The 144,179-nt window shown below is 36.1% G+C and overlaps 7 protein-coding genes across 31 annotated transcripts; 5 read left to right on the top strand and 2 right to left on the bottom strand.

Moving 5' to 3' along the window:
• Positions 1 to 31,378: 31,378 nt before the first annotated feature.
• LOC114296405 (ubiquitin-conjugating enzyme E2 2) lies at positions 31,379 to 42,864 on the top strand. Of its 13 annotated transcripts, XM_082922715.1 has the most exons (12): positions 31,382 to 31,781; positions 32,008 to 32,194; positions 33,616 to 33,734; positions 34,358 to 34,493; positions 35,366 to 35,581; positions 38,029 to 38,199; positions 38,485 to 39,354; positions 39,733 to 39,866; positions 39,975 to 40,000; positions 40,652 to 40,741; positions 41,271 to 41,359; positions 42,364 to 42,864. In XM_082922715.1, exons 1-6 carry the CDS (start codon positions 31,416 to 31,418, stop codon positions 38,043 to 38,045), a joined length of 1,041 nt encoding a protein of 346 aa, XP_082778841.1. In that variant the 5' UTR covers positions 31,382 to 31,415; the 3' UTR covers positions 38,046 to 38,199; positions 38,485 to 39,354; positions 39,733 to 39,866; positions 39,975 to 40,000; positions 40,652 to 40,741; positions 41,271 to 41,359; positions 42,364 to 42,864. The 13 variants fall into 13 exon arrangements, with proteins under 13 accessions (XP_028096500.2, XP_082778839.1, XP_082778840.1 ...); XM_082922713.1 differs by lacking the exon at positions 38,029 to 38,199 and having other exon boundaries at positions 31,380 to 31,781; positions 39,212 to 39,354; XM_082922711.1 differs by having other exon boundaries at positions 31,390 to 31,781; positions 37,093 to 39,354.
• An 11,698-nt stretch (positions 42,865 to 54,562) lies between these two features.
• LOC114296409 (protein IQ-DOMAIN 31) lies at positions 54,563 to 60,979 on the top strand. Of its 4 annotated transcripts, none has more exons than XM_082922709.1 (8): positions 54,563 to 54,729; positions 54,886 to 54,925; positions 55,697 to 55,809; positions 56,503 to 56,745; positions 57,551 to 57,754; positions 58,444 to 58,527; positions 59,204 to 60,224; positions 60,596 to 60,979. In XM_082922709.1, exons 3-8 carry the CDS (start codon positions 55,735 to 55,737, stop codon positions 60,625 to 60,627), a joined length of 1,659 nt encoding a protein of 552 aa, XP_082778835.1. In that variant the 5' UTR covers positions 54,563 to 54,729; positions 54,886 to 54,925; positions 55,697 to 55,734; the 3' UTR covers positions 60,628 to 60,979. The 4 variants fall into 4 exon arrangements, with proteins under 4 accessions (XP_082778835.1, XP_082778836.1, XP_028096509.2 ...); XM_082922710.1 differs by having other exon boundaries at positions 54,576 to 54,729; positions 58,447 to 58,527; XM_028240708.2 differs by lacking the exon at positions 54,563 to 54,729 and having other exon boundaries at positions 54,731 to 54,925; positions 58,447 to 58,527.
• Positions 60,980 to 63,207: 2,228 nt separating this feature from the next.
• LOC114296408 (uncharacterized) lies at positions 63,208 to 72,571 on the bottom strand. The gene is made up of 4 exons (XM_028240707.2): positions 72,378 to 72,571; positions 71,457 to 71,923; positions 65,187 to 65,790; positions 63,208 to 63,825 (listed from the first exon to the last, which is right to left on the bottom strand). Exons 1-4 carry the CDS (start codon positions 72,540 to 72,542, stop codon positions 63,367 to 63,369), a joined length of 1,695 nt encoding a protein of 564 aa, XP_028096508.2. The 5' UTR covers positions 72,543 to 72,571; the 3' UTR covers positions 63,208 to 63,366.
• Positions 72,572 to 76,949: 4,378 nt separating this feature from the next.
• LOC114296398 (uncharacterized) lies at positions 76,950 to 110,461 on the top strand. Its single transcript, XM_028240688.2, has 6 exons — positions 76,950 to 77,019; positions 81,358 to 81,483; positions 81,595 to 81,644; positions 82,307 to 82,421; positions 82,910 to 83,017; positions 109,699 to 110,461. Exons 1-6 carry the CDS (start codon positions 76,950 to 76,952, stop codon positions 110,310 to 110,312), a joined length of 1,083 nt encoding a protein of 360 aa, XP_028096489.2. The 3' UTR covers positions 110,313 to 110,461.
• Positions 110,462 to 115,072: 4,611 nt separating this feature from the next.
• On the top strand, positions 115,073 to 119,578 carry LOC114296374 (uncharacterized). The gene is made up of 5 exons (XM_082922707.1): positions 115,073 to 115,555; positions 115,663 to 115,712; positions 117,872 to 117,995; positions 118,117 to 118,224; positions 118,731 to 119,578. The coding sequence occupies exons 1-5, from the start codon at positions 115,351 to 115,353 to the stop codon at positions 119,351 to 119,353; spliced, it is 1,110 nt and encodes a 369-aa protein (XP_082778833.1). The 5' UTR covers positions 115,073 to 115,350; the 3' UTR covers positions 119,354 to 119,578.
• Positions 119,579 to 121,577: 1,999 nt separating this feature from the next.
• Positions 121,578 to 128,292, top strand: LOC114296365 (3-dehydroquinate synthase). Of its 9 annotated transcripts, none has more exons than XM_028240651.2 (10): positions 121,578 to 121,998; positions 122,129 to 122,362; positions 124,648 to 124,814; positions 125,599 to 125,697; positions 125,842 to 125,910; positions 125,987 to 126,127; positions 126,238 to 126,327; positions 127,233 to 127,400; positions 127,901 to 127,979; positions 128,056 to 128,292. In XM_028240651.2, the coding sequence occupies exons 1-10, from the start codon at positions 121,947 to 121,949 to the stop codon at positions 128,181 to 128,183; spliced, it is 1,227 nt and encodes a 408-aa protein (XP_028096452.2). In that variant the 5' UTR covers positions 121,578 to 121,946; the 3' UTR covers positions 128,184 to 128,292. The 9 variants fall into 9 exon arrangements, with proteins under 9 accessions (XP_028096452.2, XP_082778828.1, XP_028096455.2 ...); XM_082922702.1 differs by having other exon boundaries at positions 121,579 to 121,998; positions 122,106 to 122,362; positions 128,077 to 128,292; XM_028240654.2 differs by having other exon boundaries at positions 121,579 to 121,998; positions 122,106 to 122,362.
• Positions 126,229 to 132,898, bottom strand: MAG1 (Calcineurin-like metallo-phosphoesterase superfamily protein). 2 transcript variants are annotated; one of them, XM_028240657.2, is made up of 4 exons: positions 132,698 to 132,898; positions 132,164 to 132,379; positions 131,022 to 131,159; positions 126,229 to 128,944 (listed from the first exon to the last, which is right to left on the bottom strand). In XM_028240657.2, the coding sequence occupies exons 2-4, from the start codon at positions 132,293 to 132,295 to the stop codon at positions 128,636 to 128,638; spliced, it is 579 nt and encodes a 192-aa protein (XP_028096458.1). In that variant the 5' UTR covers positions 132,296 to 132,379; positions 132,698 to 132,898; the 3' UTR covers positions 126,229 to 128,635. The 2 variants fall into 2 exon arrangements, with proteins under 2 accessions (XP_028096458.1, XP_028096459.1); XM_028240658.2 differs by having other exon boundaries at positions 128,152 to 128,944; positions 132,164 to 132,406; positions 132,698 to 132,862.
• Between the last annotated feature and the right edge of the window lie 11,281 nt (positions 132,899 to 144,179).

Genomic DNA, 144,179 nt, shown 5'->3' with positions numbered 1-144,179 from the left:
TCTTCTTTCCTTCTGTCTGTACCAATGAAGAACTCACTCCACTCTCTTTCAGGTCTTGCTGGTACTGAGTGTACTTACGCTGAATTTCCCTCCTTTGTGATCTAGAAATTACAGGAACCATATCTGGTCCCTTTGTTTTTGGGTGCTTAAGCAACACCCAATTGTTTAGAGCCACCAAACGAGGCTTGACCATCCTGCCTTGGTTTCCAATTACATCTCTTTGGGTAAACACTTCCCTGGGTTTGTTCTGCATCACAAACCAATCTAGGACCCCAGGTACCCACGAACTTACTGACCCGGCTGTTGAACTGCTTCTTTCTTCCTTCGAAGTCAACTTCGAAGCTGGCTGTGAAGGCCACTGTTTGGCCCTAACTTCATGCTTTGGGCCTAACTTAGGCCTTTGATGAAGGTGTCCACTTTCTGTTCTGCGTGAGGCTGGTCTAGGAGGCCAATCTCTGGCTTTGATCCCATAAACTAAACCTCTCTCCAGTCTCCTCTTAGAATGACTGCTCTCCATTCTGTAATAATTAGGTGGCCTGGACTCATATAAAGGCCTCTTGCCTTTGGAATGCATTCTATCAGCTGTTGGTTCAACCATCAATGGCTGCTGCCTAACACCAGATGGATATGGCCTTTTATTGTAAGCATTGGTTGGTTTAGGACGTCTCTGCACATCCTTGTAATATTGCTTACCATCAATTGGAAGTCCTTTCAACCACTTGTAGCTTAGTCTGCACCTAGGACACATCCTTTGCATTATAGCTGCCTCTAAGGAATCGTCATCCAGTGCTTCTTCATCAGAGTCTTCCCTCTGGTGTAAGAAACCTTGTCCAATAGCTTGTGGATTTCCAGTGTCTTTCTTGATAGTTGTCTGGTTGGCCACATGCATCTGCACATTGACTTCTTCCAATTCTTTCAAAGACAGGTTCTGAAAGTCCGGCATTATGACATTGGCTACCACTTCTCCAATTTCTGGAAATGGATTACTGTCGATCCCCATGGCCTTTTCAGCTTTGGCTGGGAATTTCAAACTTCCTTTCCGAATTTGTTCTTGAATCCTATCTCGAAAAACAATACAGTTCTTAGTTGAGTGAGACCAAGAATTATACCATTTACAATATACTTTTCCTTTAAGTTCACCAAGAGATAGAATTTTAACTCCTTTTGGTAACTTAAGGAAGTTGGCCGCAAGCGAATGATCAAAAATGTCATCTGCCTTAGTTAAATCGAAAGAGTATTTCTTGTGAAGGTCTTTCTTTTTAAATTGCTGGTCAATTGTTGTATCCTTATGAATTAATGCTTCGCAGATCACAGATTCTTTCCCCACAATCTCTGCTGCATCGATCTCATAATTAGGATCTCTATAATATGTCTTGTACGATGCATTATTTCGATCTTGTTCCTCCTCTAGTAATGCTTCATATCTAGACACCTTATTAATGAGTTCCACTAAGTCTCTGAACTCAGTTGAGTCAAACTTCACATTGATAAGAGTGTAACATTAGCCCGTGCCCCGTGGCTGCCCGAAACACGCCCATGGCCCGTGGGCGGCCCGAGACGGGCCCGGTCCGACCTGTTGACAATGTGAATATTCACATTGACATGTTAACATTCACATTGATAAGAGTGTAAAATTGACTCGCGTCCCATGGGCGGCCTGAAACCCGTGGACTGCCCGGGGTGGCCCGGGTTTGGGTCCGGGCCTACCCCGGGCCGCGGACGAGCTTCGGGCAGCGGGCAAGTTTTAAACTCTTATCAATGTTAATGTTAACATGTCAATGTGAATATTCACATTGTCATGGGTCGGGCCAAGCCCGCCTCGAGCTGCGATCAGGCTTCGGGCTGCCCACGGGCTGCGGGCCAATTTTACACTCCTATCAATGTGAATGTTAACATGTCAATGTGAATATTCACATTGCCAACGGGTCGGGCCCGCCCTGGCCCGAGGTCGGGCTTCGGGCTGCCCACGGGTCACGGACCAATTGTACACTCTTATCAATGTGAATGTTAACATGTCAATGTGAATATTCACATTGTCAACAGGCCGGACCGGGCCCGCCCCGGGCAGTGGACGGGTTTCGGGCAGCCACGGGGCGCGGGCTAATTTTACACTCCTATTAATGTGTATGTTAACATGTCAATGTGAATATTCACATTATCACGGGTCGGGCCAAGCCCGCCTCGGGCTGCGGTCGGGCTTCGGGCCACTCACGGGCTGCAGGCCAATTTTACACTCTTATCAATGTGAATGTTAACATGTCAATGTGAATATTCACATTGTCAACGAGCCGGGCCGGGCCGGGCCCACCCCGGGCCGCGGGCCAATTTTATACTCTTATCAATGTGAATGTTAACATGTCAATGTGAATATTCACATTGTTAACGGGCCGGACCGGGCTCGCCCCGGGCTGCCCATGGACCGCGGGCGGGTTTCGCGCCGCCACGGGACGGGGGCCAATTTTACACTCATATTAATGTGAATGTTAACATGTCAATGTGAATATTCACATTGTCAACGGGCCGGACCGGGCCGAGTCGGGCCCGCCCTGGGCTGCTGTCTAGTTTTATACTCTTATCAATGTGAATGTTAACATGTCAATGTGAACATTCACATTGTCAACAGGCCGGGCCGGGCCTGTCCACGGGCCGTGGGCGAGTTTCGGGCAGTTACGAGGCGCGGGCTAATTTTGCACTCCTATCAATGTAAATGTTAACATGTCAATGTGAATATTCACATTGTCAACGGGCCGGGCCAAGCCCGCCCCGGGCTGCGGGCGGGCTTTTGGCCGCCCATGGGCCGTGGCCCAATTTTATACTCTTATCAATGTGAATGTTAACATGTCAATGTGAATATTCACATTGTCAACGGGCCGGACCGAGCCCGCCCCGGGCCGCCCATGGGCCGCGGGCGGGTTTCGCGCCGCCACGGGACGGGGTCCAATTTTACACTCATATTAATGTGAATTTTAACATGTCAATGTGAATATTCACATTGTCAACGGGCCGGGCCCGCCTTGGCTCGCAAGCGGGTTTCGGGCCGCCCCCGGGCCAATTTACATTCCTACAAATGTGAATTTTAAAATATGAATATTCACATCATTAAATTGCTAATCGTTGAAAAAATATTTATAAAGGTATCAAAATTAAATATAAGGGCATAAGTGTCCAAGAAAATAGTGTAAATCAAGAAAATGGAATTTATGGAATAAAACTATATATACATGGGACTAAATGGGTTAAAAAAAAATTTCATGGACTTCTTGGGTTAAAACACTTCTAAATTGGATTTATCAATAAAAATCTCAATATTTTTTATAGTCAATAAAAAAGAAGTCTATTTAAACAACAAATATTTTACATTTTTAAAATTTGAAAAACATTTTTCGAATTAAAATCGTATAAATGTCATTGCCGCTATCACTCCCTGCCCCCAAGTATTCTATCTCCGCCCCACTACCTCCACATCACCATCATCGTCATTGTTAGTAACCACCATCCCACCACCCCACCACCTACACCTTTACCTATTGTTGTTACCCCATCACCACTAAATATAATTAGGAAAATTTTATTTTTATATAAAATTCATTAAAAAAAATTGACAAAAATAAAATGATAATATTATTATTATAAATAAATTCATATTTAAAGATATTTTATTGGGACACTTTTTTCATAAATTACTTTTCACCTACTTATGTTCCATTTAGTCGATATTGATTTCTTATATTCCAATAAGTCCTATGGGTGATATAGTTACCAAAATACCCCTAATAATATTTACATTTACAGTACGAATGTTCCGTGATATGAATGTTTATATCGTCAATATAAATATTAACATGTCAATGTGAATATTTATATTGTCAATGTGAATGTTCACAATATCAATGTGAACATTCACACGTCAATGTAAATATTTACATTATAAAATATAAATATTCACATCACCAAATTGCTAACCGTTTAAAAAATATTTATAAGAGTAAAAATATCTATAAAATCCCTTAAATATAAGAATTATAATTTGGTATATCAAATGTTAAATAATATGACTTATTGAAATACAAGAATATATTAGAGACTAATTAGAATATAAATACTTAAAATTTGTTTTTTTAATAAATATCCTTATTTAATTTTAAAATAAAATATTCACATTAATCATATCATTATCTAAAAAAAAAATTATTTATATGATAAGCAATTTTCAAAATGAAAAAAGAACATCATTATCCAAAGTCAAAAGCAAAGCAAAGCAACGCAACGCAACGCACAGTGGTTCATCTCCATCCCCATCGCCATTTTAATTGCCATCCTGCTGCACACATCAGCAGCTCATCCATTAAGGCCGCAGGTGATACCAGGGCACCACGTGGCAGCAGTTAAGGTTTGATGACGACATTAAGCATGGACCGTTAATTGTATCAGGTCAAGAGGAGTCACTCAATACGCCTACGTGAACGTGACCAACCCATCTCGTATATTCGAATCCATTTGGCATGTAAGTAGAAAAATACTTAGGAGCACTAATTAGTGCTTCCACTAATTAGGTGGCAGTGGGTCTCGCCATTAATGATGTGATGTTTTGATCTTGGAGTTGTGTTTTTTTTTTATTTTTTTATTTTTTTAATGCATTAGTGCTATTAGTGGTGGTGTTTTTAGTGAGATGAATCATTGTTGCATGTAAGTAGCTATGTTCACACCTTCCAAGATCTTATATTTATGTAACAAAATTTTAGAGAGCTTCTAGAGAGAAATGGGGCACCCTTTCATTATTTTAATTCTTTGCTTTTAAATCTAACATTCGTGCGTATTCAAATCATGGCTTCTATACCGACATCGGCAACTTTTTTAAAATTAAAAATAAAAATAAAAATAAAAATAAAAATGGATGGTAAAATTATTGATAAGAGTATTACTAGAGATTATGGTGATCACTATTGATTACTAGAGTTATCAAAAGATAATTAAAATTTGTCAACGATGAATAATGATAATCGGTAATGATAATATATGATAACCGGTGGTGATATAGAATACAGGGAATGGAATTTTCTTTACAAATAAATGAAAACATTTGTTTTTATCTTTAAAAAATTTGAATATAATTTTATTTTTTTAAATAAAAATAATATATCAAACAAATTTTGGTTTTTTATCTCTAAAATAAAATCCCAAAAATGAGAATCATAAGCGTTAACAAATGATCTTAAAATGTGATTCAAAATTTGTTTACGTAGCCAAATCTATTGAAATTTCTATCATTTGATCTTCTCATATAATATCACAGTTTATAATTTATTATCTTAAAATTAATATTAGAAATCTCAAAAGACTTGTCAAAATTTTTATTAAATATTTCATGTAAGTGTAAGACTCACGTCACATGTGGATCTCATACTTATGTGAGATATTTAGTAAAATTTTTATTTTTAACATTTCTTTATATATTAATATTATATTGACATATATAATATAATATAAAAATATGATAAACATTGCATTATTTAATTATTATACTCTCTTAAGAGCCTGCTATAAAGTTCAGTTCTACCTTTAAGACCAAACTTGGGTAACAAGAAGACGATGTAATGGAGATTAAATTTATAAAGTGTGAGATCTATGAAATGAATTTGAGTCATTAATTATTATTTTTGATTAAATTTTGGATAAAAGATTCTAAATTGTTTGGTTTGTGTTTCTCAAAAAATTTTGGAAAATTTTTTTTATAAATAAGTTTTCAAAAGTAGTCAAACCAAACAAATTTTTCCAAAAATTTTTTTCAAAACTTGTTTGGTTTACATGTTTTCCAAACAAATCTCTCTCTCATACACATCAAATCAATCACTTTTTCTAAAACTCTCTCTCAAAATAATTTTTCAAAACATCTTTTGAAAAAAAATCAAATCAAATAAATTTTCGTACTTTTTATCTCAAAACATGTTTCTCAAATACAAACCAAACAAGCCTAAATTTAAAATCTTTTATCCAAAATTTAATCAAAAATAATAATTAATGACTCAAATTTATGGATACATTTTGAGTTCTTGAATGTGAGTTACCAGCTTTTATTTTATTTTATTTTGTTTTATTTATAAAAATGATTCAATGTGTTTGGTTTGAGTTTTTTGAATTAAGTTTTTTGAAAATTGAGTTTTTTGATTTTCGTGTTTTTTTGTTTTTCAAAAATAATTATATATATGTGAAAAAAATTGAATTTGATAATAATTTTTTTTTTCAACCTTTATACTAGTGTGTTATTTTTTTTTTTTTAATTTTTTTGTTCATTAAAGGGCTATTTTGAGAAGAAGGTTAAAAGTTATTTTTTAACTTTTAACATATTTTGAGTTACATAACCTCTTATATTTTTTACACCTCTTTTTAAAAAAACCAAAAAAAATTAAGGGTTCGTTTGGGAAGTGGGTTGGCTTTTTGAATTTTGACTATTTTAGCTTGGGACTAAAAAGTCCTGTTTGGAAATGATTTTTTGATTTTTTTTTAATTTTTTATGAAAGAAAGAATGTAATGATTATATGTTTGATGCAATGTTTTGTCTTATTAGCCTAAAAAACTTATTTTGTGTTTTTGGGACTAAAATGGCCTCAAACCCAACATCATTTTATTTAAGTCACATCACATTTCTATCACATCACTTTAAACCCATATCATATTTCATAAAAAGTCAAAAAATATAATCTTAAATTACCAATTCAAATCTAAAAAATCAATTTTTAATCAACATCTCAAAATAATTCAAACATCACATTAAAAAAAAAAAAAGCTTTTAAAACACACTTTACAAGAAAGTAAACATGTTTGAAAGATGCATGCATAAATTGAGGACAGAGGTGAGGTGTTACAAAAGCAAAACAAAAAAAAAACAAATTATCCTTTTAACATTTTGTGACAGTTTAATTCACTGCAAACATGTTGTTAACGAGGCGTGCTATAGTATCACAGCTAAACATTATTCAATAATCTTAATTATACTGTGATATGTGCACACAAGAAAAGATGGGCTAATCTTTTTTTTCTTTTGCTTTTTTTATAATAGAGATGGACTATTCTTTATCTTTCACTTATTAATTCATTTAAATCCGTTTATGATTTTGGACGAGCATAAACTTTTTGGTCAACATTGGACAAGCATAAACTAGTTTTAAATGGGTGTGATGAGGCAGATTTACAATTTCAAATTCATTTTATCACTTTAATTTTTGAATTTTTTTTATTTATACATTATAAAACTTTTTAGTTCGCACAATTCTTTTAATTTGAATATTAACTATCGTATAAAAATTAATTGTTTAGTTGTTATTGTCTCAACAATGATAACCAAACCCACAAAATAATGTGAACTTAGAGCATCTCCAATGAAGCTGCTATATCAGTTGTCAAAGCTAAAAAATGATAGGAATGGCAAAAATGAGTCTCCAACAGTCTGCTATTTCACTTGCCAAAGATGACAGATGCCATATGTGTTCTCAAATTTGGCAAGTGAAATAGCAGATACCAAGCTTGCCAAATCAACAAAAATCAACAGGAATTTGGCACCAAATTCAGTTGAAAACAACAGAATTAATCCAGTAGGGAACCTATTTTCCAAAATCAAACCCAATTTTCAGAATCAAGCAAATTTCAGAATGAAATTGACAAACCCAAATTCGATTTCTCGAAAAAAAAAATTTAATTCATTTATCAGCAAATCAGTTTCAAATATCAAATCATATATATCAAAAAAAATTGATGAAGAGAGATATAAAAAATTGATGAAGACAGATAAAAAAAATTGATGAAGGAACAAATCAAAACACACACACACACACATATATATATATATATATATATATATGAGTATGTATATAGATAGAGATCGTACCAGAGACGGAGAGTACACAGATCAGGGGTTCCGATTGAGAGGGAGACAGAGTGAAACCAAAGAGAGGGGGTTCCGATCTTAGAGGAGAAAGGGGAGAAGGGGTTCTGATCATAGAGGAGAAGGGGTTCCGATCATGGAGGAAAAGGGGGAGTGGTTTGAGAAGAGGGAGACAGAGTGAGAAAGTGAGAGGATGAGAGAGGGGTTTCAACCATGGAGGAGAAGGGAGAGTGGCTTGTGCTCTGTTTGGCTTGTGCTCTGTTTGGTTTCGGCCATGGAGGAGAAGACAGAGTGAGAATAAGAGGGAGAGGAAGAGTCGTGGAGGAGAATGAGAGTGAGAAGAGAGTGGATCATTCTAGATGTATGGCAAAATAAGGTGATGTAAAATAAATAGGTAAAAAAATGTCACAAAAGACAAAAAATAAACAAAAATAAAATCACAAAAAATCTATATCCAAACGACACCTACAAAGTTGGAGGGAAAGTTGGTTGAGATTTGTCGAAAATAGCAAATGACCATTGGAGCACCATTGCTATAATTTGGCAAAATAACACTATTCATTGCCAAATTATAGCAATAGCAACACCAATATAGCAACAACCATTGGAGATGCTCTTAGCGCTCGTGCACAGAAAAAAAAAAAATGCAAATAGAGGTTCTCCTAATTTTTGTTGACGGCTTTAAATATTTTTCAAAATTTACACCTATATTTAAACAAGGGAACGTTTTTCTATTAGAGGCACAAAACTACCACCACTTTGGAACAATGACCATTAGAGTTAGCTATGACATAAGTATAAATTTTTAGGGTCTGGCTTTGGTCCAGTCTATGATTGGACTGGACCGTGTTGTTGGGTCCGTGGGGGCCTATCATGGGTCCCGTTTTGAAAATTTGAACCGTTGAACATGTAGAACTCGTCGAGTACTATACGTCTGTAAAAAATCACGTTCATTAGATATCAATAGCTATGTGATCAAAATAGTTTTTTGTCAACCATTAATTTATTCACCGTTTATTTTTTTTATACAAAATTGATTTGATCACATAGCTATCGATATCCGATCAGCGTGATTTTTTATAAGCATATAGTACTCGACGAGTTCTGCACATTGAACGGTTCATATTTTCAAAATAGGACCTGTAGTGAACCCCCACGGGCCCAACAGCACGGTCCAGTCCGATCGTGGACTAGACCAAAGCCAGACCCAAATTTTTAAGTGTGGAAAGGTGGATGTCACCTGATACCTTTCTATGTTATTATTATCTTAACTAGTGAGTGTAGCACAAGTGATACATGTGTAATTCAAATAATTATTAAAAAAAATAATAAAAAACTTAATATTATAATATGTATATATTTTTTGGTAAACTATAATATTGTTAGCTTTTTAGCTTTCAAATGTCATTTTTGTAATTAAGAGCGTGTCAACAAGGATCAATTAGTCTTTACAGAAAATTAATTGCCAACCAATTATTAGACGATTGTGTTTTAATTCTTTCAGCCTCAATGAAGAGGACTTTTACTGGTGGCTTGATTTAGGAGAAGTAAACAAGATAACAATTAAATGAAGAACAATTGAACCATTTCATTAAAATGAAAAACTTACAACAATCCAAACTTAGCCTCGTAGAGGTTTACAGTGACAATCTACTACCTGAAACTACTCCTATGAATGAAGTGTAGTGCAGGAATTTAAAGTACAGGAATATAAAGAACAGGAAATGTAAGACTGGAAATGTAAAACTGGAAAGGAAAATAAGTATAATAAGACTGGTTTTTTGGATATGAGTCTGGGGCTTTTTTCTGGGGCCTTCTCTGCTATTATACTTCTCAAGGATGACCATCGAACTGCGTTTCCAACCGTTGAACTACTCCTCCATGATCGCTGACCATGTTGCCTTGCCTTGTAATTAGCTTACTATGCCATCACTTGCAGTTAGACTTCTCTCATAAATTTGAATTTAAATGTGAGTAACCGTTGAAGCCACATCACCTTGCCTATCTTTGTTGATCCACTGCTACTCAGATCTCGTAATAACCAATACTAACTACCTCGTGTATGATTAGGATCGAAGACTTGACTAGCCTTTCTGTATTACCCTTATTCTGCCACGCGTCGAATTGTAATTGGCTTATACAAAATATGTAGCCAACATTACCCCCCGCACTAATATACCCAATACTTGGTGATATTAGTGGATCAAGGTCTTTTTCCCACGTCTTAAAACGTGTATGGGTTTTGCATTCTCCCAGAAATGCAACTGTCATCCATTATCTGCATTAAACTCTCCTTCAATTTTTTAAACACCCCCACCACCTTAGTATTCGAACAGACTATACATTTTTTATGGCCGAATCAATTTTCCTCTCCATTGATCGAGCACACGAAGAGTCATATGATGATAATGTTCTTCCTCGAAAAAACCTCCATGCATTAATTAGCCACCTTTACCCACCTTTCTATATTCAGGTCATGGATGCCTTTGCAAATTATCAACCCTTGGACTTCGAACATATTTCCCTTAATCTTTCGATTTAGAAACTTACAAATATGGACATGGGAAGTTCTTTTTCTAACTCACCCTTGGACTACGAACAAAGTGCTCTCAATCCTTTGATTCAGAAAATCGCAAATATGGACATGGGAAGTTCTTCTTCACAACCCTCTGCATGGGATAAGGCTGCAACTTCTTTCTCTTCTGGGGCTTCTGACTGGATAAGCTGGTCAAAACCTGAGGCCTCTGATTTGAGGGAACGAATCAACCATCACTTTGTCGAGTTTACTGACCCTTTAAAGTTCCCTTCTTATGCGCGAAGCTCAGTGGTCTATCCCTACATGCCAATTGACCATCGACGTAATTTGGAGAAGAATCTGCTTGTGGCATGGTATACATCATCCATGCCTACAAAGATAGTGCACGCCGCCTGACGCCTAGAAGAGGTACAAGGGTACAATCCATCATTCTTAGCCCAGAAGGCGAAGATTTGTTCTTCTGACTTACTCGATTATATTAATGCCCTTGTTCCTTCTGCCCTTGCTCCATCTCCTAAAATAGAAGCATCCACACCTTCTCCTTCGCTAAATCCTTACTGGATAGAGAGACTGAGGCTTGCCCTCTCCGCGAATAAGGTCTTTCCACCTTACAAGCCTCCACCTTCCCCTAATCCACCTGAGCGAAAGCAAGGTCAACTTCTGCTTGCGGCTTTCTCTCACTTGCTTTTCAATGTTCTTGAGGACGAAATCCCTTTCAAGAACCTTCGATGGGCTTGTGATATTCTGACTCGGGGTCATGTCCTCAATCCCCTCGCCCAAGCTGAGCTTCACATGTTTTTGGACCAAATTCCATTGTTTCTCCACTTGCATCGGACCTCTATGGCCATCACACAATCTTTAGACCAACTCTCGTCCCTTCGAGTTTATGCCCAGTACGAAACAGAGAACTTCATTGAAGAATTCGATGATTTCAAGAATAAAGATTCTGCGTACTGGGATGACTTGGATATAGACGAATTGGAACAAGGATTGAGAGAAACATCATTCGAAATAAAGGCTGAAGAGCTCTTTTACAAAGTGAGAGCACATCAACTCATACAGCCAATGTTAGAAGAAATAGAGGATAGAATAAAGAAAGAACATAAATTCATTGATCACAGTTGGACCAAATTTCATGATCTTGTTATTTATTTTATTCCTTACTTTTATGAACTTGAATTTGTACCCAAAGAAGGCCATTCAATGTAATTGCTTTTGCTTTAATACAACTAAAACTTTTCTCTTTATTTGGCATTGTTTGATCTTGTCTCTATTTGTCTTTAAAAGCAAATTCAGGGTTTCGAACTGAACAATCTTATCCTTTGAATCTGGACTCAATTGTTTAAAATGAAACACTAAAAACCAACATGAACTTTTCCAATTTATGGAATAATAGTTGACAATTATTGCTGATTTTCATTTAGAGTTAGTGCTTCGAATTCGACAGTCCTACCCCTTAAAGTTTATTTCGATCATAACCAACATATGGCCATGGTCAGTATGATCATCAGTTTTAAATTGACCATTTTTCCCTAGAATAACAGTCCATACTTAAAAATATGAAAGCCCCTTTTTAGGGCTGCACTGTTTTAGTCTAGAAAGAGAATCTTTCTTAAATATATATAAACCAATTATTGGTTTTGATGTTTCGAACAGCAATTCCCATCCTTAAAGGATGAAGGACATTACTTTCATTGAGAAACCTAAAACAGGTCTTTAATCCCTTCGAAGTAAACGAATACTTGAGCATTCTTACATCCATAGGTATGAAATGTACTGCGAAGCTGACTTCTTAGTTTCGAAGCCGTTTATTATTTGACTTTTGGCGCCAAAATCTAGTTTCGAAGCCAAATACTATACTTCGAAGCTGGCTTCAACATCTGGGATGTGTTTTTCCCTCCAAAAGTATCAATATTGAAGGAAGCTCTTCGTATTTGTACTTTTAGTACTTAACGAATTACGCAATATATCTTTCGAACACAAAGGTTTTTTTAAAACCCTTTCTATTTCGTACTCTGAAATCACTCGCTCACTCAAAACACAAACCCTTTTCCTCTATTAACCCCATCTTCCTTGCCTCTTCCTTGTTGCTTGCTACCAATGGACTCTTCTTCTTTGAAAGTGCTTACTGGTGATCGTATAAGCTCAACCATGGCTTTGAAAAGATGTATTGATGAAGAGATCGCCAAGTTAACATCTGATGAGTCAAGTGCCTTAGACGGCCGCCTCTTCGTTCCTCGTCACAACAACAAACAAGAATACGTCTTGGGTCCCATCTTTCGAGAGGCTCCTGCTCAACTTCCAGCTTTATACCCTCGTCTGGAGGACCATTTTCTTCTCTACGAATGAGGGCTCGACTAGGGAAATTAGAGGGTGACCCGACCTCATCGCTGCTAGCTGACATTGAGAGCTGAATGGGAAGAATGGTATGACAGAGTTGTACCTGCGCAAGAAGACGACCTGCAAGAGCTCTGTATTCTCGATGCTCTCCGTCTTTCCAGGTTTATCATTCCTGAAGACCCTTTCTTGATTCCCGCTGCTCTTTGTTTTTGGAATATGGCTTTCAATTTTTTTCAATTTCGGTGTGGCATGATGGCTCCCACCGTTCTTGATATTTGCCATCTTTTAGGGCTTTCACCCATTGGCTCTCATTTCACTCTCAACTATCTAGACTTTCCTGTTAAGTTCTCCCTTCCACCCTTAAACTCCTCTTACAGTGATTTTGTAAAGGCCGGAAATAAAAGGGTAGGTCCCGTGAGAGATAGAGAACTTTTTTCCTTCATTTTGTACTGGTTGTGCAAATTTCTCTTTTGTACATCATTTTGGAGGATTATGCATGAGTTCGCTCCACTTGCGAAGGCACTTGTTTTGAAAAAACGCATAGCCCTGGCTCCTTATCTCTTAGGCCATGTTTACAGAGCATGTTCCCAATTTTGTGAGAAAGCTCTTGATGTGAACCAATGGGGTCCCCTTTGGGTGCTCCAACTCTAACTCTTTGCTTACTTCACTGATTTGCATCCCAAATGCTTAAAATTCCTTGTTCAGAACCCTAGCACTTATGGGGAAAAATATGCCAGAGTTGTTCTTTATCATGCTTCATTTGCTTACTACTTCACTTTTTTTCACCAACTTCCTATTTCTCCACCTGCTACCTTCTTCTGCCCCTTTGATGCCAACAAAGGACCTGCTTGGCTACAAGCATTCTTAGCTGATAAAGAGTGCTCTACCCCACCCCACAAAGGCATGTGGGCTTCTATTTTGCTACCGAGGGAGCTGTTCATTGGCACTTTAAACCTTCGAGCTTATAAGTGTATAACTGAGGTGTACTGTCCTTCTCAATTTGCCAGGCAATTTGGGTTAACTCAGGGGATTCCCATTTCACTCTACAGTCTCTCGAATGTTCATCTTACAGCCAGAGACTTGAGAATACCCAAATCAAAACTAGAAGAAGCAACATTCAAACTGTTGAACGAAATGAGCGAGTTCAAATTTGTCCCCTTCCTTCCTTCTAGCCTGGATTTGAAAAGATTTCAAAACTGGTGGACAGCCAATATGGAAGTGCGCCTATCTGTACAACCTCATGACTTACTGATAGGGTTAGGAGTGCCTTTGAAGGCCAAATCAATAACAGTTGAGAACATCCCCTCTCTTTCCACAGCTGCCAAAACTGCTCTTGTAGCCTCATCTTCTCCTGCTAGAGTTACTAGAACTACTTCAAAGAGGGGTAAGTATTTTCAGGTTTTCCCTTAGACTCTTTTGTTTGTTTCCTTTACATTCATACCTCTTGGTGTAGGGTCTCCACAAGAAGAATCTCCTAAGAGGGCTGAAATCCTAGCTACTCTCAAGGAAAAACAAAAGAAGAAAAAGAAAAGGAAGCTGATACTCACTCCTGAGGAATCCGAATCCCAGATTGAAGAAGAAAAGATTGAAAAAGAATAGGAAGTGCCATTACAGAGGAGAAAGAGGGGACAGATGATTGTCTCTCTTTCGATTAAAGATCCCACTCATGAGACAGCTGCCAGAATAGTGGAAGAAGAACTTACTTCTGAAGAATCCGAATCCCAAATTGGAGAGAAAGAAATTGAGAAGGAACAGGCAATACCAGTACAAAGAAAAAAGAGAAAGAGGATGACTGTCTCTCCTTTTGATTTGGTCGAAGACCCTATTCATGAAACAGCTGCTAAGGCAGTAGAACAAGAGCATTCTAAGGCCATAATTGTCTTTGAGAGAGCTGAGAAGAGACGACAGTAGCAATTCTTAAGAGATGAAGCAGCTGCTGCTGATGCAATCCAAAAGGAAACTGCAAGAAGGCAACATATTGCTGAGTACTATTCCCTTCGAAGCTCTTCTATTGCTGCTATCACTTTTGAAACAAGTAATTTCTTTCATGCTTCTACTGTTTCTCCTTTATCAAATTTTTGGTATTGAAACTTGACATTACTTTACATCTCTTCTTTTGCAGCAACAACTACTGAGCCTATTCTTCCAATAAGGACTCCCTCCGTTTCAGTTGAAGTTGATCAGATGCAAAATGTGAGGACTATTCAAATAATACTCTCACTTCCTAGGCCTACATTCAATATACTCTCCTTGAGGCCAAGCATTCCTGCATCTCTTTCCTTTGGATTAAATCTGTATCTTCCTTACTTATCTTTGGATCTACCTCAATTCAGTTCTCTTTTGAGCCTTGCTCTTCCCCTTCCTCCTAAGGAAATTCCAACTGCTACTCCATGTCTGATGGTAGCTAATTCCCCTACAGAGGGTGCTGGCAGCTCTCCAACCATTGGTTTATTACCTTTACCTACTTCCAGCCCTTCTTCCCTTGACCTTTTGGTGGCTAGGACCATAGAGACTGCTGAATATGCTTCACCCATTTCTCCTATCCCTATGCAGTCCTCTGTGCCTTCCACCACTGCTCTTTCTGCACCCTTCATGTGCATGGATGAGGTAGATATCTTCGAAGCAAGACTAGCCAGTCTCTTCGACATGCCCTCTACCTCTCCAATAGCTAATGATGAGGTTGAGCCATTAGTTCTGGCTGATTTCTTGTTAGAAATTCTTGAGAGCTCCTCTTCCTCCAGTAGTAAGCCTTCTGCACCTCTGATGGACTTAGACAGCTGTCTGGAGTTATTGACATCTTTTTCAAGGATTCCTTTCGAGGCTTTACAAAGACCTATAATAAGAAATGGCTTCCTTCAGTGCTGCAAAGTTGTTGAGCAATCTAGTATACCTGTCTCACGTCATCTATCTCAGGCAGTAGCTACTATTGACTTTTACATCAACATTTGTCATGCTGCCAAGGCTGCAGAAGAGAAATTAGTGAGAGACCGGAGCTTTGTTTCCACAGTAGATGCTGAAGTCTCCGGGCTAAAGGAACAACATTCCTCTGTCTCCCATTTTCGAACTCAACTACTGGAGAGGAAAGCTCAACTTGAGGAGGAGCTATCTGCAGTGAACCAGGCCTTAATCTGAACTAACACCAAACTGCGGATCACCAACCAAAGACTGGCTGACCGAAAGCAAGAAATGACCACAACCATTCAGTTGTTTTCATCTTTTAATAATAGAGCATCCATTGTAAAAGAACAACTGAGGCATTGTAATGATTTTTGGGCCAATTTATGGCATAATGTATTCAACTCTTTATGAAAGACAAATTCTTATTTATCATTTGAGTATTTTTGTGTTCTTGTACTTGGCATTTATTTTACTCATTGTGTTTCCCATATAGTTGGAAAATAAGGTTTCAAATACCTGCCATTAATCTTTTTGGGATGTACATATCCATTCAAATTTCTCAAATAGTATGCTCCAAAAGGAAGGACTCTATGAACTTGGTATGGTGCCTCCCAGTTAGGTGACCATTTGCCAAACTTATGGCTTTTAATCCCTATTGGTAGTATGGTTTTCCACACCAAATCACCTTCATCAAAGCCAATATGTTTGACTTTTTTATTATAGTTTTTGGCTGCTTTCTTTTTTTGGAAAAGAATGCTATTTAATGCTAGAATTCTAGCTTCATCTATGCTTTCTAATTCCAAGCACATACTCTGATTGTATTACTCAGGATTTAACTGGTCTTGGCATTTTACCCTCAAGGACTTAACATTAATTTCCACAGGTAACACTGCATTATGCCCATATACTAAGGCATAAGGAGTGACTCATGTGTTTGACCTTGGGGAAGTTCTATAAGCCCACTATACATCCAACAACAAGTTATGTCAATCCCTAGGATTGTCCTCCACAACTTTTTGTATTCATTTTTTCAAGGACTTGTTGGATGATTCAGCTTGACCATTGGCTTGTGCATAATAGGGAGTGGAATTCACAAGGCTAATTCTAAACTCTGCCACAAAAGACTTCACCATTTTCCCATCAAACACAGTCTCATTATCAACAGTTATAGTCTGTGGGATACTAAATCTGTGGATTAAATCTTTAATGAATCCAATAACTTCAGTTTGGTCTACAGCTTTGTATGGCTTAGCTTCGACCCATTTAGTGAAGTAATCAGTGGCCACTAAGATGAAACAATGATACTTCGAAGAAGGTGGGTGTATTTTCCCCATCATATCCATGGCCCATCCTCTAAATGGCTAAGGCTTTACTACTGCATGCACGTCAGTTATGGGCACATGCCTGATTGTGCCATGCTTTTGACATACCTTGCAACCCCTTGCATATTCTATGCAGTCTTTAAGGATAGTTGGCCAATAATAGAAATGCCTTCGAAGCAACCATCTCATTTTCACACCAGGCTGGTGAGCACCACAGATACCTTCATGAACCTCAGCCATAGCTGTTAGAGCTTCTTTTGGGCCTAAACATTCCAGCAATAAACCATCTCTCCATCTTTTGTAGAGAGCATTACCGTATATGATGTATTGCATATATTACAATTTAATTTTTCTACTGGCCTTCGAAGATGGGCCAGCCAAGTACTGCATTATTGGATGCCTCCAATCTTGTTCCTGTAAGTCATTATGATTGACTTCCAGGACCACATTCCTTTTATTTAAAGGTGGTATTGATTTCTGGTATATTGTTTGGCTTATGTCCCTTTGAGTATTATCCCTTCTCTTGAAATTCGAAACTTTCTGAGCCATATCATTAGCTCTATTATTCAAGAATCTTGGGGCATGAGTCACATTTGCTATTTGAAATTGAGAAAGCAGATGTAATGCAACAACAGAGTATGGCAACATGCTTATACTTTGACATTTGAAAATCCCTTTCACTTGGTTAACCACCAATTGAGAATCTCCAAATATGTCAACTGCATGAATTTGTAGTCCAATAAGAATTTCCAATCCCACTATTAAGGCTTCATATTCAACTTGATTATTAGAACAAGTAATTTCATCCACTCTGAAACCATGTGTGGTTTCTATTCCTTGTGGCGACTTAATCACTATACCAATTTCAGTTAGGCCATTGGCTTTTGATCCATCGAACCACATTTGCCATGGCTCAACACTAGCCATATCAAGTTCCATTATCTCTTGACTTTCTGTTTGAGATGGATGGTCTGCCAAAAAATTGACTAAAACTTGTCCTTTTACTGCCTTTTGGGGAACATATTCTAAATGAAATTCTAATAAGGCTAATATTCTTTTGCCAATTCTTCCCCTCAATATAGGTTTAGATAACATATACTTAACCAAATCTGTGGTTGCAATTACCAAGACAGTTGTAGGCAAAAGATAGTATCTTAATTTCATTGCAGTAAAATACAATGCAAGGCACAACTTTTCTACAGTTGAGTATTTACATTCACAAGAATTTAAAAACCTAATAAGGTAATAAATCTTAGTACACCATCCATCTCAAACAGAAAGCTCCTTGCCTTTTTCATTGTCTTGGGTTAAGAAAGCTCCCAATGAATCTTCTGCTGCAGCTATGTACAACTTCAAGGGCTTATCACCCTTTGGTGGCATCAGCACTGGAGGGTTGGCCAAGTAGGCTTTGATACTTTCGAAAGCAATTTGATGCTCTGTTGTCCACACAAATTCCTCTTCATCTTTTAGCCTTAATAAGGAAGAAAATACTTTAGTTTTCCCCGCAGTGTTAGAAATGAATCTTAGAAGAAAATTAACCTGTCAAAGGAACTTTTGTAATTCTTTCTTACTTGATGGAGGTCTGGCTTCAATGATGGCCTTGACTTTATTCTGGTCAATCTGTATTCCTCTCTTGTGTACTACATAGTCCAAGAAGTTTTCAGATGATACGCCAAAAGCACACTTAAGAGGATTGAGTTTCAACTTGAACTTTCTCATTCTTTCAAAGGCTACTTCTGAGTGAAACAAATGCTCTTCCATGGATTGAGATTTAACTACAATGTCATAAATATAACACTCTAAATACCCTCCAATGAGGTCATGAAAGATAGTGTTCATAGCCCTCTGATATATAGCCCCAGCATTCTTCAGGCCAAATAACATTTTAACCCATTCAAAGGTGCCAATATTCCCAGGACATCTGAATGCTGTCTTGTGGACATCCTCCTCTGCAATGCAGATTTGGTTATAACCAGAGTGCCCATCCATCATTGATAAAATTTGATGCCCTGCTGAACTGTCTACCAACAAATCTACTATAGGCATAGGATACTCATCTTTTGGGGTTGCCAGATTCAAGTTTCTGAAATCAATGCATACCCTCATTTTACCATTCTTCTTAACTACAGGCACAATATTGGATAGCCAATCAACATACCTGGTTGTCCTAATAAAGCCTACCTTGAGTAGTCTAAGAATTTCTTCCTTAACTTTCTGAATCACTTCTGGACTCATTCTTCTTGGTTTTTGCTTGTATGGCTTGAAATTAGGCCTCATAGGGAGCCTATGTTCCACTAATGACATATCCAATCCTGGTAGTTCATTATAAGACCATGAAAAACAATCTTTATATTTCTTCAGAACAACCAACAACTGGTCCCTGTCCAGAGCATTCAAACAAGCACTTATATAGGTGGGCTGTTGTATAGAACCTTCCTATAAATTTACTTCTTCTAAGGGGTCTTGTGCCTGAGAACTTACTGAAGCTTCTTCTTTGATCCCTTCTGACTTCGAAGCAATCTTCTTGTTTTGTTCTACTCCCAGGTTCTTTAATTCAACATCTTTACCCTCCTCCTTATAGACAAACTCTGTCCATAAGGCTTCTTCTTCCTGTATCTCCTGGACTTTTGTTTCAATGTCTAATGCACAGTATTTGTCAAGGGCCAAAACTCTGGCCTGTTGCTGTTCCTGCTTGCAGCCAATTATCATGGCTTCTTCCTCTTGCTCTTGCACTCTCTGGACTATTGATTTTACATCCAATATTGAGAACTTAATTAGAGCCAAAGACTTGGCTTCTTGGACTTCATTTCTTTGCCTACAACCAAGTATCATTGTCATCCTTAACGACAATCTTTTCATCTGCACTCTCCTGGACTAAGTGCTTCAGGTGTGTCACTTCCTCATCAGTCGTCACTTCGGCTGAGCCATCAGGTTTCCTCAGTATACTAAGTGGTGTCACTCCCTCAATATACAATTTGGCCTCTGCGAAGTCTGCACAGACTATGAAGGGTTGAGGATCTGCATCAATTTCCTCTGTCTCTCCATTGCCCAAGGCCATCATTATTTTCTGATGCAAAAAGGAAGACACACACTTGTTAGTGTGAATCCAATCTCTACCAAGTAAAGCATTGTACTTAGCATTGTTGTCGATGACAAAGAATGCTGTCATGCAGTCCCTGGTTCCTACACTTAGGTTGATGGGCAGAATTCCCTGAGCCATCTATTTGTCTCCAGCGAAACCAGCAATGATTGTGCTAGTTGAGATTAACCTAGGATTCCTTTTTCCTAGTTTCTTCAAGGAAGATTTCGGTAGTAAGTTCACCGCTGCCCCATTATCTATTAAGACTCGGTTCAATTGTGTCCCATCGAATAAAGCCTTGATATACAAAGGCTTGACATGCTGTGTCATAGAGTTCGAGGGATACTCAAAAGGATATGAGAGGTTAATACTCACCTCTTCTTCACTCTCATATTCAGTTTCCATTGGGGTAGCCATTCTTGGTTCATCATGCACCATTCTCACTTGTGAGTCTTCATTAGAGACTGGAATTGGGTCAATTTCTTAGCACTCTTGGTTCTCATCTCCAGCTTGAAATTCATGCGGTAGTATGTGAACCATATTCACTGACACTGAGCCAAATTGGATAGCTGGCTGTGCCTGTTTATCCTTTTGGCCATCTTGTTCAGTTACTGCGGAAGTATCCTCCATGCTGCATTCTGGTACAGTATTACTAACGAGCTCCTTTAAATGGTCTTTTCTGACTGGTTTTTTAACCAAAAATGTTTGTTCAGCCATGAAAGCTTCGAACATTTTTTCCTCAACCATTTTTTTCTTTTGGCCAAAGCCAATTTCTTTCTCTGCCTCGCTGTCACTCTCCATCAATGCGTTCTCCAATCCTGCTAAACTGGACTTCTCTCTGGCTTTTAGTTCAGAGTGAACTTTGGCCAACTGTTCTCTACTGCAACCCATTTTGCCTTGTAGAGTTGGTTTTGGAGTATGGTTTGACTTTGGATTCTTCTTTCCTTCTGTCTGTACCAATGAAGAACTTTCTCCACTCTCTTTCAGGTCTTGCTGGTACTGAGTGTACTTACGCTGAATTTTCCTCCTTTGTGGTCTAGAAATTACGAGAACCATATCTGATCCCTTTGTTTTTGGGTGCTTAAGCAACACCCAATTGTTTAGAGCCACCAAACGAGGCTTGACCATCCTGCCTTGGTTTCCAATTACATCTCTTTGGGTAAACACTTCCCTAGGATTGTTCTGCATCACAAACCAATCTGGGACCCCAGGTACCCACGAACTTACTGACCCGGCTGTTGAACTGCTTCTTTTTTCCTTCAAAGTCAACTTCGAAGCTGGCTGTGAAGGCCACTGTTTGGCCCTAACTTCATGCTTTGGGCCTAACTTAGGCCTTTGATGAAGGTGTCCACTTTCTGTTCTGCGTGAGGCTGGTCTAGGAGGCCAATCTCTGGCTTTGATCCCATAAACTAAACCTCTCTCCAGTCTCCTCTTAGAATGACTGCTCTCCATTCTGTAATAATTAGGTGGCCTGGACTCATATAAAGGCCTCTTGCCTTTGGAATGCATTCTATCAGCTGTTGGTTCAACCATCAATGGCTGCTGCCTAACACCAGATGGATATGGCCTTTTATTGTAAGTATTGGTTGGTTTAGGACGTCTCTGCACATCCTTGTAATATTGCTTACCATCAATTGGAAGTCCTTTCAACCACTTGTAGCTTAGTCTGCACCTAGGACACATCCTTTGCATTATAGCTGCCTGTAGACGCGCCCGCGGAGGGGGACCTCGCTACTACAGTTCGGACTCTCGATTTTTGTTGTCGCGGTTCTTAATCTGAACCAAAGAGTCCAAATCCGGCAAATCGTTTTGAGAAACAGATTTTTGAAAAGAAGTGCCAAACATGGACTGCTTTGCCAGATACAGAGTCGCCACCTAAATATTTTTTAATGGGAAAATTTAGGAAACCCCGACTAGGTGCCGAAGGCCACATGTCCGTCATCACCGGAGTTGTCTCGGCTCGGGAGCTTGGGTACGATCGGGGAAGGTCAGCTATGAGCACCCCCTTTCGCCCGGTCCGAAGACCGGCCTCTGTTAACCGTGATATCCAATTTTGAAAACGTTACGTGTTCTTAAACCAATTATTAGCCTAGAATTACTATGTTATGCGCGCAGCAAACAAGTATAGACTAGATTGCCTAATTTGGAAGTAAGCATTGCATATCCGTTTGTTTTGAAAAATGTTTTGAATTTGCTACTCGCAAGTAGGCTAAAATGCGAATTTCAACGAGTTTTTCCAACTCAAACAATCCAACCTCCACCCACAGGCATTCAAAGCAGTTTAACACATAAGCACTTAGCCGCATGGCAGGCATACTGTCATGGTAACACTCACACGCATGCGGGATGCTAAAGCATAAATACTTACATCGTACTCCGTGCCAAAACAGTAAACTAGTTAGCAAACATGCATGTCCTAGTTCATGTTAAAAATGGCTAATGCATCACATACAAGATGCAATTTAGATAGGTTCGGTTAACCTAATCATGGCATATGTAATGCGATCAATTATCACATATTCGATTTGTAAATTGAAATACAAATGCAGTTAGCGTGATGTACCGAGCCTAATGCATGTAATACTAATGAATGCACGCATGCATAGCATAAGGTATGCTAATTAAAAAAAATGCCCTAATCTACCATCATAAGCAGGTAAATAAAAGGGAATAAAGAAATGGGGATTGGAAGACATACACGCACTCACCCACACTTATTACATATTTACCCTCACTCAGAGGGTCCAAATGAATATTACAGTCCCAAAATAATAAACAAATAAAATTATTACAGTCCCAAATAATAAACAAACAGAATTATTACAAAAATTCTAATTAATTAAAAGAAAAGATGCAAAAGAAAGAAGAGGGTGGCCGCAGCCTCTGCCTCGGGATGCGCAGATGATGCATGCTCGGAACTTGACTCGCCCGAAAAACCCGTACCGTACCCCTGCCACCTCTGTTTGTACTGCCTTGTCTCTCTGAAAATTGCCCAAGTCCTGGAGCAGGTTCCTTACATGCTACAGAGTACCACTAGCCAGACAGAATTCCCACCGGCACTCCAGAATTTCCATCGGCATCTATTGGATTCATCGGCACTCCAGAGATTGCCGGTCGGCAATAAATTCTGCCGGTCGGCAGAAACCTCCTGCAGAAGACAAATTGACAGCAAACAGAGAACAGACAGTGCATGGCATGGGGTTTTCAGGTACATGTGAGCATGGTTATGCTTCCTATCATGTTTTGAACTCAAAGAAGTATGACCTTCGATCCTCGAGCCATCAATGGTGCATGGTGGCTCAAAGAATCAAATTTGCCATTTGATGTAAGGATGCATGCAACAAACAAAATGGGATCCGAATCCTTATCAAGTTGAAGTCAAAGGCCCCGGTGACCGGGAATCGAGGCACATTACATCACTTGAAGTATGAATGTTCCTTGATTCCCACACTTGGTTTGACACCCCAAACCAAGTGAATGCAATGCATGTCATGCTCACAAGGCTCAAATGCAACATGATACCAATTATGCAAGACACAAACAAGTACTATCAACCAACATGATAAATGTGTAATGCCAAGCATACAAGGTGCAAATGTGATGCAAACATGGACCAATTTGGGAATGGGATTCACATGCTACGAGGCTTAATGGAACAACCATACAACAAACATGAAGCAAGCATGCAATGGGGGCCTCGAACCATAAAGGGACAGACCTTAGTCCACCCCAAAACAGCACCAAAAAATGCTCAAAGTGGTGGGCAACATCTCATGTTAACAAGCAAACTTATGGTCCCAAGGTTAAGGCACAAAAAGGAGACAACTTACCCCCACCAACGTGACCTCTCATGGCATGATTAAAACAAGTAGAAACAGAATTTTGCAGACCAAGATAGGACTCCAAACCTTCCTAATATGGCAGCTAAGGCGACTCCCAAGAGGCATATGCACTAAGGCTCATTCCTAGGCATAAGAGGGTACACCCTTAAGGCTCAAAAGAGGTCATGCATGCACACATACAAACATGATTCTTGGACTAAAATGTGATCCTAGATGATGTTAAATCATGAGGGTAATCACAACCATGCATGCTAGAGGTCAAAATGCTCAAAGCTTTCAAGCCAAAATACATAGCACCTATGACAAACATGCCAAGCATGACCAAATGGATAACCAACAGACTTTAAGCATGGAAAAACAATCCTAAAAGCTTCATGGAACTAAGCCAACACACACAAGAATCATGGCCTAATCATGAGATACACTTCTAAGCAAAATGGAGCAATACAAAGCAAGTATTACAAGCATACAAGGAGGCACAAATCCGGCCAAAAACAGAGATCCCACATGACCTAAAAACACCCAAAAAGTTCTGAAATGAAGCAAAAACCAAACAAGCATGCATGTCACCCTTTTGGGCCACAACTCAAGGAAACAAGACCATAAAGGGAGAGGGGTGTCCCTCCCCTATGCAAGACTTCAAACCGAATTTTTTAACACTAAAAAATATACTGATTTTCAGTGGTGAAGAGATCAAAATACAAGGATGACCAAAGCTTAACCAAAGAGGCAACAAAAGTGACCAAACAAGGCCTAATAGAGTGAGTTTACACTCAAACCACAAAATGACCATAATGAAAGTTCTAAAGCATGAAAATATAAGCCTTTTTCATGTTATACACAAGAGCTAAAACAACAAGCAAGATAGGTAGAAAACTATTGCAAGTTTGGGGAATAAAAAACAAGATGCTCACCCTTGAAGAACCCTTGAAGAACAAATGGTCTAGCCCTCTTCTTTTGATCAAAACCAGTCCAAAAACTCAAGAAACAACCCCCCAAGTTCCTCAATCTCGGAATAAGGTGTAATAGTGTGTGTAATGGTGCAAAAGTAAGGTAAAAACCACCTTTAAGCCAAGGAAACACACACAAAGGAGGGGAGAGAGGGAGATATAGAGATAATATGTATCTATATCTCTAAGCTCTGGTTTTTGGTTGCAAAAGTCTAACCTAGATCCAAGAGGAAAGCCCCTCTCTTATAGGACTCCCTCTTGCAAAGCTTATACAACAAGCTTGGCTAGAGGGAGATCCCTCCATACACGTGTATGGAGGGGAGAAGAGTTGGTGCCAACTATCACAGCTGGCACAAAATATCTCCATAAAGCGGATGAACAGTGGTCGGCTGCCCAAAAATGTCACTTCGACAAAAAACAGTGCCGACCGGCAACAAACTATGCCGACCGGCCATAAAATGTGCCGACCGGCAAACAAAAGTGCCGATGGCAGCAAAAACCAGCCGGTGGCCTCTAGCCATTGCCGGTGGTGTGTGGGGATGTCTCACAAGGCATTCCCTGCCCCTCCAAGGCAAAACAAGAGTGTTCGGTGCAAAACCAGACACTAAACGGTCAAGTTCGGAGATCCTAAGGCAGGGCACGCGAGCCGAGACCTCCGGGAACTCCAAACGAACACAAACATAGATGATCACCGAGTGTTCAAACGGTGACGTCCAAGTCTTGAGGACGGTCAAAAATGGGGTGTCTACACTGCCTCTAAGGAATCGTCATCCAGTGCTTCTTCATCAGAGTCTTCCCTCTGGTGTGAGAAACCTTGTCCAATAGCTGGTGGATTTCCAGTGTCTTTCTTGATAGTTGTCTGGTTGGCCACATGCATCTGCACATTGACTTATTCCAATTCTTTCAAAGACAGGTTCTGAAAGTCCGGCATTATGACATTGGCTGCCACTTCTTCAATTTCTGGAAATGGATTACTGTCGATCCCCATGGCCTTTTCAGCTTTGGCTGGGAATTTCAAACTTCCTTTCCGAATTTGTTCTTGGATCCTATCTCGAAAAACAATACAGTTCTTAGTCGAGTGAGACCAAGAATTATGCCATTTATAATATACTTTTTCTTTAAGTTCATCAAGAGATGGAATTTTAACTCCTTTTGGTAACTTAAGGAAGTTGGCCGCAAGCAAATGATCAAAAATGTCATCTGCCTTAGTTAAATCGAAAGAGTATTTCCTGTGAAGGTTTTTCTTTTTAAATTGCTGGTCAATTATTGTATCCTTATGAATTAATGCTTCGCAGATCACAGGTTCTTTCCCCACAATCTCTGCTGCATCGATCTCATAATTAGGATCTCTATAATATGTCTTGTACGATGCATTATTTCGATCTTGTTCCTCCTCTAGTAATGCTTTATATCTAGACACCTTATTAGTGAGTTCCACTAAGTCTCTGAACTCAGTTGAGTCAAACTTCTTTTGAAGCCTAAACTCTAAGCCATTTTGAGCCAATCTCACGAATTCTGGCTCTGGCAGGATGACTCTACATTTATTTCGAGGCCTTTTAAATTTGGCAATAAACTGAGTAGCCTTCTCGTCAGGCCTTTGGCTTAATCTTGTCAAGTCTGCCATGGAAACCTCTGGCTCCAATTGGAAGAATTGGGCATGAAATGCCTCTTCCATTTGTTGCCAAGTTTGGATAGAGCCAAGCGTAAGGTTAATATACCATACAAATGCTCCCCCAATTAGGGAATTTGGAAATAACCTTAACTTCATATAGTCATTATTAGTAAATTCACAACATTGAGCAGCAAACCTAACAACATGCTCCACTGTTGATTGGTTTCCATTCCCATAAAAAAGGGCAAAGTCTGGTATCCTGAAACCTCTTGGGTATTCATGTATCCTATCCACCCATTCTGGGTATGGTTTCCTGTACACTGGAGTCTGGACACCCCGAGCCATTGGTCCACACATTTCTCTAACAATGTTAGCAATTTGGTCCCTAGGGACCATATTTTGTGCCTGCTGAACCACTATTGGAGGGGCAAACACAGGATTTGGTAGACAAACTTGTGTCTGTAGTCCTCTTGGTCCATAAGGTGGTATATTTGGGACTGGTTGTCCTTGTGGTACAGGTTGCTGTTGGGGGTGTGGGTAACCCCTTTGAGCTTGTCCTGCGAAAGGACTTGCGAAAGGTGCTGGAACTGGTGTTGTGTCTCTTCCATTTGTAGGAATAAGGGATTAGTGAAACCCCTTGTGCCAGGTATGGCTTCAAACATGGGATTTAGAACCATTCTTATGCCATTTTACTGGGTCAGATCCACCAAATTGCATGGCTTCACTGTTAAGTACTGAGGCATTTTGACCTGCTATAGGCCTCGGAATAAGTTCGTACTAAGACTGAGGTGATGGTCTTTCATAGTTCTGATTACTAGTTTGACCATTAGAATGTCCATTAACTTGCATAGGTTGTTTATCTCTAGCCAATCTTTACTGAGGGATATTTAAAACTTTGCCCATGTGTCTTGCGTTTGTTGTTTGGTGGTTATTCATTCGATCCAAAAAGGATGTTGCCCACATTTCCATCGTGTTTATTAACTACTGTCCCATGGCATCTACTAGGCCACCCCATGGATTTATTGGCTGAGTCGATGGAACAGTGGATGGTCCAATTCCTTGGTCTCGTCCAATATTACGAACATGTGGTACTTGTTCTGAAGTGCTGGTCTGTTCGACCATAGGTTCTGATAAAATGGGAGTTTCCACAGGATGTGTTATCACATTATCCTCTGGATTAGGTATCTCTACCTCTCCTTCCACGCCTTCTTCCAAGCGTTCATTTTCCCCTTGTCTCCTACGTCTAGCCATTTAATTTGTCTCACCGGGCATGCCAAAAAATATATGTTGGTTTTTTGACTTTCGAAGGTTATTTTTGTAATTGCGAGCGTACCAGCAAGGATCAATTAGTCCTTACAGAAAATTAATTGCCAACCAATTATCAGACGATTGTGTTTTAGTTCTTTCAGTCTCAATGAAGAAGACTTTTACTGGTAGCTTGATTTATGAGAATTAAACAAGATAACAATTAAATGAAGAACAATTGAAGCATTTCATTAAAATGAAAAACTTACAATGATCCAAACTCAGCCTCGTAGAGGTTTACAGCGACAATTTACTACCTGAAACTACTCCTATGAACGAAGTGCAGTACAAGAATTTAAAGTACAGGAATGTAAAGAACAGGAAATGTAAGACTGGAAATGTAAAACTGGAAAGGAAAATAAGTATAATAAGACTAGTTTTTTGGATCTGAGTCTGGGACCTTTTCTGGGGCCTTCTCTGCTATTTATACTTTTCAAGGATAACTATCGAACTGCATTTCCAACCGTCGAACTGCTCCTCCATGATCGCTGATCATGTTGCCTTGTAATTAGCCCAATATGCCATCAGTTACAGTTAGACTTCTCTCATAAATTTGAATTTAAATGTGAGTGACCGTTGAAGCCACATCACCTTGCCTATCTTTGTTGATCCACTGCTACTCAAATCTCGTAATAACCAATACTAACTGTCACGTGTACGATCATGATCGAAGACTTGACTAGCCTTCCTGTATTACCCTTATTCTGCCATGCGTCGAATTGTAATTGGTTTGTACAAAATATATAGCCAACAAATATATAAATTACTTAAGTGATGAGTATGTTTTTAATGAAACCCAAAATCTTGGGTTCAAAATTTACTTACATTGTGTATAATAATTTTTTTATTTGATAGAGATACTCTTAGAAACACTTAAATTATCACTAATAAATTTGTGTACATTATTGACTAGGAGTGCTCACGGTTAGGTTACGACCTGGGAACGTCTAATTTGCAACTGTCTGTCGAATTGGTGGATTGATAGATGAATGTGAATCGGTTTTGCGATTTACATTTTGCAAATTTTCAATAAACTTGTTGACATAAATATATATATATATATATATTTTGGGATAACAATCAAACATGTCTTATTAATAATGACTATAAATATAAATAATAATTTAACAAACCTCCACCTTAACAATGACTGCGAAAACCAAAAGAGATTATATAGCAGCTATTTGAAAGAAGCTGTCAAAATTCTAAAAAATAGAGAGTATACATACATATCAAGGTGTGTATATATATATATATATATATATTTGTGTATAGGTTAAAAGGAAAAATAAATAAGTAAAAAGTAATAGAATAGTAGGTGAGTATTTTAAAAATATAATTTGATTGGAGTACTCGCGGTTCCATCGTAACCTGGGATTTAAAACTATTTTCTTTTGGAATGGATGAAAAATAATCACTATGTTTGGTTATCATTTTTTAAAAATACTTTTTAAAAAAAATTATTTTTTTATTTTTCGTATTTTTTTATTTTTACTGATTTTTTTAAATATTTTGAGCAATTTTTTTAATTTTTAAACATACCTGACACACATATACCTAAAAAGTAAAAAAAAAAAATTGAAAAAAACCTTTTAAAAATTCACTAAATACCAAAAATACAAAAAAAATACGAGAATTCAATATATTTTTTATATTTTTATGTATTTATTAATTTTTAAAAATATTTTTTCATAATTTTTTTGCTTTTTAGAGATATCTAAGTAAGGTGCATCTAAAAAAGTAAAAAAAAATGTTTAAAATTTTAAAAATATTCACTAAAAATAAAAAAAATACGAAAATCAAAAAACTCAATTTTCAAAAAAGTTAATTCAAAAAACTCAAATCAAATACACTGAATAACTTTTGTTTGGTTTTGGAGTTTTCAAAACAAATTTTGAATTTTTAATCCATATTTTATATTTTTAGTGAAATTTTTAAATATTATTTAAAAAAAATTTAGATCCACTATTTAGGTACACTTAGAAAATATAAAAATTTGTGAATTTTTTTAATAAAGTTCACTAAATATTAAAAATATAAAAATTCAATATATTTTTGTATTTTTTTCATTTATTGATTTTTTTAAAGATTTCTTCATAAATATTTTGCTTTTTAAATACATCTAGATTAGGTATGTCTATATAATAAAAAAAACTAAAATATAAAAAAATACATATTAAAAATTAAAATTTTTTTTTTTGAAAATTCAAAACCAAACAAAAAGAATATATATTTTTTATTGTGAATAAATAATGATACTCTGGTGTTGTTTGATAAGTTGGTTTGTGGCTAAAATAGCCATAAAAGACAAAATGGGCTATTTTAGCCACAACAAACAAAATATCACATCTAACCCATAATTATTATACTCTTCTCTCACAAAAAAAGTCAAAAAATTCTTCCTAAATCAAACTTTTTAGTCCATGCTAAAATAGCCGAAAAAACCAAAAAGTCAAAAAACCAACCCACTTTCCAAACGGAGGCTCTTGTTAAATTATTTGATAGAGTTCCTAGTTTTTCCTACAAAAAAAAAAAAAAAAGGGAAAATAGAATCACAACAAAAAGATTTTTGTAATACACAGTAGCCAAATCCAAAATTTCTCAATCCCCAATGGTCAAGGTGTAATTAAAATCGTTTTTTTTCGAAAGATTTATTTATAAGTCTTTTTTTTCATACACTTATGGTAGGTTAAGTCCTGTGTAATTTTTTTATAGAGTCTCAAGTCCTATTTAGATATGAATGTATTCCATAAGATCCTACATAAACGCAACGTGACGTGATACTTACATAAACGTAACGTAACGTGACACCTACATAAACATAACGTAACGTGTCACGTTACATTTCGCAAACTTAATGAGTTTTTATTTTTTAAAATTGAATGTGAAAATGTTGCTGGTTTATGTTGGTGTTACGTTACGTTACGTTTATGTAGGTGTCACGTTACGTTACGTTTATATAGATATGATCTATGGTAACATGTAATTTCCAATATAGGAAATTGTATGTTACCATAGATTATAAGTGTCACATTACGTTTATATAGGTGTCACGTTACGTTACGTTTATATAGATATGATCTGTGGTAACATTCACGTAGGTGTCACGTTACGTTACGTTTATATAGATATAATCTATGGTAACATTCAATTTCCTATATGTGGTTTTACTTTTATTTATGATATTAACAATTAATATTGAGGGTAAATGTGTCAACAAATTTCTCACAGGACTTGTAAGAATTTAAATTTTTTAGTAAGACCATATGTAGTATAAGTCTCCGTAATAATACTTATAAATAATTTTTTTTTAATTATATAATATATTTGAATAAAAATATTAGACATCACAAAAATACTATTAAACATTTTATCAAATATCTCATTAATGTTAAACCCACATAAAACCTACATGACACATATAAAATATTTAATAAAAATATTAATAAAATATTTAAAACCTCTAACATTTTTCTGATATCTAAACATTTTCCCGATATCTAAATGCATTCTAGTTGTCACAAGAAGGTGTCAAAGCTGCCAAAATGAGGGCAAAGTATCAGAAAATAAATCTAAAAGCGGGGGTGAGAGCGAGAATTTGAGGTATGGATAAAAATCCGCTGTTTGGAACAGCCCATAGGAAATCGAAAACATGGCCCATGGTTTTCCTCTTCTCTCTCCTCTCTCCTCCTCTGTTGAAAAAACAAACTGTACTTCTCTATCAGCTAACCCTAGCCTCTGTCTCCCTTTTAAACCCCCCATCCCCATCCCCACCCCTATTACTTCTATTCTACCCTCCTCTTCCCATCACCTTCATCAACAGAGAGATGCAAAACTTCACATCTCTCTCTTTCTTTCTCACCTCAACATCATCAAAAACTACTATTACAGTATTTTAGTACAGTTACCTAACACATACACACACATACACATACATATATATAGAAATAGCATCATCAATTCCTCATCCATGTTTATCAGTTTCTCTCTCTCCACCCTGCTCCTGTCCTCTGTTCTGGTATTTTTCTGATCTTTCTTTGGTTACCCAGATCGTAATTTTGTGTTTTCTTGATTTTTTTGAATTACCCATCTCGCAATTTCCTTCAATTTCTATCCTATCTGTTGTCTCTGTTTTTTTCAAAAAAAAAAAAAAGAAAAAATTGATCTTTGTTGGGGGGTCTTCTGGGTCTCGAAATTGAATTTGTTGAGATTGAATGGGGATTGAGAGAACTCTGATTAATCAGAAAGGTAAGGAGTGTTTGGAATTGGCTAGCGAGACGAAGAATAGCAAGTCGAGGAAGAGCCGTAGACGGCAGAGGAAAATGTCTCAGGTGCAGAAGCTATATGATATATGTAAGGAAGTGTTTGCTACTGGTGGGCCCGACATTATCCCTCCTGCCGATGATATCCAACGGCTGAAATCAGTGTTGGGTATGGTTTTTATCAATTTTTTTTTTTGTTTTGTTTTGTTTTGTATGTGTGTATGTCATTGCCCTGTTACTCTAGTTTTAGACAGTGGTGATTTGATCAAAATTGTTAAAAATGTGGTTATCTTGATATGGATTGGTCACTAAACATGAAAATTGGATTGCCTTAAGGAGTGAATTGGGCCCCATCAGTGACAAGTTTCAATGGTGATTGTTATTAGTATTTTTATTAATTATTCAATGGATCTTACAATAGTAAGATCGAAAATTACACTTGGTAAGAGCACTTCATTCACTGGGTTAACATTTGTCTTGGTGATCTAATTGAGCAAAATGAATAGAGAAAACAAACACAAAAATAAATGGGATGGATGGAATTTTTGGGAAGTTAAATCTTGTTCATCTATGTGTTTTCTGTGTGTACGGTTCGGATTCTGTATTTCTAGCATTGTTGTAAATTGAGGCTTGCTTTTTATTTTTTCGGTGAGACTTCGAGGTTTGTTTTTACACAATTGACTGTTTCTCAAACTTGACTATGGCCAATTGGCTGCTTGTTGTTTGTCAGCTATAATTTTGAGTGGCAAGCCAGCAACTTTTTTGTTTTCTTGTGAGAAACCCTCACACGTTTTTCCTTGTTTTGGTTCTTTTTGATTTTGTGCGAAATGTTCACTGAATTTTGGTGGGGTTTGCCTCTTTACTAGGCTTTGTCCGGTTTTGGATTTTGTTTCCATCTCACAACTACTGTGTGGTTTTATTTGGATAGTTTTGTTACAAACAATGTGGCTCTATCATTTCAATCCTTACACTTGTTAATCAGTTAAACTGACATTATATCACTTTTTTACTTTTAACTTAGTTAGTGATTGGTTGGCTTTCTTTCTCTTCAATCAAAGATCTTTTGTTCTCAAATTTATCAATCACTCTCTCAAAACACTTAGTTATTGAATCATCTCAGAATCTTAAAAATCTTGAAGCACACAAAGCTTGACTATCTCGACTCTTGAGTGTTTGGGACAGAGGATTCCGTGTGCTGGAAATAAGGCTGAACCTATAATTTGTATGCCATTGTTTTTTATTATGGCTTGAACTCCCTGTATTTTGGACTTGCATTTTCATTTTGATGCCATTTCCATACTATTTTATCCGCCTTTTGGCTATCAGTTAACCCATTATGCTTCCAAAAATGCGTAGCAAATGTTTCATAGATTGATGGGGCATGATTGCAACTAGATTAATTAAATCTGGAAGTTCATTTTCTTCAAACACTTCTAAAAAAATTGGCAAAAGAGTAGATTTTACGTGTTCTTGCCTTTTGTATTTTCTTATCCTACTAGTTTGACTCCTTTCTTGTGGGTTCTATTTCTGCTCACCCTTTTCCTTTTGTTTTGTCATTTGTGTGCTAAATAACTTGCTTACTACGTGTAGATGGCATGACTGAACGGGATGTTGGCCTGAGCCCAAATATGTCATGTTTCGGGAGGACAACTACTGATCAGCTTCCAAGAATAACATATTTACACCTCCATGAATGTGACAAGTTCTCGGTATGTGCACTTTGAGTTCATTTCTTCTTCTTCCTCGTCAGTAGAAAAGTGTTTGTTTGTTTGTTTGGGTGTGGGGGAAAGAGGGGAGAAAAGTGTGTTGTTTTGGTGCAATGATAAGATAGATTGCTACATTGCAACCTTGTGCATTGAGACTGCCTTTTTGGGAGAGACTAGGGTAGTTGACTTGTACAGTTCTGATTGTTGCCAAAACCTCTTTCAGTATTCGGTTTGGCATCTTCTTAGGGTGTTTTTCTGATCTTTCTTCAGTACCCAGATCGTAATTTTGCATTTTCTTGAGTATCTTTGATTACCCATCTCGTAATTTTGCATTGGAGAAACTTGTAATTTTCTTCTTCTTCGTCATCAGTATGGGATTTACTTTGATTTTGGATTGTGTGAGGTGTGGGGGAAAGAGGGGAGAAAAAAGTGGTTTTGCTTTGGTGCAGCGGTAAGATTGCTATATTGCAATTTGCAACCTGATGCTATGTTTTTAAACCATGGAAATAGTCTCTCTACATACAGAATGAGACTGTGGCACAACCTTGTGCATTGAAGTTGACTCATACAATTCTGATTGTTGCTATCTTTACCTCTTTGAGTCCTCACTAAATTGGTCATTGCAGATTGGGATCTTCTGCTTGCCACCATCAGCTGTGCTTCCGCTCCATAACCATCCTGGAATGACGGTGTTCAGCAAGCTTCTCTTCGGAACCATGCACATCAAATCATATGACTGGGCAGTCGATGTCACTTCCGACGGTAAGTTTGTTTAGGTCTTTGCTATGTGTATAGTATACTTGCTGTGCTTTTGGAATATGGGAGCAATTTATACCTTCATCTCACGCTTGTGGACAAATAAGCGTCTTTAAAGTTAGTTTTTGTTTATGTTGGTGATAGTTGTTTGATTTTGATTAGAAGCAAAAGTTTAAAGTTAGTTTTGCCCGAGTGTTCATCATTCCACAACCTAACAGTAAGAAGGATAGTTTTCATTAGTATAGTTTGCCATTTCTAGTGAATCCACTTGATGAATCACTTAATTTATGATTTGTGAGCAATCATAAAGATTATGATTTGGATGAATGTGCTGTGAGATTCTAATCTTAGGCACTAAATTTTCCCAGAGAAAAAAAGGGAAAATATTCATTTAATAGTATTGTAATAAAGGATATTTTGAAACGACTGCTCCACCCATGCCACTATGCCTAATTAATCAAGGGGCAGTTTGATGCACTTTATAGACCCGGCATATAACTTCCCTTATTATTTATTTTTATTTTGTGAGTTTGTTATTTGGTGTGACTTCTGCATATAATTTATTAGAAATAAATTAAACAAGCTAATTGTTTGCAAGCTCGGGAAATGGTGCTTTTAATTTTTACTTTATGATTATGCTTAAGAAAAACTACACCACTTGACGATTATGCTCAAGAAAAGCTACACCAAACAGGTCATATGATGGACATTATATGCTATACGAGAGCCCCATCATTGTAAAGTTAAATCCTTCATTTTCATATGCATCATTTATGGGGTTTTTTTTTAATTTCTTTTATTTTCTTTCTTTCTTCTTTTTACTCCTATTACTTTAGAAATATTTGAGTGTTGATAGCAAGTTTTGTCAACAAATACAGCCAATCCCCCCGGAGTACGGTTGGCGAAAGTCCAGGTCAACTCTGACTTTACCGCTCCCAACACTTCTATCCTTTATCCAGCTGATGGGGGCAATATGCACTGCTTTACTGCATTGACACCTTGCGCCGTGCTAGATGTTTTGGGCCCGCCATACTGTGATCCTGAAGGAAGGCACTGTGCATACTACCTTGACTTCCCATTTTCTAGTTTCTCAGGTACAATTTCTGCTTTATTTTTCCCCATAGTTTTGTCTTGACATTTTGGTATTGCTTTTTACGAGAAACCTTAAATTTTTAGAAGAAAATAAGAGGGCAAAAAAGAACACCAACCTTTATAGGCTGATCATTTTCTAGAAGAGAATCAAAAGAAAAAGACCTGAAATTAACAAAATAAATAAAAATTCCAACCTTTGTTGGCCTGCTTATATCATTATCTGGAAGAGTATCAAAAGAAAAAGGAAAAGAAAAAGAAGACCCGGAATCAAAAAATAGAAAACCCAACTGCTGTAGGCGGCTTAGATCATTCTCTATAGAGTATAGAAAATATTAAAACAATAAAAACCCAAAAACAAAAAATTAAAAAACCCAACTCCTATAGGCTGCCTGGATCATTATCTAGAAGAGAATCAATAGAGAAATAAGACACGAAAATAGGAAATAGGAACCCTTTAAAGTAATTTATACGGATATGAGGCACGGATGCAATACATTACAGATACGACAATACAACAAAATTTAAAAAAGTAGGATACGAGTACGGTTAGAATACGTTTGTAAAAAATAAAAATAAAAAAAAATTATTAGCAGTGAGTTACACGTAAGTTCAAAAATGTTGAGAAATCACAGTAATTTTATGATACAAAATATTAATCTTTAAGAATTATGTATTAATTTAAGGCAATAGCTAGTTTAGTTTTTAAATTTTCAATAGGTTTTGTAAATATTTCATTTCAATATCAAGTCTAATATGTTGATATTATAATATCAAAACAATCCACAACTTAATCTTATGCTTTTTCCTTTTGCTTTTGCACTAGTCAAAAAATATTCTATGCAAGTTTATTTGTTTATTTATTTAGTGATATTTAATTTTACTATTGTTATATTATCTTTGTTATATTATCTTTATTAATCCTTACTTCTATGTAATTATAGGAAACATGCATAATACAATGAAGATATGTCAATTTGATGAATTTTATTACTTTAGCTTACTATGTTATTTTTATAAAAAAATTAAGCAAAGTATTATAAAAATATTCTATTTATCATCGCAATTATATCATATTATGATGTTATGTAAGAAATGATACAATTCTAATTTCATAAAAGGAGTAATATGTGATTTGGAGCATTTGATACTTCAAAATTGATTAAGAAATATCCGATAATATGTGACTTGGAGCATTCGATACTCCAAAATTAATGAAAAATTAATTAAGAAGTATCTGATACTTTTAATAAGTATCTGATACATATCCGTAAGTATCCAAGGAGTATCAGTATCCAATATGGATTCGATACAAAAACGTCTTCCCTTGTGAAGTATTTGTGCTTCATAGGTTTCTACTACTCTTTTTTTGATTACTTTGGGTGTTTTAATTCATAGATGATTTGGAATTGCTACTCCATTTTTATTTCAAACAATTCTTTATAATTTCTTCTTAGTATTGGCATGAAATCCTGATTGTTCAATTTTGTCCAAACAAACACTCTTTCTCTCTCAGTGGATGGAGTGTCGGTGCCGGAGGAGGAGAGAGAACGATATGCCTGGCTTCAAGAGAGGGAGGAGAATCCCGAGGACTTGACTGTAGTTGGAGGAATGTATAGCGGCCCTAAGATTGTGGACAACTGATACATCAACATCATACTTCTCATCTTTCACCCCATTGTTCCATGTTGTCCTCTGCTTTTCCTTGTGCTTTTTTTCTTTTTTTCTTTTTTTTTCCCCTGTTGAATTAGTTTTATATGTAAATAATCTGATAGAATGAAAAGAAAATAGATGATTGGTCGGAGTGCACCGAAAGTAGTTTGAAATTGCATTGACCAAAAAGCTAAATAGTGCACATTTGTCTTGAGAATTACCTATCTTTATACTTCTTCTTGTTCTGTTATTTTCACCTTTTGATTCTGTTTGTTTGGGGTTATCGGGAGAGGTTTGAGATTACTAATTCCTTGGTATACTAATGGGGTATTTGTTTTGAGAGATGGGGAGAGGACTATTAATCCCTTGGTGTTAGTAGTTTCCTTGGAAGGGGGATTGGTAAGGAGGAGATAGAGATGGTATTAGAAAAATAGTTAGGGGATTAGAAATTTTTTATTTTTTATATATTGAATTTTTTAAAAAAATATTAATGTTTAATTTTTTTTATTTTTTTTTATTTGCTTTATTATTTTATATAAAAATAATTTAACAATTCCTCATTATTAATCCTCTCACTAACAATCTCTTCACTATTAATTCTCTCACTATGAATTTTTTCCATTCTATTTTTGAAAATAAACGGGACCTTTAAATTCAAATTAAGTAGTTGTTTGGACATGCTTACCTTACATATTTGGCAGCAAAGGATGGGTTATTTAATTGTTACTTTTATCAAATTTTGATATGATAGTTGTACGGGGAGTAAATACTTGTTGTCTTTCGTACTCTTCGTGTTCAGGTTTTGCTTCATTTTGAGTAACCTGAGAACACGACGACGGTGAGCTATCCGGCTGATGGTGGCCAGAATACTCCTTCAATGGTCAAGTTAGCACAATTTTAGACAGAGAAGACCAAAGAAATCTGATAACCAAAGAGAGAGAGAGCTCTGATGACCAAGAGATCTTAGTGTGTAAGGGTTCCAAACCTCTGTATGGAGACTTATATAATTTGTGCGCGTACCTCTGCCCGTCCTTCCGTAGACGCGTGGACATGCTTCTCTCTTGTCTGTCAAACTCTGTTGCAGTTGCTTGAGAGACCATATAAGTGGCATGGGTTGAGGATTTTTTGTCCTAAGTTGTGTTTCCTTGTCCCAATTCACATAATCCAAGGCACTATCGAGTGAAAATAGAGAGAAGTTTTAGGATCCTCTGGTTTTGGAACAGATCTGCCCTAACGTTTGATGTTTTGCAACCAGATGTCTCTTTCCATGGGCCTCAATATTTGCACATAATGGGGGCGGTGTGGTACAGTGTTTTGTTTGCAAACCAGTTGCACGCAGGGGAAGAGATAAAGGACTAGAGGACGGACAAAATATAAAAAATTGAGCATTTGTTTTTAACGATAAAATTTTAAAAATACCACTAATAATTTTGTACAAAAATTTTTGGTCTTGTTACGAAAAATACAGTGATGACATTTATTGACAACTAAGATGTTCTGTTTTTAAAATGTGATTTCGTTCATAAATTTTAATCTTAATTAATTAGAGTTATAGTAATTAAAAAATAATTTTCATGTTTTTGCATTTTTCTTTATCTTAACTTCCATTCCCTCCTAAAAAGTAAACAAAATGATCTAATTAAACGGAAAGTTATCATTTTAAAATCAAAGGCCTACAAACTAGAGACGATTTTTTAATTGTATAAAAAATTATTAATTATGAAGATGTATATTTTTTTAAAAATAAAATATTTAATTTTTTTTATAGTTATTTTAATAAAAAAAATTCAAGTCGCAAAAGAGGCCTTAAATTTTGTGTCCCAATCTTTTTTGAACTCTCTAATATTTATAGAGAGAAAAAAAAAAAAAAAAATCTTAATCCGGACTTGAATTATACGTGCTACGACTACATGATTATGCGAGTCAAGCACACGCCTTAAGTCAACAGCTGACATTTCAAGCAATAAATTTCATTTCATTAGTTCGAAACGCGGACACAGCGAAAAGACTTCAGACGCGGGTACAGTGAAGAAGACTCTGAAGCAGACAATTGTAGACCACGCCTCATCTCAGCCAATCCAATTCATTCTGAAAACTTTCTTGCCACTTCCACTTCTGCTTCTCAGTAATCTCTCTCTCTCTCTCTCTCTCTCTCTCTCTCTCTAAATTTGTATATTTATTATACACATAAAAGCTTACGAATTCTAAGCCCAGTGAAGCAACAGTTGGAATATTATATATAGTTTTTTCACTGGCGATCCAGGGTTTTCTCTGTGTGGGCGGGATTGTATTAAAAGTTATTTTGGTATTAAGTAGTCTAGTCAAACAAGATTCCAACTTAACCAAACAAGATTTTATTTTATTTTATTTTATTTTTTAATCTCCTAAATATCCAAACATAGTGTTAATCTATGTCCAGATATCTCCACTAGCTTATTATGGGAGCTAGAAGAATTATTGACTTTGATTTGATTTGATTTGATTTGTTTTGATTGGGTATTAGGTGGTGAGGATGTTGACTCCGGCCAAGAAAAGGTTGATGAGGGATTTCAAGAGGTTGCATCATGACCCTCCTGCTGGTATTAGCGGCGCTCCCTATGACAACAATATAATGCTTTGGCATGGTGTTATATTTGGGTATGCCTATGGATGAAATTAAATTCCCATAGATATTTTCATTTATTTTTATATAATTTTTGAATCAGAAAGACCTCTCATTTCTTTTTTGTCTGTCTTGCATTGCAGTCCCGACGACACTCCTTGGGACGGAGGTGAGCAAATTCTTGCACTTATATTTTCAGCGATGATGCTATTTTTGTCGATATGATATAAGTTAATTTGTTTAGTACATGTTCTAGAGAAATATCTATGCACTTTGCTCAATGACACCAAATTACACCCGTCGTCTAGTTATAGTTTAATCTATCACACACACAAGTTTTGAATGCATTGTGAATGATTATTACATGGTTCTATGCGGTTTAAGTTATATATTTTATTGAGTGGACGTTGGTGCAAAATCAAATTAGTTCCACTCGTGGTTTTCCATCAAATTGTTTTGGCTGAACATAATACATAAAACTATTTTTCCCACAAATAATGTCTAGTGGTTTGTATCCTGCACCAAAACGACATGGCCTGTTCCAAAAGGCAGTGCCTTTTACTATTGTAACGAAATTCAGCACTGGCGTTTGCTTGCTAATCTGATACCTTTCGTCTGAATTTGATTCCGCTGTCTTAAGTTATTCTGAAATCCCTGCAGCTCTTTGACATCAGATCATCTAGGACGTTTACTGATTCTATTCTTCTGTATACTCTCTACATTTCATCTTTGGAAAAAAAATGTTTTAAAATAAGTGCAGTTTTTTTCCCCCCAATATGTGATAGCACCTGCTACGTTATATGGTACTTTAAGCTTTCAGGTACATTTAAGTTGACGCTGCAGTTTACAGAGGATTATCCAAACAAGCCACCAATAGTGAGGTTTATTTCACGAATGTTCCATCCAAACAGTAAGTTGGGCTTTGAACTACATCGTCTTGGTTTTTTTTTTTAAAGATTCTTATTTAAGACCGACCAACAGTTAATATTTTGGCCTCTGCTTTCAGTAGTGATTTTGAATGTGTTCAATGTGTATGGTTTGGATCTGCATCTTTATCTTCCCTTTTTAACAATAGGAGTTAAATGGTTCGCTGTAAAAATGTTGCAGCTACTTTAGTTGTGCCACATCCACTGCATCCTCAGAAGTCATGCTCTGCCACTAATATTAACTTCAATACTGTTTACTCCTCTTAGGATTGCCAACATTGCTTTATACTTGTCTTTAGAAGTTTCTATTACTTTTTTGGGGTTTATTAGTTTGCATGCTTCTATTACACTTCGTGCCATATCCACCGGAGCTTGTTGCACAGAATCCTGCTTTCTATGTGTCTTTTGATTGCTCCTTGATATTTGATTTCCTCTCTTATGTGGTGAAACATAATGTCACTACGATATATGCCTATGCTAGTTGGTCATACTATTGTTTTGTGCTTGGACCAGTTTATGCAGATGGAAGTATTTGTCTGGATATTCTACAAAATCAGTGGAGTCCAATATATGATATAGCTGCTATACTGACATGTATCCAGGTACAATGGAGTGTATATATGGTTCAAAAATATCTATTGCTAGGAATGGTCAGATGATATTGCTCGTAGTAAAAAATCACCCTTTGATTTTGATTTAAAGATACTAGTTTCGAATGATTAGTGAAATGGTAAACTGAAGCTGTTGTAGTTAATTTGCTTGAAAAAGAGTTATTCAAAAGAACTTTTTCTGTCAGTTTTTTGGTGGAGTATAACAGACTCGTGTTTGTTGATTTTGAGAAAAAAGGGCGTCAAGCCTGCAACCAATTTAGAGTATGCTAGCAGAAAACATATCTCCTTTGGCTCTTGTGCTATTTATTTTTTTCTTTATGGTTTCCACTTTCCTCTATGTAGGTAATATAAAATATGAGAAATCTAGAATGAAATACAAAAATATTTGAGAGCAGCAAAATAAAGTTGTTTGGTTTGTGCATACCCATCTATCCACTTTATTTAGGCCAAGTTTGGGAAGACTAAATAAGTGCACTTTTTGACTTTTTTTGTATTATGTGTAGAAAAAGTAGAGAGGAGATGTTGATTGATGTGACCCAAAAAAGATAAAAAGATGAAATAAGTGCACTTTTTTAGGTTAGCTAAACTTGGCCTTAACAGAACTTTTACTTTTCTTTTTTAAACAAATTTTCATAAGGTAGCAGAATTGAACCCGTGTTAGCCACTCCATGCATGCTATCCCTTGGATTTGGTGTGGCAAAATAGCGGCCAACCTTTCATTAATTGTTGACAAGCTCATAGATATAACATAACAACTTGGGGCACGTGTTTATGCGTGGTGTGTATTAAATTCATACTGTGCAATCATTTTACTAATAAATAAATGAGCAAAACCGGCAAATGCATGCAATAAACTCAGCAGTTTGTCAATTGTGCAAGCATGACTCCACCATACCAAATAGATATAACTTCTAGGAATATTTTGATTCCACAAAGCTACTGGTCACTAGTTCAGGTATGATGTTTTTTGATTTTTCCCATTTTTCTCATTGCAGTCATTGCTCTGTGATCCAAACCCAAACCCAAGCCCAAATGCAGGTTTCCCCTTTTTCTCATTTCAGTCAATGCTCTCTGATCCAAATGCAAACTCACCTGCAAATTCAGAAGCAGCATTGTTGTTTAGTGAGAACAAGTGTGAATACAACCGGAGGGTGCGTGAAATTGTTGAGCAGAGCTGGACAGAAGACTAAATCTCTCTTGCTTTGGGTGCTATAGGACGTAATTAAGCTGGTTCAAATCACTAATCTTCCTCGTTGTAGGTGGCTGGTCTGATTTTCTCTGGTGTTTGTGTATCATTGCTGTATTAATTACAAATGTAATAGAAAGTATTGTGTTATAGTTTCTTATGTTCGGGACATAAATCTTCTCTACCTCGTTATAATCTGTTTTTGTTGGTTGCATCATGGAGTTTGTGCACATAGTGATTTGTTGTATCAAATTGGCCTTGAAACACTTGAATTTTTATAAAAAATATTTTGGGTCTTTTTTGTGGTTAATCCTTTACTGAGTAGGTGTTCAGGTTTGTGATTGATTGTTTTGTGATTGCAAATGCCTGAGGTAATAACCAGGCAAATTTTTTATTAGTTTTCCAACACAGAAATTAGTGATTAGCAGGTCACCATTGGACCTCCCCTTGGGTTGTTTGGAATGATTTAAATAACTGCACTTTTTGATTTTTACGAAAAGATATGCAGAAAAGTTGAGAGGTGATGTGACCAAAAATAAATAAAAAGCCAAACAAAAATATAGCTCTGCACAAATGGGCTATTTATGACTGTTAGGGGCCACTTGTGTTTTTTGTCGTTCAGTATCCAATACTAGAGTGAAATGATGCCTTGGGTCTCTTAATTTTGCTGGTTCACATTCCAGAATTTCTCAAAGCTCTCCCATTGCTTATGAATTGGTGATAATGAACTCTTCTACTTCTAGATGCACTTGTAAACATGTAGAATTGGTATGAAGCTTCATGAAATCATGATGGCAATGGCCATATCTTCTTCACTAAAAGTTTAGGAATGCAAAAATTAATTATCGAACTGGACACAATCCTCTTGTATGAGGTGTATGGTTACTTTTTTGTAGGTTTCACAATTTTATGACTGGTTTTGTGCAAGTAGAAGCAAATTGAGGATCGAAATTATAAAGTAGTGTTTAATTTGTTGGAATGGACATGAAATGGTTTTTTTTTAAGGCCTTTTCATATGGAATGATTGCATTTTATAACTTTTAGTGAACCGACATAAAAATAACTATCATGATAGAATGATCATTCGCTTGACTTTTATTCACTGGACTAAACATTACCAGAGATTTGTTGTCTAGGAATTTAGTTCAAATTTGTTTTGTCCTTTGGTCACACCAGCTGGTGGATTACATTATTTAAATGTCCTAGCTATACTGTCGATTGCTCTTGATGGGGAATCCTATTTTATTAAGGCTTTGTTTAGTTTTGGCTGGTATATTGCAACCTTATTGTATGAATGAATAGTGAAAGCTCAACTTCTTACAGCCTGGATATTTGGTTCATGCAATTGACTTTAAGTTGTCGGTGGATATATCAATGTTGTGTACCTAACACATCCTACGATCCCACATGGAAAGGTAATTGAATTCTCTTTCGCTATACCTTGGGACTATTTAGTATAATTTATTATAAATTATAAATTTATAATCAGAAATTAAAAGTTAAAAGTACTTTACCAGCTTAGATATTTGTTTTTTTAATTTATTTAAATTATTTTTATCTAATAAATTATAAATAATTATATCAAATAGTCTAATACATATTTTTAAATTAAAATAAGTTATAAACAACTTATTTAATCTGCACAAAATATCCATGTTGTCTTTCTTTCCTATGATTCTTCAACTTACCATCTTTTTTTTTTATATATTTTTTTTAAATCCTGAAAATAACTTTTTGAAAGAGTATGCCTAATAAGTTTTTCATATTATTATTACTTCTTCTTTATTTTTTTTTCTGTTTTTTCGTTGTAGCTTACATTATTTTTTATTTTATTTAAGAACATAAAAACAAATGAAAACAATATCAAAGGTATATATAGGATGGTGTTTTAAAATTGATAACTTTCATAATTTTGTCACAATGTATACAATTTTTGACTTACCCAAACAAAGACACCTACAAACCCTCACTAATTCCAGGACTTTCAAATTGACAAGTGGACAAATTTCTTTCTAGTCCATTAGAATTATTCTAATTTGAGATCTAAAATTTTATTTTTAAATTTTTAGTGCTTAGCTAATCTCTAATCACAAGAATTATATGGGTCTAGGCATTGCCACGTGGCATAGCTATGGATTATCACATATATGACAGTTGTCAAATTCTTATCAAACACTACATTAGTATTTTATGTTATGCGAAACTCATCAGGATGTAAAATCTTATCGTTATAGAAGTCCTAAACAACTAGAGATTTTTGGGATAGGACTTCTGAAACATCTAAACTACTTGATAAGTAAGTCACTGGATATTATAAATAGGTAACACCTCATGAGTTGAGGTGCGCAATTTCTCTATATGAATTAGTCTATTAAATATTTTGATAATATTTGAGGACTGACTTGGGCGTCGGATCGAAGGGTCCTCGGCTATGGCCAGGGGTGTTTTGTCTTGCAGATAGCAATCGCGTGGTGGTGTTGATCATCTTCTTTGTTGGATTTCTTTATCATCAAATACGGTATTTTTTTATGTCCGTACAATTGGCAGCATCTATGGGAAACGACTGAAATCAATGAAGAAGATAACTAAGTTGTCGCAGTGCTTACTGTTGGAAAAATTAGTTTATAAAAGCATATTTTGGGTCAACTTTGAGTCCAAAATTGAGTGGGCCCCAATCGTCTTTTGGGGTGGGTTCGAAGAGATGAAGTGTTCCTTGCCGCGTGGCAAGTCACACAGTGAAGACAGTTCGTCAAAACCATTTATGAGTAAATGGGAACATGACGTCATTTTCGGGTTCGTGGAATAGAAAATTTAAGGAAGTAAATGTGGGTTTCTTTGAAAAGGGTTGTTCCACATTGAAACTTTAAGAGATTATTTGTGTATATAAGCTCTACCCTTCAATGCTTGGGTTGGGCCTCAAGGGGCACCCCAAGTTTGTAGAAGAGAGGAGTTATGAACAAAGTGAATCTTAACCTAAACCACCACACACGCGCGCCGCCGTCATCCGTCCGTGCTGGGCGCGGGTTGTGGGTCGGGTCGGTTCTAATATTAATTTTCCGGACAAAAAATCTTTTGAATTTTTTCAAAAATTAATTGCGGAAAAATTTAATTAAATTCAATTTGTTGTGTCCTAAATTCTTTCCTTATTCAGTCCATGACAAAACAGATGCAATTTTCAAACAGGTATTAACTTCCGTAATTGTCCAGCAGTTCCAAACTGTTTTCAGATAGATTCAAACTGCTGGGCAGTTATCTGTCCGAAAAACTGCCACAGTTTGAAACCGAATCTGTTTGTTTGAGTTTTGCACCTGTCTAGTTTGAATTCATACTTTTTAAGGTTTGAATTCATACCTGTTTGGCCCTATAAATACATACCATATTTCAGCATTTTACAGATCCGAAAATCAGTCTAAAAATAGTTCCTTTGTGCTGTCCATTTTGTTCTAGTGCATTTATTCTTCATATATAATTTTAGGAAAAAATAAAGAGAGTATAGAACACAGGTTTGGTTCGCCGAACAAATTTGTTTGAAGTGCTTCTACAATTTTGTGAAGATCATTGTATCCTAGGAGATAGATGCCACTCAACCGTAAGCACCGTAGCGGGGCGAATCTGTCTTAAGGATAGAGTCTCACACACTTGACTTGGCCTTTGAATTTTGATTTTTAAATTCGGTTCAACAAAATAAATTGTGTAAGTTTTATTTTATTTTGTTTGGCTTTGTTTCTATTTATTTCATTTACACAGAAGATTGTTCCAACACTCACTTAGGCCTCGTTTGATAACAGGCTAATTTGTAATTTTTTGGCTATTTGACTAAAATATGAGCTAAAAACAACTAGTATATTTGGGATGACTTTTTGACTTTTTACGAAAAAATGTGCAAAAAGTAGAGAGAAAATAGAATCTTTGACTTTTTTATATGAATTGTTGACTTTTTTATTAATTTAATAATTTTTTGACTTTTTAACTAAAAATAAGAATTCCCAAACGAGACCTTAGCACTTCGTTGTTTGAGCAATGCGATCAATGCTAAAGCACAAAGGCCCTGTTTGGTAGAGCTGTGGAAAAGTGCTTATAGCTTATACCTAAACAGCTTATACCTTATAACTTTCAGCTTAAGCTAATTTCCAGCTTATTCTTAAAGCATCTCCTGCCCCACTTAAAGAATAAGCTGTTTTCTGACTTCCACAAAGCTATAAGCTATAAGCTAAACCAAACACATCAAAATAGCTTAAATTAAGCTGAAAGCTAAAATAAGCTGAAATTAAGCTGTACCAAACAGGGCCAAAGGAGTGGTTGATAGCGGCCGTTGACAGCGTTTTGGGTTTGACCATCATCTTTTTCTAGTGTTCTTTATCGAGCAACTCCAAACCATAGCATGGCTTCACAGCCCGATTACAGCAAGCCTAACATCAGATTACTATTATTGCTAGCCAATAGCACATCTTATAAGATAAGGATTGCTTATAATTATTTATGATTAAATAGCAAGCAACCAATCTTGGTCTTGATCAGTCATAGCAAGCAATGTAGATTATTTGACAAATAGATCATGAATTCCAAACTGAGAACAGAGCACTATCAACTTGCTTCTCTTATGAATAACAGGGAAGTTTTTTAATTAAATTTCCAGAATGCATATATTGTTATTCCGAATATGGAAATATTATTATCAATTACAGATTTTATGCATTATTATTCCGATCATGGAGATATGAAAGATCAATTATATCAGATTTTTATTATTTGCGGTACATGGATTTTGTGCATTATCTTTCTAGACATTAAGGTATTACTATCAATTATTATGCTACAAAGCATAAATTTTATATATTAAGTCGGATTTTTGTGTGGAGCATCAATTTTATGCATTATTATACTGTGCCGGAAGGAGACCGTTATTTGGTCAAATATTTATGAAACACGGGGCAAAATGAATTACACTAGCCCTTGGTTAAAATTTTTATCTCCTTGCCAAGTTGATTTTGGCAAGAGAGAGCTTGATAGGTCTAACCAACTTGAAAAATGTTTGTCGAGCGGGTTTTGCTTGACGAAGTAGGTTGGCAAATTTGACCAATTTTGAAAATCTTTGTCGAGTGGATTTTGTCACAATCTGCTCCCTGTACTTAAGGGTTAAGTATCATGATGGCCAGCAACTAAAGTTATCTCCGGCCAATTCTTAAACAAATTACTAAACGCGAGCGAAAAAATATTTAACTGTGGGTACCAAAATAATCATTAGAACTTTTATTTTATAACAAAATTTGTTGACCAAAAAGGTCAATATTTACATATGAATAATAGAATTATAAATGTTGTAAAAGTGTTATGTATGTCTATTCCGTAGCCTCACGTCTAAGACACTCCAAAAACTATTTTTGAATTACATTATTTCTTAAAAATTGGTAACAACTATAAGCACATGTTTCTTAAAAATTGGTAACAGCTATAAGCACATGACAGAGTGAGAAATATTATGTCAAGAGTATAAGAGACACAAAATAATCATGGATACTTATTTAAGCGAAAACATTAACATAACTTAATTTGAATAAACAAATTAATCAAAGTGGCAAGAACTGAAATATAAAAATTATGTAAATAAATAATCATAACCACGGTACTGAACCGAACAGAGGTCATAGGAGTAACAGTCAAAACAGAGGTCGATGGATTCATGACAATACAGAGATATGGATTCAAGAGGTGGCTCGTACGGATTCTAAAGGTGGTTCACATAATAGTGTAACACTTAGCTCCGCACAACACTTTGCTCTATACAGAACAGAGTCAATAGATCTATGACAACAGAGGGTCACAAGGTGACCAATCAGAAGTCAATGATTTATTTAAGTCTCCAATGCATGAGACTCCTGTGGTAATACTTACATAAATAATTGTTTATAAAATCATTGTAAAATAATTTCTAAAATTTAAACAAACATATTCATAGGTTTTAATTTAAGCAAATAGAATTAAAAAATAATTAACATAATTAAAATATTAATATAATTATGATAACTCAAAACATACATAAAATATATCATAATAACTCAAGATATAATATAACTCATCGAAAAATTAATACTTCACACTTTCATTTTACTAACAAAGACATTCTTAACTCCCAATATTTTTCATCCCCTTTCTTTATTTGTTTTCTTTTTTTCCTCTTGTTCACAACACCACCACTCCTTTAAGATATCATATTTGCCCAGCACATTTTGGTGCCACGTAGCCAAACACGTAGCCTCCCTATGCTACAACCATCATTATGTTCTCAATTGAAGCTTCTCCCTAAATGGATAAGTTTAGATAGTTACTTATATATATTATATGTTGACTTTAGTTAACCATATATAAAATTATATTTTTTTCATTTATAATTAATATAAAATTTAAAGAATTATTTAAATTTTTTAATTGTTACAATATTTCTTTCTTTTAAAATTTCGTCCTCAAAATTCGTTACATGTGTAAGCCATTCGATACGCATTTTGATATATATATTTATCAAGAATAAATTTAATGATTAATCTAATATAAAATATTACTAAATCATTATCTAAAAAATAAAAATAAATTACAAAAAAAAAAAAACATGAGTTGTCAACTTCATACACTAGTTAGTCACTTAACACAACCTTACAACACACTACACACACTACCACTATTTTATTTTATTTTATTTTATGTTGTTAATTTTTTTTTTCTCTTTCCATGTACAAAAAAATATATATAATTATATATATAGTGACAAATCACTCATTTTAATTATAAAATTTAATAAAATACCATACACTACTAAAGAAACGGTTTTTTGAGTCGGCAAATTTTACCGTCGCAAAAGTTAGTCTTTTTGAAACGGCACAGAGTTACCGACGCAAATACCAACACTTTAGCATCGGCACCGTTGGCCGACATAAAAAATTAATATTTGATAGCATTACTTGAGTCGGTTAAATTTACCGACGCAAAAGATAGACCTTTTGTGTCGGCAAATTTGTGCCGACGCAAAAAAATTAGACATTTTTGAGTCGGCAACTGATGCCGTAGCAAAAAAAAAAAAAAATTTATAGCCAGGATATATATATTTACTTGATTATATTTAATAACTATATTTATTTATACCTATACTTTTATATTAATATTGAGTGTATATACTATAAATAATATATATCTCATTTAAAATTTGAAAGAGGTATAGTGGTGAAGTGGACTTAGTGTGGTGACTTCGGGTCAAATCTTCCAAATGGGAGTGGGTTCAAAACTTGGGAGCTTCAATGAGAAAAATATGGGTTAAATTTTTTAAAACATTTCACCACTTTTTGAGTCGGCAATCTACTGTCTCAAAAAATTAAAACTTTTTGTGTCGGCAGATTGCCGACTCAAAAACCTTTTGCGACCCCGCCATTTTCGTCCCTTGAGTTGCCGTCGAAACGCCGTTGCAAAAAATTTTTTGCGTCAGCAAATATATTATTTGCGACGGCATGCTGCCGACTCAAAAACCCTGTTTTCTAGTAGTGATATTTATATATATTACCAATATTACTATACAAATATTTAATTTGAATGCAACTTGTAATGTAGTTTAACGTTCGCTCATCCTATTTGTGTATATGTCTTATGCTCTTATGTTTTTATAAAAATAATTTTAAAAACTTAAGCTCTGATACCGTTTGTCACGACCCGCTCCCCGTACTCAAGGGTTAAGTATCGTGATGGCCAGTAACTGAAGTTACCTTCGGCCAATTTTTAAACAAATTACTAAACGCGAGCGAAAAAATATTTAAGTGTGAGTATCAAAATAATCATTGGAACTTTTATTTTATAACAAAATTTATTGACCAAAAATGCCGATATTTACATATGAAGAATAGAATTATAAATACTATAAAAGTGTTAAGTGTGTCTATTCCGCAACCCCGTGTCTAAGACTCTCCAAAAGTTATTTCTGGATTGCATTGTTTCTTAAAAATTGGTAACATTTATAAGCACATGGCATGGTGAGAAATATTATGTCAAAAATATAAGGGACAAAAAATAAACATGGATAGTTATTTAAGCGAAAATATTAACATAACTTAATTTGAATAAACAAATTAATCAAAGTGACAGGAACTAAAATACAGAAATTATGTAAATAAATAACTATAATCACGGTACCGAACCGAACCGAACAGAACAGAGGTCACAGGAGTGACAGTCAGAACAAAGGTCAATAAATTCATGACAATACAAGATATGAATTCAAGAGGTGGCTTGTACGGATTATAGAGGCAGCTTTCACAATAGTGTAGCACTTAGCTCCGTACAACACTTTGCTCCATACAGAACAGATGTCAATAGATCCATGACAACAGAGGACCCCAAAATGACCTATCAGTAGCCAATGGTTTATTTATGTCCCCCAAGGCATAGAACCTTCGTAATGATACTTATAAAATAATTACTCAAAGCACATTTTAAGAAACAGTTATGTCTACAGATTTTTCCTTAGTATGTAAAATAAGGTTTATAAAATAAATAACATAATTAAAATACAATTTACGTAAAATAAATTATGATAACTTAAAATATACGTAAAATATATTATAGTAACTAAAAGTATAATATAACTCACTTAAAAATTAATACCTTACTCTTTATTTTTATTATTAAAAATCCTTTTGACTTCCAAAATTTTCTTTTATGTTGTTTATTTGTTTTCGTTTTTCCTCTTGTTCATGACACCACCGCCCCTTTTATATTAAGATATCATATTGCCTAGCAAGTTTTGGTGCCACATAGCCAAACACATAGCCTCACTATGTTACAGCCGTCATTGCGCTCTCAATCAAATGGATAAGTTTGGATTGTTGCTTAATAGATATTTGACATGATTTAAATAATATATTTTTTGACGTTTTATAAAATATGAGTTGAGTATGGATTGAATTTGAAGTGATGTGGTAGAGAATTGATGTGACTTAAATAAGATAATGCGATTTAAATAGAATAATGACTCTTTAACTTTTTTAAAAGATGACAAATAAAGTCTTAATATCATATATATATATATATATATACACGTATATTATATGTTGACTTTAATTAATTATATATAAAATTATACTTTTCTCGTTTATAACTAATATAAAATTTACGGAACTATTTAAATTTTTGGGATTGTTACAGATTTTGCTCAGTAAAGTAGGTTTGCAGGTTCGACCAACTTGGAAAATCTTTGTCGAGCGGGTTTTGCTTGGTGAAGTAGATTGGCAGGTTTGACCAATTTAGAAAATCTTTGTCGAGCAAAGTAGGTTGGTAGGTTTGACTAACTTGAAAAATCTTTGTCGAGCGGGTGTTGCTTGGTGAAGTAGATTGACATGTTTGACTAATTTTGAAAATTTTTGTCGAGCAAAGTAGGTTGGCAGGTTTGACAAACTTGAAAAATGTTTGTTGAGTTGGTTTTGCTCGGCAAAGTGGGTTGACAGGTTTGACCAACTTTGAAAAATTTTATAGAGTAGGTTGGTGTTTGTCCAACAGTAGGATTCCTTGTCGAGCGGGTTTTGCTTGCCAATAAGCAAGTTGGTGTTTTGGTAGTTCCTAACGAGATTAGGTATTCTTGGAATAAGTCTTAACAAGATTAGACATTCTTAGAATAAGTCCTAACAAGATTAGGCATTTTCAGAATAAGTCATAATGAGGTTAGGTATTCTTGGAATAAGTCCTAGCAAGACATTTTCGGAATAAGTTCTAACAAGTCCAGGCATTATTGGAATAAGCCCTAACAAGACATTTTTGGAATAAGTTCTAACGAGGCTAATCATTCTTTGAATAAGTTTCAGCATAGCTAGGCAATTTCGGAATAAGTCTTGGAATAAGCCTTAGCACCCATGTATGGTTTTAGCTAGGCAATATTACACGACTATTTTTATCAGAACAACAGAAAAACTTCACTCTTTCACTAGGTTCAAATAGAATGAAAGTTTGGGGGCAATTGAGAAGGAATAAAAATAACCACAAAAATTATGTGAGTCTAGGCATTGCCACTGCATTAGTATTTTATGTTATGTAAAACTCATCAGGATATGAAACATTAATGTTATAAAAGTCCTAAACAAGCGGAGATTATTTGGGATAGTGCTTCTGAAACATCCAAACTACTTGATAAGTAAGTTACTGGATATTTATAAATAGACAATATCTTCATGGGTTGAGATACGCAATTTCTCTCTATGAATTAGTCCATTAAATATTTTGATAATATTGGAGGACTAACTTGGGTGATGGAGGCCCCCAACTACAGTTGGAGGTGTTTTGTCTTATAGATAGCGATCGCATGGTGGTGTTGATCATCTTCTTTGTTGGATTTCTTTATCATTAAATATAAATTTTTTTTTTGTGTCCATACAATAATCATATTTTGTTGCACACCAAATGAAACTATCCAACTTGTAAAAAAATATTTTTCATTGGGTTGAGTTGACTCATTAGAAACTAGAAGTTGATAATACCCCGCCATGATAATTAATAACATTTTTCATTAAATATTATTAAAAACGTTATTAATTATTAATTTTTAATGACAGTTTAAAAATTTTGTCACAAATTTCACTGATTATAAGTTTTAGCGATATTTAAAAAAAATCGTTACAAAAAAACGTTATTAATTTTCAACTTTCAATGACCATTTAAAAAATTCGTCATAGAAAAAAGTTATTAATTATAAATTTTAGTAGCAATTTGTAAAAATTATGATAAAAAATTACTAATTATCAATTTTTAGCTCTGTTGGTAAAATATCATAAAACAAAATTAATTTTAACACTAATTTTATGAAAATTTATTTTTAATAAAAATTAAATCAAATTATTAATACCTATAATTCAACTTAAATATTTTAGAAGAGTTTGGTGGTGCTGGAAACTACCAACAGCTCTGCAAGCAAAGAGCCGTGGTTACAAGTGTCTCTGTGTGTCTGAAAATTCAAATTCCGATTTTGAGGTGTCTCCCAACTTTACTTAAATGAAGGGGTTGTTTGGGATAATCTAAATAAATATATTTTTTAATTTTTTATAAAATATAAATTAAATTTAAGTTAAATTTAAAGTGAAATATTAAAAAAATAATGCGATTTAAATAAGATAATATGATTTAAATAAGTTACTTTTTAACTTTTTTTTTTTAAATATGTCAAATCAAGCCAAAGTCACTCAATAACTTCACTCACATTCTACTATATGATAATGTTTAAATACATTCATGTATACGCATGAGAAATTATTCAATACCCGTGAAGTACATTGGGGTAATATAATGTTTTAAATAAGGGTAAATTATAAATATATTTTTTAAGTTTATTTAAATTATAAATTATTTTTTATAATTTTAAAAATTATATTATGTCTTTTAAAATTTTTAATTTCATAATAAATAGGCTCTTTTATTAATAAATTATCAAGTTAATTAATCGTTTTTAATAATGTTAAAATTTTATTTTAATTAATAATTTAGATAATTTTAGGAGTTGTTTGGGATGACCTAAATAAGTATATTTTTTGTCTTTTTACGAAAAGATGTGCAGAAAAGTAAAGAGGTGATGTGATGAAAAAAAGATAAAAAGATGAATTATTTTGTATATGCCAAACTTGGCCTTAGTATTATATAGGTGAACAGTTAGAAATTTCACTTTTTTCAATTAGTTCTGTTAAATAAAAAATTCTGACAAAGAGACATTTGTAATTTTTCAAATCACAAAAAATAATTCGTATTTTAAACAAATCTCAGAGAATGTATTTGTAATTTACCCTTTAAATAAAAAGTTATTAATGAGATCTATTTATCTTAAAATTTAAAGATATAAAATTTTAAGTATTAATTTGTAAATGAAACATAACATTGTTTCAAAAACATTAATAATTTTTTAAATAAAATTATATGTACCAATTAATATATTAATTTATAATGTATCATAATTTTAAATATTTTAAAATTTATATTTTATATGACAGGTGTGATTTATAATTTTAAAAGTATAATTAGCACAGTGTAATTTATCCTGTACACATATACAGATAGGAGAGAGAGAGAGAGAGAGAGAGAGAGAGAGGGGGTAGAGAGAGGAAAACGATGGAGATGGAGGGGTCCATGTCGATGTCCATGGCTGCGGAAACCTAACTCTCAAATGGTATAATAGTTTTTGTTTTACTTGCATTTCAATCAATCCTTCACTTCAAACCACTTTGAATCAATCTCTTTTATGCTTTCTCTCTTTCTCTCTCTTTCTCTACATTTTCTTTACTCTCTTCCATCTGATCTCTTCCCTCTTCAATTTGCGCTCCAGGAATGCTAGTTCTTCGGTCTCAAACCTCTTTGTTGCTCAGGTATGTCCCAGATCTCAAACCTTTTCCTTACCTCCTCGTCTCTGATTTGTGCATAAATTTGTACTCTTTTTGGGGGAATTTTCTATTCTCTTCTCGTGTAGATCTTTACAAGTTTTCAGATTTTTGTTGTATTGTTCTTCAATTCGTATTTCTGTTGTGTGGAAATTTTGGTAAATTAGTCATTTGAGTGTGAATGTAGTTTGCTAGGGTTTGGTATTGTGTTCATTTAGGTTGTTGTTCAAATCAAATAAAGGGTAGAACCTTTAGTATTTTGATTTGGTGGTGATCTCTACTTTTTATGTTCATAGTAGTTTGATGGGACACGAAATAAATAAATAAATAATGGGTATTGAACTTCAAGTTTACTGGACTAATGCTTCAGCTGTTGTATTGTTAATGGTCAACATAGCAGATGATCTGCTCATGAAAGATATTGATTATGTCTTAACTTGTGTGGCTGGCTGTAACTATAATTTGATGGTCTATTACGTTTTCTTTTTGAATTATTGCGGTTAGTTGTTATTTAAAGTATTGTTTACATAGTCAGTTTTATGCTACTTGCAGGCTATCTGGTTTTTATATGCTTTAAAAAAAGTTAGATTGAGCTTGACACTATTATTTACTTTATGTTAATTTGAATAAATGTTTACATCTCAATCTCGATAGCCCTTGTTTATTCTTTTTTCTTTACTTATTTTTTCTTATTATTTTCCAAGTTCAATTTTTGGCTTGTGCCATTTTTTTGAGATTTTAATTTTTGGAACCATGTAGGGCTCGAGTTCCTCTACTTTCATTGTAACTTTTGAACAATGGGAAAGTCTCCAGGGAAATGGATCAAGACGGTTCTTTTTGGGAAGAAGTCATCCAGATCTAGTTTTCCAAAAGTAAGAGAGGTTTTAGTAAGCTGTTCATACTGTTGGTCCTCTTTAATTCGTTGCAGTTGTTCATGATTGTGATATGACTGTGCACGCATTCAAGCTTGGTAAAGAAGAGTGTGTTTTTTGTACAGAATCTGGATTTTCCAGCTTTGTATGGGAATTCTACCAATTGCTCATAAGCTTCTATAACTCACAATGGGTTTTGATTTGAAATGCTACTCTGGAACCCCAATACAAATAATTATGTCTAAAGGGATTTTCTCATGATTATTAAGAGCTGTATCTTGGTTCTGGATCAAAATTTATTCAAAACTTGCCTCAGCTTGTGGGCTTTCTGATTGTCTATCAGTGAACCTGAATTACAGTCACATATTATATTAGTTTAATGAACTATGTAACATCAAAATAAGCTGCACTGAAATCAAATCCTTTTCCTATAAGTTGCTTTATTTGAGTTCTTTTTTGATGCTTGGTATGCTTGAAGTTTTACCGTACATCTTATCTCTTAAGCAGTTTGACCCTCCCTCTGCTTATTTTGTTGAGTACTTTGATTATTCCAAAAAAACTATCTTTTGCTGTTTAGCTAGCCTATAGCTCAAAGAAAGCTGATAACTTTATTTTGGTAGTAATATTCTTCCATTTATATTGCAAGTATTAACATATGTAAGTTCTGATTTGCAATTCTCATCTCATGTGAAGAATGCCGCAATTGAGAAAAAGGCTCTGTCTGGAGTGTTGGCTGTGGATCCTCCTGCAATTGCAGATCTGCCATCTCAGACCACTGGTGGAAACACAGATTTGGAAAGCGGTACTAATGAGACATTTTTATTGCCTAGAAATCAAGGATCAGATACAGAAGATGCTGTGGGATTGAACTCAGCAAGCAATGGTGAGATAGAGCAAGCTGCCACAAAGGCACAAGCAGCTTTTAGGGGCTACCTGGTAATATTATAGCATAAAGTAATGCAATTGATCATACAACCTTCATGTTCAGGATATAGTGAGGCCGATTCTCTCGTTCTTTGCTATAGCATTCTTATTTATTTTACTTTTAAACTGCGTTATCACAATTTTTCACCACACAGGTATTATGAGGTATCTAATAATAAAAATTTATTTATACCAATGCAGTCCTGTTGAACATGTGATTTGCAATGATGTCTTTAACAATTCTGAATTCTGTTTTCTCTTTTTATATTCCTAGGGAAAGATTTTACTTGTAATTTTGGTCATGTTTACAAAATTTTAATTTTGTGTCCTTAAGCTGTTTTGCAAAAACAGTGTTAGTTTTATCTTGTTAATGTACATATTCAATGCAAAATTTATTGGGATGCTTAATAATGTGATTTGGATGAATGGTTAGCAGTAAGAATTTTGTTAATTTTTCCTATTATTACTTTGTATTTACGTAAATTACATTGACTTTCCTTGAGGTTTAGGAAAAATACAATGAACTACACAGTATTGATATAATTACACCCTCCTCCCTTAAATTTTTAACTTTCATAACAATTTAGCCCACATTGTTAGAAGTCTGTTAATTATTTAACAGTTCAATTCCTCTGTGCAATAAAATTCTAATTTTGTTCTTATTACATTGGGTTCAATGGGTTGAGCCCATAAGTTAGACCCAGCTTCTCCAACTTATGCTCTCTAACTCACCCATCTCACCCCTCTCCTCCTTCATCCCTTCACCATCCACCACTTTCTCTGCATTGATTTAATGTGAATATATCTATCTGTGAAGGCACGCCGGGCATTTCGGGCCCTCAAGGGAATCATAAGGCTGCAAGCACTTATTCGTGGGCACTTGGTTAGGAGACAGGCTGTTGCTACTTTGCGTTGCATGCAAGCGATTGTTAATTTTCAGGCACTAGTTCGTGGCCGACAAGTCAGACTTTCTGATGCTGGGTGTCAGGTGCTTAAGAGGTGCACAACAGGAGAATCCATGGTAATCCCTCAAAGCACACAAATTAGCTTTTACATCCTCGACTCTTTTTTGCCTCTGATTCTTTTGTGATTAGATTTTCATTTCTCGTGGTCTCTGTTGTACTGATTTTTTTTCTTCATATCCTTCTTGATGTTTTCTTCTTCTTTTTTCTTTTTCTTTTCTGATTCACTTGCATACCAGATTTATGGGGTGGCAGTGTGCAGATAGGACAATTTGACCTGTATAGTAATTACTATCTCTATCTTTGGGCCATTTCTTGTAAAATCATTAATCATATCTGTTCGAAAAAGCGTAGTCAAACAAGCCTTCACGAAATGATTTTTCACTAGCCTGCTAGAGAGATCATTTTTATCATTCTGTCCCCATTTTGCACCATATTTTCTAACATAATCAGGTTATCATATCATTAGTAGGCCCCTGTATTCTTACTATTGAGTCTTGTCCTTTCCAACTTCCTGGTCATTTTACAGTCTTCAACTCAAACTTATATCACTTCTTACTGGTAAAGCCATGGTCTCTAACTTCTCTTCTTAATATTGATTGGTGCTACAAGCCCAATAGATATTATGCAAGTAATCCTTCTGAACGTCTTATTTGCTGCCCAAATGGCATTTCTTTGCTGATAAAAGCTTATTACTTCTCGTTGGCCTTGTGATTCGTCTAATTCCATCTGTGTTATTTTGCTTCAGCAGGAGCGTAAACAGTTGGACTCAAAATCAAAAAATTCATTTCTTCGGTCAGAGAAGCTATCGAGAAATGCATTTGTTATTAAGGTATATTCAACCCTTTGTGGTACCTTGAATACTTCCGTAAATTCAGGAGTGGTTTGAGATGTTCTAAATAAGAGCACTTTTTGACTTTTTATAAAAAAAATGTGTAGAAAAGTAGAGAAATTGGGTAGAAAAGTAGAGAATAGATGTTGTTGATGTGACCTAAATAAGTGGGTGTATGCAAAAAAAGTATACTTTTTTAGTGCATGCCAAACACCTACTCAGTTTCTTACCCATGAGTACAATGCTACAATACTTGAAGTTGTCCATTGTTAGTATTACTGTTAGATCTTCCTCCTTCCTGTGTGATGTTTCTTTCTGATGTAGTGCCTAATTACACCATTGTATGCAGAGAAGTAATATAACCTACGAACTATATATGCTTAAATTTGAAAGATATAATCTAATTTTTGAGTGAATAGCTCTGATAACCTTATGGATAGGACAAAATGGTGCTTGTAATGGCCATGCCCTTGCTGGACATGCATGGCTGAGACAGCTCAGCTTTGTTGAAGTAACTTGTATGTTTCTGAAATGTTTTTTAGAATATCATATATCTAAACTTTGTATTGAAACAAGTTTGAAGAGAAAAATGATATGAGTGCAGAAATATAAAATGTTCTGTAGTATCCCATTGCTATATGAATTGTGAGTTGACTTTCCATGTTGCTTGTTTTAGCTTGTTGCTTCGTTGCCTGCTGTTATGCCTCTCAGCCTCCGGTATGATCTAGTTGAACCAAATTCATTTTGGAGCTGGCTTGAACGGTGGTCATCATCCCGCTTCTGGGAACCACTTGCCCGACCAAAGAAAAGTCTTAACTCAAAGCCTCAAAAAAAGCAAGCTAACATGCAAACTGTAGAAAGAGAATCGGGAAGGCAAAAAAGAGGTGTCCAGAGAGTCCCTGCATTACATGGTGATGGTAATTCATTGCATTCCACCTCTGAGTATGAGAAACCCAAACGAAACCAGAGGAAAGCTCTGACCCATCAAACAGAACCAGTCCAAGAACAACCTCAAAATGAACTTGAGAGGGTTAAACGCAGTCTGAAAAAAGTATCTGTATCAGCTGAAGAGGCTACTGACAAGTCAGAAGCTGTTACTGAGAAGCTGCAACGCAGTCTGAAAAAAGTGTCAAGCTCTCCTGCTCCGGTTGTTTTGGAGCAGGGTATAAATAAATCTTCAGAGAAAACTAGTGATTTAACTGTTGCAGTCTCTGAACATCCTGTGGTAGAACCACCTCCAAAGCCATTGGCATTGCATGAACCAGTTGAAATGCTGCATGATGATCATCCTGCTGTTGAACAGCTTTCTTCAGAAAGTGGTGAAAAGGTCATGAATGGTGATAAGGTGAACGAGGAGTTAAGCTCCAAGGAAGATCAGTCTAAGGAGAACCAGAAAACCAAGAGGAGGAAATCTTTCCCAGGAAAACAGGAATATCCTGAGAATGTCTCGCAGAACACTCCAACCGTGCCAAGCTATATGGCAGCAACTGAATCTGCAAAGGCAAAACTTAGAGCTCAAGGATCGCCAAGGTTGGGTCAAGATGGGGCTGAAAATGGTCTTGCCAGGCGTCAATCCCTGCCATCCTCCACGAATGGAAAAGTGATCTCACTATCACCTCGGGTTCAGAGGCCAGCAGGACAAGCAAATGGCACAGGAGGAAGTAGAAGTGATAGATCACTTTTGTCCTCTAGAGAAGGTAAGGCCTGAAAGCATTGGCAGTTATTCGTGTCACATATGCAATTTATTGGTACCCTTTATCATCATGGGCTAGTCGTATTTGGTTTGAACTGCTATATTTAAATTATGAATCAATGGTTCTGGGGCATGCCAATGTTATAGGGTATGTGATAATTTAAGATGGTTGGTTTATATATATATAATTTTTTTTATTTTTAATTCTCTCTCATTGCCAATGTTTCCTGTGTTGCATTTCCAGTAAGAAATCAAACTGGAGTCATAATATGTTATTCTTGACATTGTCTAACAGTAATCAAAATTAGAACGTATGTTTAACTAATTGGTTTTGATTATCTGAATGATTTTGTGTATTTCAACTCTATATTTCAGAGAAGATGATCCAGCCCGGGTGGAGGAGGTGAGTGTGGCATGCTGCTTTTGGAATATTATGGAATTAGAAGGTGAAAAAGTGACTGCTTGGTTGTAGTTCATCACTTGATGATGTTCTGCAAAATTCTGGTGTCAAACATGGAATCAAACTTTGACAAATAACTATGATGTGCCTTTTTTTTTATTTTTTTCATGGCATTTAGGTTCACCATAAGGGAATGTATAGTCATATACCCCCAGTGTGTGTTGTTTTGTTTAGCATTATCTGTGTGCTTTGTTCTTTTATCTTTTTGTTTCTCTACAACATTGTAAGAAGCGAGAAACCTTGAACGTGCTTGATAAACAATACCTCTCTGGAAATTGCATATTTTGTCTTCCTTCTAACTTTCATTTTTTGGGTGAGAGTTCCTAGTTTATATGGTCATAAATTAATGGTATATTTGATTGCCTGAAAATTGAACAGGATAATCTTTCTGGCTGGAAAATCCTTGTCATGGATGTACGAATGCTATATTTCTTGGGTACTGCTAGGTTCTCTTTCCTCTTTGGCACTACAGGAACATTTCATTGCATGTCATGAAACTCCTATATTCTGTGTTTTTTGGTTATGAAATTTTCATAGCATGCTTGTTACTAGTTTTGGGATGCATCCACTCATTTAATTGGATACTATGTACTCTGCCCAGTTTTGCTATATGGATATTACAGCGTGAAAGAGGACATGAAGTGAGTTGCTTTGGTGTAAACTGTAAAGCCATCTTAGAGTCACCTCGTCCAAAAAAAAAAAAAAAATCTAAAATTTCATCATTTATATTTTTATGCTCAGAAAACAACTCAATTACAGTGTGTTTGGTTTGAGTTTTCTGGATTAAGTTTTTTAGAAATTGAGTTTTTTAGTTTTTGTATTTTTTTATTTTTAGTGAATATTTTTAAAATTTTAAACATTTTTTTTTTACTTTTTTAGATGCATTTTACTTAAATGTATTTACAAAGTAAAAAAGTTGTGGAAAAATATTTTCAAAAATTAATAAATACATAAAAATATAAAAAAATGTATTGAGTTTTTGTATTTTTTTGTATTTTTAGTATTTAGTGAATTTTTAAAAGGAGTCGTGTTGGGGACCTCCAGTTGGGGGTGACTCCCCGCACCCCTACTTCACGTGGGAGGCTGTGGACTAAGAGAAAATCAAAAAAAAAAAAAAAATTCAACCAAACGCGTGTCGCCACATCAGCTGGGGTCACTGGGAGTCTTCAAAACTGGGGGTGCAAATCATTTTTCTTTTAAAAGATTTTTTTTATAATTTTTTTTATGTTTTAGATGTATTTATGTTAGGTGTATCTAAAAAGTAAAAAAATTGTTTAAAATATTAAAAAAATTTAATAAAAATAAAAAAAACACGAAAAATAAGAAAGTAAAATTTTCTGAAAGACTGTTTTTAAAAAAATGGAACTAAACAAGTTGAATGTGTTTCTTAAAAATGAGGAAATCTATAGATTGAAACTAAAGAAACGCTGTCAATGCTATGAGAAAGGATATCGCACTTCTCTTACTTGAAAGGATATCACATTCCTTTCTATAGGAGTTGAATTCGCAACAATAGTCTAAAGACCTTGGTTTGAGCCCGTCAATGAGATTATACAACAAAATTAGTACACAACTGGTTCGCTTCTCTGGTCTATTGATTTATAATTTCATGTTTATATTTAATGGAATGGAATGGAAATCTTAATTTCAACCAATGTCGTTATAATTGCAGTTTAGGCTTATGTTCTTAAATTTAAAGTTTTCATTGTTTAAGGTAGGTGGTGTTTGATAAAATTGAAAATTGAAGATTAAAAATTTAGTATTGATAACTGAATGTTGAATTTTTTAATTTAAAAAATTATTTGATAAAAATTTAAGTGTTGAATTAAAAATAAGTTATTTGATATGTATAAGATCAAATTTGAAATTTATTATTTTTAAATTATATATTTTAATTTTTATATTGTGATGGTGATGGTGGTGGTAATGGTATTATGGTGCTCGTGGTGGTGGTGTTAGCAGTAGTGATAACAATGGTAGTAAAATGATGATGGTGTTTATAGTAACAGTAACAATAATGATGAAAGTGGCAGCGGCGGCGGCAGCGGCGGTGATGGTGGTGGTGGTGGTGTTGTTGGTGGCAGCAGTGATAGTGGTGGTTGTGGTATGATGGTGGCGGTGGTGATGGCGTGCAGTGGCAGTGACAGTGGCAATGGTGGTGCTTATGATACTAATAACAATGATGATGAACGTGGTGATAGTAATGGTGGTGGTGATAGCGGTAGTGGTAGTAGTGGTGGCGGTGGTGGTGGTATGATAGTGATGGTGGTGGTGGTAAATTTATAATAGTGTTTACGATACTTATGTTTAATATTTATAAATTCAGTTAGAATTAAGTAAATTTCTTAAGGCTTAATTTTTTTTTAAATTTTAATTTATATTTTATGAAGTATTTAAATTTTTAAGTGATATCAAATGTAGTTATTATTTAATATATTCAATTTTAAATATTGAATCAAGTTGTCAAACACCCTCGCATTCATCAATAAATAGCATGGCTATTTTCCTCTTACATATTGTAAACATCTTTTAAAACAAAACACGATAAAGATGATTTTTATTTATAAAAAGAATATTGTCACATAAACAACTTTGTCTACAAATTTTCAATAAGAATGGAATTTACTCTATTCTTACAGAAAATAGATAACATATCATTCCATAAGATAGAAAACAAATTCATTCGTCAAACACAAAAGGCAAATAGTGAGGTTCCTGCAGTGAAAAATGGATCACCCGCAAAAAAGCCGACCTTATATCCATTCCCCACGTAAACGCAACCCTTGCTCACCGACGCGCCACCATACACGGTGGCTCCGGTATCATAGGACCATAGAATTTTACCAGTTTCGGCATTCATGGCGAATAGGGGTCCTGTTTGGTACGTGGAACCAGCAAAGAGGACACCATTGGCTATAGTCACAGGACCACTAGATGAGGTGTTAATGTTGGGGTTGGCTGTGGACCACAAGATTTGACCGTTGCGAGCGTCCATCGCCACCCATCCGCCGGATGTAGTGGTTTGGTTGGATGGTTTCAGAGTGAAGATCTTGTCGTTGCTGTTGCCAATGTTGGTGTAGACTCGGTTTTCGTCGGTGGCCGCTCCCCATGTACCACCTCCACCAAATCCGCCAGGTCCAGCCACCTGAACACTTATTATCACTCAATCTTATCGTACTCATAATCACATAAATATAATTTCATGGTACTAAAAAAGAGATGTGGAGTACGGGGTGTTAGGCATCTCATAATCTCATCTCTTAAAACAAACATGGCCATATAATGATATGGAATCCACTTCTAAAGATTCTCTTTATCTAAATTTTTCTGTCTATACATTTTTTATGCAAAATATTATATGAAAAATCTTATGACAAAAAATTTAGAAATATGAACCCTTGACTAGTGTGGATTAGGATAGTGAGATTTAAGGTGAATCTCATGCTAAATGCTCACAACAATTATCCAAATTTTTTTTTATCAAAAATAAAAATTAATTATTTAATTTGAGTTTTTACTATGTCTCCTAAAATCAATTAGTGTTAGGAAAGATTTCACTTTTGTCTTTTATAACATTCTATATCACACTTGCAAGTTTGTTTTTAGTGTTGTTGTAGGGAGTGACAGTATATCCAAACTGTTATTATGGAGCTCCTTTCTTATATTATGTAGTGACTGTTGCTGTAGAGTTTACATATTTGTGTTTTGAACTCTCTTAATAGTTAATTGTTAATTATTTTGATATTTGTAAATATAAATATTCTACTGACAAAAAAAAAAAAAAATCAGTAAATCTAAGTTGAGGGGTGCATTAGGCATTAAGTTTAACTATTAATTTTATTGGTGAGAAGAACACGCATTAAAAAGTTGTCGAAAGTCATTAGCCGGCAATAGGAGGGAGTCGGACAAATAAGTAATAATTGAAGAAATAGGTGACACGTGTACAAGTAATGAGACATTAGATAATTAGACAGATAAGTGACACATGTATAAATAGCTGTATATTTAAACATAAATAATTGCATAGATACGTAACAGATGCAAATTTTGAACAAGATGTTTTATTAGACAAATAATATCTTTTTAAACTTGGGCTGATAGGCCTAAGAATTTCAAAAATAGACCTCTTGCCTAAGTGCCAATTTTTTTTTTTTTTTTTAAATAAATAAAAAAAATGATGAAAAATTAAAAGGGTAATTGCAGCACAGTGTAATAAGGGAAATTTTTCTTGCGTACTTACAGAAAAGTTTACAATTATTTTTTCAAACCCCCACTAAATTGATATTTTTCGAAAAGTAAACAAAAATGAGTGAGATCACTAAAAAGATGAGTACTAATAGCTCAAAAATGGTGTAGGTTCCCATATGATGGAATGTTTTGCTTTTTTTTTTTTTTTTTTTGAATTTTTACCTCACTAGCAGTCAATTAGTACTCCCAAATTAGTAAGATGAATCATCGTTGAAAAATAAAAAAGGTTATATTGTGGAAGGAAAGGAGTGAACTGACCGTAGACCAGATGATACTGCCATTGTTCCGATCCAAAGCCCACGCAAAGCCATTCTTCTGCACAGCAACCACCACATCTCTCTTCGTCCCATTAACCTCCACACTCAACATCATGGGAGCTTCTCCGAAATCCGCATCCGTACTCGGCCCGGGCGGACAACTCGGACTCGTAGGATCCAAAAAACACGCGAAAAACCAAACATCATAACCCCCTAATTGCGTATACCAAACAATCTTCCCAGAATCCAAATCCAATCCCAGAATGGAGTTGGAATGGTTGTCGGGCTCGACACACTGGTCGGGTTGAGTAGGGACCGTTTGGTTGTTCTGTTTTTGCTGACAGAGACTTATGTTTGGAGGAACGGAGTAGAGGTTTCCGGTGGCGATGTAGACGAGGTTTCGGGGGATGTCGATGGAAGGGCTGCTTCCCCAGATGGCTGCTCCGGCGTATTGTCCAAGGGAGCCGTTGTTGTTTGGTAGCATGAAGGTTTGCCATGCGATAGCGCCGGTGGTGATGTTTAGCTTGGCGAAGCTGCCTTCGAAGGTGCAGCATTGGGTGATGCTGAGTCCTTCTTCTAGTGATGATGTTCCCACGTAAAATGCTCTGTTCGTAACCAACTAAAAATTCAGTAATATTATTGGGTTTGTTCCTAATCAAATAATAAACAGCAATACTAGCTATCATGATAAATTTTTCATGAAAATGATCATAAAAAATTTGTGACTTTTAAATTACACTTAAAATAAAATATTATATACTAATTAAAATAATCTAAAAATCACAAATCTTTCATAATTATTTTCATAAAATTTTTTTAATGATCCTTAACATTTCTCAATAACAAAACGACTTTGGAGTTGGTGAAATTCATGACTCAAAAATAACATCCTTGGACCGTACGTACACTACGCCCCCATGCCTGTGATGTGAGCATTCCTCTAACAAAAATACCAAAACTCCAAATAAATTAGTATTAAATATTTTACATAATATTTATATGAGTGTGGGTCTTATCTTATGTGATATGAGTCTCCTAACTTTTTTTTTTTTTTTTTGATAACGCAGGTATCCCCAACTCTCTAGTTTTTTGGGAAGTCAGGACTAATCCTGCGGGGTAAGTAGCTCGGGGGAAGCCGTGTACCCCTTTCAAACTGCTGCAAGCACTCACCCAGTGGGGAATCGAACCCGTGACCATGCGCCTTAACCACACAGTCACGTGTGCGCCCTTACCACTGGGGCAGCTTGCCTCCCTAGGTATCCCCTAACTATATATATAAATATTGCGTATAATATTTAATAATTTGTTTAGAATTAATCCCTAATATTAGTGTTACTCTAATTAACATTCTGAGGCCTCGTTTGGCAACAGGCCGGTTTAGTTAAAAAGTCAAAAAGTTACTAAGGCTCTGTTTGGGAAGAAAAAAGTCAGGCTTTTTTGGCTAAAATAGCCACAAAAAACAAAATAGGCTATTTTAGCCACAAAAAAACAAAATATCAAATCCAACCCATAATCATTACAATCATCTCTCACAAAAAAAGCCAAAAAGCCCTTCCCAAACCAGGCTAAAATAGCCCAGACTAAAATAGCCAAAAACCCAACCCACTTCTCAAACGGAGGCTAAAAAGGCCAAAAAATCAATAACTCATACCAAAAAGTCAAAAATTTTCTTTTCTCTCTACTTTTTACACATCTTTTTGTAAAAAATAAAAAAGTCATTCCAAACATACTAGTTTTTTTTAGTACATATTTTAGTCAAATAGTCAAAAAGTTACTAACCAATTAGATCAAATATATGGATGGATTGGATTCGTGAGTGAGTTAGAACAAATTATGCATTTCAACTATTCAATTTAAACCCGTTCATTAAATGAATAGGTTGGGTTAATTGGGTTTATTGAAGATCATTTTCTGATGTGGAGATGGAGAGTGATGGTGATTTTACGTGGTGCTACTGAGGTGGCAATGGATGGTTGTGGTGGTGGGATGATTAAGAGAAAAAACAATAGGAGAGAAATAAAAGAAAATAAATAAGAAGATTATTTCAATTGTAATTTTTTTAATGTTTTCATTTCGGCATTGATTACAAGAAAACAAATATTGGATTGTACATTCTAAATGAAGTCTATGCATTAAAAAAAATATAATTTGTGAATAATTATGCATGTACCATGAACTTTTTATTTTTTTAATATGTTTTTATCAATTGGGCACAAACAACTAGGCACAACGAGCATGTGGTACGAGGATTAAATAACTAGTGGATTTGAACTAGGCTATATGTTAAGAAATTACTAAATATTTCTAAAATATAATGTGACATCAGTTATATGATATTGGATGGTATTTTAAAATTATTTAATAATTTTCTGTTAAATGCCTTCAACGTCAAGTAAATTTAACTTTCCAGCCAACCCAACGTTGGGTGAGCTAAAATTGCGGCTGAACCTAAATATTATTTAAAAATAAAATAAAAAATATATATTAATTAATAAATTCTATATTATTTTATTTGTTGAGGCCATCTCCAACGATAGTAGGTATTTTGCCTATTTAAATATTACTATGAAGTATATATTTTATTTTGCCTATCAACTGTTTCATGTTTCTACTCCAATCATGTTCTTTATTTTAGCTATTCATCCAAATGCTATTAACTTTATAGAATACCACGTCAACAACAAAGATAAAGGGAAATAATCCTAATGATTAAATATATTTTGCTTAGCCTTGAATGCTAGCTACATGTAACTAGTGAATGTGAGTTGAGCCAAAATGCATAATCATATGCCTCGTGCATTAGAGTTAAAAAAAGTGAGTCACATTAGATATTTTGACTAACAAACATTATATGCCTAGTAGGTTGGAGATGCTCTCCATTTATTATTTTATAAAAATAAATTAGCTTGCTTGGTTCCATTTTTCCAAAAACACTTTTCAGAAAATTCTACTTTCTTATTTTCCGTGTTTTTTTTGTTTTTCCTGATTTTTTTTTAATATTTTAAGCAATTTTTTTACTTTTTAGACACACCCAACATAAATATATCTAAAAAGTAAAAAAATTATTAAAAAAATCTTTTAAAAATTCACTAAATACCAAAAATACAAAAAAAAAGAAAAGAATTCAGTACATTTTTTGTATTTTTATGTATTTATTAATTTTTAAAAATGTTTTTTCACAATTTCTTTATTTTTTAGATACATCTAAGTAAGGTACATCTGAAAAAATTAAAAAAAAAATGTTTAAACTTTTAAAAATATTCACTAAAAACAAAAAAATACGCAAAACCAAAAAACTCAATTTTTAAAAAATTTAATCTAGAAAACTCAAACCAAACACACTGAATCTTGTTTTAAATAAATTTTCTTTTTTGCATGGCGCACTAATTAAATTAAAAAATAAGTTAGTTTTATATTATTTTCATGTCTTTGTGCTATTCACTCAGATTGTTGAAGTACGTAAACTTATTATGAGATTTTTTTTTTTTTTATAATTTATTTATTAAATTATTTATTTTCTCCTTTATTATGGTGAAAAAATTGATAATTTAGTAGAGATGTTCCTATAGAACTTATGATGCATTAAAATAAAGGCATTCATGGATCTGACAATTGTAATCTCCCCTAAATGTAACATCATTGACTTTCAAATTTAGGTATTAGTATAAATTAATCTTGTCAAAGGTTTTGGATTAATAATCTCAATAATTAGACTCAACTGCTATTAACAATGATAAGAAGAATTTCATTTAAAAAAAAGAAAAAAAAAAAACAATGATAAGAAGAATTGCAACTTATTTATTTATTTACATCTATGGTGAGAGGGTAATTTATAAACAAATTGGGCCGAGTTAGGTAATGGGCCATTCTGTGGGCCGCGGTAAGAAGTGCTGAGTAAAAAGGCCTTGTAATTAGTCCGATCCAGAAGAGCCTTGCAGATAGTCCGGTCCGAAGGAGCTTGGTGGTTAGCTCGGTCACCAAGATCAGCGCGGTGACAGTTAGCTCGGTCATACTATGTTGGGCCAAAGTATGTTGAGCTTTCCTCAGAACCTTGCTATTGGTTAGCTCGATCCAAGCTCATTGTGGATAGCACGGTTTCGGACAATCCAGTTGGAATGTCAGCCGAGGTGCAAGCGCAGTAAAAAGAAGAACCGAGCTAGTTGGATCTCGGTCTAGTCTGCGGCTTTAGTGTGGCCATGTTATCTCGGTCGAATTGACATCCAACCGTGGTAGAACCATCTCACTTGGTTTAAGCAGTGAGGGAGTGTTGAGGGATAAACATTATCTTTCAAGAAAGTGATTCCTAGGAGGATTCTACATGGAGGAGTAAGAGTCCTACTAGGATTGTGCCACACGGAACCTATAAAAGTTCATAACATCACCTATGGAAAGGTAATACAACTTTGATTCTCGAAGACACAGAGCTTTTGTCTATTTGTCTATTTGTCTATTTTGCTGATTAGGCATCGGAGAGGTATCCGGCACACACCTGCTGGCTAGCTCACGTTTGTGTTTTCAAGGAGTAAAACAACATCGTACGGAAAAGCGCAGACTTGATCAATAGAATTATACGAGAAGATTTATTTCTTTTCGGTACATATGGATAAAACTATTTAAGTTTATAAGTGTTAAATCTTGTAATGAACAATAGGAAACTGTCTATGGGTACTAAAAAATGAAATATCCCTTTATTAAATATAAGGAAAATAATATATATATAAACAATTTTTTATCAATTTTTTTTGAGTTAATTATACAAATGGTTCTCCAAGGATACGTATTGTTATACTTCAATTCCAATATTTTAATTGTTTTATTTTGTCACAAAGTATTTGATCTGTATACACTTGTGCGTTAACGGGAGGGTGATATTTTCAAAATTTTATTAAAAAGGATAAAAAATCAAGTATATATTTTAGAGACTAAAATGAAGCAAAAGCCATATTTTAAAAATCAAAATGTTACAAAATGCATATTTCGAGATCATGTGTGTATTTGGTCATTCCAATTTTATCAAGACTTTATGTAAAATTTTAAAAAGGATTAGACTTCTTTTACATTGAAATCTCATCTCAATATGAGAGAACTTGAGGGAGTTATAGGGCCCATCACAAATTTCGTTTCAATAATCTAAATCGTTTATTTTGTAAGGCCCTCAATGTATATAATATCTATGAAAAAAATTAGTTCGATCTAGTAATCGTAATTTTTTTATTTTATTACATTTGTCTCCAAAAAAATAGATCACAAATATATTTTTAAAATAAACCATCCATATTTTTAGAGATAAATGTAATAATATGAAAATATTACAATTATCAGATTGACTTAATTTTTTTTTATGAATATTATACATTGAGAGATTTACAAAATGAACGGCTTGGATCATCGAAACGGGACTTGTGGTGGGCTCTATAAGCCCCTCATCATATTGAGATCTCAATATAAGAAAATCCCAATCCAAAAATACCTCTCATTTTGTTAATGGGATTAAAGTGGAACAAATTAAAAAATTGGAGACTAAAAGTACAACAAAATCTATACTTTGAGGATCATTAAAGCAATCAACCTGATTTTTTTACGCTAATATTTGGATAACAGAGATCAAAAACTTATTATCAAGAATCTCAACACTATTTATTTTAGTGTCAATGTAATTCAAATATTTTGTTTAATTAAAAAGTCTCAATGATATAATTTTTAAAAATGTGAATTCATCGACTAACTATATATATATATATATATATATTTTTGAATAAGTCACAAATCCTCCGTGAATGTGATCTCCAATGGGATATAAAAATAGGACTTTCCCAACGACTATGAGTCTCACATTATCTCATATCTATTTATTAGTTCAGATCCCACCACCTTTGTATTTAATAATAATAAAAAAAGTAATTAAAAAAAAGAACATTACTGTTTAAGACTAAAAATTAAATTTAATTTTCAAATCCAGTCATGTAACAATCAATTAAAATATTAAAAGTAACACTTTCATATATTATTTAATTATTAGCCAATCAAATCAGTTACATATTATTGAGTCTAGAAAATGAATTCAAAAAGCGAATTTGTATGTTATTTTCATTAAAAAAATCAATTTATGCAAGAAATTTACTCTAATTAGAAACAATAAAACTACCGAGAAATTTGTCCGAAGTTGATAATGTAGTTGAGATTCAATTGATATTTTGTGAGGTCATAAAACGAGTTTCGACCATATATTTCTGAGTAAAATTCAAGTACAATGAAGGTAGCAACTACTAACCCATTGTAAAAAGTTCCAGACATAGTGATAACACCAGCAGGGTGGGGATCGAGCTGTGTAGACCAAACAAGCTCCCCACTCCACCTTTCAACAGCTATAACCACCGCCGGGCCATAGATTCCGATGATAAGCAAGTTACCTGCGACTGTCGGAGTCGATCTCGAAACAGTGGTATTGACATTACCAACAAACCCAGTTGGCTGAAACCCAGTTAGGTTTTGCAAGTTCTGTTTCCAAATAAGTGACCCATCCTCTGCTTTAACTGCATAAAGGTAACCATTCCAGCTCGGAAAGTAGAGCATGCCGTCGAAGATTGCTGGAGTGGCACTTATGTCCTTCCCTGCAAAGAACTGCCACTTGAGACGTAGATTTGAGACAGTTGATGGGCTGATCTTGGTTTCGTTGTAAGCATATCTACGGTTGTATATATCTCCGCCATGGTTTAGCCAATCTTCCTCTCCGTTTGCCTAACATGATCAAAACAAGATTATATTAACAAAATAGTTATTTTACTTACACACAAACTAATTGCAGAACTCGGCCCTTCTCGTGAAAGGGTTGTGATTCGACTTTTGTGTTTCTAATTTTTTTTTTCTTAACAAAAATTTCGTGTAATGTGTCTATGAAGAGCAGTATTAGGATACATATAGTGGTGATACAATCCATATTAGGTAGGGCAGCTTATTTGAATTATTTATAGGTTTTGGCTTATTAGGACAAAATAGTTGGAAAAAAAATGAATATCTAAAAGCTGGGAAGAGCGTTTTTTACTTCTCTTTTATTAATTATCAACTTTTAATTTATAATAAGACAACCAAATATGCTCCTTATTGATGAATATGAGTATCAAGAGTATAAAATATCAATGCATATCAGGCAATATACGATACATTTAAATCACTGGTAGAGAGAGAGACTTACTTTTGAAATTGCACTAGGAAAGATGGTGTGTAGACAAAGGAGGCATAGAAGAAGGACAAAAGAATTGTTGCAGGCTTGAAGAGGTGCCATGGAAGCAAAATAGCTTTGTGTAGTTGTGCAATTCTTGGGGTCATACTTATAGGAAAAATTCTTTTGTTCAAACATGTTAGATTGATTAAAACAGAGAACCTTACTCTGTTGTAACCAATGAGGTGGAGTTTACTTTAATAATTATATACAAGGGGGCCATGATCCTCTTAAGGTTGTCCCAAAAAAAATTATTATTATTAATAAAGTATTTTTTCTCAATGTCTTTTAAATTTTTTTAATAATCTTTCATCCTGTTTGGGAATAGGTTATATTAATTGATTATTTTGATTTTTTAACTATTTTAGCCTGACTAAAAGTATTATGTTTGGGATGATAGTTATTTGTTTATTTATCTTTTTGTGTAGTTGATTGGATGATTGTGAGAGAAAAAATAAAACGATTATGGATTGGAGATGACATTTTGTTTTATTGATTATTTTAACCTATTTTATCTTTATTAATTATTTTAACCAAATAATTTCTAGCCAATTCAGGCCAAGAGTTTTGGCCATCAATAATTTTGTTTAATTGACAGAATTTGTGCTACATGCATCAAAATTGGAGTTGATATGGGAAAAATTAGAGTTATCCTAAGAATTTATTTTTCAACAACAGCCATAAAATCAGCTTTAATCGGCACAACAATAATTATACTTCAAAGCAATTTGTTGAGTATGATCTAATTGAACAAGTACTAGTAGAAATACTCTTACGAAATTTTAATGAATTATTGATTCAGAATGGTCTCAACAACACTTCATATCAATAAGAACTATAACAAGATTTTTGAAATTATTCTCCCAAAGCCACGAGATTCAAATACAAATCTATACTGTCAAAATGATGATGATAAATGGAAGGATAAATTTTGAATTCGTGCACTTCTACTTTTGAGTTTTTTTTTTCTAGGATAGTGCTGCTGGGATAATTTTGAAAGGGTAAATTACAAATACATCTCTTGATGTTTACTTAAAATACGAATTGTTTCCTGTGATTTGAAAAATTACAAATACCTCCGTGTTAGAATTTTTTATTTAACATAATTAATTGAAAGAATAAAATTTATAACTACTCACCTATACAATAATAAAATTATTTGAATTATTAATTGAAATAAAATTTTAACATTATTAAAAACTGTTAATTAACTTGATGATTTATTAATAAAATGACATATTTATTATGAAATTAGAAACCTTAAAGGGTATAATGTAATTTTTAAAATCACATGAGATAATTTGTAATTTAAGTAAATCTCAGGTGATCTGTTTGTAATTTACCCATTTTAAAAAGATGAAAGTGACGAGAGTAAGAAGAGACGACATAAAATGAATATTGGAGGTGATAATGAATGGAGTGTCAACATTATTTTTATTTAACTTTTTTTTATTGTCAAGTACTTTTTTGCCATTTTAAATAAAGAATTAATAGTAATAAAAAAATTCAATAAGTATCCAACCTAATTTTTAGAGTGCAATTTGGTTTGGACTATCAGAATTCACTTTTTTAGAAAATTAAAATTTTTTATTTTGTCATATTTTTTTTGTTTGTACTGAATTTTTTTTAATATTCTAAACAATTTTTTTAATTTTTAGATACGCTTAACATAAATACACTTAAAAAGTATAATATTTGTGAATTTTTTTTAGAAAATTCCCTAAATATCAAAAATATATATATAAAAAAATATAAGAATTCAATATATTTTTCGTATTCTTGTGTATTTATTATTTTTTAAAATATTTTATTTTTTAAATATATCTAAGTAAGGTGCATCTGAAAAAATATAAAATTACTTAAAATTTTAAAAATATTTTCTAAAATCAAAAAAATACGAAAAACAAAAATTTAATTTCTAAAAAGTTGAATACAAAAAACTAAAACCAAACAAAATGAATACTATTATTTAAAAGTTAAAATACAATTTAAAAGTCAAATTTACCCTTAATTTGATCTTTCATTCCAAACAACCTTAACCCTAATTGCCTTGTTTTAAAAATTAATGCTAACCGTTAAGAGTATCCCAAATCACCCCTTTTCACCTACCATCACCCGCCATCTCCCCCCATCATCCTCGCAACCTCTTTTTACCTCCCCAGCCTATGGGTATGGCTACTCCCTCTCCCTTTGCCCACACCACCCCAACCCCTTCTTACTACCCTAGGAAAAATTCTTGCAGCAAATGTTTAGGATCATACTTATAGGAAAAAAATTCCTTTGTTCAAACATGTTATTTTTTTTGATTCCTTGGAAATCGAAGTAGATAAAGGTTTAACATAAAACAAAACAGAGGGCTAGTCCCTCACTACATAATTTCCAGTCATATCATCTATGAGTAGAGATCTAACTGCTTCTGGAGAGTTTTCAAGAATCACTATATGGTCATCTTGAGCAACTCCTAGATTTGTCAGTTTGTCAGCAACCTTGTTACCCTCACTCATTGTGTGTCCTAGAGAGCGATTACATCTGTTGAGAGAAACTTTGCATCCTCAACGAGAGCTTTAAAGGGAGAGTTGTGGGTTGTTCAAACATGTTAGATTAATTAAAATAAAGAACCTTACTCTGTTCAAACTAATGAGGTGGAGTTGACTTTAATAATTACATACAGCGGACGGACGAAGCTAACAGGGGACAAGTGGCCCATGATCCTCTTTATGGTTGCCCATGAGGTGGAGTTGACTTTATTATTAATTTTTTTAACTCTTGTGGTTTAGGCCATCAATAATTCAGTTTAAATTGACAGAATTTGTGCTACACACATTAAATTTAGAGTTGATATGGAAAAGATAAATTCATATGTTAAAATACATTTTAGGAGTTAAAATTACCTTTAATTTTATCTTCTTTCCTAAAAATCTTAAGTCTCGTTTATTTTCAAGGGTAGAATGAAAGGGATTCATAGTGAGGAAATTGATATTGAAGGAATTAAGTAAAATTGTATTTATTTTGATGACAATTGTTGGTGTGGGGATTGTTAAATTATTTTTATATAAAATAATAAAACAAATAAAATAGGGGTATTTTTTTTCAAGTCCCTGATATTAAGATTTTACAGTATAAAGGACATCAAATATTCTCATAATGTCTAAGGTCCCTCAACAATATTTTCATAATGTTTAAGGTCCCTCAACCTTGATCCAGAGAAATTTCAGTCCAGAGAAATTCTGGCCCAGAGAAATTTTAAATTTCTCTGGCCCAAATATTTCTCTGGAAAGTCTCAGAATTTCTCTGGTCCAATTATTCTCAGAATTTCTCTGATTTGAGGAAGGAAGGGAAAATAAACGATCATAACAGTAAACTCACATCCAATATAAGGATATTTGAAAACTGAGCATACACAAAATTATTGCATTGAGTAAAATCAAGAAACAAAATTCAGTTCTTTTGAAATTTCTCTGAGTTGAGAATTTCTCTGGACCAAGGAAGAATTTCTCTAGACTCACTTTAACTCAGAAATTTTTTTTGAAAGCCAGAGAAATTTTCCTTACCGGCCCAGAAAAATTCACTCAAATCAGAGAAATTCCCCATCTCCAAATCACTCAACCCAGAGAAATTCACAACTCAAAAATTTCTCTGGTCCAAAACCAGAGCAATTCTCTCCAAACCAAACAAACCAGAGAAATTCTCTCTATTTACAGTAAAGTTGTATTTTTATGAACAGAACTTGGTGATTGTATATTGATCTAGGAAATTTCTCTGACTTCACAAATTTCTCTGGCTCTATTACAAAGAATTTCTCTGACTTACTGAGGGAGACGACGGAACTGCTCACAGTCCTTTGACCCATTTTTGTTGAAGTCTGTAACTAGACTATTCATCATTCTAGCTATTGCTTCCTTGAATTCACTAGGTTGGTTCCTTTCTACTTTATTATTAGTATCTTTGACGTCTTATTTGACCACAGACCCAACTTCAGCACCCTTCATATAAGCTTTACGTGCTGACAGAATGTCATGTGCTTGAAGACGAAAATGCCCAGCAATCCAGAGGCCGACACGTGTATGATTTCGGAGACGTCTGATTCGTCCCACCTGCCTTCTCTCAACTCCGATCTGATCTGGTTAATGTACTCGTCGACCCATTTTGGCATTTCGGATCTGGGCATGTCGAAGTACCGTTCTGGGGACGAGGAGGAAGAAGACGATGAATTGAGGTAGCCAGTCAATACAGGTCGTTTTTCATACTCATAATCAATATACACAGTATTTCTCTGAGATTGGGGGAGTTTGGAGAGGATTCGGAGGAGAAGCTACATGGTTGAGAGCTTCCTTGTTCCTGAGCCAGAGTTGAGACCAGCTCAGAGATTTCTCTGGTGAGCCAGAATTGGATCCCGATCTCACCGATAAATGATTCGAACAAGGAGAATCTTCATCTGGTCAACGCCGCTCCGGCGAAGATCGAGTCGATCGATGTGTCCCTAGCGGAAGAGCTGAGTGCAATCTGCCAGAAGATCGAACGCCTGAGATGAGATTGGACAGAGAGATGACGGAGAAGATGCCGAGAGAGAGGCATTTGGTGATGGAGACGAATTTGAAGGAGATGGTGAAGAGAGGTGAGGTCCAAAAGCTGCTTGAGATCGAGGTCGATAGGTTGTTTCGGGTAGAGAAATGTTTAGGGACCTCAGATATCAAAAAATAATTTTATGGATCACTTCCATTATGAAAAGTGGGAGAGGGACCCTAGACCGATTTTCCCAATAAAATAATACAAAAACATTAAACATTAATATTCCAAAAAAAAAAAAAATGCCCAACATTTAAAAAATAAAAAATAAATAAAAAATTTCCAAAAAAATAAAACAAATAAAACAATGATTTTTACTTAACAAAAAATATAAAAAATTAAACATTAATGTTTTATAAAAAATGCCCAACATGTAAAAAATAAAAATAAAAAATAATCTGGCGAACTATTTTTTTAATACCAAGTGCTAGAAGCCCATTCGAATCCCCTCCCCAAGAGGATTCATAATCCGGAGGGTATTACGAATCCCCTTTATATCTCCCAAAACAAACACAAATATAGTGGGTCACACCTTATTATCAATCTCAATCCCCCCTCCATAACTCCAAACAAACGGGGCCTAACTCTAATCACCTTCTTCTTAAAAACTAATGCTAACCCTAAAAGCACCCCCAACCACCTTATTCTGCTTTCAATCGCCTCTCTACCATCACCTACCACCTACTTTTACCATCACAGCCTACGGGTATGGTCACTCCCTCTTTCCTTGAGTCCGGATCCTCTCCAGCTTCTCTCTTCGGCTCATCCTCTTGTTAACGGCTCAGATCACACAAATAAATAAATGGCTCAGATTTGTTTCTTTAAATAAATAAATAAAAAATAAATACATACTTACTAACACACTCACTGCACACACACACACTCTCAATCCGCCCCTTTCTCACTGGACACACGCTTATCACAGCATACTCACTCTCTCTCTCTATCACATTTTTAATAAAAAATAAAAAAATTATTTTAATATTTTTAATTTTATCTTCATAATATATATATATATATATATATAATTTTTAATAAAAAATTTTAATTTTTATAAAATTAATATCATTGAAAATATACTTTTAAAATAAGACTAAGGCCTAGTTTGGAAAGACTAAATAAGTGCACTTTTTGACTTTTTTTGTATTATGTATAGAAAAAGTAGAGAGAAGATGTTGATTGATGTGACTCAAAAAAGATAAAAAGATGAAATAAGTGCACTTTTTTCTTTGTAGCCAAACTTGACCTAATATTAAATATATTTAATAAAAATTTAAAATGAATAAAAAGTAATTACTATGTTTCGTTATGCTTTCAAATTATTATTTTAAAATTTTTCATATATAAAAATAATGACTTATTTAATGAAAATATACTTTTAAAATAAGACTAATATTAAATTTTTCAGAAAAAAAATATGAAAATAATGACTTTTAATTTTATTTTATTAACCAAACAAGTTTAATTTTCATATATTTTTAAAATAATTTTTAGACTTCCTATATTTTTTTTTGGAATGAAGATTATTTTTGAGAATTTTAAAAATATATGATTTTTGTGTGTTTTATTTCATCAAAATAATTTTTATATTTTAAAAATAATACTTTGAAAGCATAACTAAACATAGTAATTATTTTTTATTTATTTTAAATTTTTATTAAATATATTTAATATTAGTTTTATTTTAAAAGTATAGTTTCAATGATATTAATTTTATAAAAATTAAAATTTTATATTAAAATTATATACATATTATGAAAATAAAATCAAAAAGATTAAAATAATTATTTTTTATGTTTTATTAAAAATGTGATATAGAGAGAGGGTGTGATTTGAAATTTTTTTTGGATTAAAAATGTGACAAAGAGAGAGAGTGCCGTGATGGAGCCCGGATTCTCGGCCGCCCTATCCGGTGGCCGTGCCAGCAGCCCCCCAAAACGACGTCGTTTTGGGGGTTATTTTGAATTTTTTTTTTTTTTCTCTCTTCTTCCTCGTTGGAAGACCGAACCAGAGGGAGGGGAGGGGAGGGGAGGGAGAGAGAGGGGGGGAGGGGAGGGGAAGGAGAGAGAGAGGAAGGGAGAAGAAGAGGGAGCACCGGACTGGAGGGGGCCTAAATCACCAGGGGAGGAGGAGGAGGAGGCTGAGGCGGGCCGGACGCGGAGGCGACGGCAGATCGGGCGACGATCGGACGGTTGGCGAGCTCGACGGCGAGCTCGACGACCTGCGACGGCGAATCCGGACCCCAAAATCCGGCGAGCTCCCCTTCCCTCCCCTCCCCTCCAGCGAGCTCTCCTTCCCTCCCCTCTGCTCTGCTCTGGTTCTGCGATCTGCGAAAAAAAAAAAAAAAATTGGAAAAACCCCCAAAACGACGTCGTTTTGGGGGGGCTGCTGGGAACTGCCGCCCAAAAGGGCGGCCGAGGATCCAAATTCGCCGTGTGATGGGTGTGTGTCAGTGACAAAGGAGGGAGAGAGAGAAAGGGAAGGATTGAGAGTGTCTGTGCAATGAGTATGTGTGTGTTAGTGAGTATGTTTTTTTAATTTTTTTTAATGAAACGGATGTGAGCCGTTTATTTATTTGTAAGTGATCTAATCCGTTACTCGGAGGATGAGCTGGAGAGAGAAGTTGGAGAGGATTCGGACTCTCTTTCCTCACCCACACCATTGCAACTCATGTGTTTACCTACCGCTGCTCCTGCTCCCATCACCTATGTTGGAAAAAATAGTTTAATATAAGCATATTTTTTAGTCCAAAATTAAGTGGGCCCCGAACGTATTTTGGGACGGGTCCGAAGAGGTGAAATGTTCCTTGCTGCGTGGCAAGTCACACGGTGAAGACGGGATGTCAAAACCATTTATGAGTGAATGGGAAGTTGACTTCGTTTTCGAGTCTAACATTAAATTTTTTAGATAAAATTCATTTAAATTTTTTCAATAAAAATTATTGTGGGAATTTAATTTAATTCTAAATTTATTTTTTGGTTTCCTTAAGTGGTTTCTTAAAAATGATTAAACTATTCAACTAGTTATATATATATATATATATATTCAAATAGTTTAATATATATATATATTTCAATAGTTTAAATAAATTAAGTTCCATCAGGTTTGACTATTCCACCAACGGCTCCAACCGTACTATTTTCAATTAATTTGGAAAATATGTTCCAAGTTGGAACGATCAAATCAAATGTTTGAATTAGTGGTGCACCTGTTCAGTCCATACTACACCTGTTCATTACATGTTTTGTACCTGTTCAGATCATTTTGTTTGCCTATAAATACAATTCATTCCAGCAGTGTTGGGATTCGAAAAATTCAGTCTCCAACTTTCTATTTGCTGTCCAAACTATTTTTGTTTGCATTTCTCTACATTCTAGTTTTAGAATTAAAATAAAGAGAGTATAAGAACACAAAGTTTTAGTTCGTCGTACAAATTTGTGTGGAGTGCTACTACAAGTTTGTGAAGATCATTGTATCCTGGGAAATAGACGCCACTCAACCGAAAGCACCGTAGCGGGGCGAATCTATCTTAAGGACAGAGTGTCACACACTCAACTTGGTCTTTAATTATTGATTCGGTTCAACAAAATAATTTCTGTAAGCTTATTTCATTTTGTTTGAATTATTTTCAATTTATTTTATTTACACAGAAGATTATTCCAACAACCTACACCCTCGCAACCCCCTCTCAACACCCAACCCTACCATCACTCCCTCTTCTCTCAACTACTACAACCTCAATATATACATATATATATATATATATATATTATATAATAAAATATGAGATTAAATTAGAAATGAAGTTAAAAATTAAGTGATTATACATGGTGAAATTCAAAGTAATTATTTAATAGAAAAAATAGAAGGAGAAAAAAAAAGGGGAAAAAAACAAAAAAATAAGGTTTAATAAAGTCATTTTTTGGTAACAGTACTAATATTACAATTTAGTCCAGAATTACATAACCATTAATGTCTATTTTTAAAAGATAAAAAGACTTAATTAAAAAAGTAAAATAAATTTAATCCTATTTTTTAAATACTTTCTATTACTCTATAACATTGATGTTGTTCTCATATTCAAGAGACAAGTTATTGTCCCTGACATCCTAAATAAAGAATTCATTTTGTTTTTATCGTCTTTCATCATGCATACTATTGTTCTCCGAATTTTTTGGATAAATCTCCCAAATTACAACTCCATCTCCAATCTCCATATATAATTAAGGTCTGAATTCATTCAGGCATTTACCCGCTCCTTGTTTTTTTAGGAGGAGACGGCCAACACGTAACAATATTTTCTTGAACTCCTCCTATCTATTGGGAGCGGGACAGGAATTGAAAGAAAACAAAATGTCGAAAACTTGTATGCTGTTTTGTTTTACAGTTGTTTTGTTTTGTTCAAAAACAAACGCACATTTTGGGATCTATGAGCTGAAGAGAGGAGATATCTCCGTCAATCTCACCAATAAGGGTGCCACCATTATCTCTCTTTTTGTCCCTGACAAAAATGGTATACGCAATGAAAATGATCACAATCCTATCAGTGAATCACTCATTTATACTTTCCAGATTATCTAACAAAATTCTTTATCTTTCTTTTCTTTTTATTTGTTCTTTCTAGGAAAATTGGCCGATGTTGTTCTTGGATTTGATTCTATTGAGCACTACATGGTGAGATAATGGATGTTCCAATCTTTTTTGGTTCTAAGGCGAAATTTTAAAATAAAATCTTTTAATATTTAAAATATTAGTTTTAATAAAAAAAATTTATTTAAATATATATATATTTTTGCTTTTTCAAATGCAAAATTACTAATTAAATTTTTGTAATCAATTTTTCTTGTTTCTCGGAGCAAATCTTTGCTTTAGAGAGAGAGAGAAAGAGAGAGAGAGATTGGTCTTTGCCCTTTGATTTCTACTCTCTTTTTTTTTTTTTTTTTTGTTTTGCCAACAGCAAATGATTCACACTGCGCCCTTTCTCCCCCTAAAAAACGCAATGATATAGAAACATAATTTATATATATAACTATCATAAAAAATATGGTGATCTATTTATATTTGTTTATTAAAAATTAAAATGTTCACACCACTATTACATCCTTTTTTATGGGTTTTTTTGCAAAAATAAATTGTATGTATAGTATTTGGAAAATGTTACAAACAATTTCATTTGTTATTGTATTTTTTTTTATTTTTTTATTTTTTTGTTTTATCTCTAAGTACAAATGAGTTGGTTGTAACATTTTAATAAGACACAAAAACAACTCTCATCGCTTTGTTGTATTTATTTAATATATATATATATATTTGATAAACATGTCATTTTTGTCCAGAGATATTTTGGTGCCATAGTTGGACGTGTTGCCAACAGGATTGATGGTGCTCAGTTTACTTTAAATGGAACCCATTATAAACTTGCTTGTAATGAAGGAAGAAACACGGTTCATGGTACATATTCTTTGATTTCTTTTTTATTTATGAATCTTTCCAAAATTATATGTTGATGGTGTGTTTGTTCAATAATGTTGGCTAAATGATTACATGAGTTGGAAAATAAGGAATATAGTAAAACTTTATAAAATATTATTGGATAGACACCCAATTACATGGGTCTTGTTTGGTTAGTTTTTGAGGAAAAAAAAAATTCAATTTTTTTTTTAAAAAAATGGAAACTAATTTTATAAAAAAAAAATATCAAAAAATATTTTAAAAATTATTTCTAGCCTCCCAAAATATAAAATTATGTAAAAATGAATAATTTTCAAAGTATTATTTCTATTTCCTGAATAATTTTTTTTTTTTAAATAATCGGTAGTATTACTGAAAACATAGGACCTGCATTTTTTATTTTTTTTAATAACTCCTTTCTTTCCCATCAAAAAATAACTCCATTCTTTGTATTTTTTTAATATTGAACTTGATTATATGAAGGGCAGGTGGGCCGAAAGGATTCAGCGACGTCGTTTGGAAGGTGAAAAATTACAACAATAAGGGGGATTCACCTTGTATTACCTTTACCTATCACAGCTGTGATGGTGACCAAGGTGAGGAATAATATTATATTTGTCCACTCTGTCTTTAGCTGTTTTCTTCTCTGATTATAATTATGCACTTGTTACAAGTCAATCTTGAATAATTAATCAATGTGCATCATTAAACTACATAAAATAACAAACGACTTTCCAATTTTATTAAATGTTGATTACACATTTGACAAAATGATCAATATACATACAACTGGAGGCTCTTACCTAATTATGTTGTTATGCGGGATACAACTAGGACAGGTTCAGTCGGATTAGGAGGTTGTCCAAACTTAGTCCAAACTGTGCTGAGACTTGCCTAGGCCCACGCCAGGCCCAAATTGTAACCTGAAGTTGTCTGCCTAAACCCGATCCGAGTTAAACCCAATCCGAATTGCCCGAATTGTAAATGAATTTCAATTTTTTTTTTGGTGTGCAGTTACATTATTAAATTATTTAAATTTGACTATTTACATTTTTTTTATATAGAAAATCATTAATACCATCAAAACAAATAATTTAAATAATGTAAAAGAAATGATGCTATAGTAGTCTTTATAATTTATGATTGACAATAAAATAAATAAATTTTTTTGTTATTTATATAGATAATATATATTCAATATGATTTAATAATCTAAATTACTTTAATATCATACAAAAGCTAATAATTTATATGTATATTTAATATTTTTATATATCTATATATGTATAATTCGGGTTTCGGGTTGCTCGGGTTGTTTGAAGTTTTTACACAATCCCGGCCAAATTTAATTCGAGCTTTTGAATTTTTGCCCAAATTCTTACCGAATTTGAAAATATCTTATCCAAGCTCTAAAAAAATTCAGGTTAGGTTCGGGTCACTCATGTTGAGCCCGTCCAAGTTGCATTCCTAGTTGTTCTAAAAACAATTCTAGGCATTTTGTCTACTAATAAAAATATTTAAAATATATATACTTGTGTGTTTTATTTAACCACTTTGCCTAGTATATATTTCAACAACATTTTTTTTTAAGAATTATTTTACCCTACTTTCAAAACTCTCGAAATGTACATAGCTAAGACAGAACGAGTCAAAATATTTACAATGTTGTCTATTTTATCAAAACTGCATTTTATGATAATATTTGGTAAATGTGTAGATTTAAAATTAGTATGTTGTAGGTTGTGTGTAAAAAATATATATATATATATATATATATATATATTGTTCACATTTATAATTTTAGATGAAATTTTATGTAAAACTTTGAATAATTTTTCGTGAAAATGTAACACAATTGAATGAAAATTATTACATGTTGGTAGGCTCTCTATTACAAAGGAGAATGGACTCAATCATGCAATTTATACTTGAGTGATATTATACATAATTTCATTTCTTATATATCTAATTTTTCCCTTCCAAGACATAAAACAATAGAATTACATCAATAAATATATATGGGACTTGTGGGGACATAATTTTTGAATGACAACACATGGCCGAGATGGCACCGAAGTGCCAGCCGAGGTGCCACGTGTCCTGGTCAAAACGCCGAGATAATCTCGGCTTGGCCGAGGTCATCTGCGAAGATATCGGAGTCCGGGATAAGCGGATAAGGGACAAGAGTCCTAGATTGGGAGATGACTTCAGTTTAGATAAAGATAAGACTCTTAGAGAGTTTATCCCAATCTAACTGGGAGTCCAGGATTAACATTGAGCCAGAGTCCATTGAAGGTAGGCTTCTATTGGGATTAGGACAGTGTTGGTTATAAAAGAGAAGCACCATCGTGAATCTAAGGTACGCTTTTTGTATTCTGAATAAGTGAGTTAAGCACTTTTGCTATCCTTGAGAGATAACTGACTTGATCGTCGGAGTGCCCCCGGGTGGACGAACCACCGCCAGAATCTTATCTTTCTGTGACTGGTCGTTCGGGCTTAATCTATTCTGCCGGTGTTCTCCAACTGAGTACCTGTTTGGTAGTGTGGTCGGAAATTGACATACACAATTTGGCACCGTCTGTGAGAAAGAAATGAGAATAGATGGCCAACGACGGACAGAAAGAAAAGGTTGGGGACGACATCCCTGCTGAGAGTGGTAAGCACATTGACCCTAACGTGGAGGAGGATGATTGCAACGAAGAATCTCGGGATCAGAATCCTGGAGAGAATGACGTCGGCCAGGAGGGCGACGTACCAAAGAAGACAGACTGAGGCAGGTACTACAACAAAAACGACCTCCAGGTATGGAAAGATAGATGCCTGAGGAGGGACGGAGAGATGAAAGGAATGGCGGACAAATTGGAGGACCTGCAAACGGTCGTAAATTTCATGATGCAGAACAACGTCATGCAGCCACCGTTCCCGTTACAAGATACGCCGATTCCAGCTGCCAAGAACAATGCCCAGAAGGGAGGGCAGAAAACAGTCTCTGTAGCCCCCAGCACACCAGGACCAAGGAACATTCTCATCGGCCTTCAAGGAAGGTCGGGCTTGGAGAGTCCATGAAGGGAGATTCACGGAGGACGCATCGTACCAAAGAAGGTGACCCAAAAGAACATCGGCATGTTCAAGGGAAGGAACTCTATTTCAACGTAACTAACGAAAAGAGGTCCAGGAGGACTTACAATGACACTGGAAGTAGCGCACCAAAGAGGTTGAAATCTGGTGATAGCCGAGCTCCTAGACGGACTAAGGAGGATCTAAGGGATTACCTCCAGAGGAAGCGACAGGATGCCGAGGTAACCTCTCCGGTCAAGCTGAGAATGCCGTTTTTAGTAGAATTTGATAAATTCGAAGCCCCTAAAAGGTTAAATATGCCGAGATTCCAGATATACGACGATAAGTCGGACCCTAACTTTCACGTCGGCTTGTACCTAAACTCGATGACACTATACACCAGGAACGAGCCGTTGCTTTGCAAAGTGTTCCCTTCGTCCTTCGGAGAAATTGCATTGGACTGGTTTCACAAGTTGCTGAAGGGAACTGTGAAAACCTAGAAAGGCCTGGTCGAGATGTTTGTGGCCAGGTTTGTGACAAACAAGCTATAGCCATTAAGGGTGGACTCCCTAATGGCTCTGAGAATCAGTGAGGATGAAAGCCTTAGGGCCTATGCCAAGAGGTACTATGAGGTATTCAACTGGATACCAAGTTGCAACCAAGAGGTGGCGGTCGTGTCTTTTAAGAACTGCCTGAAAAATGATTGTTTGCTTCGAAAATCATTGGCAAAGACACTGCCAAAAAGTATGGAGGAACTGATGGCCAGAATTGAGAAGTATACGAGGTAACACTGGGTACAACAAGCAAGAGACAAGATTAAGGCTGCGCAGGCAATCACAACCGTATTTCGAATCCTGGTTTACAAAGTCTTAGAGAAAATCTGAAATCAGCCCTATTACAGAGCACCAGTAAGGGTTCCGGGTGAATTTATGGGAAGAAGCTTAGGCAAGCACTGTGCCTACCACAATGAAGATGGGCATCTGACTTAGGGGTGCAGAGCCCTGAAGGCACATTTGGAAGACTTGGTAAGACAAGGTCATTTAAGAGACCTTGTAGACGAGGTCAGGACAAGGGAAAAGCAAGCAAGACTGCCTCAGGCACTGGCAACACCGCCTCCTCCAACACCACAGTCGCAGGCAGGCGGACCTCGAGTGATCAATGAGATTCACTCGAAGGTCAATGAGAACGAAATACGTGGGGAGACTCAGAAGGTAAAACACTTGCAGCATATGTACCAGGTCCGGCAGAAAAGACCTAGGGCAGACGAGTGCCAAGGACCAGTGGTGTCCTTTACTGAAGACAACCTAGAGATGGTGCAGCATCCACACAACGATGCCTTGGTAATATTCCTTCCGATTAGAGAATGCCATGTGAAGCGCATCCTAATTGACCAAGGTAGCTCTTGTGACATCATGTATGTCAGGTATTACTAGGAGTTTGACCTTCACCAAGATGATCTGGAACAATCCAATGGTCCAATGGTCAGGTTCAATGGAACGCCGACGTGGCCCCAGGGAGCAACAAGTTTGAAAGTGCAGGCTGTTACCAAAAATGTGAAAACATAATTCACAATAATTGACACTTCCTCCCCTTACAATGCTATCCTGGGAAGGCCATGACTGCATGCAATGGGAGCTGTTCCTTCAACATTGCACCAGCTGTTGCAGTTTCCAATAGAGCATAGAATTGAGGAGGTCAGAGGGGATCAAGTGCAGGCAAAGAATTGCTCAATGGCAGCAATGAAATCCACCTGCAACATACGAGAAGCAGAAGCAACAGAGATCTAAGATAATGACACGGAGGTCCTTGAGGACGTCAGTAAGGAACCAGCCGAGAAAAATGAAGAAGCCCTAAAGAAGATCTTAGTCCAGTAAGGGGATGAAGAACATTTCTTTTTCCTCGACTCAGGCTTGGTCGAGGAAGAGAAAAGGGAATTAGAAGCATTCTTAAGAGCAAACCTTGAGGTGTTTGCATGGACATCGTACGAGATACCTAGCATTGACCCTGAGGTCACTTGCCATAAACTGAATGTGGACAGGTCGGCTAAACCTGTCATCCAGCGAGCAAGAAGGCTGACATTAATGCATGTTGAGGCAGTAGAAGAGGAAGTGGATAAACTTCTAGAGGCTAGAGCCATTCGAGAGGTAAATTACCCAACATGGTTATCAAACACGGTGGTTATGAAGAAAAAGAATGAGAAGTGGAGGGTCTGTGTGGACTTCACTAGCCTGAATAAGGCTTGTTCTAAAGACAGTTTTCCACTCCCCAAAATTGACCAATTGGTGGATGCCACTTTAGGGCATGGAAGGATAAGCTTCCTAGATACTTACATGGGGTACCATCAGATAGCTATCTACCCCCCAGATGAGGAGAAGACTGCATTCATCATCCCAAAAGGGCTGTATTCTTACAGAATGATGCCTTTCGGGTTGAAAAATGCAGGAACAACTTACCAGAGACTGGTGACCAAGATTTTCAAGCATCTAGTAGGCAGAACAGTGGAGGTATACATAGTTGACATGATCGTGAAGACCAAGGAACCTGAGGATCATCTGGAAGACTTAAAGGTAGTTTTCGACATCCTTAAAACATATCGGCTCCGACTCAATGCATCGAAGAGCGCATTTGGAGTTGGGTCTGGTAAGTTCTTAGGATACTTGGTTAGCAGAAGGGGTATTGAGGCTAGCCCGGATCAGATCGAGGCCATCTTAGAATTAAAGAGCCCAACATCGGCAAAACAAGTGCAGATGTTAAGTAAAAGGGCTACAGCCGTGAATAGATTCATAAGCAGAAGTTCTGACAAATGCAAACATTTCTTCAATTTAGTGAAGAAAGCCACAGACTTCTTATGGACAGAGGAGTGCAAAGTCGCCTTGGCCGACCTGAAGAAATACTTGACCACAGCTCTAGTTCTCTCAAATCCAGTACTTGGAGAGGAGCTGTTCTTATACTTGGTGGTCTCAAAACATGCAGTAAGTACAGTGATAATCAAGGAAGATAAGGGAGAGCAGTGGGTAGTCTATTACGTAAGTAAAACCCTAGCAGATATAGAAACCAGATACCTGCCCTTAGAGATGTTGACATTGGCTTTAGTAATGGCTATCAAGAAGTTGAATCATTACTTTCAAGCCCACAAAATTGTGGTGTTAACTGAGCATCCTTTGAAGTCCCTGTTGCAGCAAGAAGATTTGACAGGCAGGATAGCCAAATGGGTAGTGGTGTTGGGCCAATATGACCTAAAATTCAGACCTAGAACAGCAATCAAAGGCCAAGTTTTGGCCGACTTCGTGGTCGAGTTCACACCAGGAGCCATTACACATCGGGCTCCGTTGAGCCGAGGTCCAGGTGAACAAGGAGAAACCCAATTGGGGATAGCCAAACAGCAGAAAGAAGAGAAACTCAGGCCATGCAATATTTACATCGGCGACTCTATCTAGCTGTTTATTGATGGGATTTCAAACCGACAAGGAGCGGGAGTAGGAGTAGTGCTAGTATCGTCAAATGGGCAGATACTGGAACAATCCATTCATTTGGGGTTTAAAGCCTCAAACAATGAAGCAAAGTATGAAGCATTGATCGCACGATTAAAGCTGGCAGTAGCAATGGAAGTTGACGAGGTAATAGTCTTCTGTGAGTTCCAACTTATCGTCAACCAGGTAATCGGCGAATACACAGGCCGAGATAAAAGGATGTCGGCCTATGTAAAGGAGGTGGGCAGACTGGTAGCCTTATTCCAGAATTGCCAACTACAGCAGGTTAGCCGAGATGACAACAATCATGCTGATACTCTGGCCAACCTAGCTAGTGCAATAAAACCTGGAGAGGCGAGGACGATAATGGTGGACTACTTGTCAGGTCCAAGCATATAACCACTAAACACAGAGCATGAAGCAATGTGTGTGGAAATGGGACCAAGCTAGATGGATGCAATAATAGTATTCCTTAAAGAGGAAAAATTGCCAGATGATCATAAAAAAGCATACAAGATCAAACTGAAGTCGGCAAGATTCAGTCTGACAGCAGAAGGACATCTCTATAGAAGATCTTTTACTGGACTCCTTTTGAGGTGTGTACATCCTTCACAAGTTGAAGACTTCTTGTATGAGAAACACGAAGGAGTATGTGGAAGCCACGCCAAGGACAAGTTGCATGCTCATAGGGCTATTACTCAGGGGTACTGGTGGCCCTACATGCAGAAAGGTGCTGAAGCTTATGTCAAGAAGTGTAAAAAGTATCAAAGGTTTGTACCTTTGATATATCAACCAGTAGCGGACTTGAACCCAGTGTCTAGCCATTGGCCATTTGCCCAATAGGGCATGTATCTTGTTGGACAATTGCCTCAAGCAACTGGACAAAGGAAGTATCTGCTAGTAGTAACAAATTACTTTACCAAGTGGGTGGAAGTTGAACCCCTTGCAAAGATTCGAGATGTTGATGCGAAGAGCTTCATATGGAAGAACATCATCACCAGGTTTGGGATCCCAAAGGCAATAATAGCAAACAATGGTACACAGTTTGATAGTAAGCTAATCAAGAGCTTCTGTGAAAAGTACAAGATCAAGAATTACTATTCCACTCCAAGTTTTCCTCAAAACAATGGACATGCAGAAGCATCCAACAAAGTTATCTTGGATGGGATCAAGAAGAAGTTGGGAGCAGCAAAGAGAAAGTAGGTGGATGAGTTACCCAGTGTACTCTAGACATATCGGACTACGCCGAGAAGAACAACTGGAGAATCCCCATTTGCCATGGCTTATGGCACAGAAGCAATTATACCATTGGAGGTCAGGACTAATGATACATTTTTAGCCCGAGATCTGGATCTACTAGAAGAAACAAGAGAGAATGCAGTAATTCAGCTGGGGGTATACCAACAGCAGCTTGCTAAGGCTTACAATAAAAAGGTCATCCCACGAAAGTTTCAAGTTGGGGACCTCGTCCTGAGAAAGGTTGTCGGCAACAAAAAGGATCCCAGAGAGGGCAAGCTTGGCCTAAACTGGGAGGGACCTTATAAAATCATCTCGGTCTTGGGAAATGGGACATATTGGCTTGAAGATAGTGAGGGTAAAGAATTGCCAAGACCTTGGAATACTTGTAATCTGAATTTTTTTTATCATTAAAGATTTCCTTTGTTTTTAAGTTTTTCTGAGTTTAGCCGAAGTAATTAATAAAACTTTCGCTCAATTTTTTGATTTCAAACTTGTGTAAAAGGATTGACCAGTCACCTAGCGATGTTTCTGATTGAAACATGACGAATAACTTAGACTTATTATATGGCAGAGTTGAATTATACTTGCATATAATAGAGTTGAACTAAGTTGGCGATGTTTCTGATTGAAACATGACGAATAACTTAGACTTATTATATGATAGAGTTGAATTGTATTTGCATATAATAGAGTTGAACTAAGTTAGCGATATTTCTGATTGAAACGTGACAAATAACTTAGACTTATTATGACAGAGTTGAATTATACTTGTATATAATAGAGTTGAACTAAGTTGAAATAACCAAGCTCTGCTGTGAAAACTTTGAAAAAAAACTAAGTACATAACAGTTGGATTAACAGAGAAACCGAGGTTGATAACCTCGGCCAGTCTTTATTTGAATCTGATCCAGCGACAAGATCATAGGTGCATACTTAATGTGAACATAAGTGAAACTTAAGTTCACATTAGGGGGGCAGAGAGTTGGAGAATAATACTTGGGAGTTGGAAATCACAAGAGAAAGTTGGTTTAACACTTGTTGAAATTTTAAAGAAAATTTATAAGTTGAAGTTAAACCGAGGTTTTATTAAAATAAAGTTAGTTTAACACTTGTTGAAATTTTAAGGAAAATTTACAAGATGAAGTTAAACCGAGGTTATGTTAAAAAAAAGTTGGTTTAACATTTGTTGAAATTTTAAGGAAAATTTACAAGTTGAAGTTAAACCAAGGTTATGTTGAAAGAAAATTGGTTTAACGCTTGTTGAAATTTTAAGAAAAATTTACAAGTTGAAGTTAAATCAAGGTCATGTTGAAAGAAAATTGGTTCAACACTTGTTGAAATTTTAAGAATAAATTACAAGTTGAAGTTAAGTCAAAGTTATTTTTAATGAAGTATCTGCGCATATGCCGAGATTACCATATTACCAAGATTTAAAAAAAAAATGGAACAGAAGTCTTGATAAACTGAAAGTGAAATGGCATGTTTTAGATAAACACTTGTGAAAACTTTCTTACAATGTTTTTCAAGTGTCAAGATAAGGCCGAGATAAATAGTCAATAAGCATATCCGAGGTATTTTACCCCGAAGAGATTACACTGCTAAGGTGTATTTGGAAGACATGCAAAATATTTTAAGTATGGAAGCATACAAGATAGTAATGGAAAAGCATTCAAACACTTAATAGAAACAAGGGGAAGCTGTACTTGCCTTAAAAGGGCACGTTGGCCTAACAAAGAGACTACTTGTTCTGGTTACAAAAATGGCACATCGGCCAAATATGAAAACCGAAAACATTGTTTAAAAAGGTACAAGAAAAGAAAAAATTCTAAGTACTTGTCTTGGCTTGGTCAGAGGGTGGCGTTGTAGTCTTCATCGCTTCAACCTCAGTATAAATCTCTTGCAAGGTTTGGTCAAGACTCTTTTCGGTACAATGCACTTCGGCTTCAGAAGTTGTTGGAGTAGGGGAGACGCCCTTGGATGCCAAGTCATCCTCCTCATCCCGAGTTAAGTTTATTTGCTCGTTGAGGGTAGGAGACTAGTTATCAGTGGCAGCCTCTCCATCCTCTTCGTCGGCCTCGCCGTCATCGACATCATCTTCATCATCATCAACATCGGCCTCTTTATTTTCTAGAGGGAATGGCACTTGGAGCTTGCTAATGTCCCGAAGATCGGAGTCTATAGTAACATCCCGCTTGTTAAGGGCCGCTGTCTAGCCAAGGTAGTAACCTCGGTTGCAACCCAGGTTGACTTGCTCCTTGTATTGGTCGCGAACGGTTGTCTGCCCCTCTTCGAAGGCCTTTTCGTCGGCCGCCTTAACTTCGGCCTCTTTATTTGCGATAGCCTTCTGCAGCTTGGCCTCCAGATCAGCTGCTTTGGCCTTAGCAGCTTCAAGGTCGACCCTCGCGGCCTCGACTTTAGTTTTTGCTTCCTTGGCCTTTTCCTCAGCCAGACTTTGAGCAGTCTTGGCACCCTTGACCTGGTCCATGAGGGGGCGGTTGCTGGCCTCGGCTTTGTTCAGGGAAGAAAGGAGCTTGACTGCTTCTTTTATTTTCTTCACCAAGCCCTTTCTTCATCATCTCAGTCTTTGTGGCGTAGGAGTGAGCATGTTGAATAGCCTGTAAAGAATTAAATGTAAAATTAGCAAAATTTCACAAAGTGTGGAAAGGTTGACAAAGTGGAAGGCAGAATACTTACCAAAACTGAATGCTGCATCATGAAGGCAAAATCTTATTATTTATGAAGCTCAGCCATGCGGTTCATGTCCTCGGGTAGAAGAACTGCCGTGGACAGGGCCGCGTCGACCTCAAGATTGGCAGCACTGTCACTGGCGGTAAGTGGTCTGTCGTCGAGCATGATCTTGGGCGCCCAGACCATACCTCGGGGATAGCTGCTGCCCTCTTGGTGGTCTGACCTCGGCTTCTTAGCAGGAGGGGCCTCGGAAACTAGGTCATCGGCAGGACATTTTTCGGCAAAGGGGGCGCTCTTCTCAGCCTCGGCTAACTTGGAGATAAGAACAATGTCCTTAGAATCAATCTAAGTCACTGTAGCCTTCGCTTTGGCCTTCTTCATGCGTTTTGGTTTTGGGGTTGGTTAAGGAGAGGATGATGTCACAACCCAAACCCGGCCCTATGGGTTTAGCACCGTAACCGGCCAGTAATCCGGGATTACCGAAGGCCTGCAGAACAGTAATACAGTAAAACAGAGTACAGGGCCTGGCGGAAGCCAATACAGTAAGTAAATAGTGTCCATTGAGCTGTGACAGTCTGTATGCCAAAAGATTTTTCATGCATTCACATACAACAGTACAGTCTATACAAAATTTACAGTCACACAGTACGGGGACCTAATCCCCTGATAACAGTACGGTAAGCAGTCAGTCTATACAATCCATTCAGTTATTACAGAACAGTAAGACAGTGCAGAAGGGGGAATTGTAAAACACCCCTAAGCCTTAACAGATAGGCTCGGAACCTCGCAGTGAGGCACAAAGGCTGGCTTGACAAAACTGGAGTAACCCTGACGCTCCTAGCCGCGGTCTGGTGCCTGTACACCTACATATATATATATATGAGCAGTGAGCTAAAGCCCAGTGAATAACATAAAGCGTAAAGAGGTTAAGGATGAATGTCCTTACAGTATGAAAGCAGTTCATTTCAATCAGTCATTCAGTTGTTCAGTACAGTAAACAGTCATATGTGGTACATCCGTTAGCATAGCAGTAAACAGTAGGTCTAGAAGACCGAACAGTAATGATGGCCATCAGTCAGTAAACAGTAGTGGTTCCACGAGGGAACCGACAGAGATCTCTGTAACAGTAACAGTAAACAGTAGGTGCTAAGGATGCTACAGTACAATTCAGAAATAAAGGACATACATTCATTCAGTAAATAATACCAGTTCAGTAAACAGTTCAGTTCAGTATTCAAAAGATAATCAGTTGAACATATCTTTACACAATTGTTACTCACTGAGTTCTGGGCTACAGTAGGCTAGAGCGTCTCCTTGAAATGCCAACCCTATACAGTTAACAGATTGAACACACTCTAAGTTTCACAGTTGGGAAAAGTAATAATTAAATCCCTAAATTTGTCTCGGTGTGTTCTACATCTATATCCTCATTACCTCATTAAGATGTCTACAACTAGGCCTAAGAATGCCTAGGATGAAATGAGGATGCAAGGATGCACTTAGAAAACATTTTCAGAAATTTCAGTGAAACAGGGTCCCGCTCGAGCTCAGGTTCCCCGCTCGAGCATACAGGCAAACAAAGGTACACGCTCGAGCGTAAACTTTCCCGCTCGAGCGTACTGTGAAAGTACTGGAAGGGTGAAATCTCCGCTCGACGCCCGCTCAAGCGTGTCATCCAGTCCTCTGCTCGAGCGCTCAATACTCCGCTCAAGCGGACTGTTCTACAGTGCAAGATGCTGGAAGCTCAATTTTCCCGCTCGAGCGGCACTTCCCCCGCTCGAGCGGACGACTGAAATCTGGAAATCCCAGATTCGAGCTCCAGGTTTAAAACCAAGCTTAGATGCATAAAATTCGATCCTCTTGGGCCAATTTTCTGGAAAACATTTATAAACACATAGCATAATATGTTTCAAAACTCAATTTAGAAAATCAAAGCCCAAGGGTGTTTAATTCAAATTCAAATTCAAACCAATTTCAAGAACATGAAGAACATGCAAACATGCATGAGTTCAAATCAATTCAAAGCTTCAATTTGATGCTCTAAGGAGCCAATTATTTTCAAGAACAAGTTGAAAATATGGACCATTACAAAATTATGGACATGCATGCACCATTTTGCCATGAACTCAACTCCAAAGTCAACCAAGAACCCATGCAAGCATGAATTATGCTCTATATCAACATGTATGAACTAAAACATGACTTAGCTCTACAATTGAGACATGAATCATGCAAGAATTAGTTCAAACTCAAGAATGAGAAAATGGAATCCTTACCTAGAGCTTGGATTAGAAGACTAGGAGCTCAAATATGTAATCTATACTTCAATTAGCAAGCAATTCTCCAAGTTCCAAGCAATGCAAGATGAAACTCACTCTCTCCCTCTCAAGGTCGGCTAAAGCAAGGAAAATGGCTGATCAAAATGTGTTTTGATACAAGGTGTAATGAGGCTCAAACATGTATGTTGAGTGGGCCACTAAGGGTGGCAATATGGTAATTAAGCCTAACTCTTTAATTAGCTTATTTAATCTAATTTGATCATACCTAACAGTTTTTCAGATAATTATACCATAAAATCACATTAATTCTAAGGACCATAGAACACTAACCAAATCGTGGTTCGGCCGCCGATAAGGCCTTTAATTAACAATTTAAACATAAAACATAAACAGATCAAACAAACAGTCAACAGATAAAATGTAATTCAAACAGATGTATTCATGCAATTCAGTTTCAATTTCGGTCAGTCAGTTCAGTACTTTAATTAGTTCAACTATCAGTCATAATCAGTCTCGGTTAACAGTAATTAGCAGTTAATCAGTCATTAATCGGTAAATAGTATGAGGGTTGTTACAGATGAAGACTGAACGTTGACTACGCTAGGAAGGTTGGTAAGCAAATCTTCAACTACTGCAGGTTTTCACCCTATCTCGTCGGCTGTGGTGGCGACTGTGACCTTTGCACCAAAATGAAATGCCGGTAGAGCTGTTGTTGGATTTGATGGGTCGTAGGCCGACGAATTAGCACTTCGGCGTCTTCGGCTTCGAGTCCTTTCTGTCGGTGCAAAAAGTGGGGCTCGACGTCGGCGTTGGCATTGAGAGGGTGGAATCAGTTGTGGAGCTGAGGTAGATAGCTGTCACGACCCCAAACCCGGCCCTATGGGTTTAGCACCGTAACCGGCCAGTAATCCGAGATTACCGAAGGCCTGCTGAACAGTAATACAGTAAAACAGAGTACAGGGCCTGGCGGAAGCCAATACAGTAAATAAATAGTGTCCATTGAGCTGTGACAGTCTGTATGCAAAAGGGCTTTTCATACATTATACAAAAACAGTACAGAACAGTATACACAATATTCACATCCACTTAACTAGGGACTCAACCCCACATAACAGTACAGAAAACATTCCGTCTGTACAACACAGTATACAAAATTAACAGTCACACAGTACAGGGACCTAATCCCTGTATAACAGTACAGTAAACAGTCAGTCTATACAAAACAGTGAAACAGTACAAAAAGGGGGGAAATTCTAAAACACCCCTAAGCCTTAACAGTAGGCTCGGAACCTCGCAGTGAGGCACAAAGGCTGGCTTGACAAAACTGGAGTAACCCTGACGCCTCTAGCTGCGGTCTGGTGCCTGTACACCTACATATATATATGAGCAGTGAGCTAAAGCCCAGTGAATAACATAAAGCGTAAAGGGGTTTAGGATGAATGTCCTTACAGTAACGAAAACAGTTCAATTCAATCAGTATTTCAGTTGTTCAGTACAGTAAACAGTCATATGTGGTACATCCATTAGTATAACAGTAACAGTAGGTCTTAAAAGACCGAACAGTAATGATGGCCATCAGTCAGTAAACAGTAGTGGTTCCACGAGGGAACCGACAGAGAATTCTGTCGCAGTAACAGTAACAGTAACAGTAAACAGTAGGTACTAAGGATGCCACAGTACAGTTCAGAAATAAAGGACATACATTCATTCAGTAAATAATACCAGTTCAGTATTCAAAAGATAATCAGTTGAACATATCTTTACACAATTGTTACTCACAGAGTTCTGGGCTACAGTATGCTAGAGCGCGTCTCCCCAGTTGCCAACCCTACACAGTTAACAGGTTGAACACACTAAGCTACACAGTTGGGAAATCTCATAACTTAATCCTTAATGCCTCGGTGTGTTCTACATCTATATCCTCAACAAGATGCTTTAAACTAGGCCTAAGAATGCCTAGAACGGGATGAGGATGCAAAGATGCATATTTAAAAGCATTTTCAGAAAGACAGAGTCCCGCTCGAGCGCACGTTTCCCCGCTCGAGCGGTCATGCAACAAAGGTACACGCTCGAGCGTAAACTTTCCCGCTCGAGCGTACTGTAAAAGTACTGGATGGGTGAAATCTCCGCTCGATGCCCGCTCGAGCGTGAGACCTGACTCCGCTCGAGCGCCCAATCCTCCGCTCGAGCGTAAGGTAAAACAGTGCAGAGATACTGGATGCTCGAATTCTACGCTCGAGCGGCACTTCCTCCGCTCGAGCGGAAGTGCAAAATCTGGAAAACCCAGATTGCACCTCCAAGTTCAAAACCAAGTTGTTAACAACTCAAAACCGACCCCCTTGGGCTCATTTTCTGGAAAACTCTTATAAACACATAGAATATCATGTTTCAAAGCTCAATTTTTAGAAATCAAAGCCCAAGGTGAGTCAATTAAAACCATAATCAAACCCATTTTCAAGAACAACATTCAAACATGCATGGATGAGTTTTAAACCAAATTAAAGCTCTAAAGCTTGCTCAAATGAGCTCATTTCTTTTCAAAACCAGATGAAAACATGGTCTGTAACAACAATATGAGCATGCATGTACTAATGTCCATGTAATCAACCTCAAAATGCAACAATACTAACATGCATGCACGAGATGAGCTTCAATCTGCCATTAATGAACCAAATCATGACTTAGCTCTACAAATTAACATGAACCATGCATGAATCAACTTAAAGACAAAATCAAAAGATGAAATTCATACCTAGGTTCCTCGAATGCAAGTCTAGAGGTTCAATATAGCAATCTACACTTCAATTCCAAGCAATTCAAGCCAAATCAACAAGAACAATTCTCTCTCTCTCTAACTCTCCTCTCAAGGTCGGCTAAGCTCAGGAGAAAAGGCTGATGGAAATGTGTTTTGATACAAGGTGTAATGAGGCTCAAACATGTATGTTGAGTGGGCCACTAAGGGTGGCAATATGGTAAATAAAACAAACTCTTTAATTAGCTTATTTTAATCTAATTTAATCATACCTAATCAGTTTTCAGATAAATATACCATAAAATCACATTAATTATGGGGGTCACGGAACATTAATCAATTTCTAATTCGGCCGCCGATATGGCCTTCAATTAGCAGTTTAAACATATAAGCATGAACAGATAATCATACGGTCAAACAGATAAAATGCAATTTAACTAACATATACTCAATCAATTCGGTTTCCAATTTCAATCAGTCAGTTCAGTACTTTAATCAGTCCAATTATCAGTCATAATCAATTCAGTTTAACGGTAATCGGTGTTTATCGGTAATCAATCAGTCAGTAGTCGGTAAACAGTATGAGGGTTGTTACAGTCTCCCCTCCTTATAAAGAGTTTAGTCCTCTAAACTCGAGTTACCTTCATTCTGGAAGAAAACAGGGTTCAGTGGAAACAGTTCGGGATATCGTTTGGCCATGTCATCTTCCCTTTCCCAAGTGGCATACACGCCACCATGGTTCTGCCAGTCAACTTTCACTAACGGGATCTCTTTGTTCCTCAGTTTCTTGATCCGTCGGTTTACAATCTGTATAGGCCGTTCCTCGTAAGTGTAGTCATCACTCAACACTACGTGGGTAGGCTCTATTACATGGAAAGGATCCCGGAGATAATCTCTTAACATAGAAATGTGGAAGACGTTATGCATGTGCTCCATTTCAGGAGGAAGCGCAACTTGATACGCCACCGGATTGATTTTCTCAATAATCTCATAAGGTCCGACGTATCTCGGTGCTAACTTGCCTTTGACTCCAAAACGAGTCTGGCCTTTCATTGGTGTCACTTTCACAAAAACGTGATCACCCACTTCATACTCTCTGTCCCGTCTTCTGACATCTGCATAACTCTTCTGTCTACTCTGTGCAGTTTTCAATCTTTGCTGTATCAGTTTCACTTTTTCAGTTGTTTCATATACAATCTCGGGCCCAAGCAAAGGCCCATCTCCAACTTCTGCCCAGCAAATTGGAGATCTACATTTTCTGCCATACAATGCCTCAAAAGGCGCCATACCTATACTCGAATGGTGGCTGTTGTTGTAGGCGAATTCAGCTAAGGGCAAATGGCTTTCCCAGTCTCCCTGAAAATCAAGGACACACATTCTCAGTAGATCCTCCAGAGTTTGGATGGTCCTTTCTGTTTGGCCATCTGTCTGAGGATGATAGGCACTACTCAGTCTCAGTTCAGTACCCAGTGCAGTTTGTAGGCTTTGCCAAAACCTCGATGTAAACTTCGAATCCCTGTCAGAAACAATAGACACAGGCACTCCATGCAGTCTAACAATTTCATCAATATAGATAACAGCCAATTTGTCCGCATTATAGATTGTCTTGACAGGTAAGAAGTGAGCAGATTTGGTTAGTCTATCAACAATAACCCAAATTGAGTCCATACCTTTTCTGGAGCGAGGTAATCCAACGATAAAATCCATCGTGATATGCTCCCATTTCCACTCTGGTATGGGTAAGGGTTGCAATAATCCGGCAGGTCGTTGATGTTCAGCTTTGACCTGTTGGCAATGAAGACATTTGGATACAAAATCAGCAATTTCTTTCTTCATTCCCGGCCACCAGAAATTCTGTTTCAGATCTTGGTACATTTTCGTATTCCCCGGGTGGATAGACAATTTCGAATTGTGGCCTTCTTGCAGGACTCTTCTTTTCAGTTCAGTATCATTCGGTACACACAGTCTTTCTTGAAATTTCAGTACATTATTCTCACATTTGAATCCCGGTCTCGGTTTAGATTCTCTTTCTTCGATGATCTTCTTCAAGAAGTCATCCAGTTGCTGTTTCTCTTTAATCTCTTCAATCAGCGCCGGTTGAGCAGAAATAGCAGCTAAGGTTCCACCTTGTTCTCTCAAAACAATTTCAACTTCAGATTTTTCAAGGTCACAAAGCAACTCTTTCTGTCCTGTAAGCAAACAGGCTAAGTTTCCAATCGATTTCCGGCTCAATGCATCGGCAACGGTATTGGCTTTTCCCGGGTGGTACAAGATCTGTAGGTCGTAATCCTTTATCAGTTCTAGCCATCTCCGCTGTCTCATATTCAGTTCTTTCTGTGTGAAGAAATACTTCAAGCTCTTGTGGTCGGTATATACTTCACATGTTACCCCGTACAGGTAGTGACGCCAAATTTTCAGTGCAAATACTACTGCAGCAAGTTCCAGATCATGGGTCGGGTAATTCTTTTCATGTGGTCTCAGTTGTCGGGAAGCATAAGCTATAACCTTCCCATTCTGCATTAAAACACATCCCAAACCCTTATGAGAAGCATCACTAAATACAGTATAACCATCCGTACCTGAGGGTAAAGTCAAAACTGGTGCAGTCACAAGTCGAGTTTTCAACTCCTGGAAAGCAGATTCTCTTTGGTCGGTCCAGTCAAATGATGTCCCCTTTTGAGTTAACTGAGTCAATGGTAGGGCAATTTTGGAGAAATCTTTGACAAATCTTCTGTAATATCCAGCCAATCCCAAAAAGCTTCGGACTTCAGTCACATTTGTTGGTCTAGGCCAGTTCACTACAGCTTCAATTTTCTGCGGATCAACAGAAATTCCATCTTTGCTAACAACATGCCCCAAAAACATAACATGGTCAAGCCAAAATTCACATTTAGACAGCTTAGCATACAGTTTCTGTTCTCTTAAGGTTTGTAGGGCAAGTCTCAGATGATGTTCATGCCGTTCCATGCTTTTGGAGTAAATCAATATGTCATCGATAAATACAACAATAAAGTCATCAAGGTACGGTTTAAAAATTCTGTTCATGAGGTCCATAAAAGCAGCTGGTGCGTTCGTGACTCCAAAAGGCATAACTAGAAATTCATAGTGTCCATACCTTGTTCTAAAAGCAGTTTTATCAATGTCTTCCGGTTTAACCTTCAGTTGATGATACCCCGATCTGAGATCAATCTTAGAAAACACTTGTGCACCCTGTAACTGATCAAATAAATCATCAATGCGTGGCAAAGGGTATTTGTTCTTTACAGTTACCTTATTCAGTTCACGGTAGTCGATGCACAGTCTCAGTGAGCCATCTTTCTTCTTGACAAACAAAACAGGAGCACCCCATGGCGAAGTGCTAGGTCTGATAAACTTTTTGTCTAACAGTTCTTGCAGTTGCACTTTCAGTTCTTTCAGTTCAGTTGGAGCCATTCGGTAGGGAGCTTTAGAAACTGGTTGTGTTCCGGGAATCACATCAACGGTAAATTCAATCTCCCTATCAGTCAAATCTCCTGGAAGATTATCTGGAAAAACATCTGGAAATTCCCTGACTATAGGAATACAATTCACATCAGTTTTAACACTATCATCAGTAGACACAGTCAGTACAGAACACAGATATCCTTTACACCCCTTTCTAATTAATTTAACAGCTTTTACTGACGAAATCAAATACGGAGGAGGTACTACTCCACTCCCATTAAACACAAATTCAGGCAAACCAGGTGGACGGAAAACAACTTGCTTGGTCACACAGTCAATAGTGGCATGATATTTTTGTAACCAATCCATCCCCAATATTACGTCAAAATGATCAATGTTCAATGGCAGTAAATCAATAAACAGATGCATATCCCCAACAATAATTTCACATGCGGGGTACATATAAGCACATGTCATGGATCCCCCTACGGGTGATGATACGGCTAGCAGATAGTTCATGGGTTCTAAGGGTCTATTCAATTTCCGTGAGAAAGCATGCGATACATAAGAATGTGTAGACCCCGAATCAATCAGTACATATGCATTTTGAGTACAGATAGAGAGAATACCTGACACAACGGTCTCGGTATTCTGCACATCTCCCGGTACTAGTGCGAACACTCGGCCTTGCCTCATAGGCTCTTTTCCGGTAGCTTTAGGGTTCGGTTTTGGTGGAGCATTTGATGCTGCGCCGCTAGCTGCAGCTTTGCTATTGCCTTGAGGAGCAGAAGGGCAATCTTTAACCATGTGGCCCACCTTACCACACCTGTAACAGGCTCCAGATAATTTGTGACAAACCCCTTTGTGCCTGTTGCCACATACAGAGCAGGGTGGAATGAACCCACTCCCTTGGCTGGGGCTAGTCATTGATCCCGTGTTCTGTTTCTTATCGGCTGGGTTGTGCTTGCCTTTCTTGAATTTGAAACCCTGCCTTTTTCCATGCCATTCAGTTGTTGGTGTTTCAGATTGTTTCACCGCTGCAATGTTCGACTCGGCCATCAATGCCCGGTCGAGAACACCTACAAAAGTCGGCAACTTCAAAACATTTATCCGGTCAAGTATTGCCACATTAAGGCCACCTTCAAATTTTCTGGCCTTCTTATACTCAGTATCCACCATATGCGGTGCATATCTAGCAAGCTCAGTAAATTTCGTCTCATATTCCGCAACAGTCATTGTGCCCTGCTTCAGCTGTTCAAATTCAGTCACTTTTCTATCCCTAACACACTGAGGGAAGTACTTTTCAAAGAAGGACTCCTTGAACTGGGCCCAAGTTATAACAGTGTTTGTTTCACGGATCAACATCCACCACCTTCTAGCCTCTTCTTGTAGGGTGAAGGTAGCTAACAATACCTTGTTTGCTTCCGAGCACGGAAACACTTCAAATAATTTCTCTGTTTCCAGAACCCAAGCTTCAGCTTTTAGCGGTTCAAGGCCTCCCTGAAAGGATGGCGGTTTCATTTTGCTGAACTTCTGGGTCAAAGCAATTATGTCCCCATCATTCGCATTCGCATTAAGTTCCGGCTGTACCGGAGGAGGAGGAGGTTGTTGGTTCTGTTGTTGTTCAAGTCTAGCAGTTATCAGTTCTATCATTCTTTCCATTCTTTCCATTCTTGCCTCGGTAGACGAGGATTCAGGTTCATTTGCATTGTCCATTTCACTATAAGCAGTTATAACAGTTTTAAACATAAGCAGTCATTTGCTTACCAGTTTAACACATTAGCAGATATTCAGTCGTAACGTAATCACACACTTAACATGCTCATGAGATGCCCTAATCACTTTCTAGGACACCCTATAGCTCATTTGGACACGTGTGTGCGGTATAACTCGTGGTTAAGTATCGCTCTGATACCACTCTGTCACGACCCCAAACCCGGCCCTATGGGTTTAGCACCGTAACCGGCCAGTAATCCGAGATTACCGAAGGCCTGCTGAACAGTAATACAGTAAAACAGAGTACAGGGCCTGGCGGAAGCCAATACAGTAAATAAATAGTGTCCATTGAGCTGTGACAGTCTGTATGCAAAAGGGCTTTTCATACATTATACAAAAACAGTACAGAACAGTATACACAATATTCACATCCACTTAACTAGGGACTCAACCCCACATAACAGTACAGAAAACATTCCGTCTGTACAACACAGTATACAAAATTAACAGTCACACAGTACAGGGACCTAATCCCTGTATAACAGTACAGTAAACAGTCAGTCTATACAAAACAGTGAAACAGTACAAAAAGGGGGGAAATTCTAAAACACCCCTAAGCCTTAACAGTAGGCTCGGAACCTCGCAGTGAGGCACAAAGGCTGGCTTGACAAAACTGGAGTAACCCTGACGCCTCTAGCTGCGGTCTGGTGCCTGTACACCTACATATATATATGAGCAGTGAGCTAAAGCCCAGTGAATAACATAAAGCGTAAAGGGGTTTAGGATGAATGTCCTTACAGTAACGAAAACAGTTCAATTCAATCAGTATTTCAGTTGTTCAGTACAGTAAACAGTCATATGTGGTACATCCATTAGTATAACAGTAACAGTAGGTCTTAAAAGACCGAACAGTAATGATGGCCATCAGTCAGTAAACAGTAGTGGTTCCACGAGGGAACCGACAGAGAATTCTGTCGCAGTAACAGTAACAGTAACAGTAAACAGTAGGTACTAAGGATGCCACAGTACAGTTCAGAAATAAAGGACATACATTCATTCAGTAAATAATACCAGTTCAGTATTCAAAAGATAATCAGTTGAACATATCTTTACACAATTGTTACTCACAGAGTTCTGGGCTACAGTATGCTAGAGCGCGTCTCCCCAGTTGCCAACCCTACACAGTTAACAGGTTGAACACACTAAGCTACACAGTTGGGAAATCTCATAACTTAATCCCTAATGCCTCGGTGTGTTCTACATCTATATCCTCAACAAGATGCTTTAAACTAGGCCTAAGAATGCCTAGAACGGGATGAGGATGCAAAGATGCACATTTAAAAGCATTTTCAGAAAGACAGAGTCCCGCTCGAGCGCACGTTTCCCCGCTCGAGCGGTCATGCAACAAAGGTACACGCTCGAGCGTAAACTTTCCCGCTCGAGCGTACTGTAAAAGTACTGGATGGGTGAAATCTCCGCTCGATGCCCGCTCGAGCGTGAGACCTGACTCCGCTCGAGCGCCCAATCCTCCGCTCGAGCGTAAGGTAAAACAGTGCAGAGATACTGGATGCTCGAATTCTACGCTCGAGCGGCACTTCCTCCGCTCGAGCGGAAGTGCAAAATCTGGAAAACCCAGATTGCACCTCCAAGTTCAAAACCAAGTTGTTAACAACTCAAAACCGACCCCCTTGGGCTCATTTTCTGGAAAACTCTTATAAACACATAGAATATCATGTTTCAAAGCTCAATTTTTAGAAATCAAAGCCCAAGGTGAGTCAATTAAAACCATAATCAAACCCATTTTCAAGAACAACATTCAAACATGCATGGATGAGTTTTAAACCAAATTAAAGCTCTAAAGCTTGCTCAAATGAGCTCATTTCTTTTCAAAACCAGATGAAAACATGGTCTGTAACAACAATATGAGCATGCATGTACTAATGTCCATGTAATCAACCTCAAAATGCAACAATACTAACATGCATGCACGAGATGAGCTTCAATCTGCCATTAATGAACCAAATCATGACTTAGCTCTACAAATTAACATGAACCATGCATGAATCAACTTAAAGACAAAATCAAAAGATGAAATTCATACCTAGGTTCCTCGAATGCAAGTCTAGAGGTTCAATATAGCAATCTACACTTCAATTCCAAGCAATTCAAGCCAAATCAACAAGAACAATTCTCTCTCTCTCTAACTCTCCTCTCAAGGTCGGCTAAGCTCAGGAGAAAAGGCTGATGGAAATGTGTTTTGATACAAGGTGTAATGAGGCTCAAACATGTATGTTGAGTGGGCCACTAAGGGTGGCAATATGGTAAATAAAACAAACTCTTTAATTAGCTTATTTTAATCTAATTTAATCATACCTAATCAGTTTTCAGATAAATATACCATAAAATCACATTAATTATGGGGGTCACGGAACATTAATCAATTTCTAATTCGGCCGCCGATATGGCCTTCAATTAGCAGTTTAAACATATAAGCATGAACAGATAATCATACGGTCAAACAGATAAAATGCAATTTAACTAACATATACTCAATCAATTCGGTTTCCAATTTCAATCAGTCAGTTCAGTACTTTAATCAGTCCAATTATCAGTCATAATCAATTCAGTTTAACGGTAATCGGTGTTTATCGGTAATCAATCAGTCAGTAGTCGGTAAACAGTATGAGGGTTGTTACAATAGCTGTTCTGCTGGGGCAGAAGATGATCCCTGATCTGGCCGAGGTGACAATGTTGTAGCAGGAGTGGAAGCAGAAGGAGGGGACTTGCTTTTCTTGGGGACGTCGGGTAGAATGGACTTATAGGTTGGGATGTAGTTGAGTAGCAGAGATGCTTTTCGCTGGTCAACTGGCAGACCCAATAGCTTTTTGAAGTCCTTGCTTGGGAAGAATGTTTTGCGGAAGTCCTTTGGTGGCTGAGGAGGAACTGCAAGACAAAACAAACAGAGGTTAGAGCATACGAAAATATCAAGGTAAGAAAGACTCGAAAGCAAGTAAAGGTGACGCTGGGATCTTACCATCTCCCTCTTTGAAAATTGTTCAGCTTATGGGATAGAGGTGAAGGTCATCATCTGGTTGAAATTCCCAGTTGCCCGAGACGATGAAGTAATCTTCTCCAACACCCTTGTTCGAGTCTGGGAGGTCGGCGACAAGTTTATATTCCGTGGATCTCAGCTTAAGGTAGTAGATATAGCATTTTTCTGACTTTAGGCTGCACATTGTATAGCAGTATTGGATGTCGGCAAAGGTAACCCTAGCATTATCTTTTTTATACCATTGATAACTCGGTAGGAGTTAATGGCAAGTTGTATTGGGTTCAGTTTGTAGTAGTGTAGGACTTCTCGGAAAAGGGTGTCAAGAGGGAGCCTAAATCCACACTCACTAAAGGCTACAACGGGAAAAGGCATATAGTCCTTCCCCGGCATAATGGAGTCATTCTCTCCTGCCAACCTAAGGTGAACGTCGGCAGGGATAGCAAACTCCTGCCTAAAGTATGCTAACTTAGTTGGAGTGTCTACCCTCTACCTAAACATACCCATGACGTCGGTTAAAGTGGGGGAGGTGTTGGATTTTGAAATAAAGTGATTTGATAGGGTTTAAAGGACCTTGACTAAAACCTAAACGTGTGTTGAGGCAAATTTTTCGGAAGATCAAAAGGGTTTTAGGTTCGGTTTTCCTAAAGATCAAGTTTCCAGAACAAAATCTCAAGCCTAAGAATCTGGAAAAATGCATAGAAAACAGAGACAAGAATATGATTCAGACTCAAGAAGACAAACAAGAAATCAAAGAACATTGAACAAGTTTGTGCAGGTGTGCAAGGCCAAAGTTGAGCGAATGTGTGTGCAATTTGTACGTAAAAGTCAAGAATCAAGAACAAGAAAAGCACAAAAAATTGCAAAACAAGACATGCTCAAAACATACGAATGACAAAGTTTGAAGCACAGATAAAGATTGGAGCACATGAGGACATTCACCATGGCAATAGACAAAAAACAACGGAGTTTGAAACTAAAGAGGGGGAAACAGTGACTTGCCACAGAAATGACGCCGATATGAGATTCGCCGGAGTCTGATGGTGGAAATAGGTAGAGCAGAGCGGAGAGAGCTTCGCCAGAGGAGGTGAACGGAGTGGTTGCAGAGCTTGAGAGCTTGAAACAATGGAGGATTTGGGAGTAGAGAGAGAGAACTTGCATGAAAACGATGGTAAAAAAGTGAAAAGACGGAGAGAGAGAGAGATAATTTTGATCAAGCAAGCAGAATGGCAGGAAAATGGCAATTAGTGTGCCTAGGACGACGTGCTTGTCAGACGGCGCACGCAAATACGATGCGACTTAATGGCACGTGTCAGGTACGGCTTAGTAGGGGAAAGACGCGTGGCAAAAACGGTTGAAATACTGTGCGTGACAACTCATATGCGTGTTGAAACTCGTGGGGTTCTTAATTTAATGGAGCAGGACCTCGGCTAGGGGGACAATCTCGACTGAGAAACTTGAACAGACTTGCTTACTGGTTCTGAAGGATTGATGAAAACAGACTAAGTCTTGGTCGTATTGAGCTGACGAATGATGACCTCGGTTTAATGACAAAGCGAGCCTAGCCGACGTGCTAAATGGAAGAAATGATATAGGTTCCACCACCTCAGGATGCCGAGTAATAGAACCTAGGGGGCAGTTGTGGGGACATAATTTTCTAATGACAACACGTGGCCGAGGTGGTACCGAAGTGCCAGCCGAGGTGCCACGTGTCCTGGTCATGACGCCGAGATAATCTCAGCTTGGCCGAGGTTAGCCGAGATTATCTGCGAAGATACCGGAGTCCGAGATAAGCGGATAAGGGACAAGAGTCCTAGATTGAGAGAGGACTTCAGTTTGGATAAATATAAAACTCTTAGAGTGTTTATCCCAATCTAACTGGGAGTCCAGGATTAACATTGAACCAGAGTCCATTGAAGCTAGGCTTCTATTGGGATTAGGTCAGTGTTGGCTATAAAAGAGAGGCACTCTCGTGGATTTAAGGTAAGCTTTTAGTATTCTGAATAAGTGAGTTAAGCACTTTTACTATCCTTGAGAGATAATTGACTTGATCGTTGGAGTGCCCTCGGGTAGACGAACCATCGCCGGAATCTTATCTTTCTGTGACAGGTCGTTCGGGCTTAATTTATTCTATCGATATTCTCTAGCTGAGTACCTGATTGGCAGTGTGGTCAGAAATTGACACACAGAGGACCAATTCAATTATATTTATAAATAAGAAAACAAGACAAGAAATTAAATTATATATAGCATTTTTCTTTATACGTAACAGTTCTACACACTTAAGATTTTTTTACGAGAAATTCACTCAAAAAAATTTAAGAGAAAATTTCAAAAAAGTTGTAAGTAAAAAATATAATTACAAAGTGAGGAAGGCGCATGTTTTATTTACACAATCCAATGCATGAATCTCTAGTACATTCATTACTTTGAAATAATTTTTTTTTTTTTTTTATCAATTTGTATAGAAAATAAGACAACTTTAAAAATTGTTTTATATGAAATACCTTTGTTACTTTGCACCCTTCTCTTCTCTTGTTTTTGGATAACTCTTTATTTTCCTTCAAATTTAATGTTTTATAAAACTTTCAATTTGAACGTGGGTATTTATCAAACAGTATATTGGACATGTTTCAAATATATATATATATATATACATATATATTGATTGAGTGTTTTTTGAATATATCTTCTTTTTAAAAATTAAAATTTAGTTGGTGAAAATTTTAAAAAAAATAAATCAAACACTAATTATTTTCATATGATTTTTTATGAAACATAAAATAATATTTTAAAATTCAAATATATATTTATATATATTTTTGTCAAATTAATTTATAATTTTTTAAAAATAAATCCAAAATTCAAATTCTAAAAATTAAATCAAATAAAAACATTTTGCAATTAAAAATTTTCTAACAGTACATTCATATTGATAGGATTCTCACCATATTAGAACCATTTAAAATATATATATATATATACACGATCATTTTTTTTTTATCACACTACGCTAGTTAAGGAAATTGTCTTTTGAAAATAGAACACTTTTATGTTTATATGGGAAAAAAAAAATTATCATAGTAAGAGTCGTTTGATATTGACTAATATAACTAATTTTTTTAACCTGAGACTTTTTTAGTCTGGCTTTTGTAGCTTCGTTTGGTTTTTATTTTGAGATTTTTTTGACTTTTGTGAGAGAAAAAATGTAGTGATTATAAGTAAAAAGTGATATTTTGTTTTATTAATTTATATAACTTATTTTGTCTTTTATACTTTCTTTAGTCCCAAAATGTTAGCCAAACGAGCACTAATTAATTTTCCAAGATCCTTTTTTGACATTTTAATGTGTAACTTAGGTTTATTTTAAATTTTAAATGTAAAGAATTAAATGTAATCCATGTACATTTCAAATTATAAGTCCTAATTTTTTTGTAATTTTTCTACCAAATAAATGTTGAAATGTCCCACTTAAATATATGGTTCACTTTTATAAATCTCATAAATTTGATCAATAATTTAATAAAAGATTTAATATTCCAACCATTGTGGGTTATACACACTATGTATCCATAATTACACTGAATTTTTTCTCGTTACATAGGATTTCCCGGTGATCTGGACGTCAGCGTGACATACACTCTGGTGGAACAAGGCTTGTCGGTAACAATGGAAGCCGAAGCTCTAAACAAACCAACACCAGTAAACCTCGTTCAACACACCTACTGGAACCTCGGCGGCCACGACAGCGGCGACATCTTATCCAACGAGGTCCAAATCTTCGGCTCCAACATTACCCCAATCAAATCCGACAAAATCCCCACTGGCGAAATCACCTGCGTCCAAGGCACACCCTACGATTTCCTCAAACCCACAATCATCGCCGCCAATTTCGCCGACATTCCCTCCGGCTACGACATCAACTACGTCCTCGACGGCGGCGATGGGTTGAAGACGGCGGCGATCGTCCACGAAATGAGGTCCGGGAGAGTGATGGAGGTACTTACCAATCAGCCTGGTATGCAGTTTTTTACTGCTGATTTTATCAAGGATTTTGTGGGGAAAGGTGGGTTTGTTTATCAACCTAATGCTGGGTTGTGTTTGGAGACTCAAGGGTTTCCTGATGCTGTCAATCATCCCAATTTTCCTTCCCAGATTGTTTTTCCCGGAAACAAGTATGTGCATCGTATGCTTTATAAGTTTTCGACCAAATGTTAGAAGAAGAATCTTGAATTTGATTGTTTTGGGAATTTTTTCGAATCTATTTGTGGGTTGAAGTTGGTCCGGAGATGGTTGTTCGGGTTGGATATAATATGTAATTGTTCACGAAATGAAAAATGAAAAGAATAAATTCGTGCATTGAAAAATTTATGGACAGAGAAACAATTGTCAATTTCATTATCAAAGAATAAAATAATACTTCGCTGTTCGGGTTAAATTATAAAAGGGAAATGATTTGTATCCCTAAAAAGTTGTCCCCTAATCCTCCTAATTTCCAATTTTGGAAACTGTTTTCTTTTTTTCTTTCTTTTTTTCTTTTTTTTTTTTTTTTTACCTGAAATGGAAATTAGGGGGATTCGGGCTCCCCATTTTCGGGGGATGAATCACTACCCATTATAAAAATAAAAAATAAATAACTTATATTGTTTTATAACGGTGTTCTGAAACTTGGTTTGAATGTTTTTTTATTTTTTAAATAATTAAAAACTCACATTTAAACGATTATTATTTTATTTTATCTTTTATAATCATCAAATTAATTATATAAAAAAATTAACAACTATCATTTAAAACATGAGAAAATTAGTCTAAGGTCTCTATCCTATTTTTAATAATTGAAGAGATTCACAATATTATTTTGTGATGTCTACAGTCCCTCAACCTTGACACTCATATATCACAGAGAAATTTGATTATCTTAAATCAAATCGGTCTCTCCCTCTCTCTCTCTCTTCTCTTCTCTCCCCAATGAACTCCATCTCCATCGCCGTTACCGACAGCTCTTTCTTACCATTACATCTCCTCCCGCCGCCGCCATCTTCTCCCACATCTCATTTCGCGGTCGTATATATTCTATCTTTCTCTCTCTCTGATTTTTTCCTATTTTGTTTTCTTTATTTTCTGCAATATAGTTGACACAAATATGTGTTTCTTAAAAATCTATCTCATGAACAATGTGATTTCGGTTTGTTTAACAATTTTGTATGGTGTTGGTGGGTCTTAAAAGATTTGGGAATATTGAGTTCTTGAATTTCGGATTTAAAGTTTTAGTGTTTGAGGAGTTGTATATGTATTATGTATATGGATAAATGCAAACCATAGTAAAGCTAGATGCTATGTTCCTTGAACTCTTCATTACTGTTTCTTAAAATCCAAAAAAAATCTAGAGAAATTCTTTAGACTGAAATCCAGGAAGTCTAGAGAAACTTTCTGGATATATGTATATTGGTTGTTGTTGTTACTTATTTGGGTGATCGATTTGTGTATTGCACATTGTGATTAGGAAGACAGATAAATTTTCTGGTGTTTCTTGAACTCTTCATTACTGTTTTTTGAAATCCCGATAAAATCCCATAGAAAATCTAGAGAAAATCTCTAGATTAGAATCCAGAGAATTTCTCTGGCTTTCCTATGGACAAATGCAAATTATAATGAAGTCAGATGCTTTGTTCCTTGAACTCTTCATTACTATTTCTTGAAATCCAAAGAAAATCTCTAGAATGGAATTTAGAGAATTTCTCTAGCATTCCTAGAATTTTTCTGGAGAGATTCTCTGGGAAGTCCAGAGAAATTCTCTGGATATATGTATATTGATTGTTGTTATTACTTATTTTGGTGATCGATTTGTGTATTACACATCGTGATTGGGAGGGCAGAGAATTTTTTTAGTATTTCTTGAACTCTTCATTACTGTTTCTTGAGATCCAGAGAAAATCCTTGGAAATCCAGAGAATGTCTCTAGCCTTCCCATGGACAAATGCAAATCATAGTGAAGGCTGATGCTCTGTTCCCTGAACTCTTCATTACTGTTTCTTCAAATCTAGAGAAATTCTCTGGGAAGTCTAGAGAAATTCTCTGAATATATGTATATTGGTTGTTGTTGTTGCTTATTTTGGTGATCGATTTGTGTATTGCACATCGTGATTTGGAAGATATAGAAATTTTCTGGTTTGAATCCAGAGAAAATATCAAGAAATCTAGAGAGAATCTCTGAACTAGAATCCAGAGAATTAACTAATGCCCTGTGAAATGAGAAACTATGTTGTTATGAAGAGTTTTGACAACATGGTAAAAAGTCATTTTTTTATTTTTTGGCTTTTTAAAGTCATATTACTTTTTTATTTTTTTTACACGAAAAAGTTAAAAAAATCTCAAAAAAAAAAAAAAAAAAAACACACTAAAAAGTCAACTTTTTATCCATTAATCTATATGGAGTAAATGCTTTTGAAGGTCAGTAGTTTCATCTAAATGTTCTATGGTACTGTTGATTTTTTTTTATATTATCGTTTATTATAATTAATAGACTTAATTAACAATTGAATAAATTACATTTTTTTCCTTTTGTCTTTGTAGTTTTATGTTAATTTTACTTTAGTTTATAAATTGTTTTAAATTGAATAATTTTATTTTTAAACTTTAAATTTAATTTTAATTTGGTTATTCCATTTAAATTAGAGGTTAAAATTGATTTTATGACACTTATTACTTCTTAAGGTGTACACGTGAAAAAAGTTAATGGGAAATTATACACAATGATCAAATTAAAACTGAATTAAAAGTGTAAAAAAAACAATAATAGGGATCAAAATGAAATTTGAACTAAACTATAAGAGTAAAAAAGTGTAATTTACCCTAAATAATTTATTTAAAAAAAAAATTAAGTAAGAGTAGTGATATTTTAGCCCAAAAGTTAAACCCACTTTTCAAATTCGAGGACAAATTACACTAACAGTTCCTATAATTTGGGACTCATGTCATTTTGGTCACTGACTTTTCAATTATGATATATTTGATCCTAATTTTTGAATCTTGTTCTAAATAAGGACAATTGAAAATATCATTACTCAATTTCAAGAGTAAAATCGTCAATTTGATAAAATATAAATTAATTTGACAAAAATAAAATGTCAAAAAATATTTTGAAAATTTTAAAAACTATTTCTATCCACAAAAAATAAAATTTTGTAAAATTAATAAATGTTTTACACATTTATTTATTACTAAATTAATTTTTATTATGTGTTCGAATGATGATCATGTAATGGGTGGTTATTAGCCTTTTAATATGTAATCGATATATTTAATATATGAAATACTTTTAGTTTTGAATTTTTGAATTTAATGGATTGATTTAATAATGATATCAAAGTTGTTGTCATATTTGACTTTTCAAAAAATAGAAACTAATTTAATGAAAATAAAAAACCACTCATTACATGATCATCATCAAAACAAATAATAAAAATTAATTTGGTAAATAAATAAATAAATGTGTAAAAGATTTATCAATTTTATATAATTTTATCTTTGGTGGATAGAAATAATTTTTAAAAATTCAAAAATATTTGTTTGACATTTATTTTTGTTAAATTAGTTTATATTTTTATCAAATTGATAATATTGCCCTTAAAATTGAGTAATAGTATCTTCAATTGTTTTTATTTGCAACAAGATTTAAAATTCAGAATTAAATGTGTCACAATTGAAAAGTCATGGATCAAAGTGACACGAATCCCAAACTGTAAGGACTGTTAGTGTAATTTGTCCCAAATTCAATGATGTGATAGATTATTATAATCTCTCTCTCTCTCTCGTCTTATTTAATTATCAGTCAATTATCACTTTTACACATCACTTAGTTTTATTTTAGAGTCTAGATTGCCTCTAGTTCTGATATGGATTAGAAGGTGTTGTCGGGACCTTTATAGCCTATCACGGGTCATATTTTTATAATCTAAACCGTTCATTTTATAGAAATTTTCATATATATTAGAGCATCCATATTAGCTTCACCAAATGTAGTTTTTGGTTAAATATAGCTAGCAAATCATACAATTCTTGTTCCATCAGTCTCAGCAAATTATTTCTATACTAGCTTTTGGTTGAATTTGCTACAATATCTCAACTCATTAGTTATTCAATAATTTATTATTTTTTTGAGAGAGGTTAATCTATTTTTTTGTACTTTCTCACCCACGGGACGTCCTCCCGGATGTCTACCCAGATGTCGCTGCAGAGAAGGAAGTTTTGCTGAGTTTTGGCATGATCGGTCGACCGCCCCTCAGTGGGTTTACCTCCTTCGGCTGTTGCTCTCTGTTGCTATTATGGTGCACTAAAAAAATATATTTAAATTAAAAAAGATAAAAGAATAAAAAATAATATTTTAATAAAATAGAATTTTAGAATAGAGAGTTTGATGGAATGTGTACATAAAAAAGAGGTTAGTTAAAATACAAAAATGAATTTTAAATTATGATTTGGCTCAAAATTTACTAAAGTTGATACGGATGCTCTTACCTACTAAGAAAATTAGGCCGATTTGATATGGGTAACATGTTCAATTTAACTAATTTGTCACAAAAAAAAAAAAAAAATGGTCCATTTTGAAAAATAATTTGTTTTCCATTTTTTATATGGACAAATATAATAAATTAAATAAGTTATAATTATCAAATTAATATAATTTTCATATAAATAATATATTCATAAAGAATTTGACAAAATAAATAATATAAAATAATATTTTCTAATTCAGATTTTTTTTTTTTTTTGAGGGGGGGGGAGATTTTTTTTTTGGGGGGGTGGTTTGAATAATTTAGGCAAAGTTTGGGAAGACTAAATAAGTGTACTTTTTGACTTTTTATGAAACATGGATTAGATTTAGATTAGATTTGAAGTGATGTGTTAGAGAGGTGATGTGACTTAAATAAGATAATGACTTTTTAACTTTTTAAATTTTTTTGAAAGATGTCAAACTTGGCGTTAATACAGATCTTAGACCCAAAGGAAGACCCGTTTTTATTTTAGTTCTCCTTTTTGTGAAAAAAACTTTTGGAGTGCTTAAGTCATTTTCGCTGTACCAATTTTCTGGATAAACCTCTCTTTTCATAGCTGCTTCAAAATTAAAAGCATTAGATTCACTTTTCTTGCTCTATATATATACCTATACCCGTAGAAACCCATTCACTCCTCGTTTTTCATCTCACACCATTCCTTTGAACCAAAAGAGAGGAAGAAAGAAAGAAGAAATAAATAAATGTCGAAAATCTCTGTATTGTTCTCCTTCACAATTAAAATCTCTGTATTGTTCTCCTTCACAATTATTGCTGTATGGGTTTTTGCAAATTGTTCAGAATCAAAGCTAGATGTTGGGATTTATGAGCTGAAGAGAGGAGATTTCTCTCTCAAGCTCACCAACTGGGGTGCTACCATTGTCTCCCTTGTTCTTCCTGATAAACATGGTATGTCCCATTTGTGAAATCAGTTGTTTATACTTGTATGTATAATTTCTATATTTTCTCAATGATTCTTTTTTTTTCTTTTCTTTTCTTTGTGGTGTTTTTTTCAGGAAAGTTGGCCGATGTTGTTCTTGGGTATGATTCAATCAAGGACTACATGGTGAGATTTCTCTTCTTTTTAGTTTTACAGAGAGAGAGAGAGAGAGAGAGAGAGAGAGAGAGATTGCTCTCCCCTCTGATTTCTACTTACTTCCCAGAAAAAATTAGAATTCGACATTGGTCTATGGAGAAAGATTACTCTTTTCCTTCTGATTTCTACATTTTTCCTTTCCAACAGAAAATTATTGACACTTCTCCTTCCCTTCCTCTCTGAAACACACACACACACACACAGAGAAATAACCCTTGTTGCTCTACTGTAAAGGCCTGTTTGGATGGGTGATTTGGTGAGAATTGAAAAGAAATGAAGAGAAAGATCACTCTTTTGTTTGTAAATTTGGTGAGAAATAGTGAGAAATTAAGAGAAATGGCGAAAAAGAGAACTCTCTTATTTTGTTTATTTCATTTCTTACTAAAAGTGATGAGATTTGTTGAGAAATCAAAATTATATCTCACTGATGTCCAACTCTTACATGATTTGCTTTTTTTACCCATCTAAATATAATAGTGAGAAACAAAATCATTTTTTCTTTTCCTTGAGGGACTGTTATTGTATCTACATATTTTATTCGGGAGAATCTGATCTTATTTGGACATGATCTTTGATTATATCAATCAATTTGACTCTTCCATTTTGTTTTTATCCGTATGGTTGAAAGATCAGCCAACAGATAAGATAAACCCATATTCTGATTTTTAATTATAAATATATTAATATATAAATGAAGGCCATTTTGACATGTTGTGGTGGTGTATTGCTAGTTTATATAAAATAGGGGTGCCCTTAGTACAAAATTTTACTAGTAATGGGCAATTTATTTCCTTGGAAATTATTAGCTTGTAAGGTCAAAAATTTCAGCGAACAGTTAATGTTCATAATTGACACATTGTCCATTTCCATGCTTTTTTGTCAAATGTCAAACACATGCTTTTGATGTTTTGACCAAAATTTATGAATACCCAAATGACGAAATTTTGAAATTTTAGCTAACAGTCATGGTTTGTAGAGTTATTCAATTCAACATCTTCTTACAGTCTGAAAATTCAAGAATTTTCATTTAGAATTGGGAAGAAAATTGTTTTTTTTTTTTTTTTTTTTTTTTAATGCATATTTTGATAGCCAAATTTTGGGATGTTAAAAATTCCTCAATGTTGTACACGAGAATTGAAGTTTTTTTTTCTTCTTAGATGTTGGAAATGTGTGTCCCTTGGAATTTAGGCAATTGAAAGTGAATGTTTAAGGGTTGAAGAAGCATATATGGACATTTTATTAGTGCAGAAGTTACAATAGATAAACGATATTTGCAAATTTTTTAATGGTGAGGGTTTCTCAGCAAAACCCTCAAGTACTGTTACTTATTCTCATTTCTTAAAGGGTTCCTCTAATTTTATTTTGCTATCTAACAAGTTGAAGGTGTTGCAACCTAGAGATATTTTGTCTGATTTGATGTTTGTCTTTTTTTGTATGAGACTTAAAAGTCATCTAAATTGACTGAATGGTCTACTTTCTCTTAAATTAAATGGCATTTTGTTTGATATTAACATGTGATTTGTTTTCTTATGGAAGAGGCATTATGCATATGCCTAGCTAATGTGTTATATTCATTCTGCTTTCTTTAACATGTAATTTTATTAACTAGTGTTTGTTGACGAAGTCTAGAATGTTCATATTTTAACCAGCAATATTATTATAAATTTAGCCCATTGTTGTTTTCAATGTTTTAATAGGACATGAGTATGTAATGTAAGCAAGCAAGAAATGTCAGTAAACATTAATTAAGATTTTAAAAATGGGGTGTTGTTGCTGAGGGAATATAATTTGTTTTCTATATTATCCATGGTGTTCAACTGGGTAAGGTCTCTCTCTCTCTCTCAGGATGATATAATTGTCACTTTCTTAGAACCAACAAAGAATAATGATCCACCAATGCACCTCTTATGGGTCCCTCGTCAACGTGTAATTTGAGCTCTCCATTATTATATATGTATATTGATGTTATATGCTTCGGTGCTGGCTCTTCATCATTATGCTGGCAAATTGTTGAGCACTTGATTATTTATTGAGCTCTGTTAGTTTATGTTCGCGGCTTTGTTTTTGAATTATAATTTTTTTTTTTTTTTATGATACTCTCTTGATGATGTACTTGTTGTTTTCTCTAGAACGACACAACATATTTTGGTGCCACGGTTGGACGTGTTGCGAACAGGATTGGGGGTGCTCAATTTACTTTAAATGGAACACATTATAAGCTAGTTGCTAATGAAGGGAAAAACATGCTTCATGGTACATATTTCCTTAGAAATTTATTCCATTTGAGGAGGAAACAGAGAACTTTCATGTTTTTTGTGTGTGCATATTTTAATCTTTTTTCTTTGTCTTCTTTCGATGATATTATGAATACCAGGTGGGTCCATAGGATTCAGCGATGTCGTTTGGAAGGTGAAAAATTACCATGATGAAGGTCATTCACCTTATATCACCTTTAGCTATCACAGCTTTGATGGTGAAGAAGGTGAGCATTAATATTTATCGACTCTTTCTTTATCTCCATTTCCGGTTGTCTTCAATTGTGTACACTCGTTACTGTCAATCTTGAATAATATATGTATAGAATTCAACTAGATAAAAGTAACAAACTGACTAATTTAATGTAATATAATTGGTTTGCTATGATAATAGACATTAGACAAATTGATTTTTCTTTTTTTGGATCAACAGTAGACAAATTGTTTGATGAAGTACTATATATCCATCATATGATCAGAATATAAGATGTACCAAACTATCTAATCAAATATAATTATGTATCACAATCATAGTTTTAAATAACGGTATCAGGCAATATTTTTTTTCTTTTTTGTTGAATAGGCAATAGTTGATATAAGATAGTATTAGCCGATATATTAGTGAATAATGATATTAGAAGTCCAAAATCACGTTACGTGCTAATATTTGAAAAACCCTGATCACAATTAAGCATGGACTTACCTATGCAATTCCATTTTTTGTGTCATACAGGATTTCCTGGTAATCTTCTTGTCACCGTGACCTATGCCCTTGTTGAACAAGGTATGTCTGTGACAATGGAAGGCAAAGCTCTAAACAAGGCCACTCCAGTGAACCTAGCACAACACGCCTATTGGAACCTTGGTGGCCACAATAGCGGTGACATCTTGTCTAACGAGATCCAGATATTTGGGTCCCACATAACTCCTGTCGACAAGGGGCTCATTCCCACTGGAAAAATTGCTTCTGTGAAGGGTACACCCTATGACCTCCTTGAACCCACCACCATTGCAAGCAAAATCAATAAGCTTCCTAATGGTTACGATATCAATTATGTCCTTGACCGTGGTGATAGCAAAAGGTTGAAGAAAGCTGCCATGGTGCACAATAAGAAGTCGGGAAGAGTAATGGAGCTATTTACTAATCAGCCCGGTATGCAGTTTTACACCGGTAACTTTATCAAGGACGTGAAGGGGAAAGGTGGATTTGTTTATCAAGATCATGCCGGTTTGTGTTTGGAGACGCAAGGATTTCCTGACTCGGTGAACCACCCTAATTTCCCTTCCCAGATTATTTTTCCTGGAAAGAAGTACAACCACCGTATGCTGTTCAAGTTTTCAACCATGGCTACATAAAACCTTCCGAGTCAAGAATTATATTTTTAGAATTTCACAAATCATCTGTTACGAGCCTTGAAATAGGCAAGAAGATGATGTTTTTTAATTTACTTTCCTTTTTCTCTGTTGTTTTCTCCCTCTGTTCAGAAAAATTTGCCGAAAACGATTGAATAATCTTGGCCGAATAATGTTAGAACTTCAGAGGAAGTGGTAAAAACTTGAGCATGTTGTTTTCTTGTTAAAGCTTTTGTGTTTGGACAGTTTTAGGTTTTGATTCTTTCACAAAAGATTTCTGGGTTTTCTGAATCAAATCCAGAAACTATTTTGGAAATGATAATTCAATAGTGGATACTAGCAGTTTGTGTTTCAATACAAGTTCTTGAGTTGGCATGAATTTTGTTGTAGAGTTTGTGGACGTTCATGAACGGTAGGAATGGCAACGGGGCGGGGCGGGGCCGGGGATCACCCTCCCCGTCCCCAATTCCCAACGGGGAACCTATTACCGTCCCCGCCTCCGTCCCCTAACGGGGATCGGATTTCCCCGACCCCATAAGTTCCCCGGATCAAACGGAAAAAAAAAAAAAAAAAAACAACAAAACAAAACAGTAGCAACAAGAACAACGATTCAAACAACATCATCGACATCAATATCATCAAACAACATCAACAACACACAAATTTGAGTAAAGAGAGATAGATCTAAGTAGAGAGAGAGATAGATCTGAGCTGCAATCTAATATATATATATATATGTGTGTGTGTGTGTGTGTGTGTGTATAACACAGAGAAAGAGAGACGGAAAGAGTCGGGCGGTGGAGGAGCTCGCGGAGGAGGGCGGTGAAGGAGATCGGCACGACGGCAGAGGAGGGCAGTGGAGGAGCGGCGCTGTGAGATCGGTGGAGGAGGGGCGCTGTGCTGTGAGATTGGCGGAGGAGGGGCGTTGTGCTGTGAGATCGGCTCTTCTCTCTCTCTCTCTCTCCCTCCTCATTTTTCTCACGCGAAATGAAGCCGTGTGTGTGTGATTGTGAGGGGGCATAGCAGAAAAATATATATAGACAGGGGTAGAATTGTAATTTTATTTCAGGGGAAAAACGTGGCCGGTCCGGGGCTGGGACATGTATCCCCGTCCCTAGCCCGAACATCATCGGGGATTTTTTTTTTGAATACCATCCCCAGCTCGTGGGGGATATTTTTCGGAGAATGACTGCTCAATTCGGGGTCGGGGGGTCGGGTCACCGTTGGGCCGGTTTTAGATTGCCATCCCTATGGATGGAGAGATATAAAAGATGGAGATTAATTTGTGTGCGGGCCACAAACTGAGAGATTGACTATCTTTAGAAATGGGAGTTTTATACTATAATCTCCAATTTTCACTAATGAATTTGGTTTTAGATAAAATTTAGTTTTATTTAGGCTACGTTCGAATTATAAATTTTGGTAGAGATTTGAAAACAAAAATGAAGAAAGTGAGTAAAATGTAATCTCTAATTTGCACCAACGAATTTGGTTTTAGATAAAAATTTAGCTTTTATTTAAAATTGTGTTTGAATCATGTAGGTAATGATTTGGAGAGGGAAAAAGAAAAGATAAATGAAATATTAATGAAAATTACCTTTTCTATTTTTATTTCTAAATTCATGATTCAAACACAACGATTTATTAATGATTTGTTAATGAGTGCAATTAAAGCACTTAATAATATGACAGTGCCTGTAACATACAGTGTATAATTAATTTAAACATTATTAACTAATGTTCTTAAGACACTTGTTAACCAAATTTTTTATTTAATTCAATTTTGCCTTTCTATTTTCCCTTTTTTTGTAAATCTCACATCAAATTCTTAAACCAAACGCAATCTGAAAGTTGCCTAGAGTCTAAGGATTCGTTTGGGAAGTGAATTTTTAGTGATTTTTGACTAAAATATGAGGAAAAAAATTTGAAATATTTAATAATAATTTTTTGATTTTTTACGAAAAAAAAAATATAGAGTAGAAAGAAATCTTTAAATTATTTTAATAATCTTTTAAGCTTTTAACTAAGGCCAAGTTTGGCAACCCAAAATAAGTACACACTTTTTATCTTTTTTTTCATCACATCATTTCTCTACTTTTCTGCACATCTTTTCGTAAAAAAACAAAAAATACACTTATTTAGGTCATGCCAAACAACCCTTAAATTATCCCATTGCCAAATCCCTGCTAAATAGCCCATCTAATTTTTAAGTGCTTATCATTATTGACTTTTTTTTATTTTTATTTTTCCGTGTTGGTTTGTATATATAGAGGCTTATGATTTTTATTTTTATTTTTATTTTTATTTTTAGACAACTCGCATTCAGCTTATTGGATGTATTAATTCAGAACCAATTTCATTGTTCATTAGCGAAAGTCTGTCCAATTATTAAAGGTGAAAAAAAATCCTCTATGAATTGAACCTCAAAAATTATTTACACCAAAAATGTTTTTTAAAATTTGAGAGCTTGGATAGAAAACAACCCAATCGAGGCCTAGAGCACCATACCAACCTAGGGTGATATGGTACGGCTTCAAAGCCCAATTATATATAATTGTTCCTCAAAGAAATCACATGCAATCCGATTGATTGAAACATGGCTCTGCTATTTCCTTCATTTTCTTTGCTTGGAATACCCCCCAGCTCAGGTCTCTCCATATTCATATATACTTACATAGATTTATACTTTAGTTGAACTTGATTATGTACTGAATCACGTATCTGCCTAGAGAGATCACTGACTCAATTTTGATAGTGTGCTTTGTTCTTGCCAATCAGGGAAATGGAAAAGTTACCGATTGATTGATTATCGTGACAAGAGAGGTCAGTTTCGGACCAATTCTAATTCTTGTGTGGCTCTGTGTGCGTCTTCTTCTTCTTCAATGCCGGTGTCGAAGAAGCTGGTGTGGATTTGGACTCAGAACAAGCATGTCATGACGGCCGCTGTCGAGAGAGGCTGGAACACCTTTGTCTTCCCCTCGCATTGTCGAGACCTTGCCAATGAGTGGTCCGGTAAGCTTTTCTCAACTGATTAGGGCTTTTTTGTTTGTTAGATCTTGCTTTTCGTTTGTTTCTATGTGTGATTGTTGTTCATGCTTCGTCCTTCTTCAATGTTGAAATTGTTGTTGGGGTTTAGATAGAGAAAATTTAAACCTAAAGCTTCAAGTAGCTAACATTAACTTTTTTCTTTCTAGTTGCTTTATTTAAACACTAGTTCGAAACTCTGAAATAGGAAAATATCCCTAATGCTATGTTTGGTAAACTGAATTGAATGTGAAATGGAATGGAATGCTCATTTGTCAACCTCGTTCACTTACAACGGTTAATTATGATTCCAATTGCAATGTAATTTTCTTGTTTTTTTTTTAGTGAACCAAATGTGAGAACGAATGTTATGATGGAATGATCATTCCATCCTATCTTCATTCTCGTGAACCAAACACTATCAGAGAGAGATCGAGAGGAGGAGGGGGGAGACATGCAAGGGCTTGCTGCAGTTATGATCCATGTGATCATGTACTGTCAGTTTTTTTTATCATACAATCTATTTTTTGTGAAAATGAACTTTTACTATTTGATTAATGTAATTGTAGAGATAATATAGACAAAATAATTAATATCATTTAACCATTTTAGCTATTTCATTTCGTACAAAAACATTCAATGGTTATTTTGACAAATGTTCCGAAAATGTTTGTTGAATCAGATGGTTAATGTTCTTTGGACCAAACTGAATTGTTTTAAAAGTAATGCATCTAGGCAATTCTATGTAATGGTAGATCTTGATTGTTCAAAAATTAAATAAAACTGATGTAAAATGGAGTAACAATATAAAGTGCACACTACTTGACAGGAGCAAACCTCAACCCCAAAAAGACCATTCTTTCAGGTAAAGTCATGTCATGGGGGAGGCTAGTCATTGTACATTTGTCCACTCACTTTACCAATACGCATGCATGCATATTTTGTCCTGTAAATTTGATAACTGAAGCCATGACTAACAACTACAGCACCAAAAGAGATATGAGAAAGCTATATTAAGAAGATGTTGAAGCGGACTTGTATTTCTTTACCCATTCTTCTGGCTATGCTAGTGTTTTTTTATTTATTTTTAAATCACTTCCTTCCACCAGACCACTAACTTCAAAAAGACTTTCCACAAAAATTCAGCTTGGAATGAATTTGGCATACCATGAACTGTAACACCCTTGACTGCTGTACATGTACTTATAAAAATGTTTATACACCACTCTCTATAGGCCTCAACTATCCAAAAGACTTGATTACATTCAGTTGCTCATTCTATCAGTGATTTAGGCCAAGTATCCTTGACTTCATAACCCTTCATCAACATGTTACTTTTTTTGGAGGGGATAGTTGGTTTGATTTTTCAGTTATAGCATGCTTAAGCTACTCTATGCAAGTGTCACAGTAAGCTGAATGGTTTTTGCTTTGTATGCCTGTTGTAACACTTGCGCTTAAGGAAAATTCTGGTAATGTCCCGTGCAGCTTTGTTGGACACTACGCGAATGCACAATAGGCTTATCCTCTACCAATGATCATAATCTGTCTCTATTTCTTTTATTCAAAAGATCTAATAGCATCTCTCAACCCCTTACCCTGGGCCACAACCCAACTGACAAACAGACACAAAATATCGATGCACACTACCTTGCAGCTATACATGCATAAGGTTTTTCCAGAGAGAAGTTTTAAGTTATTTGGTTGACGCAATGGCTTCACAAATTTTATTCACTAAATAAGCATAAATATCTTTCGCCAAATATGTAGGACAACTTTATGTCAACGTGGAGGAACCTATTGACAGAATATGCATATTTGCATGTCAGATATTGGCATGGAAACTTACAAACTTTTTGGTCTTTATTTACTTCTAAAATGTGTAGGAAAAGTGTCTGTCCTATGAATTTTATGAGTATATCATGTCTATCATAGTTATATGACTTCCAAAACACTTTTTGCTTGGGGAAGCATGAAGCATGTTTTGCTGCTCATTATATGACCAAAACTTTCCGAGTTTCAACCATAGACATCTATAGTTTATTTATTTTTATTTTTTTTGATAAATTAGACATCTATAGTTTTCCTGCTCACACACAGCTTATATATTCGACAAACACACACATTACATCTATTGCCATTAGCCATGCCTGGATTTTTGTGAACTACTGTACTCGACTCGACCCCTCCTACCAATTTGAAGCACATTACTCTTCAATGCCACTACAGAAATGTTCAAAATTTTAATTGTGCTGTATTGGTTGTCAAATCTACAGCTATGGCATTGATACATCCTCTCTTTATAGAAAAAGGAGAGCTACTTGATAGTGAGCACAAAAGAGTTGCCACTTTTTCTGAGATTTCTTCTCCTGACCAATTAGAGCAGCTCCAACCAGAGGATGAACAAGCAGAGAATATTATTGTTAATTTACTAGATTGGCAGGTACGCCCATCAATAATTACTTGGTTAGTTCATTGGCTTGCCTTTATTTACTGCATGCTGACTTTCTATGCATATCTATGGACTGCTTTTTTGTAAAGTTGATGAAGTTACAGAGGGCATCATATATGTTGGGAGCACTGGTGAAAGAATTTACCTGTTTTCTCAATTCATTTTGATGACTCTATCAAGCTGTTGTTGACATAACTTCTAAAATCATATCCACACTGTCAATGATTTTGATGTTACATTCATTATGATTTTTCAGTTAACATTACCATGTTGATTATACTAGCTCTTCTTCAATTAATTTATAGGTTCTCGCCAAAATCCTGTACTTGGCATTTTTTTTTTTTTCCCTTTCTCCTTTTCCAGCTTGAGTACTGTAATGATATTTTGCATGTTCTTCTGTCTGCTCAATGCAACAGTGGTCATTTTGTGTACAATGATCCCTAATGGAATAGGCTATTTCAATAACTTTTTGGCTAAAATATAAGGTGAAAAAAATTAGTATGTTTGGGATATTTTTTGGTTTTTACAAAAAAATGTGCAAAATGTAGAGAAGAAAGGGAATCATTGACTTTTTGGTTTAGTACTTTGGCTTTTTGGCATTTTTAGTGACTTTTTGGCTATTTTTTGAAGTTCCAAAGCCAACCCGCAACATAATCATTTTACTTTTTTTGCTAATTTCTTTTTATCAGTTAGCATATGCATAGGTGGATGAAAATTTTAAGTCGGTTGTTAGAAAATATACACAATTATCCTCTTTAATGGATGTCTTTCTTAGGTGATACCTGCAGAGAATATTGTTGCAGCTTTTCAAAGCAGTCAAAAAACAGTATTTGCCATCTCAAGAACCCCCGCTGAAGCTCAAATTTTCCTTGAGGTAACTTGTAGATACTCGCGAGTGAAAGACTTAACAAGGAGCTCATAAATGATCCCAGAAATTCTTCAGTATTGTCATTTTCTGTAATTGTGAATTTAGCTCTTTAAATGCAGACTATACACTTTCATGCTTCTGCTTTTGTAGGCCTTGGAGCTAGGTTTAGGTGGAGTTGTTTTAAAAGTTGAGGATGTCAAGGCTGTCCTTGAGCTGAAGGTAATACCCATCTGGGGTAGGGTAGGGCTTCTTAGCTAGTGAAAGCAATGCTCCTTATCAATGGTAATATTATCAGGACTATTTTGACAGAAGAAATGAAGCAAACAATCTATTGGACCTGACCAAAGCCACTGTAACTCAAGTTCAAATGGCTGGAATGGGTGATCGAGTTTGCGTGGATCTCTGTAGCCTCATGAAACCTGGTGAAGGACTTTTGGTTTGCTCCTAGTATCCTATCTATATTTCTTTGTGCTTTTGATCTATTTTTACTCAACTCCCATTAACCATATATTACCCGACATTTTTATTGCATGAGTATTTTTATAGGTTGGATCTTTTGCGAGAGGGCTATTCCTTGTTCACTCAGAATGCTTGGAGTCCAATTATATTTCCAGCAGGCCTTTCCGAGTCAATGCAGTGAGTTTTTCCATGGAATAGCTGAGGATTTGTTTGTTTTGATGCATCAGTTGCCATCACAAGTTAATGAATTGTGTATTCAATTAATTTCACATTTTTTCCCCTTTCCATGAAATGGCTAGAAATTAGTAAAAATTATATAAAACTGCATTTATGTTATTTCTCAGCTAATGTTGTTTTAAATGATCTATTTTTTTCCTCATCTAATCTGCTCCGATGAGTCTAGTTTTTCCTTACTTAGGTTGCCTTTCAAGGATTTCAAGAAATTCACCATCTCCAGTACTGCCTCCTGATAGAGAGTTAAAAAAAAAGAAAGAAAAAAGAGTGAAGATCAAGAAGCAGAATAAAATAATGTTGTTATGTTGTGACTTATTGTACATGACATATTTGCGCCTCAAATTTTAGGGTAGTTGAGATCAAATTCATTCAACACCATATGTGACATTATGGAAAATCTTTGGTAGCTCAAATTGAGCTGCCCTGAATGGCTTGAAATACTGTACACCAGTCGATTGGCCGGACGATCGGATGAAACACTTGTCTACTGCGGTTGTCACTTTGTCAACCTTTTTGCCGGATGACCGGCAAGATGAAATTCGAGCCATTTGGGCCAAGCTCAAATTCGAGCTAAACAGCATTACTCGAAGATTATTATGCCAGCAGAGTTTGTAGTTTTCTTTAGTTAAAATGGGTCTAGAGACCTATGCTCTGCTGTGAGGCATATTAGCCCACTTTATTTTCCTGAGAAATTACATGAAATTCAGTTGGTTGGGGAATTATATAACTTTTATTTATTTATAAATGAATTGCTTATCATTGTGTTCCAAACATGAGATCGCTGGGAAATGTATGGTCATTTTCCCATATGTTGTTTCCTAATATTGCTGTTGCTTGAAAACTTACAGGGGCCTGTGCATGCCTATGTTGCTGTTCCTGGAGGAAAGACCTCCTACCTTTCAGAGTTAAAAGCAGGCAAAGAAGTAATCGTGGTTGATCAAAGCGGTAGGCAACGAACTGCAGTTGTTGGGCGTGTGAAGATAGAAACTAGACCACTAATCCTCGTTGAGGCAAAGGTTGGTTACCTCGATATACCTTAATGTGCTCTCATGCGACGGCCTTTTTCGGCAGCCCCTGCTTCCCATCCTCCTCACCCTCCACCACCTCCAGTGGCCCCCTTTCCGAACAACCTCCCCGCCCCTCCTTTGTTGTGATCTGCATTCTCACCTCACCCTGCGAAGGTGGCAAGAAGGGCTGAGGGAGGGACGGGGGAGGTTGGGGAGTGGCTGAGGAAGAGACCGGGGTGGCCTGGATGGGCTGGGAAGGGCAGGGAGGGTTGCTGGAGTTGGGGATGGAGGGGGGGAGGGTGCTGGCCAGAGCTGGTGATGGCTAGAGTTGGGGTAGGGTTGTAGTTTGGGAGGTTAGGGATGGGTATAAAATTAGAATTTTATGTCCAGGTAAAATTGGAAAGGTTGGCTAAAGAAGAAAGGCGATTCTTGTATATGTCTTTAAGACTATCAAAGGTTAGGTAGCTATGGTGAATTTCTAATATTTTTTAAAACATTTGACACTGCAGAGAGATTCGGATACTCACACTGCTTATAGCATCCTTCTTCAGAATGCAGAAACAGTTGCCTTAATCTGCTCTCATCGAGGTCTATCCTGAATGCATAATTCTTTCAAAGTTTTCTGGACTTTTGTAATCGGATTCATTCTTTTTTTACACTGCAGAAAATGGAAATCCAACTACAGCTATACCCGTGACATCACTCAAAGTTGGCGATGAAGTTCTGCTAAGAATACAAAGTGGTGCTCGACACACGGGAATTGAAATTCAAGAATTCATTGTAGAGAAATGAACAATCAAAGCTAAAAAATTGTAGTGTATGTAACTGGTTTGTCGTGATCAAATGCATGAACATTGTTTCTTGTAATATGATTCTGAGTTCAAAAACAGTTTCTATGAAATTATTGCCTCCAAACATATTTACTTCCAGAACCCTGATCAAGTGTCTAGTTAACTTGGATCTTCAAGAACATAATTTTTGATGCATCAATCAAGCCTTTTTTGTTTTGGGAAAATAAATTTCTAAATTGATTTTATCATAAAACTTAAACTTTCACCATTCACTTATACAAAAACCTAGTCACGAAGAAGTCAAAAAATGTATGGAAACCAAAAAAACAGAGTCACATAATCTTCAACAAAAGATAGTCACAAAATGTAGGCCGGGAAATATTTAAAAAACAAGAAGGAAAAAAAAAAATTCAGATGCAGAACAAAGCCTTCAAATACCAACAGAAGCTAAGGTCACTGTGTGGAAGGGATTGCAGTTGTGGCCGTCTTCTTGAAATCAATCTTGTCAACCTTTACTTCTCCATCAATGAGTTCATAAACATAGACAACGACGCGCAGGCCATCGATGTCCATGAGCACAAAACTTGGGTTCACGTCGTACGTGATGCTGCTGTAGGCACCAGTAGCAGATCCAGGGTTAATAACAACACCACCCTCGTGTTTGTAGGCCTTGAACTGATGGGTGTGACCACTAACAAGAATGTCGACGTCTAACTGTCTCTGGAGCATGGCTAGAGAATCAAGGTCTCCCCATGGAACGACCTTCAAAGAATGAAAGGATAGAATGGATTAGTACTTTTGGGTGGGTTAGAATATACAAAAATGAAAAAGACGAATAAAAGTAACTAATAGCTGTTGATTCTACTTGGCATTAAAAAAAATGATGAACCAGCAGATCTGGTAAATAGTATGGAAAATTCACACTACCACTACGTTTGCAACATGAGAACAGTGATAATTAGTTGAAAACTACATAGGGGGTGTTTGGTGGGGTTTTTTTTACCCAGCTTATGGCTTCTGGCTTTTAAAAAATTATTTTGAACTGTTTAGTTAAACTTATTTCAAACAACTTCTGATTCTAACAACTTATTTTAAGTCAAAAAAACTGATTTTGAGAAGCTGCTCACCCCTTACTTCTAATTATCAACTTCTGCTGTGGACATGTTAATTCACGGTTATACTCTTAGATTTTTTTTATTTTTTATTTTTTTAAAAATAGAAAAAGACCCAAATGGACTATAAAATATTATTATTATTTTTTATGAAAAATGTAGACAAATAGTGAATAATAAAAAATAAAAATTAATTGAAAAAGCTACTTCACAGCTTATTTAACAAACACTACTCAGCAACTTAAATCTATAATTCAACAGCTATACCAAACAGATTAACAGCTTCTGATTAAAGTGATAATCTATAATCTGTTAAGCTATAATTTATAATCTGTTTTAATAGCTACACCAAACAGCACCATAATCCATTAAAAAAAGGCAATTTCCCTTTAGCTGGCTTCCTTGATGTTAAGCAAGCCGTCCATTTCTACTTGTCATGGTATGGACACTATTAAAAAGGAGTCATGCTCATGTTAATGCTGACACTTTCTTGGACTCTCCGAAAATAATTGTTTGATGCATCTTGGAAGTGTCCATAATTTATAAACAAATTTCCAATAATTTCAGGCACACTCTAACAAATGGCATGTGGCATAAACACCCCTTCATAGAGCAATGCCTAAGATTCTTGTAAATGTAACAGGCATGCTCCAAAAGAATAGAATGAGGAAAGAAAGAAAAAAATCTAGTATGCAATGGAAACTTCTAGTAGCGGAATAGAATGTAGTTGCAAAAATTATAACCTTCATCATCCCTGTAAAGCAATTGTCAAACAAAAAACTATGACAATTTGTCCAACTTATATTTTTGGATAATGCCCTACTTCAAAATTTACTATGTGTCTGTGCCCTATCCTGTTTGAAATCCACATTTCTATTCTATTAAGTTAACCACACAGCATGCAAAGGTTGCAATGACGATGACAGAGTCTCATCCAACAACATCAATTACCATCTTCACTTACATGTCATCCTCAGGTAGAAAGAAAAGGTGCATAATCTGTTTATTTCAATTCAGAAAAAACTAAACAGAGAAATTAATAATGATGTTAGATAAGCAGATGAAGCCAGCCAGCCTATCGATTGTAATATAGATTAGGGTATCATTTGAGATTTTAAAGGGAAAAAAAAAAAAACAAGAGATGACATGGCTGCCAGTATCCTGGAAAGTGGCATCCCAACCCAACACAGGAAAAAAGGGTATTCCCCATCATTTGGAAAGTAGCATATACTCGCCGTTCAATCTCATTTGTAAAAGACTTTCCTACAGCACTATCACAATCTACTCTCCAAATTCCAAGCAGAGTCATAACACAATAGGCTCATTAATAGTAAGAAATTATCAATAATTGCAGTTATAGTTAAATAAAACATGCAACACATATAGCATCATTTATGCTCATATGTTCTCTCTCAATAATTGCAGTTATAGTTAAATAACACATGCAACAAGTAAATTGGTTTTTTTTCTCACATAACTTGATGTCTACAAAGTCAGGGTAGACACATAAGACAAGTAGCAATTTATAGAATCCCAAAACATAATGACACTATTAGAAAATAATTTCTGATATCAATGATATCTTGGACTAGATGCCTAATAGACATCAAATCTGCAAGGTTCTTTAAAACATACCACTATACTTAAGCAAATAGAAGAAAATAATCAAAACTAGTGACCAATGACCATCATAAACTTCTTAAAATAAGGATAGAAGGAAATTAAACCTGATGACCATGGCATAACCCAAGCTTGAATTGTCCAATCGTAAGTGTTTTCGTTTCTGGGAAACGGGCATCTTCATCATATTCACCTCGTGTAACATGCAAGCTAGGGCAAAGGCTCTTCAAGTAATCATGAACTTCCTGATTTTGAAAACAACAACAAAAGTATGTTTGATTAGAGACACGTGTGTGTGGTTTTAGCAAGATAGACAGAACTATCGAATGCCTGGATGTCTCCTTCATTGTGGGTTCAGTATTGTGTGCCCAAACAGTAGTCTCATTTGTAATGCATGAAGAAAATCATTTGTTAGTCAAATCTCATCTAAGTCTAGAAACACATCTAAAATGCTCCCAGCAATTTGGCCCACACTAGTGCAGGCTTCCTCAGTCTAGGTGGGGTTAGACATTCGGAACTTCAAAATGTCATCTCTCTCTGCCATGCCAACCACTCCACAATTCTCATCTTCATTGCCCACCTAACCAATGTACCATTGGCCACATGCCATTATGCCCAAAACATCTTTCATTGGCAAGCTGAAGAGACCTTTGTAGGAATGATTTAGCAGCTAGGCCATTAACTATATAACATGATATGAAAGTTTGAAGTTTTCAACTAAAAGCAATCTCCCATGGCTTTATCATGATTTTGCAATTCCAAAACATTATTAAGGCCAAGTTTGGCTATCCTAAATAAGTACACACTTTTTATCTTTTTTCTATCACATTATCTCTCTACTTTTTTGCACATCTTTTCGTAAAAAGACAAAAAATACACTTATTTAGGTCATCCCAAACAACCCCTAAGACTATGTTTGGATCATAGATTTGGGTAGAAATTTGGAAAGGGAAAAGAAAAGTGAGAGAAATGTTGATGGAATCCACTACCCTGGCCTTTTCCTTTTCCTTTTCCTTTTCCTTTTCCTTTCCATTCCAAATCTCTACCCTACCCAAATCCACAATCCAAACATGACAAGAGATCATAGTGAAGTCAAGCAAAAACCAAACAAACACAACCCATGTTGTGTATATAATTGGGTAAGCATCACTATTCAAAGTGGGTTAAATTGAAAATTAACATAGAGAAAAATGGTAAATAACCAGCAACAGAAGAAAGATAACAGATTGATAAGAAGTAAAGAATTTACTTTGATACAGAGATTGCCAGTGCAAATAATGTGCTGAATCTTGCCAGGAACAAGCATGGATTTGAACTTGGGAGGCAAATCGGGTGCCCTATGTGGGATGTGAAGATCCCCAATTGCCAACACTAACACCATTCTTCTCTTCTTCTACTACAAAGATTTCTCCAGTAAACAAAAACTACTCCACTCCACTCCTCAAATTTCACCACTCATCACAATCTGCACCCAATTATGAACCCAACATAGCTAAGCAAAAACAATCAAGCTATAATCAGCATATCTATTGAAACCCTTTTTTTTTTTTGGTAAATGAAAATCTATGTTTCGAATTGATTTCTCAACATCGATCTATTTGATAGGTGTTGGAAAGGTAAAACTAAGATTTTCACAATTCAGAGATCGCCAAGGTCTACGTTTGAAAGGTTAAAATTGTACCCAAAAAAAAAAGAAAAAAAGAGAGGTTAAAAATTGGATTTGAATACATGGGTATGCGTGCATATACATATAACGAAAATAGGATGAATAAGTAGGAATTACCAGTAAAAGGGATTCAATTGAGCGACGAGATCATGAAGAAAAACACCCTTTCTGACTTGTGTCCATCAGAGTTCTCGATCGAACTAGTTCGAGTTCTTATTGGAGCGTGCTGGAGCAGATAACCAAAACGGTGCGTTTTGTAAGGCAAGACTTTCCCCATTTCATAGTTTTAAAATTACGATTTGAGCGTGGTTGTGATTTATGTATAAAATTATAAGTTGAGTTTTAAGAAGAAAAAAATTGTTTGGTTAAGAGTTTGGAAAAGAATTTTGAAAAGAGTTTTTGAATTTAAAAAAGAGTTTTTAGTTTTATTTTTAGTTTTGAGTTTTTGAATTTTGAATTGTATTTTGAAATTTTTTGGATTTATTTTTTTTAATATTTAAAAATATTTAAGAAAATTATATATATTTTTTATTTTAAATATATAATTGTTATTTAAATATTTTTTATTTTTAAAATTTTAAATATTTTTTTATTTTGTAAATATTTTAATTTTTTAAAATATTTTAAACTCAAAATATAACTTTACACTCAAATCGTAATTAAACACATAACTCAAAACTCAAAACTTAATTTAAAAACTATTTTCAAAACTCATAACCAAATAGGTATCTTAAAACTTATAGAAAAATTCTTTTTAAAAAAAAAAAAAAAAATTGTCCTTTAAAATTATTTATTATTTTATATTTTTTTTCAAAAAATATTTGTTTATTTTTATTTTTGAAGAAAAATCTTTTTTTATTTTTTTATTTTTTCAAAAAATAATTTTTGTTATTTTTTTAAGTATTGGCCAAATAATTTGTTATGATTTAAATATAGAGGATTTTTTTTTTAAAAAAAAGTTTCTAGTATTAAAATTTTATAACATAAAAGGCATCAAATATTTTTATAATGTCTAAGGTCTCTCAAATTGATTCAGAGAAAATTCGACTTCACAGAAAAAATCTCACCAAAGAACTTTCCAAAGAAATTCACTTCAACCTAGAGAAATTCTGTCAAAACTAGAGAAATCCCCCTCTCCAACCCAGAGAAATTCACTCAAATCTAGAGAAAATTCCCCTCTAATCCAAAGAAATTCACACAAATCCAAAGAAAATCTCTCTCCAATCCAGAGACATTCACTTAAACTAGAGAAATTCCTCCTCTCCAACCCAGAGAAATTCATCTAAACCCAGAGAAAATTCCCTTCAAACCCAAAGAAATTCACTCAAATTCAGAGAAAATTCCCCTCAAACGTAGAGAAATTCACTCAAACCAGAGAAATTCCTCCTCTCTAACCCAAAGAAATTCCCATCAAAAGATTACTCCTTTAAATACATAAAAAGAAAACAAAATCAAAATTTGATAAAAACTTGGATTTTGATTTCATGGTGATCAAAATCTGGGGTAACTCTGTTTGTAAAGCGAAAAATGATCGAATACTTGGTGAACAGTAACTTAATATGCAAAAGCAAGAACTACCTAGTTGAAATGGCAAAATGAATGAGAGATTTGAAGGATTGGCAAAGGTTTTTTGGAGGAGAAATTGAATGGGTAAAAGTTAGTGGACATGAAAATGGAAAATATGGATGTGAAACAAGTTGACTTTTCAAATCCAACTATATCATACTCAATATAAACACAGAGATTAAAATGAAATTATTTCATGGTGTTCTGTTGAGTTGGACCACCAAGTTCTCTCCAGCGGTGATCTCTTCAACGGCGGACTTGGCAATGACAACGGCCGACAACGGGCTGCCTCCTCCGATCCGAAATTCTCACATATAAGCCGGAGGATTTCGCGATAATGGTGTCGACGAAGAAGCTCCGGTCTTCATCTAATCTTCATCTGATCCAGCATCACCGTCAATCTCTCTCTCTGTTCGTTGCTTGCAAATATGTGTGTGTCTCTCTCTCTAGAAAAAAATGATGAAGACTTCTCATATATGGGTGTGGGGTTAGGGACCTTAGACCAAAAACCAAACCAAACCAAGCCTTGAGTGCCATCAAATAGGGTAGGCTACATGAATCCTTCTTCTCCACACGACCCTATTAAAGGCCATTTCGTTAGTCAAATTAAGTAGATTCACATCTCTATTTACAATGCTAGCCAACGTTAATCTAGGCCTACCCCGTCCCCTAACACTTCTATCTACCGTTACAACATTGCATCTCTTCATTACTGTTTCTGTTGGTCTCCGTTGAATATGACCAAATCATTTCAATTGATTCTTTCTCAACTTATCTTCTATCAATGTTACTCCTATCCATTCTCGAATACACTCATTCCTAATTCTGTCTTGTCTAGTCTTGTCACGTATCCACCTTAGCATCCTCATCTCAGCCACACTTATCTTATCTACATGTTATTTCTTGGTTGCCCAATACTCCGTCCCATATAACATCGTTGGTCTAATAACCATTCTATAGAACTTACCTTTAGTCTAGTGGGTATTCGTTTATCATACAGTATCCCAGACGTACTTCTCCACTTACACCATTCCGCCTTAATCCTATGGGCCACATCCGCATCAATCTCTTCCACTGTTGTAATAATCGATCTTAAATAACAAAAATGTTCACTCTTAGGCAGTTCTTGATTTTCAATTTTCATTTCTCCTCTGCTTTCATTGTTACTGTTACTAAATTTGCACTCCATGTACTCTGTCTTAGTTCTACTTATCCGGAATCCTTTAGATTCAAGAGTTTTTCTCCAAATCTCCAACTTTGTGTTAACTCCTTCTCTAGTCTCATCCACTGGCACGATATCGTCTACAAAAAGCATACACCATGGCACATCATCTTGAATATTTCTTGTCAACTCATCCATAACTAAAGCAAAAAGATAAGGACTTCAGGTAGATCCTTGGTGTAACCCTACAGTGATAGGAAATTTATTTGTCTCTCAAACAGGCGATCTAATAGTGGTCACCACGCTTTCATACATATCCCTAATCACATCAATGTAACCTTACCCACCATATTATATCCTGGAGCACTCTATCATATGCTTTCTCAAGGTTGATAAATATCAGATGAATGTCTCTTTTCTTTTCTCTATACTTTTCTATTACTCTCCTCAAAAAATAGATCGCTTCCATTGTTGACCTATCAGGCATAAACCTAAATTGATTCTCTAACACCTCTGTTATATCTCGCAATTGGCTTTCCATCACCTTCTCTCATACTTTCATTATATGACACATTAGCGTGATTCCTCTATAGTTGTTACAATTCTAGACATCTCCTTTATTCTTATAGATTGGCACTGAAATACTATTCCTCCACTCATCTAGCATGTTCCTAGTCAACAAAATTTTGCTAAACAACCTAATCAACCAAGCAACCCCCTTTTTATCCAAATAATTCCAAGCTTCAATAGGGATATCATCGGGTCCTAAAGCCTTATTTGATTTCATCTTCTAAAGTGCAATCTCCACTTCAAAGTTCTTAATCCTGCGATAAAACCTAGGCCCCGTTTGTTTTGGGGGATAGAGGGAGGAATGGGATTATGATAGTTGTGGGTCCCATTTAATGTGTTGTTTGTTTACAGAGTTGAGGAAGGGACTCATACGCCGGAGGGCTTAAGATAGGCCTTGCAGATGGGATTCACAGTCTATCCCAAAACTTGGTATTGAAATTAATCCGTTGGTATTAGGGAAGTGATTTACGTGTTTACCCATCATTGGCCTAGCCCTAACTCATCATTTGAAGCGCAGCAAAAGGGAGAGGCAAAGAGAAGCTCTACGTCTTCAAATTTTCGATCTCAAGTACAGCAAGCTCTATCTCATCTTCAGATTTTCGATCTTCAGATTCAGCTGAGCATCTACTACGTCGGTAATTGTTTTTGTTAATCCTGCTTGTAGACGTTCCCGAATGTCCCGGCTCCGCGCGGCGAAACGGCGCGAAATCCGTTTTGTTCATTAGCTACTACAGTTCGGACTCAATGTCACGGTTCTGAATCTAATCTCGCAAAGTGTAATGCAAGACCGATAAATCACCAAAGAGTCCAAATCCGGCAAATCGTTTTGGAAAATTGATTTTTATAAAGAAGTGCCAAACATGGACTGCTTTGTCAGATACAGAGTCGCCACCTAAATGTTTCATTTTTGGAAAAATTTAGGAAACCCTGACTCGTTGCCTAAGGCCACGTGTTCATCATCACCAAAGTTGCTTCAGCTTGGGAACTTGGGTATGAGAGGGGAAGGTCATGCAATGAGCACCTCCTCTCGCCCGATCAAAGGATCAACCTTTACTAACATGATATTTTGTTTTTGAAAACACATGTGTTCTTATTCCGGTTTATTAGCTAGCTTTACTACGTAATGCGCACAGCATACAAGTATAGACTAGATCGCCTAAGTTGGAACAAAACATCTCATGTTTGTTTGAAAATAGTTTGAAGGTGCTACTTGCAAGTAGGCTAAGACGTGGATTTTGGAAGACATGCACACACTCACACACACTTATTACAAAAGTTGGCCGTTTCAACGGAGGGTCCGAATGAATAATACAAGCTAGCTACGCTAAGCTATTCTAACTAATCTAATAATCTAATTAGACTAATTATTACATAACCAAATTGGAAATTAGCTACAACTAATTATTACAAATTAACTAACTATACAAAGCAGTTAAAACGGCCTCGAGAAGAGGGACAAATGCATGCTCGGTCAGCTTCGCTTGGAAATCCGTTGCCATGCCTCATGTTGCCTCTGTTTGCACTGTTTTACACCTCTGAAAACTGTACAAATCTTTGTAATGCTTCTAAACCACCTCATGGACATGTTGAGAGGCCATCGGCCAAGAGTTATGGCCATTAGCCAAGGGAAAAGGGTCGTCGACCACTTTTGAGTCCATCGACCAAAAATTGTTAGCTGATCGGCACTCCAGATAGCCGATCGGCCATCTCTTCTTGCAGATTGCTCTTTTTGCTGCAGCAGAGTACAAACAAAGGCATGGCAATACATTTGCAAAGAAATGTTGTGCAACTACACCCCTTATCATGTTTGAGACTCAAAGGAGCGTAGTGTTCGACTCTCGAGCCATCAATCACGCATTTCGATGCATGATGGCCAAAGAGGCTGAGTTGCACAATTCAATGTGAATGAAATGCACAAAAACACATAATGCCTTAACCTCTATCATGCATGATCAAGAGGGTCGGCGACCGAGGATTGAGGCACGTTTCATCACTTCAAGTATGAAACGTCCCTCGTTCCTCGTGTTTGGTTTAACACCCCAAACCAAATACAATGCAAAGCAAGCAACCTGAAGATGCTACGCAATGCAACATAAACATGCCAAATGCAATGTAACAAGCATGAAAAATGCAATGTAACCTAAACATGCAAACATGTAATGCACCAAGCATGCAACAACAATGCCAACAAGCATGCGACAACATGCAATCTAACAAGTATGCAACAACATGCAAGATGGATAAGCATGCAACAACATGCAAAGATGGACTAGCATGCAACAACATGCAAACTAGCAAGTATGCAACAACATGCAATGTGACAAACATGCAACAACATGCAAAGATGGACTTAAACCAAAATGGGCAGACCTCAGCCATGCCCAAATCAGTGGCCAAAACACCGAAACCAAGGCACCAAAAAGGCAAAGTATGCATGCACAGATATTGGTCCACAAACAAGGCATGGAGATAACAACTCTCAAGCATGAGCAATGAGTGAAAATCATGAGAGCATGGCAATAAAGTAAGGTTTGAAATCATGTGAGGAATGATGCCAAACCACCCAAACAAGGCAAAAGCTTGAAACTAGAAAAGGGACTCAAACCATGGCCATGCAAAGTAAGCCCCAAAGGGCCAAGGGCAACCAAAACAGCCCCAAGGCAGGTCAATACAAGACCAAAAGCATGCGTGAACCAAGCTAACACAAGCTAGAACAAAAGACCAAAGGCATGAAGCATGCAAGGCTAACAAAGGAGTGCTACACTACACCTATTATAACCAAACATGGCATGACTTAACCAATAAAAAACAGAGTTATGGCATGTCAAAATAAGCCCAAAAACCCACTGAGATAGCATCCCAAAAGCCTAAGTATGATGGCATGCACAATGATCCAATCTTGAAGCACAAAACACCAACTCTTTAAAGCATTGAAAGAGTGACAAGCACAAGTGTATGACCGCATTACGTGGACTGAAATAACCTTTCAAATGATGCCAAATCATGAAAATGGTCCAAATAATGCATGCTAGTGACTTGGACACTCAAAGCTAACAAGCTAGATTGAACCAAGGCTATGCAAAACAGTACATGCATGACTAAAACAACATGAAACAGAGCTCAAGCATGGTAAAACATGACTAAAAGCTTTTTTGAGTTGAGCCAAAACATGCAAGAATGATGATCCAAATGCAAGATGCATATTAAGGCAATAGAGAGAATTACACTACAAGTGCATAATGCATGTAAGAGGCTATCAAACAAACCTTAGACAGAGGTATAGCATGCTAAAATAACACCAAAAAGTTGCTGGAATGGAACCAAAACATGCTAAGCAAACATACTACTATTATGAGCCATTTATACTAGCATATGAAACATAAGGAAAGGGGGGTGTCCCTCTCCTATTTAAGACTCCAAAACCACCTTTCAGTGGTGAGAAGGTCAAAACAAGATGGTTCCAAAGCTCAAAAAGGAAGGCACAAAACAAGGCCAAATAAGGCCTAAGAGGGGGTAGACAACCCCCAACACAAAAGTGACCTTAAACAAACATCACAAGCATGAAAAATCAGAACTTTTTATAGTTTAGAGTTAAGCTTAAAACAATATGCAAGTAGGTCTAAAAGCTTAAGCAAAAATAAGGTATTAAAAGGTAGTTGCCTCACCCTTGAAGAACACCTTCAAGAATACAACTCCAGCACTCTTCTTTGACCAAAACCAGTCCAAGAACACTAAAACCAACTCCTCAGTGCCTCAGCAACAAAGGGATGGTGTTCTAGTAGGTGTTTGTGTGCAATAGTGTGAAGATTTTATACTTTTGGGCACAAACAAGAGCAGAGAGAGAGAGAGAGAGGGGTAAAATATATATAGAGAGAGATATAGAACTTGTATATCCAATCCTCAGAACCTTTGGAAAGGGAGGGGAGGCTCCCTTCTTATAGAATTTCAATTCTCAAGCTTGTTGAACAAGCTTGAGTCTTGAATGCAATCCCTTCATACACGTGTACGGGGGATGAGAATTGTGCTCACCAGCTATCACAGCTGGCACAAAATATCTGCAAAAAGCAGATGGAAAGGTCTCGGCTCAAAAATATGGCCGATCGACCAAAAAGAGTGCCGATCGGCCAACACTTATGGCCGATGACACAGTTCCTTAGCTGATGGGTTGTAGGGATGGCCAACAAGCCACCCTCTTCCCTCAGAAGCAAAAACACAAGTCCTTGGTCCACAACCAAGCACAAAACAAACAAGTTGAGAGATCCTAAGGCAAGGCGCGCAGCCAAGACCTTCGGGAACTTAAAACGAACACGAGCGTGGAAGATCATCGAGTGTTCAAACGATGACGTCCAAGTCTTGAGGACGGTCAAAAATAGGGTGTCTACAGTTGCCCCTCTTTGACAGAACTCGAAAGTCATAAGATGACGAGAGTGAATGTCAAAAGCCTAGAGACGACCTATTTTTGACAAGGCCGAAGACTTAGACAAGCAAACAAGATAACAAAGATATGCGCCCGCAGGCAGGGGCAAGATGCAAATGACATGCATAATGCTGAACATAACTTATGATCATGTAAAGAGAGCTGTAATGAAGCATTTATGCAAAACAAATACAAGATTTTAAGCAAGCAAATAAGAAGCAAACTACAATACATACAGAGAGGATGTAAGAGAATTATACAATTCTCGTTAAGTCTCACGCGGAGTAAATACAATACTGTCTGGTTGCACCAGCCTCAAATGAACCGTACATACAATATCGTGTCTGCAAAAAAAAGAAACTCAACAGGTACAATATAGTTAGAAACATGCATAGCAATGCAAGTGAAAAGTGCATGACAATGTAAGTTGAACGTGCGTGTCCACGCAAGTAAGAGTGTGCATAACAATGCGAGTGAAAGAGGTGCATGATAATGCAACCTAAGTGTGGGCATAACAATGCGGAAAGGGGTGCATGACAATGCAACCTAAGTGTGACGCATAACAATGCGAGTGGAAAGGGTGCATGATAATGTAACCTAAGTGTGATGCATAACAATGCGATTGAAACAAGCATAACAATGCAAGTAAGGGATGCGCGACAACGCAAATGAAGAGTGCATAACAATGCAACTGAAACAAGCATAACAATGCAAGTAAAACATGCGCGACAACGCAAGTAAGGGGTACATAACAATGCAAGCAAGACGTGCGTGACAACGCAAGTAAGAAGGTGTATGACAATGTAACAAGTGTGCGGGACAACGCAAGTAAGGTGGTGCATAGCAATGCAACTGAAACAAGCATGACAATGCAAGTAAAACATGCGTGACAACGCAAGTAAGGGGGTTCATGACAATGCAACCTAAGCGTACGCATAACAATGCGAGAAAGACGTAAACACATGCAAGTAAAGCATGCGCGACAACGCAAGCAATGTGTAAAGCAAGGAAGACATAAACACATGTAAGTAAAGCATGCGCGACAACGCATACAATGTGTAAAGCAAGGAAGGCATGAACACATGTAAGTAATGTATGCGTGACAACGCATACAATGTGTGTAACAATGCGAGAAAGTGCATAAACACATGTAAGTAAAGCTTGCGCGACAACACATACAATGTATGTAACAATGCAAGAAAGTGCATAAATACATGTAAGTAAAGCATGCGCGACAACGCATACAATGTGTGTAACAATGCGAGGAACGAAGAGAGGCATATATTCAACGGAAGCATGGTAAAGGCACGTTATTCACGATGTTGAGATGTAACTTCAAAGTAAGACGAAGCATGCTCAATGCAAGAGCGAAAAGACGCATAACAAACGCGCTTATTACAAACATGACAAAACATTGTAATGTAACACAAAGCAATTCTCGAATTTCGCAATATACAAAAGGATATGAAAAGGATACACCTCACTCGTATCGAGTGCCGCACATGGAAGACATGGTTCGAGGTCAACACGAAGGCCGGTTAAGCTTCAAAAGTGTACTTTCTTGCACTTTCTTGAAATATGAGGGTACCAATCAACAATATTGACCTAAACAAGGGCATTGGAGGTTCATCGACCACAAGGGGAGGCCATTGGCCATCCATCGGCCATCAAAAGAAATCATCGGCCAACAATTTAGCCGATCGGCTAACAATTTGGCCGATCGGCCAAAAATGGCAATTTCGGGGCAGTTTTGACATTTTGCTTCGGGTCTTTAAATATAAGGTTCCAAACCCTATATTCTCACTTCTCCCTTGCCGAAAATCCTTGCTCTCTCTCTAGGTCATTTCCCGCCCTTAGATCCGAGCTTTTCCTTTGTTTTCGAACTCCCGCAACTTCCGATTCGCGAAGCCCTCGTTGTTTTACACACTTTGAACCGAACGAAACACGTTTTCGGTGCCACATTCTCGATTTCCACCACTTGGGGTTTGCTTCCCCCGAGTTTACCCCGATCTTCATGCCTTTTTCCACACTCTGACATTTTCTCCCATTTTTCACCCCTCGAGGTTGACTTTTGGCATTCTTGCCCATTTTTCACATCCTCGGCCATTTTTGCACCCTTCTCGAGATGGTGGACGATATTTCACGGTGTGGGACTCCCCTAGAGATGGATATGGATCCCAAGATCGAGCTCTTGCCACAGAGTGTTCGACTGTTTGACCCGGCGACTTACCGGCCCGCGATACACATACTGCCTCCTGATAGCATCCGTCAGTTCAGAAGCTATGCACAAGGTGCGCCATTGGAGCTCCTGCTACGCGAGCCGGAGTCGCACCTTCTTTCGACGCCGCTGAGGTATACTCTTGCCCTCTTTTACTTTCTACAATGTGGGACATATAACTTCGATAGCCGATTCTGTTCTTTAACTGAATAACCCTAGCACACTAATACATCACATGCTTAGTTCATCGTGAGCGCACCCACACATGATATCTGTTTGAACTTGAACACATGCACACACAATGCATTTTTATCAATTCTGAACGCATTCAAAATACTGTATTTCTGACACTGCTTTGCATCTGTCTGTTTTGAACCCAAGGAGATTCTCATGCCTTCCGGGGGTATGGGAACACCATCGCCCGAGGTTGGTACATGGAGTTGCCCGACGTGGTTTGCCACATCGTCGATCAGGCCGGCTTCGGCACTTTCTACATGGGACTCTCGCGCCTCACTGCGAGTAGGCCCCTTCTTAGCGCGCTGGTGGAGAGGTGGCGGGACACCACCGATTCCTTCCACGTTTCTGCTACAGGGGAGATGACGATGACTCCCTTTGATTTCTCCATGCTTACTGGCATTGGAGTAGGGGGTGATCCGATTCCCTTTGACACCGACATGGGCGAGTGGGATGCTGCCCAGATCTACCTGCTCGGCGCTCGGCCACCTCTCTCCCGGCCAAGGTTCGTGAGGTATTCTTGGTTCGAGGACTAGTTTCGGATTCAGGCGCCCACGACTCGTGAGGAGGTGGAGCAGTATGCTCGAGGTTTCATTATGTTCTTGTTGAGGACCACCCTCTTCGCCGACCGGGCGAACACTGTTGCCCTTTATCTGCTGAGCACACTGGTGGACGTGACCAGGATCCGGCGCTACGACTGGGGTGGCGCAGACTTGGCCACACTCTACGGATATATGAGTTCATCCTCTCGCCGCAGCGGACATTTGCTCGGAGGCTACTGGCGAGCCTGGGAGGTATACCTTCCCTTTTTGCTTTACAATTCTGCTTTACACTATCTGTACACCACACAAACTACATACACATAATTTGCTTTACACTGGTTGTACACTGCATAATACACTTCACATACTGCACAATACACTGCACACACTGCATAAACTACACAATACACTGCACATCCTTCTTTGATTTCTGCTTTATCTGCATACTGCCTTACTGATAAGCATACTCATTGTTGCCCTTTTACATTCTGTAGTTGTGGGTGTATGCCTACTTTTCAAGGCTTGCCCCAGTGCCGGATGTAGAGATCCCTCTTACTATCCCATACTCTCACCAATTCGATGTGAGGTGTGAGCGAAGGCCGCGGGAGTCTTTCTTGTTCTTCTGCAAATACTTCGACACCATTACCGCCGTAGAGGTATTTCAAACACTACAGTTTATTTAAGCCTCGCTTTGTATTGTACTTTCAACAACAACTAACAAACTGTATATCCTGTCATTTGCAGATCACCTGGCATCCCTGGGCCGCGTTGCCCGAGGCAATGAGAGACTAGTACAGGGGGGCTCGGGAGACGGCCCGATTCAGGGTTTTGCTGGAAGGTCCAGTCTGTCGGGCTTGGTATTTTGGAGAGTGCTTCTTATGGCAGACACT

Source organism: Camellia sinensis, chromosome 4 (assembly GCF_055761805.1).
Source record: "Camellia sinensis isolate YWXY chromosome 4, ASM5576180v1, whole genome shotgun sequence".
In the NCBI taxonomy this organism is placed as follows: Eukaryota; Viridiplantae; Streptophyta; class Magnoliopsida; order Ericales; family Theaceae; genus Camellia; species Camellia sinensis.
Note: the sequence above shows the minus strand (reverse complement) of the source record. Positions and strands in the feature narration are given on the sequence as shown.

Excerpts from the sequence above, each read along its gene's own strand:
- LOC114296405 (XM_082922711.1), top strand. The coding sequence starts at position 31,416 with ATGGCCCATGGTTTTCCTCTTCTCTCTCCTCTCTCCTCCTCTGTTGAA. Across the intron at positions 32,195-33,615 it reads ACGGCTGAAATCAGTGTTGG|ATGGCATGACTGAACGGGAT; the intron begins GTATGGTTTTTA and ends TACTACGTGTAG. Across the intron at positions 33,735-34,357 it reads ATGAATGTGACAAGTTCTCG|ATTGGGATCTTCTGCTTGCC; the intron begins GTATGTGCACTT and ends TGGTCATTGCAG.
- LOC114296409 (XM_082922709.1), top strand. The coding sequence starts at position 55,735 with ATGGGAAAGTCTCCAGGGAAATGGATCAAGACGGTTCTTTTTGGGAAG. Across the intron at positions 57,755-58,443 it reads GCACAACAGGAGAATCCATG|CAGGAGCGTAAACAGTTGGA; the intron begins GTAATCCCTCAA and ends ATTTTGCTTCAG. Across the intron at positions 60,225-60,595 it reads ACTTTTGTCCTCTAGAGAAG|AGAAGATGATCCAGCCCGGG; the intron begins GTAAGGCCTGAA and ends TCTATATTTCAG.
- LOC114296408 (XM_028240707.2), bottom strand. The coding sequence starts at position 72,542 with ATGTTTGAACAAAAGAATTTTTCCTATAAGTATGACCCCAAGAATTGC. Across the intron at positions 71,924-72,377 it reads TTCCTAGTGCAATTTCAAAA|GCAAACGGAGAGGAAGATTG; the intron begins GTAAGTCTCTCT and ends TGATCATGTTAG. Across the intron at positions 63,826-65,186 it reads GCAGTATCATCTGGTCTACG|GTGGCTGGACCTGGCGGATT; the intron begins GTCAGTTCACTC and ends ATAAGTGTTCAG.
- LOC114296398 (XM_028240688.2), top strand. The coding sequence starts at position 76,950 with ATGACGGAGAAGATGCCGAGAGAGAGGCATTTGGTGATGGAGACGAAT. Across the intron at positions 77,020-81,357 it reads GAAGGAGATGGTGAAGAGAG|TTGTTTTGTTTTGTTCAAAA; the intron begins GTGAGGTCCAAA and ends TTTGTTTTACAG. Across the intron at positions 81,484-81,594 it reads TTTTGTCCCTGACAAAAATG|GAAAATTGGCCGATGTTGTT; the intron begins GTATACGCAATG and ends TGTTCTTTCTAG.
- LOC114296374 (XM_082922707.1), top strand. The coding sequence starts at position 115,351 with ATGTCGAAAATCTCTGTATTGTTCTCCTTCACAATTAAAATCTCTGTA. Across the intron at positions 115,556-115,662 it reads TGTTCTTCCTGATAAACATG|GAAAGTTGGCCGATGTTGTT; the intron begins GTATGTCCCATT and ends TGTTTTTTTCAG. Across the intron at positions 117,996-118,116 it reads AGGGAAAAACATGCTTCATG|GTGGGTCCATAGGATTCAGC; the intron begins GTACATATTTCC and ends TATGAATACCAG.
- LOC114296365 (XM_028240651.2), top strand. The coding sequence starts at position 121,947 with ATGGCTCTGCTATTTCCTTCATTTTCTTTGCTTGGAATACCCCCCAGC. Across the intron at positions 125,698-125,841 it reads AAGCTCAAATTTTCCTTGAG|GCCTTGGAGCTAGGTTTAGG; the intron begins GTAACTTGTAGA and ends CTGCTTTTGTAG. Across the intron at positions 125,911-125,986 it reads AGGCTGTCCTTGAGCTGAAG|GACTATTTTGACAGAAGAAA; the intron begins GTAATACCCATC and ends TAATATTATCAG.
- MAG1 (XM_028240657.2), bottom strand. The coding sequence starts at position 132,295 with ATGGTGTTAGTGTTGGCAATTGGGGATCTTCACATCCCACATAGGGCA. Across the intron at positions 131,160-132,163 it reads CTGGCAATCTCTGTATCAAA|GAAGTTCATGATTACTTGAA; the intron begins GTAAATTCTTTA and ends TTTCAAAATCAG. Across the intron at positions 128,945-131,021 it reads GGTTATGCCATGGTCATCAG|GTCGTTCCATGGGGAGACCT; the intron begins GTTTAATTTCCT and ends CATTCTTTGAAG.